The sequence below is a fragment of the Lygodium microphyllum genome, chromosome 26, assembly GCF_053477565.2.
Source record: "Lygodium microphyllum isolate KBCC chromosome 26, Lygodium_microphyllum_v1.1.10, whole genome shotgun sequence".
NCBI classification, from domain to species: domain Eukaryota; kingdom Viridiplantae; phylum Streptophyta; class Polypodiopsida; order Schizaeales; family Lygodiaceae; genus Lygodium; species Lygodium microphyllum.
This window is the reverse complement of record NC_141160.1, coordinates 97227933-97372111: the sequence shown is the minus strand read 5'-3', so window position 1 is coordinate 97372111 and position 144179 is coordinate 97227933. Positions and strand designations below refer to the sequence as shown.

General features: G+C 40.2%; 2 protein-coding genes across 4 annotated transcripts; one reads left to right on the top strand and one right to left on the bottom strand.

Annotated features, from left to right (window-relative positions):
* Positions 1–34357: 34357 nt before the first annotated feature.
* Positions 34358–36383, top strand: LOC148013580 (uncharacterized). Of its 3 annotated transcripts, XM_087668343.1 has the most exons (3): positions 34358–34784; positions 34876–35240; positions 35433–36383. In XM_087668343.1, the coding sequence occupies exons 1-3, from the start codon at positions 34765–34767 to the stop codon at positions 36053–36055; spliced, it is 1008 nt and encodes a 335-aa protein (XP_087524469.1). In that variant the 5' UTR covers positions 34358–34764; the 3' UTR covers positions 36056–36383. The 3 variants fall into 3 exon arrangements, with proteins under 3 accessions (XP_087524469.1, XP_087524468.1, XP_087524467.1); XM_087668342.1 differs by having other exon boundaries at positions 34882–36383; XM_087668341.1 differs by having other exon boundaries at positions 34876–36383.
* A 26880-nt stretch (positions 36384–63263) lies between these two features.
* LOC148013579 (DNA damage-binding protein 1a-like) lies at positions 63264–128549 on the bottom strand. Its single transcript, XM_087667774.1, has 19 exons — positions 128269–128549; positions 128116–128164; positions 118216–118275; positions 118025–118116; positions 105418–105469; positions 105189–105251; positions 105044–105093; positions 104746–104821; positions 101042–101251; positions 99993–100099; positions 99727–99835; positions 96055–96255; positions 95758–95973; positions 82845–82955; positions 66107–66382; positions 65649–65923; positions 64841–65189; positions 64377–64661; positions 63264–64233 (listed from the first exon to the last, which is right to left on the bottom strand). Exons 1-19 carry the CDS (start codon positions 128370–128372, stop codon positions 63652–63654), a joined length of 3267 nt encoding a protein of 1088 aa, XP_087523900.1. The 5' UTR covers positions 128373–128549; the 3' UTR covers positions 63264–63651.
* Positions 128550–144179: the final 15630 nt, after the last annotated feature.

Below are 144179 nucleotides of genomic sequence, written 5' to 3'. Positions count from 1 at the left end.
CAACAATTGTGAATGCTTCAGTTGATGTGTAGAGCATTCAGCGATGGCGTTGGGAAGCACCAAATGATGGCGTGTATTCAAATTACCTAGAATAATTATTATTTTTGATGGGTGTGTGCCTTATCACTGAAGACATGGTGTCAATATTTATTTAGGTAGCCTTATTTATTAAAGCACTTGACAAATATTTATTATTTTGTATGTGCATAGACACTCGGTTTAAGTATTCCATTATTTGACATTATATTTGGGCACAGCTCGATTTTTGGATGTCCAAATGCTTTACTTTTTATTTGGGCAAAAGCAAACACAAAAGCCAAAAGCATGCTAATTGTAAAGTGGGCTATTTTTGAGCTTGGAGATTAATAAATCTATAAATACATACCTTGTGAAGCACTCACACAAGGCATGGGGGGAGATTGTACCCAATTGGTCTTTTTATCTCATGTGGTGCAAATTCTCTTCTTGCTTTTATGAAGCTTTTGTAGAGTTCTTTGTTCTTGGAGGCCTTCCGTTGTTCACTACATGCGCATACAACATTTGATTTGCACACCAACATCACTATGTACAATATCACCCTCAATAGTGATATCTTTCGAGAAAAAACATCCTAAACTCCCACTGTGAATCTCCATGGATGCAACTCACCCATCTATCCACCCATGATCTCAACCTCATTCTCACATCATGTATCACTCCAATAAACTTTACACAATACTACATGTATATAATACATATACATGCACATGCACGCACGTACACACACACACATACTCTCTCTCTCTCTCTCTCATATAAATATTTGTGCAAATGTAACTCCCAAAAAACCCATATTTCATTTCACATTTTTCTCAAAGGCCAAGGGCGTTCAGCATAAAGGGCGTCGGTCTATTTGTACAGGAGCCAAGCATAGAAGTTGGGATTATACTCTAGCTGAGCTTCCCTGTCTAATTCGAATGGGCGGATACCGACATGCTGGTTAGGAGATTGCCAGAATCGACCCGACTTGCAATGTGGAGCTCTTCTTCTGTTAAGAGGCGATTAAGGTAGGGATGCCCCTTGATGTGCTCGTCCATGGGTTGGCCACGGAGAGTGGTTAATACTCGATACGAGGTTGGCGCGACATAGGTGGGGTCATACTCTGCTGTTTTGATTGCGCGGCGCTGCTCAGCGTTGGTCATTATGCGGCACCCCTCAACTTCCCATTGCAGTCTAAGAGTGTACCAATGCTTCAAAAACGTGGAGTTCGTATCAGCGAGTTTGGATAACTCGGTGATTTCCTGATCAGTGATAGCAGAAGTGGTTCACTGATCGTAGGATGGGATGAGACATTGTTTAATGGCGTGCTCTTTGGATATCTCGCTTTTGCTGAGCAACTCAGCAGGAGCGAGAAGCTTTTGCAAATGCGAATTCAAAAGTCTCCCACGAGCAAGGCATATTGCGCACTTCCATTGCAAAGGGTTCTTCTAATAGACCCAAGTCCAAGCGGTCATAGCTGAGGGCTAGCGACACAAAAGTGGCATCGAGTCGTTTAATGCAGTCCACCACATCATCGCCGGTGTCCTTGGCAAGGTCAGCGACTAGTGCTAGAAATGATTTTCGTTCATAGGAGGGCGTAAGGCCGACGGGCGGTCGAGGTTTGCTAGAACTAGAGGCCTTGACAATACATAGTTGCGGTTGGGAGTTTCCTTGAGCCTGCAGTTGGGCTGTTTGGACTATTGGTGGATTAGGGTCAGCCACAACGGATGGGCTGCTGCAGTCAGCTTTGCTGTGAAGAGTCGGTTTGCCTTGGTCGAGTGATGCCACCTGTGACGGTGACTGTTGCTTGGGCCGATAGGTTTGTGCAACTCTCTTGGGCCAAAGCGTAGATGAGTCAGAGGACTAGGGCTCTGGAGAGCACTGCGGCCTATGTTCTTGAGGCATTGGGGGACGTGGGCTGATCAAGCTTGAGGGTGGCGTATGAATAGTGCCCTTGGCAGGGGGGACCTTTGGGATCCACAGCTAGGTATTTCCCTCATAGTAGCCTTGTGCATGCAAGATGGCTTTAGAGACCCATCTTTGCTTGATCACGCGGCGCTTTTTGTGACTGCGTCTTGGCCTCCTAGGTTTAGAGTTCTGGGTCTTATGAGGATAGATGCGTTGACTCTTAGGCGGTTGTTGCGACTGTTTAGGCACCCATTGGAAGCGAGGCTGTTAGGTCTTTGGTTTGATCGCTGCGGGCTGCGGTTTATGGAAGTCGGGGAGTGGCAACCACGCACTACCCCCCTCCTTAGTCTTGCCTGTGGATGTTTCTATCGGTGGCTTTGTGGACAGTGATGGTGTTGCACAGCCCTTGCTGAAAGCTGTGACAATGCGCACGTTGCCGATTGCTAGGTGGATGCGCTGCGACTCATAATCAACATTGCAGTGAGTCTGGTTTTTGAAGGTTCACCCCAGCAGTGACTCCATGCCTGCGTTTGTAGCACTTGGCAACACGTAAAAAAGAATTGAAACAGTCTCAGACTCGATAGAAACGGTGACTCTGCACTTGCCGAGAAGTGCATATGATTGAGCCCCATATGGGCTTAATTTGGCAATTGTGGATTGAAGTAGTGGTTTGCCAAGTTGGATCCAATGCTTGTGGGTTAAGACATTGAAGTCTGCTCCCTCGTCGATCAAGGTATTGAAAGCGCATGTTTGCTTGGCAGTGATCATGACACGAAGGTAAGCGGGTTCTACGGCTTCCTCATCATCTTCGTTGATTTCAGTGATTGTAGCTACTCGTACTTTAACTGGCGGTTCTAACAATGGTGGCTCATACAAGGGATGCGTGGGAGGGAAGTATTTCTTGACACAACTGCCATTCAAGAAGCCTATTCCCTCACCGTCTAATGTCTCAAGCTCGACATTGTCGGTTTGGCTATTCCCTCACCGTTTAGTGTCTCAAGCTCGACATTGTCAGTTCGGCTGATTGCACGAACCTTGAAGGGTCTGAGACCTCTGAATTTCATCTTTTACTTATGCCCTTTAACTGAGTAAAGGAGCACTAAGTCACCCTATTCGAATTCGCGCTGCTTGACATGCTTGTCGAACCAGCTTTTGCGTCGGGATTTCTCACAAATCAGCGCGTGGGTGGCTAGAAGACGAGTTTCTAATAGGCGTTCCAGCTCGACTAGGCGTTGCGTCCATGCCTCCTTCCCTTCCCATCGTTCTTGAAGTGCTATTCTCAGGCTAGGAATGAAGAATTCTAACGGTAGAATTGCCTCAATCCCATAGGTCATGCTAAAGGGGGTTTGGCCGACAGTCGTTTATAAGCTATGCAGTAGGCCCACAAGGCTGCCATCAACTTGTTGTCCCAGTTGCTTCGTGAGGCTGAGACTACTTTAGTCAGGACGTTGATAAGAATCTTGTTAGTTGATTCTGCCTGGCCATTAGCCTAAGGGTAGTATGGTGAGGATTTGCGATGCATGATGAGAAAGGTGGATAGGAGATGTGCTATCACTTCGTTGATGAAGTGTGTGCCTTGGTCGCTAACCAGTTCGATGGGGCAACTGAAGCGTGAGATTACTTGCTCTCATAAGAACTTGGCAGTCGTCCTAGCGTCGTTTTTTCGTGTGGCTCTTGCCTCTGCCCATTTTGTGAGGTAATTCGTGGCCACTACGATGTACTTGGCTTGTGAGTACTGCACCGCAGGACTGATAGGTCCTATGAAGTCAATTCTCCATTTTTCGAAGGGTTGGCGAGCAATAATTGGGGTCAACTCCATTTGATCTTTACGAATCGGGACTTTTGTCCGTTGGCACTCGTCACAATGCTTGACGAATCGCTTGGCATCGCGGAAAAGTGTGGGCCACCATAGTTGAGACTGCAGCACCTTCTGTGCTGTCATATCTCCACTAAAGTGTCCTCCCGCAATGCTGCTATGCGCCTCCGAGAGCACATCGTGCATCTCATGCTCACATACGCACCTACATAGCAATCCGTCTTGCCCTAGCCTATAGAGTTGGCCTGCAATCAGCTGGTAGGGCTGGATCTTCAGGATCAAGCGCCTAAGTTAGACCTTTTCTATTGGTCGCTCAGGTAGTCCATGATCGAGCACTTGGACTATGTCGTCCGCCCAATATGGCGTTAGATCAGCCTTAAATAAATCTCTCTCGCTGGACAAGTGGAATAAGTGGGCGTCAGGTAACTCGTCAACAATGCCTTGTCCAGCGGCTTCTCCTGTAGGGATGCGTGACATGTGATCAGCCATGTGATGCTGTTTTCCCTTTCGTACTACCACGGAGAATTCGAACTCTAGGAGCAGGAGGAGCCATCGAGCTATGCACCCCATAGCACAAGGTTTGTTCACTAAATAGAGCAGGGCTTGATGGTCCACGAAAAATATGAAGGGTGTGGCCAATAGATAATGCCGGAATTTCTTCACAGCGAACACCATGGCTAATCCCTCCCTTTTTGTTGTTGAGTAATTCATCTCCGTCTCAGTGAGTTGTCTGCTAGCAAAGCTCACTAGGTAATCTAAGTTGTGCTCACCAGGTTGGCACAACACTTCCCCCACGACAAACTTAGAAGCATCGATGTGCACGTGGAAGGTAATGGTCCAATCTGGGGCTTGTAGAATTGGTGCTATTGTTAGAGCATTTTTCAATTCTTCGTACGCTCGTTGGCATGCCTCGGTCCACTCGAAGACAATCAACAGCTTGTACAATGGTCTAGTGATTAGCGCGTAGTTCAGCACAAACCGTCGATAGTATCCTGTATGGCCTAAGAAGCATTGAACTCCCTTGTAATTAATTGGGGATGGAAGGTCAACAATAACCCTGACCTTCAAGAAGTCAGTGGCAATGTCGTTCTTCGACACCACGTGTCCTAAGATGCATCCGTGCTTTACCCAAAATTGACACTTCAAGGGGTTCAAGCAGAGATGATATAAGTGGCACCGTTCAAAGACTGCACGGAGGTTGTCTAAGTGTTCGATCCAGGTCGAGTGGACACACAGGTCATCGACAAAGACCTCTAACTCCTTGCGAAGCATGTCCTTAAAGATGGTGCATATGAGGCGTTGGAAAGTGGCAGGGGCATTGGTCAACCCGAAGGGCATGACTATGTATGCAAAGACGCCCCACTCACAGTGGCAAAGGCGGTCTTGTGCCTGTCTGCAGGATGCACTTGCACCTGGTTGTACCCTGAGAAGCCATCCAGAAAACTATAGGCTTCCTTGCCTGCCACCTTTCCAGCATGTGCTCGGTGTACGGCAATGGATAGTTGTCTCTCTTCGTAGCAGCGTTCACTTTCTTGTAATTGACGCACACTCGGATTTTTTCGTTCTTCTTCATCACAATGACTATGGGTGATACCCAGTCTGTGTGCTCAATTTCGTAAATGAATCCAGCTCTCATCAGCTTGTCAATTTCCTCTTTGACAGCATGAGCGTGTTTTGGATTCATAGGGTTCGCTGCTTGACCGGCATTGCTTCCGACGTCATGGGTATGTTGTGAGTCACAATACTCAGATCTACCCCCTGTAGCTCCTCTAAGGACCAGTCAAACACGTCTATATACTCTTGCAAGAGAGCGACAAGACTTGTTTCTTCTTTACCAGTTAGGTCGTCGGCAATGAATACTGGTCGGGGTGTTTTCCCTTCCTGGGCTAGGTCTACCTCCTTGACCTTGGCTGGTCCTTCAATTGGTTCGCTCGTCTGCCCTTGACGTTTGGCACCTAATAGAACTACTACCCTATCCCCTTTCTTGAATTTTGTAAAGCGTTTAGGGAGGTCTTGCGGCTTTCACTGCTCTTTCGATCGTGTATCCCTGGGTTGCCTTGCCTTTTCTTGTTTTAACCGTCTGCACCTCAGGTGGACGGGTAGGTCCCCCTTGGTGCGTTTGGTCATGGGCGGCCTAGGGATCTCTGGATCACTATCCAAAGTAACTTCTGATTTAGAGTCAAACCCTCCATCTTCTCTAGAAGAGGCGGTCTCCCCTGGTGGCCGTAGTTCAGATGGCAATTCGGTCCTAAGTATTGATGTCATTCCTGGCTGGACTAGGCCTGCTTGCTCAAGGTCCATGGCTCCTGTGCATTCCAACCAAGCGCGATCACATTCCATGCACATGACTCCTTGCTCTACTCTAAGGACCTGCCTTTTCTGTGGCTTGGCGTCTGCTTGTATCTGGTCAATTTCTCGTCCTTCAGTGTCGTATTCTATGGTATCTACTTCACCCTCACTCTCATCACTGAAGGATTGGCAATCTTCGTATTCGTCGCTAGAATCTTTGTCATTCGACTGCTTGTTGTCTCCTAGGGCTGGGGCCTAGTTATACATAAGGTTTAACTCGTGCACCCTGGTCCATTGCCACTTGGAATCCTCTAAGAGATCCTGGAGTGGTTCGTTAGACTTGCCGATCGTTTTGATGGCCTGCTCATATGCCTCATAATCTAAGAATGGCAGGTCGATTGTAGCGAGAACGTGCATCCAATCCCGCTCATCTTCTGGGCATGGAATATACTTGGTCAAGGGCCCATAGGGATTCTTGACCTGAGTGTTCCCTTTGAGCATAGCAGAGATGGCGTCTAGTTCGACTGATGAGGTCTTCCAAGTGTCCATCTCTATTCTTACGGCATCCGTTCTATTGCCAAGGAAGATCAAGCTGTTACCCCAATCTTCGATGACTCTAGCATTGCGTATCCAAGGTCGGCCTAATAGGATATCGTAGTCCACTCCCTTCATGACTATAAAGTCGACATAGAACTAGACACCTGCGATCTTCACTGGCCAATTCTTCAGTACCCCGAATGGCTTCACTCTCATGCCGTTTGCTAGCGTGACATTAAACCTAGCAGCTTCGACAGGCGGGTTTTCCCAAGTCTGACGCACTGCGTGGCTAAGCACACTAACCCTAGCTCCCGTGTTTACCATTCCCTTTCTTATTGTGTCACCCAAGGCTAGGAATGGCAGGACTGCATGCATCTCAGAGCCTTCCCAAAAGGCATTGACGTGCAAGGATTTAGGCACAGAGTGTAGCGTCAAACTTGGCAATTGCGTTTCTGCATCCTAGTCTCGAGGGTCTGCCGTGACCTGCTCTTGTGATCCTTCGACCCACTGCTTAAGGTCTTGCCATAGGGTAGGGTACTGCTTAAGCAGATCTCCCAGGCTAAGTATTATAGGGGTGGTCACTAGCATGGTCAGGAGATCATTAGATACTCGTCCTTCCCTTAGCTTAGATTGTCCGTGCCAATGGCCCGGGCTGATCTGCGGCTCTGTCGTGTCAAGGCTTTGTCTTAGTGGCACTGCTTGTGGCGCAGTTGCTTCTGCTGACCTAGGTTGAGGTGGTGATATTGGCGTGCTTACGCTAGAGAGATCATCGATCTCGTCCTCTATGATGGGCTCAGCGTCTTTGAGATGCTGTTGAGCCTCCCTCACCCATTCCTTCACCTTTTCTATGGCCTCTAATTGTTGCTTCGGATGCAGGTATTCCCCTACCTTAGCACTTCCTTTTTCGGCTATCTTAGGGACTGAAGTCTCTGCCTCCGCGTCTGAGACCTTCTTTCCCGTAGGTAGAGTCGTAGCACTCTCGGTCTTTAGTGCGACCTTAGCTTCCGATCTCTTCTTTTTCCGCCTGCGGCTTTTCTTTCCTATCAAGGTTGTGTCAAGATTGCTAGGTCCTGGCAGAGAGATGTCGATCTGCTTCGTTTGGGCTCGGGACATAACCCGCAATGGAATAGGTGTGGCCTCCCCATCGGGGTTTTCGACACCAAATAGCCCCAATGGGATGGATGACAAGTTGGCTGAGCTAGAGGACAGCTTTTGCTTTGGGCAGTCTATGAAAAGATGGGTGATTTCGCACTTTGCGTACCTTTGGTCAGCCTTGTCTCTGTTTTGCTGCTCTCTTTTAGGGCAGCGTGATGAGACATGACTAGGGTGACCACAAGTCCAACAAGTGACTGGATCCTGTGGTTGCCCTCCTAGGCCTCTACCTTGTCCTCGTCCTAATGCCATCACCAGCACGGGTCGATAATCCATGAGGACCGTATTGCCCTCGTCGTCGTGCGAGACGTAAGGGTATATGTAGGTCTCTTCATCATTCGGCTCCTCCACATAGTGTACTGGAGCGTCGCTCGATGGGTGGGACACGTAAGGACCAGGCGGTCTAGGAATGCCTGTAGGATTTATGTCCATTCTAGGGGTGGCTGGTTTCATATTGTTAGGCACGGGAAGAGTCAATGGGGCTCCCCTTCCGAAGAATGGCTGCGGCCTGTTCGCTAGGTAAGGCTGGTTGTAGGGTTGCGAGTATGGAAGTCTTCTTGGTAATCTACAATGCGCGACATCATGGCCGAACCTACCGCAGTTAGCACAAGGTCTTGACCTAGGGTCCCGGCAAGTGGTTTCCGCCACAGTACACACATTAGACGTGCGAGCGTGTTGGTCGTCTCAACATGTCCTGTAGCTTGGTTAATTCCATCTTGACATCATCCAAGCCTTGGTCTGTCTCGGTGGCCTTCCCCTTATCTTGGGATGATGGGATTGACCGCTCACTAGAGGCTGACGTTCTCTCTGAGCTTCGTGGGTTGGTCTCTTCTAGATTTGAGCTCCTAGAGCTCCTCTCTTTCAGCTGGTCATCGACTCTAATGGCTTCCTCAAACACTCTAGCCACCACGTCCTGCTGCAGGCTTGAATTGCCTGCCAGTGCCTTATATAACTCCTCGTCTCGAATTCTGCTGATGAATACAGTCAAAATTGCTCTGTCAGTTGGTCGCTCGCCTAGAGGGATTCTCTTAAAGAAACTCCTCACATGGGTCACATAGTTGCGGATGTCCTCCTTCTCTTTCTGCTTGACGTTCATCAAGCGCACCAGCAAGTTATCGGAGTATCCGGGCTCGGCGAATCTCTTGACGAAGAGATCCTTGAGATTATTGAAGTTGGCTTACTCTACGGCATCCAGGCTTGTATACCACGTCCTACCCTTGTCGCCTAGGCAAAGCCCAAATGCTTGCGAACGTTGAGTCTGGTCGTTGAGGCCGTTGCCTTCGCAGACTTGCTCAAACTGCTCAACAAAGTTGTATGGGTCGTCATGAGGTTGGTACTTATCGAGTTGCTTGGCAACAATGGGTATTTTGGCATGGCTCTTTGAGCCTTGGTTTGCCCCTAATCCTGCAAGCAAAGACGTTGCTAGTACGATGGCACTCTGCTCTACTGCGGTGTTATCGAGCACCTGTTTCATGAGGAGCTCGCTCAATGTCAAGTCTCCCTCTAGTACTCTCTCATGGTTGGTTCGATTTCGGCCATCCAAGTTTAGCACTTGCTGCACCTCATGCAGCTCCATGCTTTGCCTTTCGCTCCTAGCTTGCTGATCCCTATTATAATCGGCTATTCCTTGCAATGCCTTGCGGGCTAGCCTTCTCTCCTCCTCTAGGTCTACAATGATTGCATCTGTTGTCCTGCCGCGGTGCTTGTATCGGGCGTGCGGATCATAATTGCTCACCAGCTGCTGAATAGAGCATCTAGGAATATGTTCAAATCAAGCTCCTCACTAGACCGATGGTCGGAGCTCTCTTCAGTCATGGTTGAGTTCTTGCGCTCCGCTATGCTATCGATCAAGGTGAATAGACTTGACAGATCCTCATTGTTGGCGCTCCTTGCTTGGTTCTACCCTGCGCTTCAATTGTTTGTCTATGTCTTGGGTCCTCTCCTATTGGTGGGTTCCTTGAGTGGTTTATCTGAGTGAGTTTCTTTGGTTATTGAATACAAACCTCAATTTATGGTCACTCGGTGAGTGTGTGTTGTTTCTCGTGCACTTGTGCCCAATCAGGCTTTTAGCTTTCTTAAGTGTACTTCAAGTGCGAAAATTCGATGTGAGTGCCACAAGCAATTCCTCAGCGTCTTACACACTCTCGCTTGTTTCAGGCCTGATAAGCTTCATTGCTTAAGTCCTGGCCGTTCTAGCGGGTTCTAGGGTCTGTGCTACTTCTTGCCGTTCACTAGGGGGTCGATCACAGGTCCTCCGATTGGATTTCCATTCTCAATACGTTAGGTCGCTGGGGGGTGCTCCAGCACTGTCTCCCTGTCCCTTGGTCTTGACTCCTACATCGGGAACTGTCTACAAGGCGCTCGCCATGTTGTCTTGGAGCGGGGTTGCGCTTCCAGTTGATCGTGGGGGTTAATTTTTGATATTTTTCCTCTTTTTTTTTTTGCCTAAGGTGTGTTCAACTCTGGGAATCAGACGTCCGATTTACCAGTGGTCCGATTCTAGTGGTCCGATTTACCAATGGCTCGATTCTAAGAATCGGACCAGGTGGGTCCGAGTTTGAGCCGTTCGAGTCTCAGAATCGGATGGGGATTAAGTGACCGATTTTCAAAAATCGAACAAGTGGTCCGATCGGACCAGGTGTATGGTCCGATTGCTGACGTGTCCTAATTTGTGAGTCTGATTTCCTCGATTAGACAATCAGACAAGTAGTCCGATTGGACGGGGTTGGTCAGAGTGTCCGAGTGCCCAATTCCGAGTGGTCCGAGTGCCCAAATCGGACGGGTTGGTCCGATCGGACGGTTGTCCGAACGTCCGATTCTGAGAATCAGACACTGAATCGGGTGTCCGATTCCGCCGGCCCGAACGCACTTTTGAGCATAAATTCGTCCAAAATCTTAAGATATCGATGATTATAAACTACAAGATTCACCAAGAATGATGCTGGAGTGATGGGGGAGAGATCTATATACCTGGGGATCGCAAATAGCAACGTCACTCCTTGCCCTGATCAATCGAATGGGTTGCCCAAGCTCTCTCTCTCTCTCTCTCTCACAGCTAGTTGCAAATGAGGATTCCCTTACCCTTCAAGAACTTATAACCCTACTAGACATTACCCGGATGTTACCGATCACTCTCCTTGCAATTCCTACATATTCAAATGCGCATTTCCTCCATTTTTTCCCTGTTTTTCCCGATTTTCTCCCTGTTTTACAGCAGCAAACCCCCTGCCTCTCGGGTGCGATTTCCTACTGTTAACCTACTCTAAATGTAACACAAATCGAAAGCAAAAAACTGAACTAATTTCTCCATGTTTTCCAATCATCAAACAACCAAAATATCCCAAAATACTTACCTGTTTTGAAGATCAAAAACACCCAACTTCCTACCTATCTCAAGCTCCGCTTCAGGGATGAATACCCTACTTTGATGCTCGATATGAGGCGCGCAAGTGCTCAAGCTTGAATTCGTTGGTCCCGGCAACGGAACCAAAATGTGGGAGCTTTCACTCAACTGCCAAGACCCACGGAACGCCTATTATTTCAAGCATTCCAAGCGAGCTCTAATGGCTATCTCTCACCTAACCGACGCGCCATCGATCCTACGAATGTAGTGAGCTTACCTTGATACTTGATCGCGTACCTTCTCTCTCTTGCACTCTGGTAGCTCCACGATTCTTGATGCTAGCTCAAGCATCCTCAAGCCTCCTCCATCTCCAAGCTCCATCCTCCGTAGCCGCATGCGCAAGGGAAGGGAAGAGAAGAGAAGAGAAGGAGAGAAGAGGAGATGGTGAAGAGCTTCACCCTCTTGATCCCTCACTCCCACACACACTCACTCCCTCACACTCTCACACTCCCTCTCTCAAGAGCACACAGAAGCAAGAAGGAGAGAAGAAGAGAGGAAGAAGAAGACTCTTTTTGCCACACACCAAAAGAATGAGCTTCTCATTCACTTTTCAACTTTATATACAAAACCCTAAATCCTTTTTGGGCCGTCATCCCCTTTTTCCTTTTTTACATGGCCAGCCGTAGCCTAGGCCCTTTTTCCCATTTCCCACCATTCTAATTTATCCTATTCCCAACTAAAGCATAGACTTTACACAGGAGCGAGCCTGGCACTCTTTTACAAAGATTCGGGGGCGCTCCCACATTTTAATGGTGTGCCCTTTTACTCTTTTGTTGTCTCGGGGTGACACCGAGGCTTTCTGAGGGTTGTGCACGAACATTTAAATTTTTTAGGGTCTGATTACCGGTCAAGGTGCCTTTTTCTGCTTTTATCCTGCGCCTTTTTTGCTATTTCATTTTTTTTCCATTTTTCGCTCCTCTATGCTGCGGGAAATACGGAAACATAGTAACACTCCCTCTCCCCCTCTTTCTCTCTTCCTCTCCCTCTGTCATTTCCTTTCTTTTTCTCTCAATACACATGATTTTTTAAAAAAACAAGTAAAAGAAAAGGAGAAAAAACATAAACAAAGCAAGAGGGAACAATGCACTCACCGCAAAGGCCCGAGGATGGATTCAGCGGCTTCTCTTCACGACGGCGGCTCCTATTCGCCCTCCGTACACTTCCTCCTCTTCTTTGCAAACGGCAGCAACGGTGGCGAGAAGCTTTCCTTCTCCCTCTTTCTCTTTTTCTCTCCCTTTCCCTCTCAAATGTAAGATGGAGTTCGCTTTCCCTTCTTTCGCTCTCTTTCGTTCGTTCACGCAAAATGATGCGCTCCAGTTTCATTCACGCAAAATGACTTGAGTATCGTCGTTATTTGCGTCACATTTGCGACGTAAATAGTGACGCTGCTAATTTGTGTCGAAAAGCACCATCGCTATGCCTCTATATCCTTGTAGTGCCTTTTCTCTCCATGTCTCTCTGTCTTTATCTATACCCCTTTTATTTCTCTCCCCACCTCTCTTTCTCTCTCTCTTTTCCCTTTTTTAATTTGTCTCCCTTCCTCCTTTATTTCTCTTCCCACCTTTCAATTTCTCTCTCTCTCTCTTTTAATTTGCCTCCCTTCACATCCTTCTTTGTTTCTCTCCCTCCCCCTCTCTCTCAATGTTTTTTTCTCTCCCCAATCTTCCCTCCCCACTCTCACTTCTCTCTTTTCCTTTCTCTCCCTTCTTTTCTCTATGTCTTTCTCTCTTTTCCTCTCCACTCGCACTCCATGTATCTCGTTGCAATCAAAATCAAAGATAGAAAATAAAAAACTCATAAAATAAGACATGGAAATACGCTCTCTCCCCACCCCTCTTTGTGTTTCTCTTTTTCCTCTCCCTTTATTTTTCTATCGTTTCGTTCTCTCTAATTCTCTCATTGTTTCTGTTTTTCTCTCTTCTTATTTCTCACTCTCCATTTGTTTTCTCTATCTCTCTTTTTCTCCATCTTTCTGTCTCTTTTGCTCCCCCTCTCTTTCTAGCTCTCTCTTTTTTTTTTTCACTCTCATTCCTCTCTTTGCCTCACCCTTTTATTCACCTCTTCCTTCACTCTCCATTTCTTTTTCTCTCCTCCCCTTTCTTTCTTTCTCTCTTTCTCTCTCTTTGTTTCTCTCACTCATTTTCCTCTCTCCCTCCCTCCCTTTCTCTCTCTCTTTCTCTATTCCTCTCTTTCTTTATTATATTTTCTCTTTTTTCTCTCTCTCATTCACTCCTCCTCTTCCTTCCTTCTTCTCCATCTCTCCTTTCCTCTCTCTCTCCCTCTCTCTCAATGCATCTCATTACAAAGAAAAAAAAAACAAAAGAACATAAGAAAACACAAAAACAAAGCAAGAAGAGGCAATATACCTACCACAAAGGTGCAAGGATGGATTCTTGGCCTCCTCTTTGTGACATCCCGTCTTTCTCCCTTGTGTATTCCTCCCTCTTCTTTGTATATGGCGACATCAGTGATGATAGCGATAAGCTCTCATTCTCTCTCTTTCCCTCTTCCTCTCCCTCTCCCTCTTAAGGTAATGATCTCTCTCACTCTTCTCTCTTTCGCTCTCTCTTGAAAATGTTTGTGGTTAATGCCACGCTTGGGTTTTCAGTGCTTTTTTTTCTTAGAGCGGCATCGCTAGTAGCATCATAAAATTTTTATTTTGCAAGATGATGTTAGTGATACAAATAGCGACACTGCTATTTTACATCGTAAATGGGCGTTGCTGTTTGCCCATTCCCTTGTAGTGATAACACAAATTGGATCATGAATACTCAAGTCTCACATACAAACCGATCTTAATAAGGACTAGTGTTCCGTGCGTGCTTTGTGTATACAAAATGCTAGGCTGCTTCGTAGCGACAACTTCACTGCCACAAAGCGACAAGCGAAGTTGCCAACTTTACTCAACAATCCATTTCTCCTCTTTCTCTCTCCTATTTTCTCTCTCTATTTCCAATGTTTTTCTCCTCTCTCCCTCTCTCTTCCCCTAATTCCCTATGTTTATTTTTTTTCTCTCTGTATATCTGCCTTCTATTTTAGTTTACTTTCTTTCATCTCCTGATTCTCTCTCTCCCCCCTCCCCCTCTCTCCTCTCTTTTCCTTCTTTGTCTCTCTCCTCATTTTTCATTTTCTTCTTCTTCTTCTTCTCTCTCTCTCTCTTTAAATTTTTTTCTTTTCTCTCTCTCTCTCTCTCTTCTTTTCTTCTCCGTGCTCTTATTCTCACTCCTCTCAGCTTCATTCTTTACAAGTGGTATTAGAGCTTTAGGCTTTGGTCCTTTTCTCCTTTTCCCTTTCTTCCTTTTCAAATCCCAAAAACCTTAGTTACTTAGCTTACAGATACAAGTACAGCAAGAAGAAGGACTGTAGTTAACTTCAACTTTTTGGAGCAAGTAGGAGCTATGGCTAGAGATTCAGACATATCTAGAGGTAAAATAATTAAAATAGCAGGTCGTGACTTCTTTTCATGCAAATTTTAGGGGTTCCAGACCAAGTTTAGAGTTCCATGAGTTGGAAGAGGGCAAAAATATCAGTTACTTTTTGCTCCAGCCCTTCTTCTCTCTCTTCTCCTACAAGCTGCCATGGCTTCCAGTCCAAAAAAAACCCCAAGATCTGGCATGAGGTTGCTCCCCAACATCAACCAGCCCCGAAACACTATCACTGACCCCGCAAGCTACTGATCAAGTAGTGGCTTGGGGGAGTTACTGCCCAGTAGGCCTACATGACAGCCCCCACAATTTGCAGCGCATTTTGCGATGGCGGCCCTGCCTCCCTCAGCCCTCCTACTCTTCCCCTCCTACTGCCTTACCACTCCCTGTCATTCTTAGGCACTCATTCAACACACTTCTCTCTCCAACCTTAGCACTCTTGACCCCAGGAATCAGTCTCAAGGTGGACATCAATAGAGCTGAACAATTTGGGACAATTGGGTAGCCATGGATTCTTCAACAGAAGCCATCTCTGACCTTGAGAGCTCAACCCCCACAAGCTCTTCAGACCATGAATGATTTCTTTTACCCGGATGAAGACATGGAGTTCAGCATGCATAATGGGAGCTTTGTGGGTAGCCATGAAAGCTTCACTTGAAGCTTTCCCTCTCTGAAGCTCAAGCTCGGGGAGAAGCATGGGAGCCATCCTCAGCGGTAGGAGCATTCGAATGCTAATTTTTTTTTCCATGGATGCCCCAACCAACCAGACTTGATCGATGGAGCAATCGGGCATCATGATGAGTTATGCTTCAACGGTCTCTCCAAGCATTATTCGTAGCTCTTTCTTCCTTCTATAGACACTTTATTAAGCATTATGCTACCATTGCAACACTTTTGACTGATTGTTTAAAAAAGGAGTCATTCTTTTGGGATGCCACCGCTGATCATAGCTTCAAATAATTAAAGAAAGCACTTACTTCCGCCCCCATCCTTGTTTGCCCTAACTTCTCTAAGTTGTTTACCATTCATTGTGATGCTAGTGGCCGGGATATTGATGCAATACTGTTGCAAGAGCATGGTGTGATTGCATTTGAGAGTTGCAAGCTTGATGAGAGGGAGATGCAAATGAATTTATATGACCAGGAGATGTTGGCCATCCTCCAGGCCATCAAGAAATGGCACCACTATTTGTATGGCAGTCGCTTCCAAGTAAAAAGTGACCACTGAGTTCTCCAGTACTTCTTGACTCATTCCACTTTGACTCCTAACCAAAGGCAATGGGTGGCAACCTTGCAAAACTATGACTTTTACATTTCACACACTTGGGGCAAGGATAATATTGTGGCTGATTCCCTCTCTCGAATGTGGGCATGCAAAGTATCCTCTATTTCAAAATTGGACAGTAATTGGGTTGAAGAGCTTCAATAGGCTTACTTGTTAGATGATCACTTCAGCCACATATTCCAAAAATTATAGCATGGTGTCATGATTGAAAACTCCTAGTATCAACTCACGCATGGTCTTATTTGGTCCCATGGCAAGATTGTCATCCCACACACTTCACCCTTCACGCAGAAGATCATGGAAGAGGCATTCTTGCCCTACTGCTGGTCACTTGGGTGTTTTCAAAACATATGACAGGGTTGCCAAGAGCTTTCATTGGAAAGGCTTATAGAGAGATGTCAAGGACTTTGTGACTAAGTGTGTTCCATGTCAATAGAACAAGGACAATACACTTTGGCCCACTGGCCTCCTATAGTCTCTCCCTATCCCTAAAGGGAAATGGACCCACATCACAATGGACTTTATCACTGGTCTTCTTGTGACCAAAAAAGGGTGGAATAGTATTTATGTGGTAGTCGATCGCCTCACCAAAGGTGCCCACTTTGTCCCCACTAAGAACCAATACATTGCCTCTTAGGTGGCCACTAAATTTATGGAAAATGTCTTCAAATTGCATGGCTTATGACAAGTCATAGTCCATGATCGGGATGCAAAGTTTATGAGCAACTTCTGGCAGACAATTTTCACCTCCATGGGGACCAAGCTTACTCCATCCACTGCATACCACCCTCAGATTGATGGCCAGACTGAAAGAGTGAACAAATGGCTTGAGACATATTTGAGGCACTTTTGCCATGATGTACAACATAGTCGGGATATGTGGCTCCACTTGGCTGAGTTTGCATATAATAACTCCACCCACTCTAGCATTGAAATTTTCCCTTTTGAGGCCTTATATGGGTATAAGGTTCCCCTCCCCACAGTCCTATTTAATGATAAGATCAACCCTCAGAGTCAAAGGCTAAGTTGGATCGCATGCAAGCCTTACTTCAGTAATGTAAAGTAAACCTTCAGAAGGCCCAAACACACATGAAGCTCTATGCTAATGAGAAACGAAGGCATTTGGAGTTCTAGAAAGGGGAATCGGTCCTTTTGAAAGTGCCTAAGTCCCGCTACTCAACTCTCAAAGAGGACAATAGTAACAAGCTAGCCCACTGCTTCTATGGCCCATACCGGATTTTGACGAGAGTTGGTGACTTGGCCTACTACTTAGAGCTTCCCCCCACCACCAAGATCCACAATGTGTTTCATGTCAACCAGCTGAAACCTTTCATGGGCTCCTCAATGGACTATGTGGAAGAACTTCCCTCCATAGATGAAGGCATCACTCAGTATATCCTTGAGGCCATCATTAGGCAGCGCGATAAGCACTTACGGTCTCGATCTCTCAAAGAGTACCTCATCAAATGGCAATGTCTACCCTTGGAAGAAGCCTCTTGGTGCCCAATAACCATTGTCAATGAATTGCCCTACCTCCAAGTGGCCCCACGGCCTGAAGACTAGCTAGTTATGCCCCATTTGACCACTTTCTCCTTGTAGACTGCACATTGTTTTAGAACAATTTTGTACTTTTCCAAATCTTAGGCATGTGCATCCTACATAGGCTAAAAGTACTCATCATAAGCTTTGTTTCGACATGTGGTACACCCTATTTGGAGCAGGCTATCAAAAGTTATGGCTTGTGTACTTCAACAGGCCGAGTCTTGGACAACATGTTATCCCTAGTCTTTACCGACCCAATTTTCATTGTAAAAGGGCCCAGAGTAATACTGTGCAACCCTCCCTTCACCCACCCATCACTCCCCTCTACTTCTCTTTGTTTTTTAGGGAAAAAACCTTTAGGGTGGGGATGGATTGTAACAAGCGGGATACACACCGACTAGGGGTCAAACACCCAGTCACACTGACCAGGGTATATAAGGTGTAAGAGTCCTAGATTAGGGCAACCAGTTATTATCAAGAACATATTCTTCACCTTCATCTCATGTTTCCATGGCTTCCTCTTCACTTCTCTCCTCTTTTCTGTCTTTCTCTCTCCTCTTATAGTCTTCTCTTCTCTTCTTCTTGCTCTCTTTCTAAATTTAAAAATACTTTTTTCTTTCCTCTTTTTTCCCATCTCTCTTCCTCTTTTCCTCTTTCTTCTTCTTCTTCTCTTCTTCTTCTTCTCTCTCTCTCTCTCTCTCCCCTTTTCTTCTCTCCCCCTCCCTCCTCGCTTTTCTTCTCTCCCTCCCTCTCCTCTGTTTTTCTTCTCTCTCCCTCTTTTTTTTCTTTTTTCCTTATTCTCCTTTCTCTCTCTTTCTCTCTCTCTCTCTCTCTCTCTCTCTCTTCATTCTCTCTTTAAAATTGTTTATTTTCTCTTTCTTTTAAGTTTTTTTTCTCTCTAAAATTATATATTTCCTATTTGTCTCCCCCTTGTCTCTCACTCTCTCTCTCTCTCTCCTCTTTTTTCCTTTTTTCTTCTTTTTCTTGCTCTCTTCATCCTCTCTTTAAATTTTTTTATTTTCTCTCTTTCTTTTAAATTTAATCTTTCCTCTCTCTATGTTCAAATTCTCTCTTCTTCTTCTTTTTTCTTTCTTTCTCTCTCTTCTTCTCTCCTTGCTTTTCTTCTCTATGTCTCTCTCTATCCTCTCTCCTCTCTTTTTCCTCTCTCTTCTCATTTTTTCATTTTTTCTCTTAAATTGTTATATTTTCTCTCTCTATAATTCTCTCTCTTCGTTCCCCCTTTCTCTCTCTCCTCTTTTTCCCTTTTCTCTCTCTCTTAATTCTCCCCTCTCTCTCTCTCCTCTTCTTTCTTTTTAGCTCTCTTTGTATCTATCTCTTTTTTTGTTCTCTCTCTCTCTCTCTCTGTTTTCTTTTCCTCTCTTTCTCTTTCAAGTTTTTTTCTCTCACTCTCTTTTCTCTCTTCCTTTTCCTCTCCCCCGATTTTCTCTCTCTCTCAAATTATATATTTTCTCTCTATCTCTCTCTCTAAGTCAAAAATCTTATAAAAAATGTTTACTTTAAAAAAGAATATTTTTCTTTTTACTTTTCCCTCCTTCCCTCTCCCTCTTTTTTTCTTTATTTCTACTTCTTCTCTCTCTCTTCTTTTCTTCTCTCTTTCTCTCTCCTCTCTTTTTCTTCTCTCTCTCTCTCCACCTTTTTTTTATTCTTGCTCTCTCTTTAATTTTATCTTTCCTTTCTCTATAATTCTCTCTCTCTCTCTCTCTCTCTCTCTGTGTTCATATTATCTATTTTTCTATTATTATTATTATTATTCTCTCTCTCTCTTTCCTTTTCTTCGCTCCCCACTTTTCCTCTCTCTCTCTTAAATTTTATCTTTCCTCTCTCTCCTCTTCTAACTTTTCTTCTCTCTTTGTATCTTTCTCTCGATTTTTTCTCTTTCTTCTCATTTTTCTTTTCCTCTTTCTTTTTGAAATCTTTTTCTCTCACTTGCTTTTCTCTCTTTTTATTTTTATTTCTCTCTATTTTTCTCTTTTCTCTCTTCCCCTATTTTCTCTCTCTCTCTCTCTAAGTTAAAAACTATGTCAAAAAAGATTTAATTAAAAAACTATTGTCTTTCCTCTTTTCCCTCCCTCTCTCCCTCTTTTCCTCTTTCTTCTTCTTCTTTTTCTTCTTCTTCTTCTTCTTCTCTCTCTCTCTCTCTCTCTCTCTCTCTCTCTCTCTCTCTCTCCCCCCCCCTTTTCCTTCTCTCTCCCTCTCCTCTTTTTTCATTTCTTTTTATTCTCTTTTCCTCTCTATAATTCTCTTTGTCTATATTATTATTATTATTATTTCTCTCTCTCTCTCTTAAATATTATCTTCTCTCTGTGTATCTCTCTCTTCTTTTTCTTCTTTTATCTTCCTTGGAAAGTGTGTGAAAAAGTACATCCAAAAAACTTTAAACTAAAAAAATCTTTTAAAAAGGTTTAATTAAAAGATAAATTTAAATTAAAAATTTTAATCACACAGAGAGAGAGAGAGAGAGAGAGAGAGAGAGAGAGAGAGAGAGAGAGAGAGAGAGAGAGAGCTTAGACCCTACACATGAGAAAGAGAGGGGGAGGGGGGAGGACTTTAATTAAAAAGGGGAGGGGGAAGAGAAAGGGAGAGATTACACGTGAGAGAGAGGGGGAGGGAGTTTTAATTTTTAAAACGGAGGAAAGAGAGAGAGAGCTTAAGCCCTACACATGAGAGGGAGGGGGGTTTAATTAAAAAGGGAAAGGGGAAGAAAAAGGGAGAGATTACGCTTGAGAGAGAGGGGAGGGGATTTTAATTTTGGAAAAGGGGGTAGGTTCGAAAAGCCCTCTGGAGGTTCAAGACTCCCTAAACCTACAACCAAAATAATGTAGTAGTATAGATGTGCAATCCCCTTTATATTTGATGTAATATCTTCAATCCTAGTAGCTACTCTGATTATTAGGCTTCCAATTTATGGACATACTACTTGAGATAGCCGAGAAACCCTAATCAGAGTAGTTAATCAACTTTAAGTATAGGAAAACAATGATGAATACTTCTAGATTGGCTAATAGGAAAGAGAGAGGCAAAAAATTGATTCGAGAGAATATTTTGAACTCTCCTCTGCTATCAACTTTGAAAAGAAGTAAAATGCAATGTAGCTAGTGAGCCGTCCTCTTCTATCACCACTTCTCACTGAGATGAAGAAGAAAACTTGTTGCCATTATCCTATAGCGTATTGCTTTCCCTCTTCTTAATGGCTAAGAACTCAAAGATGGAGTAGGAGTGGAAGTATGAGCAGACACAAGAGCTATGGAGGTTTAAGTAAAAGAGAGCAAGACAATATATAGGAACTCCAAAAGTTAGAATGTGTGACCTGCCTTCCCTTATTCTATTGTCATGTAAAGAATAAAGAATAAAGTGACAATGAGATGAGTGGCTGCTGCCACCTATAGTGCACAGGTGTGTGCGGAGTAAGTACAAGTAACTATAGGTGGCTAGGCACAAGTAGCCTTTAACCCCCAGTAACTACCCACTTAAATGTGAATGTGCCTTAGTGTGGAAAAAACAAGAAAAAAAATGACAAAGTAGAATATGTAAATATAAGTATAACAAGATGAGGAATAGATGGCATCTCATCCTATGACCATCATATTCCTAAGGAAGGCATAATATTTTACTAGAAGACTCTAGTAAGCAAATCTGCATGATTCTCATTAGTCAATATCTTGGCAAGCTCTATTTGCTTATCCTCAATCACCTCTCTAATGCAGTGATAACTGACCTCAATATGATTGGTCTTCACATGAAAGACTGGATTACATGCCAATTGAATAGCACTCATTGAGTGCGAATGCAACGTAGGAGTCATAGTCATACCATGGTCGGCAACAACTAAATGGCCTAACCGTAGGGCCTCCTTGCAAGCCTTAGTGGATGCAATGTACTTGGCCTCTGTATAGCAAACAAGGCTGTATACATTTTTGCATCCTGGACATCCAAGAAATAGCACCTCTAGCAAAGGTGAAGACATAGCATGAGATGGATTTTCTACTATCTACATGTCCTACATAATCAAAGTTTGTCTAGTCCATGACTTCAATATCTTGGCCCTTAAGAAATCTCATGATACCCTTCATGGCATCATAATGTTGTTTGCCAAGTGTCACTATATAACGAGGCATAACTCCACAGTAAATGCTATGTCAGGTTTAGTGGCTATCATGGCATACATTAAGTCATCCAACATAGATTGCATATAGTGTTGTTGCCTATCTATGCAGAATACATAACAGGACAGAGAGTGCTTCATGAGGCAAATACCTAATCTCACACCTAGGAATCACAGAAACTCAGAACTAATCATATGAAAGCATAGACATACTATATTCAGCACTACAAATCAGAAAATGAGAAGCACAACATATGAAACAGGCTGCAAATGAGACAAAACCAACTATCAGATCCTCATTATATTCACGTAAATCCATCATACATCAGGTGTATACATCATAATGATCAAATAGATAAGAAGAATACACAAAATGCCTCATCAGGTCACGTTTTTTGCAACTGCCCCAAAATTGCACTTTGTGAGGCAGTGAACTTCATAAGACATATAAAGGTTGCTTCACACAAGAAATAACAATGACTAAGGTAATACACCATTCTAGGGGTAAATGTAGTGTCAAGCCAACGGCTCACACCTGGCACAACGGCTGGCACAGCCATGACTCGAACCCTTGAATGATCCATGAAGTCAAAATGCCTTATCCAAAACCTGACATGTCTAGTGAGAAAGATGATGCCTTACCCACAACCTTTCACCTTGAAGTAAGTAAGCCATAGAGAGTACCCATAAGTAGAGCCTCTCGAGTAGGATACTTATAGCCCCCTACTACAATTGCATAATCCCCTCAAAAGACAGTCAAAACAAAACATAAAGGCATAATCCTAGAGGCATACATATCAAATATGAAATAAGCATTATGGAAAGAAAGAAACAAATCTGACAATGGTACATCAAAGTCATGAACTATGAGGCTCATGAGCATTATGGCAGTCTGTAACAGAATGCTACTGGACACGATGCTCCTGTGATCCAATAGGTGAAATATCATGAACCTTCTCAAGTGTGAGATCTCTAATATTAACCTCTTGGTTAAGATCCTGCAAAACAGCACTAATGTCAGCTCTGACCACATCAACTACATCCACAGGCCGATTTTCAGCACCTTGAATTTGCTTAGCCCTCTGCAATCCACCAACCATATTTGAAACAATTGTCCTGTCATAAGAGAAACCAATACCTTGCTGTTACAAAGAATCACTGGTCTAAGGCATTGGCATATTCTCCATCTTAACCTTGGAGAATCTAACTTTTTTCTATTACAAAGAATCACTAGTCTAAGGCATTGGCATATTCTCCATCTTAACCTTGGAGAATCTAACTTTTTTCTTGACACTTGTAATCACAACATCTTCGTGAACATTGTCATTTTTAACATCATCATTCAACCATTCTGATATATCCAAAGGCATAGAGCTTGCCAAGGTATTAACATGTGACACTTCATGAGAAGAAAAACTCATGAACAAAAGATCCACAAGCTTGTTAGCCTTGTCATTGTCAGCATCACCCAAAGCATGAGTCTGCATTATAGGCTTTGCATCTGCTTTTAAATTGATTCTATGCTGACACACCCTTGGATCAAATCCCTTCATGTCAGTGTATTCCCAAGCAAAGATATGCTGAAAGTCCTTGCGCAAATTAATCAATTGCTACTTGAAATCTTCCTCAACAAAAATACTCACCTTTATCGATTTAAAATATGTTTTAGCTTCCAAATACACATCTGGGACATCATCCTCAAAGACACTAGCTGACTTGTGCATCATGGTATGCTCATATTTCAGCTCTGCATCTATAATAGCTTGCTGACTTGCTTTGTTTAAATCCTCCTCTACATCTAAAGAAGGCCTATTTTGGTGCCTATTTTGGTCTTTAAGTGTTTCCAGATTAGTGTTGTACTTCCCTTAGAAGTAACATTACTTTCCACCACCAAATTACTACTCTGCTGCATGAAATCACTACTCTGCTCCATAGAGTCACTGTTTTGCTCCATGGGGCAACTATTTTGCTGCATAGAATTAGTCTGATGATGCATGGAGTAACTGTGTTGATCGGTTGGTAAAACCACATCTGATAATGATACTGTTGGAAATACATGATACTGGGACAAAATATTTTCAACATCCACTTCAAAGACTGGTACAATTGTAGGATTAGCTTGTAGAAAAAGTTCCTCCTCATCATCTTCAATCTTCGTTGCAATATTAATTTTTTGAGCAACTAATAGACGGTACTTAAGCTTCAAAACCACTTGATTAACTGTAGACAACTTGAACTCCTTACTTCCATGAGGAATAATTGTTGTATCTAAACCCCAATCCTATTTTAACTTAGCTAATCTAAACCAAGGTCTTCCCTACAGCATATTATATGAATCCCCTAAACCTTCCATACGGAGCACAACAAAACCAACCTTGAACTTTAGTCCAGCTACCCGAATAAGCTGATTCTTTAATATTCCCAATGGCTGAAGTCTTCTTTGATCCGCCATTTTAACCTGAAATGGTGCTGCCACAAGCCCTTGCAATTTATATGCCAAATACATCTCTTCAGGTAGAATGTTAACTCCTAAACCTCCATCCAGAAGAACATCATCAAACTTGCTACCCAAGTAGTCAACTTGAATAGTCTGAACCTTGTAATCTACAACCTCTATTTGTGTGGGAATCACTGCTTGATATTTTGAAGTCTGTTCCCTGGCCATATGGCTCACCTTTTGACAAATGCTACATGACTTCACATTCTTGGAAATAGTCATTACACCCATCTCCAACAATTACTTCTTGATTTTCTTTTCCAACCTTCTTTCCAAGGCTGTTTTTTCCTCATTCTCTTGCCCCTTCTTCTTATCCTTAGAAGAGGTCTTATGTTTCCCAAATTTCTTTTTGTATCTCTTTTGCATTCTCTTACTTTGGTCATCATCCGAGTCGATTGATTCAGTTTCTGATTCAGAGCCTGATGAAGTATCTTCTTCATCATTACTATCCTCCGCATCAGAACCATCAGAGTTTGAGTCTGAAGAGTCATGTTTACTCTTCTTCTTGGATCTACTTTTACCAAGTCTCTTTTACACCCATTGGGCTACTTCAACTAGTTGATCTATGGTGTTATTGTTTCCAATTTTTGCATTGGCAATTGCTGCTGTAATAGCTTTATCCAATCCCTTAACAAAATAAGAGTATTGTAACTCCATAGAAGGTCTATCTTCTTGATTCAGCCTGTTTAATAGCTTTTTAAGTTTCTATGCATAATCATGTACTAGCATTGTCTTCTGCTTTATTTGCTTCAACTTCTTTAACACATTAGTAGTTGTTTTATGCTTTCAAATCCTACTTAAGAAAGTGGTTTTAAGGCCATCATATGTGGTAAAGTATCCAGCATCATAAGTACTATATCAATCCATGGCCTTACCTTTGAAGGTTGATGCAAACTGTTGTAGTTGAACCTGATCCCCAAATATATTATTGAAGCCATTAGCCACCCACCTTGTCTCAAACTATGCAACATGACAATCCGGGTCTTCTTTCTAATTCTTCCCTGAGAATTTAGATGCCCTGACCTTAGGGTTGAGTGGTGGGTTGGGATTCATGGCTTTTAATGTCTTCCTCTGTAATGGAGGCAAGGGATCAAACGTAAGAGGCTTCATAGTAGTACTAACTTGTCTCCTTAATAGGACTTCACTTTCTAATATCAAATTGTGTAATCTCTCTGTTGCACGATCTAGAGGAGTTGAAAGATTTTGCAAGTTAGATACTCCATTAACTTCTTCAGGAGAACTTGAGGGAGATTCGGTAGATGATGCAAGGGAATGATACACAGTAGTGGTACCTACAGATGTACCAACATCCTGGAACTCCTCTCCAAAAGATGGAAACTCCTTCTCATCCAGGGTGTCAATTCTTCCTGTGTTCCCACCATCATTTTGGAATAACCCCTGTTGTTGTCTTGCAAATAACTCCCTTAATTATCTGGATTTTCTTTGGGTTAGAATAACATTTGATGGGTATGGGTAATTCTTTGACATATATGCAAAAATGCCAAGTTAAACCTCTCGTGTAAGCTACTCATGAATATATGTGTGCATCACGTGGGTTCAAAATAAGGTATTTTTCAAATACCATTTTATATATCTTTTACATACATAAGGGTGTAATATAAAGGGGTTATGTATAGATTGAATAGAAAAGGGTTATCTTTTATTCAGGAAAAATTTACAGACAAGGATATTTATAAATAGGCCTTGAACACACGTGACGTAGAGGATATACATAAAGTAACTTCCCTGAGTTAAAACTTTAATCTGCATCATGCTATTTCAAGCAATCTACCACTGCTCCAAGAAGCAACTAGATTTTCAGATATATATCATCAAAGGAAAGTACTTTGACTATGCTTTAACATCCAGAAATAGAGAACATCATAAAGAGAATTGAATTACCTTCGCTCTGATTTTGCATTACTACTTCCAACAAAATTCTGCTTCATACAAAAAACTGCTTCATACAACAACTTCGAATATCTGAGCTCAACCTTTGCCATTTTACATAATGTTTTCACACAGAGACACAGGAAAGCAATGGCAGGATCGCCAAAGTGTTGTTGCCCTATCTATGCAGAATACATAATAGGACACAGAATGCTTCATGAGGCAAATACCTAATCTCACACCCAGGAATCACAAAAACTCAAAACTAATCATATGAAAGCATAGACATACTATATTCAGCACTACAAATCAGAAAATGAGAAGCACAACATATGAAACAGGTTGCAAATGAGACAAATACACCATAGATGATGGCTCCAACTGCCAGATCCTCATTATATTGAGATAAATCCATCATACATCAAGCGTATACATCATAAGTGATCAGATAGAAAATAAGAATACACAAAATACCTCATCATGCCACATTTTTTGCAACTGCCCCAAAATTGCACTTAATGAAGCAGTGAACTTCATAAGACATATAAAGGCTGCTTCACCTAGGAAATAACAATGACTAAGGTAATACACCATTTTAAGGGTAAATGTAGTGTCAAGCCAATGGCTAACATATAGGATCTTGGCCATCTTGGCCCTCTCATAATTTGACTAGGGACAATTTGCTTGACTAAACTTCACATGAGAAGGTAATGTGTAGCAAATAGGCTTACCACCCTGCATATGGAACCACTCAAGGACTTTATGAATATACTCCTTCTACGATAGGTAGAAGAGTCCTCTAGAGTGATTACACATAATATACATACTAAGTATGTAAGAGGCATATCCCATGTCCTTCATCTCAAAGCTCTTCTTGCACCAAGTCTTCAAAGCATCCAACTCCTTATGAGCACTCCCAATAATCATCATGTCATCAACATATATCACCAAAATGATAAGGCTACCATCATGGGTCTTCTTCGTGTCAAGACACAGATTTATATCAGTACACGAGTAACCCTATGAATCCATAAAGGTATCAACTTATTAGATTTTTCTAGGTGCCTGCATAAGTCCATAAAGACTCTTCCTCAACTTGCACACGAGGTATTCTCTACCATTTTTTTGAAAGCCCTTAGGGTACTGCATATAAATGTGCTCATGTAAGTTCCCATGAAAAAAAAAGTCATTTTCACATCCATTTAGTACAAGTTGACCATCTCCACAAGCAATACCAATACAAAGCATAGGGTAGTCATCTTGACCACAAGAGAAAATATCTCATCAAAGTCATCTAGCCCTATATTCTAGCTTAGGGCGACCAAGGCTACTCTTTAACTTATATATCCACTTGCATGGCAATGTATGTTTTCCATTAGGAAAATGTATAGTTTTTCTATAGTGAATTATACTTAGACTACATGGCCCTCTCTCAAGAGTGACTATTATCTTTGAGCATTGCCTCCTAATAAGTAAGGGGCTCACCAGAATTTATTACCATGACATTGCATAGAGAACTCAAAATGATTAGGAGAATATGGTGCTCTAGTAGGGCATCCAAAACTAGTTGTGGTGCCTATATAGCATGTCCTCTGTGTCCAATATCACGATCCTACACAACAAGAGGATCCTGGGCCACAACATAGGTAATAGAGCCATAGCATGATGTCTAACCAAACAAAGATCACCCTGCATATCTCAACTACCTCCTCTAGTCTCATATGCATGTTTTCCTCATGTAATATGACATTATCACTGTGAGACTGATTGATAACCTTCCAAGCTTGTGGATCCCAAAGATGAAGCCCATCTCACCTACATCATCATATCCAAGAAAGATGTGTTTGACATACTTCAGATCTAGCTTATTATGTTTATATTTGGGAATATGGTAGAAAGCCTCAAATTTAAAAATATGCAAGTGCATACAAGTGAGGTTTACCAAACCCTATCTCCTCTGTAACTCTACCACCAAGAGTAGTACATGGTGATCTATTAATAAAGTGAATTGTAGTAGTAACTGCATTAACCCAAAATTATTGTGATAAGCATGTCTAACTAAGCATATTGTTGACTCTTTCCTAAATAGTCTTATTCATGTACTCTGCAACACCATTCCAAGGTGGGGTATACAGGGCAGTCAACTAATGCTTAAAACCCCTATCATCACAAAACTACTCAAATTCCTTAGAGATATATTTACCCCCATTATCAAATCATAAGCATTTTAGGCTTTGCCAAATTGGTTCTCAACCATAGTAAGAAAGTGTTGAAATTTAGCAAGCACCTCTGACTTCTACTTACTAGGATAGGTCCAATGCTTATGCGAATAATCATTAATAAATGTTACAAAGTACTTAGCACCACTCGATGGCTAACAAGGCTCTACAAATATTTAAATGAACAAGAGCCAAAGGCTTATCCACATGCATAGAGCCAAAAGTTTTATGAGAGTTACATGTTTTCTTACTATATAAACAATGTTCATAAGAGTCAAAACATGAAAAGTTAATAGGTGGTAAATACTGCAAACAAGTGAGTACTTGCATTCCTTAAAGAGACATATATCCAAGACAATGATGCCAAAGAGATACATGAGGAAGATCAGTCAAGCCAAAACATGATCAATGGAGCTAGATACAAGCAAATAGTATAGGATTCTAATCTTAGTACCTCTAGGAAAGGTAAGACTATCACGAGTAATCTTCCATGCAAAATCACCAAAAGAGACATAGTACCTGTCATCGTCCAATTGTCCAACTAGAAAAGATAAGGCTTTTAGTCAAAGCCAAGATATGATATACATTATGAAGCACAAATGGAGCACTAGTACCAAACTGCAATCTCACATTATGTATGCTAATAAAATCCAATGTAGTGTCATCTCCTAGTTTGACCAAACCTTGTAACAGTATATTAGGTATAAAACCAATGATGATGCAGGATAACATAAAATGAAGCCCTAAATCAAGAAGCCAACATTGAGAGTAAGAAGATGGAGCATCAATCAATTGTCTAATGAAGATAATGCTATTAGTCAAAGTCAGGACATGACATACATTATGAAGCATAAATGGATCACTAGTACCAAATTGTAATCTCATGTCACCTATGCCAATAAAATCCAATGCAAAGTCATCTCCTAGTTTGATCAAACCTTGTAAGAGTATGTTAGGTATAAAACCAATGACGATGCAAGATAACATAAAATTAAGCCTCCTGAATCAAGAAGCCAACATTGAGAGTAAGAAGATAGAGGATCAATCAACTAAGTAGCATCAAGTGATGAACTAATAACTATATAATTATCTAAGCTATATATCTAAGGCATTTATCTCTTCTATCTTAATACTATGCTTACGAATAATGATGTGATCATCGTCAAAAGATTTGGCATTATCTTGTGCGTTCCCTTTGTCTTTTGCACATCTATCATTGCGAATCTTATGGCACGACGGCCTTATGTGACCTTATGCCCATAATAGTGACAAGTAATAGAGGACTCAAGACCATGGGACTTACTATATGATTGCCTACGAGACTTAGACTTTCCCATGTTGGGCTGTGAGTCTCTATTATGATTATTATTCCAATTAATACTTTGTGTGCCTCTCATTGTATGTGCATGAGAAGTACAGGTTCCATCAACATTCTTCATGTTTACTTCCTTTGTAAGCAAAGCATCCTCTACATCCTTGAGTTGACATCCACCTTCAGGAGAGTTTGCACTCATAACAGTGTGACAGGTATTCCAAGACTCGTGCAGTGTGACAAGCAAGAAAAGAGACTTAACATTCTCCTTAAACTCCACGCTTTGTGAAGTACCTCAATCTCAATGACATTGAAGTATGCCTACTTTAACCAATGACAGAATGATGGTAGACATACGTAGCTCATTAATCTCTTTCCAATCATCTACATCAAATTTTTTTGACTTTATTCCCTCTAACTTCAATGGTTTGTCTTACTTCTTTTGTACCAATACTTGCCAAATCTAAGTCCTCCAATAATGGAAGTTGTTATAATCCAAATTCTCTTTATTGAAGACAACATCGTCATTAGAAGCATTTGAAGCACCTGCCATTATGTCTACCAAAAAATAAAGAAAATATGGATGCTATAATAACAACAAATCAATCCTAAAACTAAGCCAAAAAGCATGCATATGAGAAAGAATGAGTCAATACACTGCTCCCACAAGCAAAAAGCACTAGTCTAGTGCTAAAGACAAGTGTCTAGTCTTAAAAGAATTGCTCAAATCTCATTGTTAGCATGGTTTTCCATAAAAATATAGTAAATAAAAATGTAAATATAGGCAAACATGCAAAACAATAAGCTCCCACTATTAGGAAAATTTGGTAGTAATCGGGACGATGAGCGATGCAACTAACAGTGTAGCATAAACCACAAAATACCAAGACTGTCAAAGCATCCAAGGTGTTAGGTATATACACATATACCATGATGTATACCAAACACCACTAATAACCCACTGACAATAAGCACCACAAGGTACCCAAATCAATCCACCCACAGTCATCACAAGCCTCTAGAATAACAGTATATGCGTAAACCAATAAAGCATAAAAGAGTCTCCCACTGACTTAAATGAACCAAGCTCTCCATAAAAATACCATGTACTCCCATTGGAGAAAACATGGAGTATCCAAAGTAGTAAAAGGAAGCTCAATGCATATAGCTCATAGCATTTGGGTGTCCAAAATACATCATGCATACATTATTTGGGAGCATATACTTTTAATAAGTCTTCAAGCTCGCAAGTGAAAATCACTGAGCAAATAGCCATTGTCCAAATGTATACATTATTCGGGAGCACATAGGCATTCAATACATCAGTATTAACTGTGAATGCTTGCTCTCCAAACCAGACATATTATGTTCTATGTAAGCCACACAACCCAAAATTGTACAAGATTAACTCTACGATTGCTCAAATACGTGGTTCTTGTTGTATCTTTGTTTTACCAAAAGGAGGCGATTGGGCTTTCAAGGTGAGTATTTTGATGAGGTGTGATGAGACCTCAAGAGTTTATGTGTGCCCTTATAAAGATCTTACTATAGCTTAGATAGAATGTCACACTACACTAGGGTTTATAGAGAAAATGCAAAGTAAATGAAAAAACACGACTAAAAAATGAACAAAACGATGGAACGAGAATGAAGAAATAGATTAATTCAATAGATTCTTAAGGAGCAAAGCAAGAATGGAGGGTTATCCACTAGCCATTACCTCTAAAGGGAGCAAGTTGAGGGATGATGGAGTGTGTCAACTCTCATGAATGCCAAGCCCAAAGAGAAAAGCACCACTTGATGTAGGAATGATAATGGTAGCACCAATCAATTGTGGACATGATGGGGGAGTCAATATGCAATTCGATCTAATTCATCTCAACAATACAAGTTGTATTTGCTAGTAACAATATTGACAATAATCCTAAGTAGCAAAACACAACATCTAGGTGCAATTGATGACTTTTGAGGGTGGTGGAAGTAGTGTGGCTATAAAATGCAAGAAATGATGACATATGAGATTGTTCATGGCGATAAATAAGTTGCTAAGCATCAAGGGTCGCAATGTCTCCATCCAAGGATGACATGGGAGGTGTTGGTGGTGAGACAATGGTGTAAGATTTCATGAAAAGGGGTCAAAAAGTGGGATGAGAAAGTGGCCTTCCTATGATCCCATTTCATAGAACATTTTGGGCTATTTTTTGCTTGTATAAATTTTAGGATAGCATGTTTTGGATTACTTGTCTCTCAAATTATGTTGTGTGGTTGTACAAGAGCTAAAGAAACTAGCCAAGGATCATGAGATTAGCTTAGGATAAAACTTTGGTAGCTTAACATCTATGTGTGCACGTGTGCATACATGTATGTGTATGCACGTGTGCATGTGCATGTACAGCAATGTCCACATAATTTAGAACTTCTATCACTAACATCATGATTCCTTGATACATTGATAAGAATTATCTATAAAGAAATCTCTAAATGTAGTACAATTCATGGATAGCAATAGAGGGCATTTTTGTTGGTGAAAGGGAATTCAAGCCCAACAATATATTTTTCTTATCAAGTCACATTTTTTCACTTTTTGTAGTTGGATAGAACGTCCAAATATAGAGTTATAATGATATGCGAATCAAGAGTACACCTCCCTTCAAGCTTGAAAAACGCCTTTGTGAAGCTCAACAACCCACGAGTGTGCTCCTTTTGTTCTTAACCCTCTATAGCCTTTCCATGCAAGAAGGAAGCATTAGCTTAGGCATGGGAGAGTGATCAAAAGAAGGAAGAAGAAAGCTTCACTCTTCAAACTTGATTATTATTGATTCTATATTCTTTATTTTATAATCACTACAAGATATATTTAACTTTTGAATAGATGCATTGCTTTAAACTTTATGTTAATATTTTTTAATCATTAAAATACTTAATTTTCAATAAACATAATGATTTATAGTTTTAAACCAATGTAAAATGAAATTATTGATTAATATATGCAAACATGTAAATCTCTCCTTTATAAGGAATGCAAGGAATGAATCACTCATGCATAATGCAGATGGATTTCTTGAGCTTCACGAGAGCTTGTAGTCATATGTGACTTGACTTCAATTAGCAAAGCATTTAAGGATATGAAAACGTTGTGTGCATTTTTACTTCATAAAAATGAGCTAGCAAAGATGTGACACTTGTACAAGCTATGGAAGGAATTGGTTTTGTGCACCAAGGTAGGCAAGGTCCATAAGGTGGTTTTTACAAGCTAGGGCTCATGATATTTTTTGTAAGAGAACTATTCCAAGGTCTTTTCTTTGACTAGAAAGATTATACTTGGAACCAAAGCAATTGTATCATCATGAACAAGGATGTGATGGCATAGAATCTAAAGAGTCAACACATTAGCTAAGACTCTGAATGGAGTATCCCTTTTCTATCTCACAAAGATTGAAGATATTTATCATTGGGGCCATGCTTAACCTTGTGTATTCTCAATATGTGAAGAGGGTTTGAGATTATTGAAGCACAAGCTTTTAATATATGTTTTGTTTTCCTAAAAAGTTTATTTGTCATCAATGACATTTTATTTCAATGCCATGTTTGGAGGAAATGATTGTGCCTAGAATGGCTACTAATCACAAAAGCAATAACGATAATGGCACTATTGTGCTTTAAAATAAGACTGTGATGCCTGTTAGAAGGTAGGCCAAGTGAGTTGATGAGAGAGAGCGAGAGCTAGCTAAATGGGCCAAGTTGGAGTTCAAGCTAGAGTTGTAGGGTAGCAAAGAGAAAGAAGATGAGAGGGAGAGATAGAGGTGAAGGAGAAGACAATTGGGAGAGCACCACCATGTAAGACACAAAGGTACTGAAGAAGATGGCAAGCACTGGAGGTGATGTTAATAGAAGAAAGGTGTTGAAGTAGGCTAATATGAAAAAAGAAAGGTGTTGGTAGGTTGTGGTGAATATGGGAGTACATACTGAGAGGAGCTAAAGAGAAGATAGATGTGGTTTGGAGTTGAAGCTAGTGTGCCCATAGATAGTACCAAAGAGAGAAACATGGTTTTTACAATTGTAATGAATTGCATTTGCTTCTTGGTATCTAACCAATCCCACCTTGTAAGCATAGTAATCCCACCTTGCCTTATAATAAAGATGCTTGATAATCCTACTTGGTCCATAACCTTCTTAACTTTGTTCCAAAGAGAGATGTTTTTCTCCAAACCTTGCTCTTGACTTCACTCTTGACCTTGCCTCCAAATTTGTTTCACTTCTCTACACCTCCATATCAAGCATGATGCATTCACTCCAAAGCATTATGTTGAGCTTGAAGGAGTCATTGCTAGGAACTCTATGTATCTCACTATTTCCACATTGTTGCAATGAGTCAGCCCTATTGTTTCTTGCTAAATACTTGATGTAACCAACTTCCTTCTCTATCCATTAAATGGGACTTTCTCTTAGTATGCTTGATGTCAAATATCTTTGATTGCATATGTGACATCTTCTCTTCTAGTGGCCCAAGGGCTTATGGCTGAAGCTTAGGGGGAGGAGATACCTACCATTTTGAAGGTACTAAAGTCAAAATGTAGAATGTTTAGCTTTTATCTCAATTAACTAAGGAAGTGTTGGGCAAGGCATGAAAAGTGCCTTTAAGGTGATACACATATTTTTTATTCATCATATTACCTATGCACTATTGTAAAAAAGAGGGATGTTTTCTTTGGGTACATTCGGTGAGGGAATTGTCGATTTTCTTTCATCTACAAATGATGATAATACAAGCTACTATTAGCATTAAGAAAGAAAATTAAAAAACCATGGTGGGAATGAAACATATGGGTTATGGTATAAGTGTTTGCTCTAATAAAACTTTTCTTATTTTACAAATATTTGTGGGAAAAATCACATGTATTATTCATGAGAGGTTTTTGATATTCCCATGAGGGAAACGGGACTCTTTTCCTTTGGGTTTGCATGTACTGTTCAACATTCTAAGCTTTTGCTGGGGCGGGACTGCATACCTTGCATACCTAGCTAGATGCACTTGGGGTGGGGAGCATGGCAGACCAAGCTCGAAACCTCCTGCGATTTTGCAGGCGAAGCCTCTCCCCTTTAGGCCTACAAGCACTTGGAGTCCTCTGAAAACTGATCGCACCCCACGTCTATTTTGCTGTCGAAGTTTCTGAGAAAACGCATATGGCTGCACGCACTTCAAGGCAACTTTGCTCTCTGCGGTGCTATGTCGTTTCGGCTTTGTGCAGAAAGTTGCTAATGTAGGAGATTTGATATTCATCCGAATGGTTTTATCAGAGACGGCAGCTAACGTCAATCTTTCTTGCCGAAGTTTCCTAGAAAACAGACATGGCTCCCCCCGCTCCAAGGCAACTTTTCTGTCTGTGTTGTTGTATCATTTCGAATTTGTGCAGAAAGTTGCTAATGTAGGAGCTTGATATTCGTCTGAATGATTTTCAGTTGCAGGAAACATGCAATCTTAATCATTGGACATGCTGGAGTTTTTTGGCCTCGCAATAACCTGAAACGCATGTTGCATCAGCACAGACATGACTTCTCTGAGGAGTTCCGGGGCCTTGTCTTGTCTCTCTGTGATGGAAACAGAGCCTCCGAGGCCTTCAGGCTTTTGAACACCATTCAGGTGGACGAGCCTTATGATACGAGAGACTTGCACAAGAAAGTTTTGGATTCACTTGTTGATGCCAGCAAGCCATCGCTGGCTTTGCAGCTTTTTGACCTGATGAAAAAGCGTAATATTGCCAACAAATTGTCGTACGTGTCGCTGCTCAGATGTCTTTGCCAAGCTGGATATGTCGATGAAGCTGGTGAGTATCTGGATTGTATGTACAAAAGAGGGCTCACTTTGGAGTCTGGTGTTCTTAACTCCCTTATTCATGATGCCTGCAAGTTTGGCAAATGGCAGGTTGCATACAGCATCCTGGCAAAATTGTGTGCCCTTGGTTTTACTCCAGGATTGGCCACCTATAACATTTTCTTCGGTAACCTATGCCGAGCAGGTCTTATGCAGCAGGCCTGCAAGCTTCTTGACGAGATGATCAAGGCAGGGCACACACTCGATGTCTATACCTATGGTATCATGATCTATACCCTTTGCAAGGCCGACAAAGTGGATGAAGCCTACAGGTTAATCAGGGCAATGAAGAAAAAGAAGTGTGCCCCTGACGTGGTTTGCTACAGCACAGTCCTTCATGGATATGTGAAAGCTGGCAAAACTGCTCTAGCAGTTAAGCTTGTGAAGGAGATGGTTGAAGATGGCTGCCCACCAGATGTTGTGACTTATAATTCTTTGATCAGTATGTTCTGCAAACAGGGTGAGATCGATAGTGCATTTAAAGTTTGGGATGAAATGCGGTCAAATGGATGCACACCCGATCAGATCTCCTATACATCGCTGCTGGATGGATTGTGTAGATTACAAAAAGTTAGGGAGATTTTAAAACTCCTGCTAGAAATGGCCAAGGCAAATGTTTCTCTGGATGCTCCAATCTACAGAAAATTAGGAGAATGTGTGGAGAGGCATGGAAAAAATGAGGAAATTAACCACTTGTTGCTTGAGATCAAGAAAGAAGGGTTGGATTTAGAAAACAATGCATGTATGAGGTCAGTTTTAGTACATTGATGTGACTTGCATAGATTGTCTTGTCAAATGACATTGCACTGGGCGTTCTGTTAGTCTGCTTTTTGCCTGTGTGGTGTAGGTAGTGGCTTGTAACCATTGCCAAGGGGATATAACTATAACGTGACTTATACTAAGGGGAGTGTTGAGAAGTAACTTGATTTGTAAAGCTGAGAGCAGCTCCAGACTTTGACTTTCACCATGATAACCTGATACACCGGAAACGTTTGACCAGATTGTAGATGCAAAATAAATTTGCAGTAATAATTAACAGGAAACAGGAAGAGCAGTGTAATGCAGGTTGGTTAATGGAAATACTTTTGATTTCACACAGCCGTTTTTATGCATCTACAAGGTTTCGAAATTGATTGTAGGACACGTGAGCGACAGCTATGTTGGACCGCAGTTCCATTTTTGTAAAGCTTTAGAAAAACATCTCCCTTGTACAGGTCCATGTCCAAAGGTGTATTTAGTTCCGGGGCTATGATTTTGCTGCACATAAGAGCACTACTGTTTGATTGCAAACAATGCTTTGTGTGGGGATTGCTCAATCAATGCTGGGAACCATGAATTGATGATTGACAAGGCCTCGAGTGCTGAGGATTTGTTGCTGACCAGAACCGTACAGTACACCCATTAAAACAGGGAGCTACTGATGCTGGGGAGCAGCCACAATGCCCAAAACAGCCCAAATAAGCTCCAACACAGGGTTGATGCACTCTCTCATATATGGATCATTTTGCTGTCTCGGTTTTAATATATAAAGAAGGTTGCAAGCAGGGTGGTCTTAAAAGAGGCCAAACCTTTGGTACCAAAAGAAAAATGACAAAAGCTCAATACAAGTAAAGAAGAAGAGAGAGGATGAAAATGTTTAGAGGGATCCAAACAGGAGCACAACAATTATAATTCCAGAATGTGTGACTTGCATTTGACTATGATTTTGCTGCACATGAAGGTACTGCTGTAGGACAGCTAATAAAGCTTTGTCCAGGGATTGCTCAATCAATGGTGGAAACCGTGAATTGATGATTGACAAAGGTCTCCAGTCCTGAGGATTTGCTGATGCCCAGAACAGTATTTGTGTCACTAGGAACACGGAAAAAACAAGGAGCTGCTGATGCTGGTGACTAGCCACAATGCCCAAAACATCTTAAAGAAGCTCTAATACACAAGAATAATGAAAAAAAACAGGGAGCCGCTGATGCTGGGGACTAGCCATGATGCCCAAACCATCCCAAAGAAGCTCCAACACAGGGTCTACAGAGACTCTTACAGCGATTCTTGTGCTGTCTTGCCCCAATGGAGAGGATGAAATTCTTAGAGAGAATTGAACAGGTGCACAACAAATACCATGCTGTAATATGTCACTTGCGTTGCATGAGCTCAAAAGAAAAGGGAAGAAGGGCTAGGTTGACCTTTTTTTCCCTCTTGTGGGATTTTAGGACAGGCCACAAAGGAGACAAGCGGCTAAATAGTATATATTGTGGCTGTGGTTAAAGCCTTCCCATTATGTCATGACAGAGATATGAGTGATCATGGGCCTCTTCAAACATACATTGTGAACTACAACTGAAAGGCTCGCTCACATGGTAGTGGGCTGCAAAAATGAATTTTGGGACAGGCTGCAAAGAAGACCAAGCAACTAAATAGTATATATTGTGGCTGTGGTTCCTTCAAAATGTTCCCATTATGTCATGATAGAGATATGAGTGATCATGGGCTGTTTCGAACATGCATTGTGAACTACAATTGAAAGGCCCACTCACATGGTAGTGAGCTGCAAAAAGTGTCTAGTAGTATTTGTGCACGAGAGAGAGAGAGAGAGAGAGAGAGAGAGAGAGAGAGAGAGAGAGAGAGAGGTGTCCTCTAAAATGCCTCAGGCATATAGGACAAACGGCATAACTGGGGGGAACCCAAGCCAACCTAAGAGCCAAGTCCATGGGAGAAATACTTATGTCAACAAGGCTACAACTTGAAAGCAAAAAATGTAGCCTTGAAGGACTCACTATCCAAATTACACATACACTTGGCTCAACTAGAAGGGAAGCAAGCTATGGATGTGAGTACAAATATGAAGATTGAAATCAAGGACATGACAACAAGAGTGCAAGAAGGGTAGAAGAAGATACAGAAGGTATAACATACAAGGGAGAAGATACAGAAGGTATAACATACAATTCTCTTTAGTTCATGAAGTTATAGTACAAGAGAAGATTGAATGTCATGCATGACTAGGGCTTCCTAATGGGTGGCATTGAAGAAACATAAGAATTAGAGTATGAATACCACTAAGAATATTTAGTCATATAGCTTAGAAGTCAAAGCAAAGCAACATATAGAAAAGTCAAGGGTTCATTTGTGAGACACCATCATCACAAAATAAGGGAATAACCAAGTAACTTTGGATTTTGGAGATATATAAGATAAAGTTGAAACACTACAACAATCAAAATGTTTCTAGGGAACCAAAGTGTGGATCATAGATGAGCTCACACTAATATAACTCAAAACATACCTTAGTGAGGTCGCCAAGATGAAGGCAACTAGAAAAGTGTACAAATGGGTAGTTTATCAAGACAATAAAATCATCATAGTAGGGTTTTAAAAGTGTTAAACATTAGGCTAGTTTTGAGAGGGAGAGAGAGAGACTTATAAAAGGCCAAAATAGCCTGAGACTTGAGCTTATAGTACAAATTAGTGAAATGTGGTCATGTGGTATAATCAAAAGTACAGTCAAAGTATGACCAAAACGTAAATTAAAATGTAAAGACTTTTGATAATATGGGAAGCTTTGAAAATCTAAAACGCCAAGATGAAAATAACCAATCCAAACAAGATGCTCTCATGCCTAAACATTTGATGTATTTGCTCATCTCAACATCTCTCCATCAGTAGGCGCTACAACAATAATTATTGTAGCATGGGAGGGCTAAATTGACTTGGAGGGTGTCTCATGTGGTTGGCAATAATATTTCATATGTATTGGCAATGATGGAAGTTAGGTCATCTCCATGTGGGTCAAAGGTGCCTCACTTGGCATGAAGTTATGGCTTGCTCTAGGGTGATCTCTTGTGAAGATGATCTATCTTGGACTTGTGAGGTGGTCATTGAGAGAGGAGGAACTCTATTACCCCCCCATTAAGGAGGTAACAAAGCAACACATTGATGGACATGCTAACAAGTATATTGCAAGAAGCATAGTCATGCATGCATATACACTTAAGTATAAGTCTATGAGTGGACATTCATCATATGTTACAAAAGGTGGGCATGCCATTAACAAGCCATTAAACGAGTAGATCTTTTTTACATGCAAGCTCTACCTTGAATATGATTACATCCATATGATTGGTGCTCCATGATCATCACCTTCCATCCCAATATACTATCCACCTTTCCTCCTTTTTGGCTCATGCATTCACCATATGTGTTCCTTTGAGGATGTCACTCGTGTTGGCATCAAATCTTCATGTTCCTTCTCTCTAAGGGCTATTTTCTTGGACAAGAAAGCCCCTTTCTTCTCCATGTCTTGGAATTTCAAAACTAGAGCCCAAGCTTTAATTTTCATCCTTGCCCACTCTCCATGGATGTAGGATGGGCACCTCAAGCAATCCCATTGTTGTTGCAAAGAGCCATGGGATCTTCTTAGGGGTCCCTTTGTATCTCATCCTTAGTATGTCCCTTGGAATCTTCTTCAACAGTGGATGTTTTTTTTTGTCACTTGAGCAAAAGTTTATATTTCATTCTCTACATGGTTCACCGACATTTCATTTCATAATCCATACTTGATGGTTAAATTTTGTTCATTGTCTTATGTCTCATTAAGTTTTTCCTTTCATATGATCAATATGCTTTGAGATCACCAATAATTTTGTCCTTCTCCATGAGTTGAGAGTTTATCTCCTTTGCTCTTCTCATTTTTTTAACGTGCCATGTGATTACTCTTGCATCTATTTTAGCCCATATGTGAGATTGCATTCACCATTCAACATTGCATACATTTGACTCCTTTCTTTGTTTCTAAAATTGCTTTGCCTTTCCTCTCTTCATATTTGAACCTACACTACTCTACATATCCCATACATCGCAAGCTTGATCTCTAGGGTCCTTAATATATGTATAAAAATGGCTATCGTCCATTGCTTCATGTGTGACAATATTCTCCCCTAAAATTGGTGTGAAAGCCATCCTTTCTTTGTTGCCTTGTATATTGGACCTTTTCTTTTTCCTAGTCCACAATTGAAACAATTTTTAGCAATGACAAATAGTTAAGATTTGTAGTCATGATTGCATTCGATAATCAAGATTACATTTAAGTCTACATGCACTATTTATTATTGCATTCAATATTCACACATGAATTTTTGTTGTTTAATATTGCATCATCCTTCATGCATAGCTACATACAATTGCATTCACTGGTTGATATTTCCCATATATACTATTTATGACTCAATTCATTATTCAAGCTATCTTGCACCATCCACTAGTGTATTTGGTCTTCATACACTAAACTGTCATCAACTATCCAAAGAATTGTGGAAGCATCCTTTTGGATTTCTAGTCCCAACATTTCCATCAATTCTAAACTCATATTGCTGATGGAGGATCTCGTATCCACAATCGTATGATCCACTAATATACCATCAATATATGCTACTATCCTTGGACAATGCTTTTCACTATGTTCAAACTTGGCATCTATCACATGGGCTATTCCCAAAGGTTTCACAATATATCAAGTGCGAAGGATCTTCTTAAACTCTTAACAAACTTCTAGAGATATACCTCCTAGTGATCTCCGTCTAGCTCTTTTAGCTCTTTTTTGACATTGGATCTCGGCTTGACAATGTCTATTAGGAAATAATGGATCTATTTCAATGCTCTTTAGCATACACTAAACAACGGGTTTCTATTAACCAAGATTTAAAAACACCACTTATTAGCAGCTCTTAGCAAACACACCACTTGTTGGAACCAAAAATGTCCCCAACATTGGCTCTAAGGCTCTAGTTAGGCTCCTATGCTCACTAAACCACCCTTGTAGGCTTGCAACTAGGAGTATCTGGAGGCTACACACTACTCTAAATAAATTATGTGTTTCTGTTGATTTGTAATTCAATGATTTTTCCCCATCCCAACTCCAACAAAGGGAGCATACCACACATATAGGTGATCAATATCTCATTACATATACATACATAGTATCTCCTTAGCTGATCACTATGGCTCCTCTATGCCTCTCCTGCACCCCGGGGATTGGTCCTGGAATGCACTGTCTCAAACATAAAATACAATTGTAACATTGACCACTCTTTTGATAAAGCATTCCAGGATGTAATTTTGTTTCCTCACTTAAGAGTCCCCAAAGAAAATTGTACTATCTACAACTCAAGGATTCTCACACTCTCATCGTTGGTCAATAGTTTTAACAACCAATTGCAATTCATCTAGGAGACTTCATTTTTCTTGAAACCATGTATAAGAATGCAAATGCAAGGTGTAATGGCATATAATGCTCAAATAAACTAGCCAACGTGTTGTTTGAAAAAAACTATTTATTGCTTATAATTTAGTTCATTTCTCAAAAATATCCTCCTATTTGCTGTTTACATTGGAAAATATACCCCTGCGGTTACTATCAAGGTTCATCATGCCGAAAAATATTTATGCTAGAAGGCCTTAGGTATGTGCTCTAGTAGATAATTTTCAATGATATATAGAGCAAAAATGATGAGCAGTTCTTGTCTTTATCATTGGAAAAATTTAGTGGAGTTAATGTGGGTATCAATTCCAAGATATAGGAGCCAAAATTATGAGAAGTCATTTCTTCATAATTAGAATCCTAATCTAGAATGAATCTCACATAAACATGCTAATTTTTTTTATTGAATTTGTCTCCTATTACCCTATTCACCCTTAGAGGATAAATTGCTTCATCAACTTGTTTATGTCATAAAATGACACATGATGGACATGACTAACGATGCATGCTACTAGACTTGGGCACTATCAATGTGTTAAATTTATGTGACTACTATTCATGTAGGCACATATAGTTGTGATTAGTGGTGGAATGGAGTGTGCAATTCATTGGAATATGGGTGTGAATGCAATAACCAAAGTGGTCATCATTGTAATAAAATGGTATTTATGTAGTGAATATAATCATGAACCTTGATACTAACTATGGGAGTGTAATTTTGAGTAGTGAATTAGGTTTTATATAGTAAAAAATAAAAAATAGAGAGTAACCAAGTGCACATTATTGGTGATAGCATAGTTGATTCAAAGCTTGAGTACAAATTGAATATGTGAGAGCTAGCTCGAGTGAAAGAGAGTGGAAGGTCTTCAAAGAATAGAAGTTCCATCTAACCCAACCATCACGTTGGCACATTCAATGATTTAAAAGACACTAAAAAAAGTGGAATCTAACCTAGCAAATTCTTCACTATAAAACCTAAGAAAGCCTCAATAGGCATCAAGCCATCACCATGGAAATTTGCAAGATTCCTCATGTTATAAAATATTTATGCTAGAAGGCACTACATATGGAAGTTAGTGGATATTCATTCAATGATATACAAAGCCAAATTGATGGAAAATTAATGTATTTATCATGGAAAAAATTAGTGGAGTTAATGTGAATATCCATTCCAAGATGTAGGAGCCAAAATGATAAGCAATCATTGTCTTCATAATTAGAATCTTGATCTAGAAGTTCCTAACATAAATCTCACATAAACATTCTAATTTGTCAACGGGATTTGTTTTCTACTACCCCATCACCCTCAAAGCATATATTGCTTCATCAACTTGTTTATGTCATAAAATGACACACAAATGTGGACAAGACTAACAATGTGTGCTTGCTAGACTTGGGCATGATTTATGTATTAAACCTATGCATGAGTACTGATAATGTTGGCACATCTAGTTACAATTAATGATGGAATGAAATGGGAAATTCATTGGAATATAAGTGTCAATGTAATAAATGGTTTGGTCATAATTGTAACATAGCATTATATATGTAGTGAATATTATCATGAACCTTGATATTGACCATGGTGGGTGTAATTTTGAGTAGTGAATTAGATTGGTAATGGTTTTTTAAAAACAAGAAATAGTAACCAAGTGAACATTATTGTGCATATTTCCAACCTTAACCCCTATTTTGCTCATCTACTTCTTTGGAGGAAACAAGCATGGAGAGGTAAAAACATTAAATGTAGTTGAAATATTGAAATCATCATAGTTTGAGTGAGAAAGTAGAAGAGAGCTCTTAGGTGGCCAATAATTCATTTGGCACCATGAAGGCCATTATTTGTGGCTTTATGCAATATTCCAAGCTAGATACTTACCTTCAACAAAGGGGATAAAAAGAAACTCAAAGTTGCTCAAAAGGAGTTAATACTAATGAACCAAGAGATTTGACTTCATAAAGTCATTCCGATCATAGTTCATAGATATCCTATCATGTAATGTAGCATGTAGATACTCAAGTGCTCAACTACATCTTAAGTATGATATTGAGACATCAATTGAGCTTTTAACAAATCTCTTTCATGAAATATCCAAGGTCATACACTATGGTTAAAGTCTTAGTTATACTAGAATAACACAAAACTCAATCATTAGAATCTAACGTGTCTATCTTAAGCTACCTATCTCAAGCACCTGAGAAAGTCCATTAGCACATGTGCATCCATCATAACACAATAAAATACAATGATAAAAACTTTTTATGGCTAACAACTAAAGCTACACACCACCTACTCCAAAAGATAACATTAGCTACTAAGTACCTAATAAAGATGAGGTTACCTAATATGATTGATGACTAAGATAAAGTATATGCACATCAATAAATCGAATGAATAAAAGAAATTTTCATGTGAACCAAATATGGCACAAGAATCTGTAAGCTAGGCATATAAGTAGATAGATCATACCACATGAAAACTCTAATGGTAGAGAAATGATAGAAGTGAGTTGTGTATATATTTACATTCAAACACATTAAAGACTAAGAAATCGATGTATTCAAAGGCCATTTTGCACATAATAAAAGAGCCAGTTCCCAATTGCAAGTGAAATGTCATATTGGCCCCTCTATATGCAAGGAAGAAACAAAAACCTCTAATCTTCTCCTCCTCCCATTTATTTGCTTGTTCTTCTCATATCAAATATTTAAAAAATGACATTGATGAAAAAATAATTTCACAAATTTGGCAATTTTGTGTCTTGAATCCTAGATATTACATCTGTCATCAAAACTAGCAACTTGTGATCCCCTTTATCCCTTGATATCTTCATTGCCTTTTGTGAATCATTAAGCATAAAGAAAACATAATGTTACATTTTAGAACAATCTTTCATAAAGTCAATATTTACTCATAATTTTACATCGTCACTGATGTGCAAGAGAATTGTACAACATTAGAGTCACATACATCTCATTTGTCTTAAAGAGTCATTGTTAACATATTGTGACACAAGGAAAGGTGACAAAGACAAAAGCTACAGGAGAGTGAACAATGACAATCCAATAAATGAACCTATGAAAGACACATGAGAGCTACTATGATTAGAAGTTGAAAACCAAAGTAAAAGCTAGAAAAACATTGCATAATTTTGAAAATTAGTTTAGGTTCTACACATAAAAGTTCAAGGTCCCACAAATAATTTAAGCATTGAAAAACACATGAATGCATGTCAATTAAAATTTGAGGGTCATGCTTTCATGGTGCAAATTGTAAAATCTTGCAAGGCCAAGGCAACATGCTAAACAATGTAAAGGACATATGAGGAACCAAAGGTCAAATGGAAGGGTGGAAGCCCTATACAACATATATTTAAAGTTAAAGCTCCCATAATGGAAGTTTAGATATTGTGTGTGCAAACTAGTGGAACTCTTATGTCTGTCCCCTTCTCCTCTCTTCTTTCCATTGTTTGAGCTTGACTAAAAGATTACTTATGCATAAGGAAGTATTATTGGGTGTGAGAATGTAAGAGGATCAATGGTACTCCATTGAAGAGTGCATATAGATTGAAGAGGATCAATGGTACCCCATTAAAGAGTGCATATAGATTGAAGGTCATTGAGAGCTTCGCTTCAAGGTCCAAGCTTCATGTACAAAGTTTGTTATGGTCAGCGTCTTCATTTATGATAGTATCTACTAGCATGTATTTCATCTTTGCTATCAATTCCGCCCTAAGCTATATTGGCAGTGCATCCTTATTCTAGAAGTTGGAATCATGTTACCTTGAAAACTTTGTTTACTTGTGAAATTAGTATTGCACCTACAATTTGAGTTTGGAAGGTGTCCAAGTGACGTTGCACTTCCTCATTAGTATAGTCAAGCATGTTTATGCATTGGCTTCTTAGAAGACCAGTAAAGCCTCCACCAAGTTTCTTTTAGGGAGGTCATTAGAGACCATATCTAACAAATTGATGTCAAGCCTTTTAAATGTTTTATTTGTCCCATTAAATTAGCAAGTAGACCTACTTTGAAATTTGAAAGTAATGTGGTTATCACTAAGTGGTGGGCTCGAGGTCCTAGATCGCTCAATGACCTCTCTCTAGCTATGCTTGTCAAAAGGATAAACCATTACCAACTATGCATTTTGTTTTAAAAAAATGAGTTCAAGAGTTGCATAGCCTTTTTAGCTTTATGCACTTGCTATAATGTACACATACACTTATATGCTAATATGATTTTTTAGACTCCACAAGCCAATGTTTTAACTATGTCGGTCTTTTCAACTCAAACCAAGAGTTCATTCACTAATAATTATTTCTTTTGATAATATTTCAAATTTTTTCAACTTCTCTGCATGCTTTATAAGATTGGGAACCAAAAAAGGTAGTGTTGGAAGATAGCAATGTTTCAAAGTTTGTCTAATGTGACTCATGGCTACTCCCTTTGCCAAAAAGTGTTCCCAAAATGACATTGAGGTAGAACTTTGGTTTTTAAGGGGAGGTTAAATATTTAATTTTTTTAAAGCTTTGAAAAGTGGAAAACTTCTCCTAAGGTCATTAGAAATGTAAGACAACTTTGATACCAAGCGTTACATGTAGTTCTATGTGTTATGACTCTTTTGTGTGCCTAACAATGTCTTTAGCCTACCCTCAAGGTGAAATTTAGGGTTTTACCTTGAGTAAGTTTCCCAAGTCTTTTAGGCTCTAGTAACCAAGAAAACATAATATAAGGTCATTAATGGTACTAAACAAGTCATATGAGTGTAGTAAGGGTTGTGTTAGTGCAACAGGAGTTTTAAATATAACACATAATATGAGTGTAGTAAGGGTTGTGTGAGTGCAACAAGAGTTATAATGTAGCACATAGTTGGAACACAAATTTTTTACCTCAATGATGAGCTTCTAGCTATTCTTCTTGTTAGGTAATCGGTTGACTACTCCCCATGTTATTAATAATAGTAATCAGCCACCAACGTTTAAGAAATGGATGCTCTAGGGTTTTAATTCTTCAAGTTTTTTCCAAATAGCAATTAATCCATGGCTTGAATCCAAGCACCAATGTAGTGAATGATTTGATATTTCCCAAAATCTAGTTCCAGCCAGGTTTTGCATCTTGCCAAGAGGTAAAAACTAGATCTATTACCTCAAGGGTATGGTTGACTGCGTTTTCTAATGTTTCAAAGCTTTGTGCACAATAATACAGCCAAATGACTAGTTTTAGCACAAGTGCGCACTTTGGAAATGTGTCTACAACTCATGATTCCTCCAAATATTGACCTCAAGGCAAATTTTCACCAATTCAATACAAATTTCTCACCAAGTTCAAGTATTGAGTAGGTGTCATAGGTTTTAAGGTCTTCAACACTTTTGAATGCATGGAATGGCCCTTCACTAACCCAGCTGCTAAGATAGGATGGAGCTATATTATGCCTTGATTCAATGATGTCAAACGACCTTAGCAAACTTTTACCTTTTCCTCAAGGTAAAACTCAATACTTTAAACCTTAGGGGCACTTTTGACTAAAATCCCAAAATCCAATACATCTAATTATGTGCCATGCTAGTTCATTGACTAATGCAACACATACGCAAGCTTGTCATGTAATTCTTTAGTGCACTTTGAGTTACATACTATGAATCTTGGAAATATATGATAAAGGAAGTGGAAGCAAGTCCATAGTTATCTTATGGATTAATACTGATGGGTTTAAAGTACTCAAGCCTGTGTACGATGACCTTTGGGATGATGTACCCAATTTGCAAATTCATATTGGTGGGTTTTTGAGGCCGGCCACAATCACTCAAGAATGTGTAGGATGGCCTTTGGGCTATACCCAAGCTATCAAAGTGGAGTTTTGGATTAGTAATGATGGATATCTAAGGCCCACAAGTACTAAACTATGTGTAGGATGACCATTGCGCTATAACAAGCTATCAAATTGAAGCTTTGGACTCCATGTGCCTTCAAAGGTTGCCTTCAAAGTCACTTTTACCTTGAAGACATGGCAACAAATAATTTATTCATTCATCAAGCATCCTTAACATACAACTTATTCATTATATGCAAGGTGAAAGTAAAGAAAAATAAAATAGTCCTACTTTAACTCCAATTTTGGATTTTTCCTCTTCTTTCCCAAATATATTTTCTAATATATTGATCTTCTACCTAATCCAAGTCTAGCCAACATGCATTTTAGAGTGCTATGCTCATTTCATCATAGAGAAGAATACCCAATCGAAAAGTAGCAATCACTGCACACACTACTCTCGTCAACAATGAGGATTTTGGGCACACAAAAAATGTATAGCGCTCTACCAAGACCTAATAAAGCAAACAAGATGTTGATGAAAACTAGCTCAATGAAGGGAACTTGATAGCTCTCATATTCCTTCAAGATGTTATCATAGTCTATGGCTTATCTATCTCTACCCTAGATTGCTATACTTTCCCTTTTTTTCGCTCTCTTTGCCTACCTCACTCCAATCCAATGAACCCAAGAAAACAAAGAAGAGAACCCACAAGAACCAAATGATAACTCACCAAAGCCTCCAGTTTCTCCATTCTAGCCAACTTAAGCTAAAATCAACCCATATAGGGGCAAACCTTACTCAATGTTAGTGGAATGCATATAATCATGAATATAGAAACTAAGGATGTATCTATTCAAATATATGTGCTATCTAACCATGAGAATGTTGGAATATAACTATTGCTTAATAGGCATTTTAAATTTCAAAGAAGCTTCACTATGGGGTACATAGCAAGAAGGGTGCATTTGCCCTTACCAAGAGCAAGAATAGTGGGCACATTTAGTCTAGGCCACCAAACCAAGTAAGAGAAAAGACCTCACTTTAGTATCTTAGCCTAGCAACAAGCAGGGTAACAACATGATGATAGATCTATGAGAATAAATTGGTAAGAATAAGAAGCCAACGAGTTAAGCAACATGCAAAGAAAGGACCAAAATGGATGTCTAACAGATATTAGAGAAGTACAAGAGTTAGAAACAACAAAGCATCAACCAAGACCCAGGCTAAAACACAATCTCCAAGATGAAAGAGCAAGCCTAAAAGGAACAACAAAAGGAGAAGCAAAAATCCAAGGCAAGTTCCTAAGAGATTGTTATGTATGCAAGGTTCTTTAAAGAAAACTACATTCATTGGTTTCTCAAACAATGTATAGTTGTCATTAAGTCTAAGCCTTTATATGACCCACTCTCGATGATCTTGCATGCCAGCTATACTCTGACCTTATGCTTTATGCAATACACACCAAGCACTTAAAATTGAAATAATGAAGGTGATTTTGAGCTCCAAAAATTCAGATGTGGTGGTCAGGCATGCAACCATGATGATAAGAAGTCTCAATCATCACCAAACAAGCTCTTCATGATCCCACTTAATAGTGACTAGGTGTTGAACCCTATGAGGTTTTTTCACAACACAAAACTCAAAGGGCATGCAATGATGCAGTTCTAGATCTCTAAAACTCAATGTTGGTGAGGAAGACTAAATGTAGACATGCTTATCACTAGAAGTCTTCCTAATGTTGTCGAGACAGTGTCTAGTGCTCTCGATTGATATACAAGTACTTCACCTCTAGATACGTCAATAGTTGTTTTCAACCACAAATACATGAATTTATGAGACTTTTGGGGCCAATATTAATGGTCATGTTGGTCCAATAATGATGGTAGCATATTACAACCATGGTTATCAATGCACATCTCCAATATGCAATTTAAGACAATGTTGCATTCATCTAGGTGATATGTGGTGACTAGACATTATACTAAAGATACCACACATTATTTCTATGCATTCAAAGGCATGAAAAAATGATGCTTTGATCTCACAAACATGCATTTATGGTGGTTTCTTACTACAATTGCACTCACGTGATGGAGCTCTCCTTTTACATTCAAATAGCCATAGAAGAATCCAATTATCATCAGTGTTCATCATAGTGATCATTAGGGACCTTCCATTTGTGGATGAGAACAATCTCTAATACCCTAGGTTAATGTGTTCTATTTGGAACTTCTCCTCTAGAGGTCATGCATTGTGTTTCCATCCTCAAAGCATGAAATGATGAGATCTATGGCTTCCAAAACAAATGCGGTGGCGTTCTATCATGCAATCTTGGGGTGGTGAAAAAAACCCTCCTACTTGTAGGCAAAGAGAAAGGATTGAGATGATGCCAAGCAAGGAGTATGTACTAATGAATGATGATGTCTTTTACCACATTGTAAAGTCAAAATGAAGCACAATATGAAAATATACAATGAATCCCAAAGTTTCTATGCTTCCGCTTATGTTTTACAAAAAAAATATACATGAAGCACAACAATCCATGTAAGCCAATAGACAATGGATGCATTTTTCACATCTAGCTTAAGACAAGATAGTAGATGATTGTTTTTTATCATTTGAAGATACTTTAAGAAGAATATGATGACAAAGAAAATGGATCATAATCTACTCGTCGATCCAACAAATTGGTTGCATTCTATTTGACCTTCCTATACCTAAGTGATCTATGTTTTAGAATAGATAAACCTAAGGAAGAATGAATTATTTCTAGTAATCTCAACCTCCTATTCTACCATAATAGGTGATCCTATAAGAGACATGCATTTTTTGGAGTAGCCATTCCTTCTCTATTCAAAGTAAAGGCTCATCCCTTTCAAGAAGCGTCCTACTGCAATACACAATGAAGGTATTGGTCCAAGCAATATAATTAAATTTTTGGACCTATGTACAATGATTGGACTTTGACAAACTCTTATTATTTCAAGATTTTCCTTCTCTACTTTTTTGGCTCAAGCTATCTCTCACATAGCAACTCATATTTTGTACTTCAAATTGAGAAATTCCCATGAATGTAAGAAAGAAAGAAAAGCTCAAATTTTGTAGTAGGCTCAATAAACTTAACTTTCCCATTATATTCTATTTACCAAAAGAAAACTTCATGTTTTGATGATTCAAGGTATGCAACATCAATCTCTCAACCTAACAATTTGATCTCATTCATTTAGTTCCAATGGTACCCAAGAAGAGTAGAGAACAAAAACAAGAGAAATAATACCTCCTTCTTGGTCCATCACTACCTTTGTCCCTCTTACTCTCTTTCTCAAAATGGAAGCAACGGCCACCTCAAGCCTCCACACATAGATATGGTAAAAGAGAAAAAGAAGAAAATAATAATAGAAGCAATGAGTAGAGGCTTGTCCTTCTTGGTCCCCCCACAACAGACACACACGTGCTCTCTCTCTCTCTCTCTCTCTCTCTCTCTCTCTCTCTCTCTCTCTCTCTCTCTAGCTTTGTCTCTGGTGGAGCAAGAATGAAGAAGATGGAAGCAAGAGCTCAAAGATCAAACATGCATAAGAATGAGAGCTCCTATTCATTTTATGCATTGTATACATAGGGTTTCTTAGGTGGGTTGCCTCAACCCTTGGCCTTTCTCAATTTTGATCATCCTCTCTTTCATATGCCCTCAGCCTTGAAAGTTGTGGCATGGGACATTTACATGACAACAAGACTTACCTATGCATTTAGATGTTGTGGGGACCTTGAATGTATACATGAATGAAACTCAAATCATAAATCTATGACTTTTGGAGATCCTACAATTTGCATGGGAGTGACCATGGCTCTTATCTTTCTACAAAAAACACATTATTGCACAAGACATCTTGCCAATGAATTCATGGTGCTTTTATTTAAAATTCCCAAAAAGTACTACAATGCACCTTTACTTGATGATAAGGATCGCTTTCATGCTAATAAGACATTGCATAGGCCTAATTATGATGTCTAGTAGTTATTATTCATTGAATTCAAGGTCTTCTAAATATAATGAATGCTAAAAATGATAATTGCCAAAATTTACAATTGTTAGAGACAAAATTGTGAAGGAAACCCTTGAGGGTACTTAGAGTTACTAGAAGCATCATTTCTACATCTTGCCAAAAATAACATCTGCCACAAAAAGTAACTAGTAAAAAAGAAAGTGATGGCTAATAATTGGAAATGGCAAGAAGAACAATAGCGTAATTTTTGGAAATATTCAATACCTTGTTATCTCTTTATACTATATCTCCATTCTTGAGACCAATCCACTATATTTCAAAGTCGATTGTAAAACACTTGTAGTACATGGAGAATGGTTATTACAATATCCAAGCACTAGGCCCACTTCCTTGTAAATTGTATGAACCTATACATAAAAACTAAATGACTTGCACACATGCACACTAAATATCTTGTAGACTAAATAGGAAAATACTCTAAGTGGATAAGTGAAGCACCAAATCTTTGAGGGTGCCCATCCAAAACAACCCTATGTATATGATATATAAAAATAAATAGGAAACTCATCCTATTGTGTGCATCTTGCTTGTGTCTGAGGTGCCTCCTCCAACAGACCCAAAGGAGTCCTCTTAGTAGTCGACCAAAATTCATATCCATGCACATCACCATCCAGTCTCCCCATGGCAAACCTAGGACTTAGTTGAACATGGGAATCTCAGTTTTACTTCATAGGAGAAGCGTGGACAAGTCACCCTTAATAGCAATCTAACGCCCACCTAAGAAAGACCAATTTGTAATCAATCAAAGGAAAAAGTGAGGTTAACACCGCACTTGGTTCAAAGAGAGTGAGAGACGGGGGAGAGTGTAACTCGATCCCCTTACCCATATAGTAAAATCTCAGCTCCCGCCCCTAAAACAGTGTTAAACCTAGTAACTAATCCTACTGATAATGGGAGGGTCACAATTTAATCGACTATATCTAATGTTGAAAAGTTACCTGACTTATTGGGTCCACCCAACCATAGACGTTCAATCGTCAGGATGATCGAAGCCTCCCACTTTCCTCGATTGGGTTTGCTTTTGTTTTCTAATTAGCAAAGCATACTACCATGCTATTTTCACATATATTTATTACTCAATTAAATTGGATTTGTTAAACTCAATCTTTAGCACATAACAAACAATTCAGAAATCAAATAATTTATTTCATAATAACAAACAGAACCATCACTTTGCAGAGTGATATAAAACTGTCTTTTTGCAAAAAGACATTGTCCTAGGATAGGACCTTCCAATCTCATCGGATTGGGCTGTATGTGATCGCACTTCATCTTTGCAATCAACAAGGAATTTGCTAGCTCAGAGCCCCTCTAAGCTTCCCTGAGGCTCAGGAGCCGTCCTACATAGCAGGGGCACTTATCACTCAGTCCTTTGCCCTCTCAGGTGCTCGAGTGATCAAAAACCAAAAACACCTACCTCCCTTGGGGGCACTTATCACTCAGTCCTTTATCCTCTCAGGTGCTCGAGTGATCAAAAACCAAAAACGCCTACCTCCCTCGGGAGCATAGGATCCCATCCACATGCGAGTTTTCCACACTCCGTAGAGTGTTAGAGAGCAGTTGGGGATCCCAATGTCCCGAACCACCACAATCCACAACTCGTCCAACTGTTACAAGCACGGAATCATAAAAGACATAATTCATCATTCACAAATCCAAAAGCAAACATAACCATAAAACATTTTTAACACACTTGTCAATGTATGCGATGCATAGAATCTATCCCCTTCATCAATTTCTATGTTCTTTCCTTAAAAAAAATTAATAATACTAATATTTTTTTGTAAGTTTAAGTACATTCTAACTAATTGTAATCTATGTAATAGACTATGGGCTTTTCTAACATTACTAACTTATCCCTCATTTTATTGTAAGATGCAAAAAAGTAATAATATAAAGTAGAAAAATTAGGAAGTTGTAGAGTTAATAGCTTAAAAGTAATCATTTTCTTATGTACTAAACGTGATTATCTCTATTTGGCCATCCATTGTGATTACGGGGTATGACTGCAACCTCAGTTTGTTATGGAATAACTAGTTCTGCAGGCTGCATGGATTCGAGGGTAACTTTAGCTTGCGCTTCAGCTTCGTGTTGAGATTCCTCAATAGCGACTACTTCCTCATATTGGCGAGCTCTCTGAGCATGACCTCCCTCAACATCTCAACATCTAAGCTTGATGGATTTGAGCAGCACTTCCATGTAGGTGTAGAGAGAGAGAGAGAGAGGCTCATCTGATTGCAAAAGAGCTTCATCGCGTCAACAACAAAGAGACTGCTACATGGGTTGTTGTTCTGACGTGACACTCTATCCCTATTTATATAGTAATCAAGGGGATAAAGAGAGAATGCTTGCTTTTAGCGTTTGAGGGGACTCCATTTTTGGAACGTAGTGTGGAGATAAAGATAAGAATTTACGAATATTAAAAAAAGTGACCATGAAGCGTTCTCTCTTTACCCCCTCCTATTACTATATAAACATGGATTGAGCATCACATCAAAACAACAACCCATGCAGAAGTCTCTCTATTGTTGATGCGACGAAGCTTTGTTGCAATCAGCCGAGCCTTTCTCTCTCTCCACACCTACACGGAAGCGCTACTCAAATCCATCAAGCTTCTTCCATGGCTCCCAAGAGACATCGAGATGTTGAGGGGGGAGGTCATGCTTGGAGAGTTCCCCAACACGAGGAAGTAGTCAATACTGAGGGAACTCAACACGAAGCCAAAGCACAAGTGAAAGTTACCCCCAAATCCATTCAACCCGAAGGACCGTTTATTCCACAACAAACTGAGGTTGTGGTCATACCTCATAATCACGATGGATGTCCGAACAGAGATAATCAAGTTTAGTACATAATGAAAGGATTACTTTTAAGCTATGAACTCTACAACTTCCTAATTTTTCTACTTTATGTTATTGCTTTTTTGCATCTTATGATAAAATGAGAGATAAGTTAGTAATGTTAGAAGAGCCCCTAGGATAAGTCTATTACATAGATTACGATTATTTAAAACGTACTTAAACTCACAAAAACATGTTAGTATTATCGATTCCTAGAGATGAAGGCCAAACCACCTCATTTTGTAAGAAAGAAGTTACGGAGATACATTGCTAAACACTTGTACTTTCTTATGATAAAAAATATATCTCTCTTTTTCTTTTGATGAGTATATTATGGTATTTCAGGATGCTAAACAAGCTAATAATCGATTTATGGTATTCAAAATTACGTACAATACTACTTGTTGCCAATCCTCGAACATTGAGTTTTGAGAATCCATGATGACAATACTTGAGAATATGACAGATCCTCATTACACCCGAATCCAATAGGGCTGGTTTAGAGGAATGGCATGGAGAATAGCTCGCAACTTCTTCACAATCAACCCTGATCATACAAGGAACCTCAAGACTGATTTCAAGAGAATTCGGTGGCTTGAAAAACTAAAACTAATTCAATGTTTCTTATTTGAAGGGTAGAGGGTTAATGATACTGTGAACTATAATGGGGAGACAATGACCCTGCATCATTGGGTGTATGAACAAATCATCCAAATTATACCTCCTGATTGTATAGTAGTCCATGGGAGACATGCCCGAAACGGCACTCTGTCTAAGGATACGCTCCTTTACCCTCAAATTATAGATTCTTAGAGACAGATAAGAAACCCCCTTACTTTGTAAATGTACCATTACACTAAGTCCATTATTGATAGTCTTTGTCTTACTAGCAAAGCTAAGCTTTGGTGGAAACAGTTCTGCCCAGATAAAGGGGAAACAAAAGCTTCCCAAACTTGGGAGTAGGTCAAAGAAGTTGTGAAAGGACGTTATCTTTTCCCATCTTTTGAATCAATCAAGATGAATGAATTCTACAACTTACGATAATTAATCCTAACCTTGGAAGGATACTATTCTAAGTTTGTGAGTCTGCACAAATATACACCCCCAATACAACGTCTCAATAGATTGCAAGGTTCTGCCAAGGACTAAATCCATCCTTGGGCACTCGCCTTGAATCAATGAGACCAACAACTCTCGAAGATGCTCTTATGCGAGCAAAGCCTATGGCCAAGGAAATCACTCAAAATGGCCAAAGGAACCACCCAACAAACAACTATGGAAGGGGCTACCCAAACCGTGGTGTCCACATGGCCAGTGCCAGAGGGAATGGTAGAGCTAATGCAATCACCCAAGGACCAAATGAGATAGGCAACATGCAATGCTACTAGTGCGGAAGGATTGGACACCTAAGGGCAATTTGTCCTAACCGTCCTCAAAATCCTAACCCAAACTAGATTGGTGGAAGAGACCAAGGGAACAACAACAACAACCTAGGCCGTGGACGTGGAAAAGCAGCTAGTGCTCGAGTAAATACCATGATTGGACAGCTCGAGGAATGTGCATTAGGTGAAGAAATTGAAAGAGGATCCACTCATGCTACTGTGGAAAGGAAAGGAGCGGTCCACTAATGTTCAGTAATTCAATCTCCAGCTACTTATAAGGGTACGTCATTTAGATTCTTGATTGATTGTGGTAGAGCTCATTCCTTTCTTGCACCCAAAACAGTTAAAATATTGCATCTAGAATCTAGGGGAACAAGGAAAATGATAGTAGAATTGGCTAGCAAGAAGGAAATCGCCTCAACTGAAACTGTAGGGAAACTTCAATTTGAGTTAGACAGCCATACAACTGATGTAGAATTCTGAATCCTACCACTAGGATGCTACGATTGCATTCTTGGAATGGATTGGCTCAAGGAGAACAAAGCCCAGATTCTATGTGCAGAAGAGGAAATAATATTTCAAGACTTGGAAGGAGAAACTGTAAAGGCATATGGGAAAGCAGGAAGAACTTGAGTCCCAACTAGCTACGGCAAGCCGACTCAGGAAAGGATTGAAGAAAGGTCAACCAATCTTCATGATCCAGTTGAATAAGGTCAAAAAGACTAATGAAGGCACTCTATCTTCTTGGATCAATGACTTTTAGTAAGTCTTTCCAGAAGAACAGACTCAACTACCTCTAAATCGTGAGGTTGATCATGAAATAGAATTGGTTCTTGGAGCCAAACCAGTATCAAAAAGACCATACAAAATGTCTATTCCTGAAGCTATTGAGCTTAAGAAGCAACCGAGGCAACTGATAGAGCAAGGATTTATCCACCCAAGTAATTCACCTTGGAGAGCACATGTTCTCTTTGAGAAAAAGAAGGATGGAACACTTAAGACTCTGCATTAACTTCAAAGGACTAAACCAGGTTATGGTCAAGAACAAGTACCCCATACCCAAGATAGATGAACTTTTAGATCACCTACACAGAGCCAAGGTTTTTTCCAAGATTGATCTAAGGTCCGAATACTATCAAATCAAGGAACAAGATATCCCAAAGACTACCTTCAACACTAGGTATGATCATTATGAATTTTTGGTCATGCCATTCGGATTGACTAATGCCCCAGCCACATTCAACCGTCTAATGCAAGACATCTTTCAACCATATTTAGATGACTTGTGCTAGTATTCTTTGACGATATAATAGTGTACTCCAAATCAATAGAGGAACATGAAGGTCACTTAAAAATCACCCTAGTAACACTCCGTGAAAATCAGCTCTATTCCAAGATGAGTAAATGCATATTTCTCACTGACAAGATTGAATATCTTGGATACATTGTTTCTGCTAATGGAATCTCATTAGACCCTACCAAAGTAAAAGATATCCTAGAATGGTCAATACCTAAGACAGTAAAAGAAATCCAATGATTTTTTGAAATGTCAAGATGGTACCGAATCTTCATCAAAGATTATTCCCTCATTGTTGCACCCTTGACAAATCTTTTGAAGAAAAATATAGTAATCATTTGGATCATTGAGCATCAAGAAAGCTTTGATAAGCTTAAAGAATCTTTAACCATTTCACTTGTACTAAAACTCCCTAATTTCAGTCAACCATTTGAGGTGATCACTGATGCAAGTGGACTTGCAATTGGTGGGGTGCTAATACAAGAATGAAAACCAGTGCCCTATACTTCTGGAAAATTGAAGCCCTATGAGTCCAACTATGCTACTCATGACCTTGAGTTACTTACAACAATCCATGCCTTGAAACTATGGAGACACTATCTATTGGGAAGGAAATTCACTTTAGTGATAGATCATAAAAGTTTTAAGTGGATCTTCACCCAAGCTGACCTAAACATGAGGCAAAGAAGATGGATAGAGATACTACAAGAGTTTGATTTTGAAATCAAATATTGTCCAAGGAAGGACAACATTATTGCAGATGCATTAAGCCAAAAAGCCTTTCTTAACAAGATTGTCGAAGTTCGAAGCTTAAGAACCATATCCATACCTGATAACCATGTACTTGAGCTTGTACGCCAAGCTATTTCTCAAGATAAGGAATATGAAGGAGTCATGGCTAAGGTACTTCAAAGAGGAAGCTCTGACAAAGAAAATTCTAAGATTAAGGATTATCGGGCTAGCAATGGTTGTTTGTATTACCATGATCGCCTTTGTGTCCCAAAAGGACCAGAAGTGAAGGCCAAGATCTTATGGAAAGTACATGAAAGCCCTATTGCAAGACATTCGAGGTATGCCAAGACACTCAATGCACTTCATAAGAGCTATCATTGACCAAAAAGGGATGTATTAAAGTATGTAACTGAGTGCTTGACTTGTCCAAGAGTCTTGTCCAAGAGTCAAGGCAGAAAAATCAATATGCCCAGAGAGTTACAACCCTTGGACATTCCACAAATGAAATGGGAGTCAATAGGTATGGACTTTGTTGTTGGGTTACCTACTGCTGCTGGGGGATATGATTCCATCATGGTAGTGGTTGATAGATTAACAAAAGTTGCACACTTGATCCCATTCAAAATAACCTATAAGCCATTTAACATTGCTCGAGTCTTTATCAAAGAAGTATTTAGGTTACATGGATTACCAAAGAGCATAATTAGTGACCGAGACCCCAGGTTCACCTCTAAGTTTTGGAATTGCCTATTCCAAGCAATTGGAACGCAATTAGGCTTTAGTACTGCTTATCATCTTCAAACTGATGGCCAAACTGAAAGGGTGAACCAGACCATTGAAGATATTATAAGGTCTTATTGCGGCAAATAACTGAGACGGTGGATTGAACATCTACCTTTGGTGGAGTTTGCATATAACACTGCCTTTCAACAAACAATCAAGATCCCACTCTAAACTTCTCGTACACTGCCTTTCCTACACCTCTAAACTTCTCAGATCCCACTCTCAAGGTAAAGGCTTCTAAGGCTATGCTTGAAGAGATGGACCAACAAATCCAATTGATCAAACATGACATTCAAGCTACTCAAGATTGGCAAAAGTCCTATGCAAATCTTGAAAGATCCATAAGAACATTCAAGGAAGGTAACATGGTGTCTCTAAGGGTAAGGCCTGAAAATAGCTCATTATCCTTGGGGAAATACAAAAAGCTTAGTCCAAGGTAATGTGGACCATATGAAGTAATCAAAGTAATGGGAAGGTAAGCCTACAAGTTTAAATTGCCACCCTATCTCAAGATTCACAATGTATTTCATGTAAGCCTACTAAAACCTTATGTACCAAACCCCGATCATGTGCTTAATGACGAACAAATAGTTATGCTTGCCCAAGGAGTTCTAGAAATGTAACCCGAGAATATTCTAGATACAAGGGAGAAACCTCTAAGAAGTTGAATCCAAGAGAACACCTAGTACAATGGAAGGATTATCCTGAAGAGAATGCCACTTGCATCAATGAGGCAACCTTTATGAAAGAATACCCCCAATTTCTCTCGAGATGAGGACATCTCAATTTCTCTAAGGAGGGAAGAATGTAATGTCCCTATTACTTAGTTTATTTTAATAAACAATGCGCGTATACATTCCAAAAATACTGGTTTGTGACAAGATGCAAGGAATGGAGTGATGAACCATGAAGTGAGTGTGAGGGGTTGTGTGATGGTATTAATGGCTTCATTTTTTGAAATATGAAGCGTCACGTATATAGGATTTAGCGCAAGTATTGATTTATCACATATTATGTAGTATCTCTTGTGTCTATTGTGAAACATGGTTGAAAATGCTTGAGTTATGTTTGTTGATGTCTGAAATCATAAAAACTCAATTACTTTCAGTCATTTACATAAAAAAGATCAAAGTTGCAAGACCTGAGATACGAGATTTAATGTGAAAATTGAGATTTTGTTGGGTTTTGAGGGCTCCTTGAAGTGGATCATAACCAAAAACTTTGATTTATGACTCTTTGTCCTACATGCCCTTTAAGGTGTCTAGAAGGATGTTCATACAACTCTGTGTGTGTGTGTGTGTGTGTGTGTGTGTGTGTGTGTGTGTGTGTGTGTGTGTGTGTGTGTGTGTGTGTGTGTGATCATATTAATTACTACAGAAATACAAGTGTCACAAGTAGACTAAAAAGATCGCACATGAATGGAAGAAATTGCCATATGACACGAGGCTAAATCTTCATCGAGAAGAACGATTGCATGCTACAAGATATCAGGCTACCAATGAAGAAGACCTCTTAGTTGAGTAACATGGCTTTGCATACTAGAATGGAAATAATGAATGAATGCATTCCAAATGGTCTAGTTATATCAACCACTGTAAAAACAGATAAACTAAAACACAATCCTGGTGCAGATTTATAGGATCTAAAGATTTAGGCTTTGCAAACATTGAACCATGGGGACACAACAGATTTCACCACACAAAACCAAATGTCGAACAAAAGCAACCCAATCTTCATCACCTTTTGGTGGGAGATAGACCCACATCAAGGATTCAAAATACTTGTAGTGCAAAAGAAGCAAGAGCCATTAGAGATATTCCTTCAAGAAAGAGCTCAAGCAAGGGGAAGGCCACCCACTAACATTTTTCAAATACATAGTTTGCATTTGAAGACTATTTTGTTGATCCAACCATCTGTTATCATTGTTTTCCACCATCTCATGCTTTTATGAAGTCTTGAAATGGAAGGATGCAAGAGGGGTGGTATATGACAGGTGGAGAATGCCGAGAAGGGAAATTTACGCCGGTAGCAAGCTGCGATGAAGTTGGAGTCTTTTCAAGGAAATAAGGGTAATCATGAAGCATAAACTAGCATGCATTGTCTTTGTCAAAGGGAAAGAAAAATGTTCTCATGTATTGATGATGATAACTTCTAAGGATGAATATATTATTATATGTTTCTTAATGTTGACTCGTAAACTAATCACCTTGTTCTAATATCAATGTTGAGCCCCTTCATCTTAGAACAATCAATTATTAATCAATGATGATGACTTCTAAGGATAAATATATTATCATATGTATCTCTCTTAATGTTGACTCATAAACTGATCACCTTGTTCTAATACTTATGTTGAGCCCCTTCATCGTAGAACAATCAATTATTAACCAAAATTGAAAAAAAACAAATTGAACAAGAAAATAAAGACAAGAAAAGAAATTTAAAAAGCATCCATAACATAAGATGGGGTGTAATCTCCCTCCCATGCATGGGTAAATATCTCTCCCCATACATGTATTTATGATATTTAATTAAGCTTTTATACTCAAAATACAATGGACATCTTTATGTGTTCTTGCTTTTCTTTTTCTTGCAAGAGTTGCTTTTGTGCAAATAAATCTAACATACCCTATTCTAAATAGCTTTACAACCAGCAATAATATTCTCTCTTCTAACAAATACATCCAAAATAAATCTATTGCATATGTGCATACACAAGGTCCTTGCACTTACAAGCACCTATAAAATAAAATATTTACTTCAATAATATTTCCACGCACCAAAATGCACACTTCAAAATAAGAATTCTTTATTCATCTAATTATCTACTCACCACATCGCAAAACACATTACTAATCTTCCATCTATCTACCAAGCATAATTCAACCAATATAATGCACACGTCCGTCGGATAAGCCACGAATTATGCAACAAATAGACAAAATCTACAAAAATAAGAATCAATAAGCATAATTCCATAACAATGACCTCCCCTTGTCACCTTAAGGCATACAAATCATGTTGTATATAGCTTATCAGTGATGATGGGATGGTATTAATATACAACCCCAAAGTCCAAGTAAATAAGCCATACATGTCTAGAGCTTTGCGAAGATTATCAAGATCAACCTTCAAAGTCATAAAAGTATTATCAATAGCCAATGGTTGCCCAAAAAATTGTTGATGCAAAGAAAGAGACAAGCCCATCATCTCCCCATTTGCAACCAAACGTAATAGCATTGTCAAAACAATGCATTGTAAGAGCAAAAAACAAGGAACTCTAGAGAGAAACCCATCTAACCAATACCGATAAAACAAATCTTGACACTACCACCATTACGCATGAGTCTAGAGGATGAACCCCTACTAATAATACATATATCTACATAAGATGAGCAAGAAAAGACCATTCTTGAGGAATTAAACTAGTGTAGGTTTCCAAAAACTCGTAAGACCATCCCAACAACTCGTCCTTAGATAAATGCAAGAAGACATCTATCAACTCCTCCTGAATGTTGCCTATCAAGTGAAACCTATCTCAAATCACCTCATAATATAAGAATTGAGCATCAACATGCCAACTAAAATGGGGTATTGCAGCTCAAGTAGATCCACAAAGTATACCAACACATTTGCACAAACATTTGTGGACGCCTAACTATTTGATTAACAAAATTTCGCAATTGCACTACATTCTTTGAGTGAAAGATGCATGCAATCCTTGAAAAATTTATGCAACAAACAAGTATTGTCCTACAAGCTTTGTCAACAAACCTCCAAGGTCTTGTTGACAAGAGTAGTTGAAAGTGCTTGTTGAGATGAACTAATCGCACAGATAGTGGAGACCAATAGATATCCAATGGAGAATCAACCAAAAGAGATCAAACCAAGGCTACCAATTCCTCAACAGCGTGCAATCTTTACCTGTAAGGAAAGCATGATGAATTCCATACTATCTAGCAATTGCACACTACCAATGAACAAATCAGCAAGCACTATCCCTTTACATTGGAGGTCAAGGAAATTTTGATTTAGCAACATCATGTAACCATTAAACATTTCATGCCCTAGAAAGGAGGAATTGAAGCACAAAGGCAACCTGCCTATGAAGTTCACAAAAGTTCGAGTTGACTATTTAAGTATCACAAACTCCAATGGAAAACGATCAGAGAAACAAACACACACACACACACACACTCTCTCTCTCTCTCTCGCAAGCAGTTAGCTAGACTATGGGACATGGCTTCAAGCATCTGAAGATTGTTACTCCTAGTAGGGAGGGCGTAGATACATGTTCTAGCAACGATGTGCTCAATACCAGTCATACACTGGGACGAGAAGGCTCATTAGAAGGGGCTAACAGCTTTTTAACTATGACCAATGCAATTGATGACCACAAACTAGAAAGATGAGCTTGATGCTAGCAGCAAAGCAACGAAAATAACTCACATTAAGCATGTTTAAGTTCAACATTATGATAGATTAATACTTGCATTAGCATCCATTTTCCTCCCATTGTGCACTCTGTTTATTAGCAATTAAACATATGAACTGACTCCAATGTTTCAGTGAAGGCAATACCAATCACTACAGCCCATACAAGAACAAATCAACAAGCACATGTCAGGTATCTTGAGATACATTATCAATTTTACATGGAGACCAACAATCTTCATGTGGTAACTGTGTTTGTGTCCATACTGGCACATCCATTAAAACCAGCTGAATATTGTTTAGCTTCAATGAGTTAGATGCCCATATTTACTAGGGTCACTCTCCAACAAAGCTCTATGCTGCTGTCATTTGTATCTCAAACTGCCTTCTCAAATCAGAAAAGGTTTCCCTTTGTATTCTTCCTGAATCGTGAGTTTAGAATACCCAGTTTTGAATGAAACCACTAAATTGCACATCTTCATTTCATGCACATATACACACATGGGCTGCATATATAGGTGCACACAAGGACGTGCACATCTGCATTATGCATGCTCAAGCATGAAAATAAAATCGACCTCCAGCTATGTGTAATATTTGTAGACACTGGAAACAAAAATAAGCACGGCCAATTACTGTCTAACCACCTGCCATCAAATTAGACTACAACTTGTAGGGGCATGGCAACACCCCCCAACACTCTCAGATTAGCTTCAGATACATAAATTACAACCATGGGGTGAAGTACAATTTGCGTAAATCTCAGGACACTTTTCAGTGCAGCCTAGTCAATTCCTCCACTCGTTTGCAAAGTTCTTCAACAGGCACTCCCATTGCAGAGGAGATTTCCTCCATTCTATTTCTATTGAGATCTAAAAAGGACTCAATCAAATCCCCATCTAAAAAGTTTTTTGCATCAACAGTCTTACGTTCGTTGCTAAACGAGCGCCATTGCTCATGGCTAAGACCTCCAACTCCCTTTATAACCTTCACTAAATTTTGCTGCAACTTGTGAAGGAACAAGTACTGCTCCTGAGGCAAAGAGGCAATGACTCCAATAACACCATTTACAGTGCCAAAGATTACAGTGGGGATCTGACTTGCTTCACTGTCAGGGAGGCGCATGACCAAAGAGCCGTGACGAAAACGATTTACCATCTCTCCTAAATGGTATTCACCAACCACCTCGAGTTTGTTTCGCTCCTCATCCGTTGCAGCATCGCTATTTTTCCTCACTGTAAAAAGATTGAAACTGTTCTCAGCACCAAGGTAAATGTCATCGTCAAGAATCTCAACCGCAGTCATCCAGTTTGCATTGTAATCTCGAGCTCGTTCCTCAATGGCGCCCTCCTCAGGCTGCAAAAGTACCCCTAGTGTTAGTTTAACCATTTGATACTTGACCCTTACATAAAGTGTGAAACAAAATTATAAAATGTGCCCTTCTCCATAGTCCAGCTGCTCTTCTGTAGCAACTGATATTGCACTTAACGAATGGTTACCTTGTATATCAGAAGTGAGATTGACTTCATGAGGTCACCAACAACAATAAAGTCCCCTCGAGTCTGCACATAGAGAGCTAAGATATGACCATGATGGCCACATTCTGACTGCAGCTCTCGTGTGCCATCTTCTCGAGGTGTCCATTTATACAAATGAATCTTTTGGTTGATACCAGCTAAAAGCTTTCCATTGAATGCATTCAAATTATACACAGCACCTTTCGTCTCTTTTTCCGTTATCAGTTGCAGCTTTCCATCCTCAACCAGAAACACTAATATACGACCCTGTTGGTAAAAGTTGTAATCAGAAAACAAAGCAGACTCATAACTAAGCAAGCGGCCCTTTTGAGGACTCATAAAGTCGATAAATTCACAAGAGTGCACATTCCCATTTAGCGCATGATGTGCAGGACCCTTACGCAATGGAAAATGACAAGATGAGATGTTTGGGTATGGTTGATTACCTTGGAAGGCTCATTTTCCTCTGGGATGGCATATGCTGTTCCAACACAATAGTAAACACTGTTGTCATCTGTGAATGAGCAGCTCATGATTGAGCAACCATATTCATAGGCATCCAACTGATATGAAGCAATATTTTCAAATGTTTGATCATCTAATAGTCGAACAAAATGTGTTTCCATTTCTTCCACACTAGACAGATACTTAGCGCTGCAGATGGCAAAAGTCCGTGATGATTCTTGATGGCAAATGCGACGAGCATGCTCATTCAATGGAACAGTGCGTATATGCAGTTTTTGAATGTCGTCAATTGTACCGATTGTAAGTTCACCCTCTTTTCCAATTGCCAAACTGCCAAGACACTAGCGTTATGAACCTCAATTGGACATCCCAGAGAACCAAACAAAGAGAAGACAACACACACATGCTATCTGGAAATGGTGCAACCTCTTGATATGATATTCCTGTCAACTATTTACTTCAACGCATCCATTGTGCAGATTACCCTTGGGCTTGTTTACATCTGAATATGTTTGTCTAGAAACAAGCTCAGAAGGTTTTTAAATACAAAATCTGATTGAATTGTATTATGGATGAAAATGCTCTGCACATATACATCTAAGTCCTCATTAATACCAGTTGATTTTGCATCCTTTGCTACTTACAAGTCTACAAATTTAAAGGGTTGGTTCTAAGGCCTATCTGAATAGGGAAACTTGGTTGTTTTTTCATACCGTTATTCTGGCTAAAAGGATTTATTCCATTTTTATTTAAACAGCAATGGAAATACAATTTGAGAAGATCTGATACCTGTCTGGAAAAGACGCTGAATTGAAAGGGCACATATGGTTCACCTCCTTCAAGTTGACATTACTGTACAAAAGTTTACGGTTACTACTGTATATTACAGTGGGACGATCGGATGCCGCAAAGACATGAGTAGCATTTTTTGATCGGAAGGTCCTCAGAGCAATTGGCTGAGTACCCAGAGACACCTTCTTCCTGTCTGATAGCTGTCCAGATCGAGTATCCAAAATGAAGCTAAATAAATGTCCATCACCCAAAGCACAAAGTAGGTAGGGAACCTACACCACGTACAGTTATTGTCAGGCAGTGCACAAGATTTTTCTTTGGTCAGCACTCTTATGCCAGATGAAAGTAATGTAATGTTAGACAATGCACAGATTTTGGCATCTTCAAGCAAGATGAAACCAACGAAAAATTCAAGCATTAGAAAATATTTCACACTATCAGTTAATGAAGCATACCCCCTCAAAAGCGCAGAAGAGAACTGAGCGAGGAATGATTTCACCACCTAAGCTCTCTTTGGTAATAAGCTCAAGCTTTGGAAGTGAGAAAATTCTAACAGTGATATCTGTCCACATGCCAACAGCTGCCAAATGGCTTCTATTGGGATCATCACCAACAGGATTGATGTCCAAACAAGATATTTCATATTCAAGTTGGATATGTTGCACCTCAAACAGGACACCACGACCAATTTCAAGGTACACAAGATGACCACCTCCAGTTGCAAGAAGGACCTGCCATAGACAATGTAATTGCACCATCTGTCATACCAATATCTCAATGCAAAAGGAAAAAATACATCTCCTAGTAGTGAGGATTAGTGCCTCACAAATGGAAACAATTTCAATAGTGGAGATAACTGTTAGGGATTCCATTCAGAAACCCTGCAACAGAACAAAAGCACATAACAACACTTGAACTTGTGCTGAGACTGTAATGTTCCCACCCTAGGATCTTCCCATAGATCTTGTGCAGCTGAAACTGGGAGGATGTTGCACAGAACTAAACTACACAAATAAATTATTCCAATACGAAGTCAATAACAAAATGTCTTAGAAAACTTCAAAACCTCAAGCAAAGCCTTGGTAGTGTAAGGCTCCACTTTACCTTTTCCAGTGGCAGTATCGATGCCAAAGTTGAGGTTCTGATTATCACATTATGCGTACTTTGTGTGTACAACAGTATGTATCCAGAAAAAGAGATCGTACTGCCACTCTGCTCCAAAGCTTTCCCACAAAAACAAATCCCAGCATCTGGGGCCTTCCATTTATCACATTATCTTTTCATCTTTCATTCCAACATCTCACCATTACACCCCATCAATCTTCTTCACCATCACAGTAGAGTCTTAGCACACATTTCTGCCACATCTATCCTCTTAAATATCCTAAGCTTTCTGAAACAGGACTAAATCTTCTCTGCTCCACACGAAACAGGTTGCACCAGTGAAACATCTAATGCTGGAAAACATCTCAAAGTCCTAAGAAAATGTTTTTCCCCACTCTTTCTAAGACAAGGAAAAAAATCTTTAAATCATGAGATAGAAGAATGATCTTTGTCCCAAGTGTCGTACAGTTTCTTTACATTCACAAAAGAGCTCGCTGTCTGCAGTACAAAAAGCTGATATATTGGCTCAAATAAGTTGCTTGGGAGTAAATTATACACACACACACAGATAGATAAACCCATATTTGTCACTAAATTGGTCTCGGAACCCCATGTGCAGCTATTTTGTGGGATCTATAATTTGAGCTACAAAATAATATCTTTTCTCGGCCAGTGGAGCATCCAGCATGACAGCCTGTTTCTGCTGCCACCAGGCTCTAATCCGCTGCTCCGACTCTGTAGCAACAAGATGCGGGATGTCTATTGTACTTATGTGATACATGGCTGCATGTTCAGTTTGGGGTTTCTCAATTGGCATGCTTCATGCACAGTCCTATAACTAGGCACTGGCAAGCAGCATGGCTGCATGTTCAGTTTGGGGTTTCTCAATTGGCATGCTTCATGCACAGTCCTATAACTAGGCACTGGCAAGCAGCATGGCTGCATGTTCAGTTTGGGGTTTCTCAATTGGCATGCTTCATGCACAGTCCTATAACTAGGCACTGGCAAGCAGTAAAACTAATCAATAGCACATGGCCCTCTAGAGGTGGGGCGGGTGGCTACAAAAAGTAATAACCTTGTTAGGATCCATGACTAGACCCTCCAAATACTAGAAGAATAGAAAAGTTAATATGATGAGTGCTGAACTGAACAATGCATTATAAACAGATTAGCTCTTTAAAACAGCCCCGAAACATGTAAATTATCTAAAGTTTCATTAACAGTACGAGGTCTTGTAAAGTGTTTGTGTCCCATAAGCCAAACCCTAATTTGGGACGATCCACTCATCTATAAATAGACAAGCTGCCCAACATTCACTCTTATCCCTTGTCTTAAAAGTTTCAGCCATCAGCTCTCCCTCCAATGACCCTCCAATCCAATCTGCATTAGATCTTCCTCCTACAGCTGTCTCCCAGCCTCCCATTGCTGTTGGTGATCAACTGCCATTATCTTCAAGCAATTACATTGCTGTGTTTACCAATTCCACCCTAGAAACTGCTACGTTTTGGTTTCCAGCAAGCCACCCTTCCACTTCCTACATCATGTCAGCTTCAACTAATAGTTACAGCACTCGAGATCTATCTCAGGTGGGCACCACACTCCAACTACTCTCTAAACCCGCCCCCATGAGAGCCACGGACTATTGGATAGCTTTGCCCTTCAGCATCTTGTACACTCTTTCCTTCATTTACAGCATTCATTCATTCACTTCAAAGTTCTCCTTCTTCTCTATTTGTGTTTTTGGGTTTTGCATTTTGCATTTTTGTGTTTGAGTTCAAGTTCTTTGTGTTTCGGTCAAGTTTGTATACTCAATGTTTTCTTTTGCAAACCCTAGCATATCTCCACAAAGAGTATTGGAGGGTGGGCCCTAACAAGTTAAGCAAGCATCTAAGACTTATTTTCTTAGAGGAGGAGCTTGAGAACACACTTCTCGCCTTGCCCTCAAGCAAGTGTCTTGGAGATTATCATAACTTTTAGGAGATCATGGCATTAAGAGATGTGCAAGAAAGACTATCGAAGGACTTGACAAGGTAGCGGGGGAACAAATTGGAGATTAACCGGTGCAAACAAATCACTTTGCTTGGGACTATTGACAAGATCCTTGCAAAGGCCATCACCTTAGATCGGCCCCCTTAATACCAAACATTATCCATCCCACTCGAACGAGTTTTGTGGAATAGCATAGTATCTTACACAACCTCCTTAGAGTCCACCGCTCTTGCTCGATCCAAGAATCAAGATCTCTTGTGCTTATGCTCAGTTTCGAGCAAGACATATGATGGTGTACATTATAAGTCCTTTGAAACTAGGATTCTTTTCATGGACGGATGGTAATTCCCTAATTACAACTTAGCTACAACACTAACATTTATCATAAAACTGAGATGTGCAAATTAACTTACAATCTTGGACAATAGACACCCTATAGGCCCCAACATTGACACCCCTTTCGATATTTATTTAACTTGATTGAAGAAGAAGTTGATGTACAATGGGATTCTCCCAATCCCTTTTGGTATTCCACACCCCCTTGCTGTCCAAAATGACCAGCAAGTCTTCAATCTGATTTGCCCCCTAATTCGGGCAGTCAATTGGCCTTCACCGTTTTAATGGAGATTGAAAATGTCCCAAATTCATTATTTTGTTGGTCTCTCCACTTGAATTTGATTAAAAATAGTTTCAACCCTGTTAAGCCCAAGTCTTGGAACTTCCAATTTCTGCCACGCTTCCCAAGGCTACTACTAAAGCCTACTTACTACTGTAAACTGGGGTTTACAACAGAGAAATCGAAAATTTCTTAGCCTCTTGTGATCTCAATGTTGCAATCTTCAGAGCAACGTCGTAGAAAAGTTGGGAGATGAGAGAGAATGCTGAGGAGAGAAAATTCAGACTTTCTTCACGAAGAACTAAAGAAAAATATGTCATTTCCTACTGCTGCCTTGACTCAGCAGCTTGTAGATGCAAACAACTAAAGAAAATCAATCACTTATTGCTGCTGCCCTGTCTCAACAACTTGTAGATGCTGTCACCTACTGTTGATTGGCCTTCTCCTAACCCTGGCTGCCTCAGAAGGTCCTCCAATGGCTGCAAATCAGACCAACAACATCTTCTCCCTCTCTCTTGCAAACTGAAGAAACTAGAATGCCTCTCCAACCTCTAAAGACATTTTTCAGTCTTAGATGGGCTTTTTTGACAAGAGGCAACCTTCCCAAATGGAAACACCTCACCTATGCAACATTTACTTAACCATGTGATTAAAAATTGATCCACATCTTAAGTGAGGTTTCAAAAATATATGTCCTCGTAACAACCCTCCCCTTAAAATCCTTGCAATCATCCTTGATTGCAGTGCCAAATGCATCAAAAGCAAAATAGTGGATCGGAATTTCCACAAGGCATCATAGTTAACACAACATTGTGTATTGTTGCTCAACCATTCCATATACCTAACACATGCTGAAAATTACTATCCAATCATAACATAACATAAGACTCATAAATAATCTCAAAAACTTTGCCACATTATCATGTGACATATCTATTTCTCATGAGCTCAACTCAACTAGCAAAACCAAATCACAGCATCGCATAACCAAGCATAAACCATGGCTAAAACATCAATGGCATCATAACATACACTCCTTCCATGGAAACAAATGTAAACCATTGAAAACTGAGTATAATCTGATCATAAACTAATCACTTGCTCATCTGAGAATTGATCACAAACTGCTGCAAATATAACCATAAATTTATCACAAACTCATTGCAAAAACTAACCAACAATCAATGCGAAAACTGATGCAAAACTAATTTCAAAAGCGACCATAAACGACTCTCAAGCTAATCAAAAACTAAGCTGAAACTAATCTGAATTTTTGTCTCAAAATTGAGGCAAAATTCATGTCAAATTGATCATAAGCTGATGCAAAAGTATCGTTCCAATGCCTCGGTGAGACTCATACTCATTTGCATACATTTCACAGTGACTAGTACACTAAGTAGTGACCTTATAGCAAACATAGTGTCAACGCAGTATCTTGGATGCATACTGACTACATCCGAGATCCACTACATATGAGAGTTGTCGATAGCTGGAGGAGTGGAAGTGCTATCTCCCCCTTGAGCATCAAACAATACTCCGAACCCTTGCTCTACTCAACCTGACGGAGAGCGAACTAAAGTCGGCTCTAACTGAAAGGCATCTAGGTAAAGCTACAACAGTTGAGGATGGTCTGCCAAGTCATCCTCTTCCATCCATTGGTGAATAATTCTGAAATTTCACCAAGTATCTCTTGGAAACTTTACCTTTGACATTTCTTTCATTATGTGTCAAAACTTGCTCGAGCGACGAGTATCAAAATCTCATCCAACTCCACAACCTCATGTTGAATTTCAACAAACATATCCTTTGACACATCACCATGAAAAGGCCTCAACAAGCTCATATGAAAGGCATTGTGTATCCATCAATGTGGAGGTAATTTCAACCAATATGCCACATCGCTAATCTTCTCTAACACCTGTAAGAGCCGTATCTCGTACTCAACTCCGAATACAATCTTTCTCTTCCTTTCATGTTTTTCAACTTTGCCTTTTCAAAAGGCAGCAATACATAATCGCCCTCTGCAAACTGCAAAGCACATCTGTGGCGATCAATTGCCATCTTTTGCTTTTCTTGCAATCTCTGAAGTGCATTTTATCTTTGCATAGGCTACATCCAAGTTTTTCAAATAACGATTAGCCTCAAAGATCTTATCCCTAGTTTACAGAATAGGTGGTATCTTCTTGTCACCCTCAACCACCTCGAATGAAACTTTGTCCGTAGAACTATGCACTTTGTTGTTGTAAGCAAACTCAATCAAGGGCAAATAATGCTCCCACTATGTCTTGTGATCTGAAACATAGCACCTCAAAATATCTAACACTCTGGAATTTGCTTTCTCAAACTAACCATCTGTCAGCAAATGAAAGCATGATGAGAACTTCAATATGGAACCCATATTCTCAAACAACCCCTTCCAAAATAAACTAGTCATCCAGGAGTCTCAATCACTAATGATTAACTCTAGCATACCATGATACTTAAAGATGTGCTGCAAAAACAATCGTGCCATATGATGAGCCCCATATGTATTCGGGGATGCAGATGAAAAACTAGATATGCTATTTTGTGCCTCAGGCATCAAGCCAATGCTGCCATATATAGGGTTTTGCATATTTCCAATCATACCCAAGTACATTGGACCTTGCACACCATGCATTGATTGTTGCATACCATAGGAATTTGTGCCATGCATTCCCGTATACGGTCCTTGTCTAACCATAGCATGAAAAATCATGCTTCCACCAAAATATCCTAGCTGCCCCATCATAGCATGCATGCCCGCATGTCCAAAATCCATTGGATTGGCACTTCTGTGATAGCCTTGCATTTGCATTCCTTGTCAATAGGTAACAACTGTTTTATTTTATTAGCATCTTTGGGAGCTTCAAATGAAGGGTTTGGCATTATCTTCGGTGCATTATGTTGTTTGGAGATATAAAAGGCGTCTTCTTCTTCTTGCCTTTGCTCTCCTTCTTTGGAGCATTCAAAAATCAGGTAAATTGAGGATCCTTTACCAATTCAACAAGAGATTTGTTGCTGTCCTCATCTGATTCTTGAACTGGTCATCAAATTCCTCTTCACTTTGCTGGTCATCAGCCTCCTTGTGTCCTCAAGGCTGTGCATTTTACCCAACAACAACATTTTCAACTTGCTCTCCATTATCTGAGCCTTGTTCAAGGTCAGCAGGCATTACATTTCCTTCATTCCCAATTTGAATGTTCATACTGAGAGGCATCATCACTACTCAACATCTATCTCAGGTGGCTACCACATTGCAACTACTCTCTCAATCCGCTCTAATGAGAGCCACAAGCTATTGCATAGCTTTGCCCTTTAGCATCTTGTACACTGTTTCCTTCATTTACAACATTCATTCATTCACTTCAAAGTTCTCTTTATTCTTTGTTTGTGTTTTTGAGTTTTGCATTTTGCATTTTTGTTTTTGCGTTCAAGTTCTTTAAGTTTAAGTCAAGGTTGTATACTCAATGTATTCTTTTACAAACCTTAGCATATCTCCACAAATAGTATTGGGAGAGTGGGCCCTAACAAATTAAGCAAGCATCTAAGGCCCATTTTCTTAGAGAAGAAGCTTGAGAGCACACTTCTCGCCTTGCCCTTAAGCAAGTGTCTTGGAGATTATCATAACTTTTAGGAGATCATGGCATTAAGAGATGTGCAAGAAAGACTATCAAAGGGCTTGGCAAGGTAGCGGGGAAACAAATTGGAGATTAACCGGTGCAAACAAATCACTTTGCTTGGAACTACTGATAAGATCCTTGCAAAGGCCATCACCTTAGATTAGCCCCCTTAATACCAAACATTATCCATCCCACTCGAACGAGTTTTGTGGAATAGCATAGTATCTTACACAACCTCCTTAGTGTCCACCGCTCTTACTTGATCCAAGAATCAAGATCTCTTGTGCTTACGCTCAGTTTCGAGCAAGGCATATGATGGTGTACATTAGAAGTCCTTTGAAATTGGGCTTCTTTTCGTGGCGCCCCTTTCGATATTTATTTAACTTGATTGAAGAAGAAGTTGATGCACAATGGGATTCTCCCAATCCCTTTTAGTATTCCAACTCCCTTTGCTGTCCAAAATGACCAGCAAGTCTTCAATTTGATTTGCCCCTTCATTCAAGCAGTCAATTGTTCTTCACAGCTTTGATGGAGATGGAAAATACCCCAAATTCATTGATTTGTTGGTCCCTTCATTTGAATTTGATTAAAAACAATTTCAACCCTATTGAGCCCAAGTCTTGGAACTTCCAATTTCTGCCACGCTTCCTGAGGCTGCTGCTAAAGCCTACTTACTACTGTAGATTAGGGTTTACAGAAGAGAATTGGGAATGTTGAGGAGAGAGAAAATTCAGACTTTCTTCGCAAAGAACTGAAAAAAATATGTCATTTACTGTTGCTACCGCCCTATCTCAACAGCTTGTAGATGCTGTCACTTGTTGTTGATAGGTCTTCTCTTGACCCTGGCTGCCTCAAAAGGTCCTCCAATGGAGGCAAATCAAACCGACATCATCCCCTTCCTCTCTCTTGCAGACTGAAGAAACTAGATGCCTCTCTCCAACCTTTAAAGACGTTTTTCAATCTTGGATGGGCATTTTTGACAAGTCGCAACCTTCCCAAATGGTTTCTCCACCATTATTCATAATTAAATAATAATCTTCAATCTTTAAATAATGGAACTAATCTAATAATTATTTCAATGCTCTCAAAAATAGTCTGACTAGCCAATAATTAAATTGGTATGAGTATCATTGCGTCATCTTTGACCATCAAATTGGCGTTAGGCACCATTAAACGCCACTTCTCTAGTATCACCCACTGACACTTATAACCAAATGAATAACCTAGGCCAATAATTGGCACCAAATGTCACCAAGTACCTGTGCAACATAAACTTATAGCAACTTTTGCATTTGACATCTCGTGATTTCCTCATGTCCAGAACTCATAAATTTACTCTAACCCCAGTTACACCTCACATGTGCAACATTTACTTAACCATGTGATTAAAAATTAATACAAATCTTAAGTGAGGTTTCAAAAATGCATGTCCTTATGACAATCTTTGGGGGCAGCACAAAGAGTATCGGATTTCCAAAGCATTTGGTTAGATTGAGGGCTACCCCTTTATTCTTCAACCCATAGAAAAAGATACTAAAAGACTCCACAAAGTGAGCATCGACATGCCTTATGAGTTATCTTCAAGGTATTGTAGACCCGTTATTTATGATATATTATGATTCATTTTGGATTTTGATATTTTATCAGTTTATTTTGGAATGAGAATCATGATGTTGCAACTTGAATCAGTTCATACTGTATATGGACTATTTATATGTTTATTTCAATGTTCTTTGTGTGATATGTATGAATCATAATGTTTGAGGTCTTAACCATAGAATAACTTGTCCACTGACTAACTTGACATAAGTAAATAATGGATCATGGATATGTCACGTATTATTCTCAATTGACTCGTATATCATCACTCAAGCTTGATTGACCTTTCCTTGTTTAAGAGAGAGGTCCATAGGGGTTTAAAACCTCTTTCCCTAGTTAAAACTATTAAAAAATCCCTATATAAGAAAACCCACATTTCTTATTTTACCTCCTCTTGAAAGAAACTTCCAAAACATGTTGCTGGATGCTATGTTTTCAAGTAAGTCAAAGGCATTGACATGACTATCTTCTCAACAAAAAGGAAAGAACAACACCAAATTGAAGATGGACAAGGAAAATAAGTAAAATAAAACCAAGGATTCTACTTGTTACATTGAAAGAAGGATTACCTCGACAAGGACAAAAACGCCAAGAAGAAGAAAACTACGAAGGACTCAAGAGCAATGGGTGCTCCTTTATCAACCGCTTTTCTCCATCTAGAGGTGATTGAGGACTCGACACTGACAACTACTAATGCAACAACGATGGCCCCACAAATTCATGAGATGATTGCGAACAATGGCACTTCCAACCACATGACTCCTACAAATGGTATTCCCTATATGTGTCCGATGCATAGGAAAATTCTCATTTCCGAATATTCAACTGATTTTGCATAGACAAGCTGGTGCTCACACATCAAAAGTTCTCTTTGCACCAGGTTTGGAATATCGTCGTCTTTAAATGAGCAAGAATTGTGCTTTTGGTCTTATGGTTGAATTTGATAAAGACTCTAATGGAGACTCTCGATAGGTTCTTTGTACAGGTCATGAGGAGAATGGAGTCTACAAGATGCCAACATTATCAACCTTCACTTCTCTTCTTCTCTCTTCACAGTTTTTTCAACCAAGCTATGGCATGCTTGGTTTGGTCGCCTCAGCTACAAGTACCTTCGGAAGGCCACTCATGGTCAGCTTGTGCATGGATTGCCAAAGTTGGGGTGAGCCACCCGCCATGTGTATCCTACATTCACAAGAAGCAACATAGAGATGTGATTTCAAAAAAGGCTTCGCATAGAGCTAAGAAGTCCTTGAAGCATGTTTCAACGGACTTATGTGGACCGATGAGAACAGAGTCCCTTAAGGGGAGTTTATACTTTAAGCTAATTGTTGATCATTTTAATAGGATGACTTCGGCATATTTCTTAGAGCTGCATTAGGGAGTATTCTCACACTTTAAGGATTGGTTGACCTTCGAGGAGAACAAGTCTGGAAGGAAACTCAAGACTTTGCACTCCAATAGAGCAAGGGAGTTTGTCTCCAACGAGCTAGTCAAGCCATAGTTTTTCCATGTGGCAATCATATGTCATACGCACACAGGTATGAAAGTATGATTGGAGTATGATTCACACCCTAGGGCCGAATCTTACCTTGCTCTATTTTTATTTTTTTAAATAAAATAAAATATATATAGATCTAGTATTTTATATTAAATTGAGTAAAGAAGCTAACAAGCTGAATGAAAACTAGAATTCCATTGTTTCGATAGCTTTAGTCTACTAGCAAGGCATCCAATAATCAAGACACAAAATTGATTTGCCAAAACATATTCAGATTCTCATTTCTAATCATTTGAGTCTAGATACAATTCGAGCATTGATGGCTGCAGCCTACAAGTGAAAGAAATCCAAAAAAGAATATATAGCTCAAAACAAACTGCCATAAAATTCAAAGGCTTGCATAACAATAGAGTTTAGACTCTAGAGTCTAAGCTACACTAGAAGTCTGAAGCAAACTATATCCACCCTCTTCATCCTCCTCCTCAATGTCCTCATCCTCATCATTGTCATCCTTCTCCTCATCTTCCTTATCATCACACTAAAACTTTTCAACTATATTTAGGTTGTAAAAATAAAAGTTTCAGAGATTTTAAAGCCAATACTAAAGGGAAAAGAGTGTTTCTCAAGAATTTGAGAGTTTAGTGGCTGAATTTGAGAGTTAAATGGCTGTTAATGTTTGAAATTTATAAAAATTTCAGACTTCAGTCTAAGAAATTTGCAACAGTAATTGAAACCGGTCTATGACTCACATAAAGCGGTAGTCCCTTCAGTTAATACCTTGTCTTTTCACATACACACACAAACAGAGACCTCACTCCCTTGCTCAACGCCAAATTGGCCCCGAAGACTGGCGGCCCTTTCAGTATTTCTTTATCAATTAAAATATGGAAGGTTACAAAAAAAATGAAATGTTCCAAAGTACAAAATCTGTGAACAGTTGGCTTTCATCTTTTCTGAGCAAATTTCACCTGCACAAGGACAGTACAGCGTATCCAAAACAACATCCCAAGTAGGAAAACACTTTCTGTGACCAAAACTCAATAATTCAAGTGAAGAATTGCAAGCTACAGAACTCTGTATTTATTTTTTTTCACCTATTTCTTGACCTGTTCTCAGCCTTATTCCATTCCAGATCTGTTCCACACTAGTTGGACTACAAACCCTTTGACCCTGCATCATTCCAACAGTAAAACAATCCCACAAACAGCATTAAATCAAAGCTGAAAACCCTGTTCCTGTGTGACATGGTCATCACTTTCTTTAGTTCCTGCATTGGAGAAGCAATCAGCTGCTCCTGAACCTGGATAGTGAGGCTCTTGCCTCAACAGAAGTGCAAAGAAAACACAGAATTGTACATTCGATGGAATCAGCCCATCATGCAAAGCGTTTCCTCTAAGAATAGAGAGAGAGTTGACCAAAGAGAGCAAGCTCTGCCTCCGTACATGTGTCAGAGATGAAGAAGTACTCTCCATAGCTGATGTACTTGCAACAACCCCTGAAAACTTTACTCTCAGCTCTACCCCTCCTACATATTACATTTTTTTTAATACTCTCTCTCTCTTTTGGAAATTTATGCCCAAATTGTGACACATGGCATACACGTAACAATTTTCCCATTTAAACCTTCCGGTCTAAAATTCTCCATGATTGGTGCAAAATTTGACCTCGGCATAGGCCAGAGAATTAATCCTCGTGCAAAAACGAAGATAATGACGCAAACAAATTCTGGGATCCAAAAATAGTAACTCCCTAAATTTTAGGGATGGTGACCCTAGCATTCCTCAAGTTGTTCTAAGCAACTTTTATCATTGCAACCACATCAAAAAATATAATGTGGCTTAGTTATAGTGACTTTTATTCCATTGGTATTCTCACACGTGCATCTTTTATCTTGGTCAGGCTCGGTGTCCTGCACCATCTCCAGTGAAGCTCACAATCCCAAACCACTGGCATTCTATTCTTCAGTGCCCATTCAATCCAATCCCAAGGCTCAAACAAACCATTAGTCCAATTTGTCCCAATAGTTGGCTCTTCTGGCCATGCAAAGATCCCGACTTAATCCAAGAGAACTCTAGGGATAAAAAGCAACAGCAACTAAAGAAAATAAAAATAAAATATTTATATAAGTAAATAAGGAAAGCAACTCCAAAAAGTATCACCACCTGGTGACAGTAATTAACCACTTAGACCTGAGAGTCAAGATATAAGGAGGAGAGAGAAAGAGGGAGGGAGGAAGATAGAGATGTAGTCAGAAATTTAAGATAGATAAAAACAACACATGTAAAAGATGAGAGAGAGAGAGAGAGAGGAAAAACAATAAGAAACAACTCTCTTCAACTTCGGGGTAAACAGTATGAGGGCTGAAGGCTGAATCAACCTGTTGAGAAGTCCATAAGCAGGTTTCGAAGTTTTGAGTTAGGAAGAAGGCAAGTAACAGGAAGGTGACAATTCTCACCAAGGTGAGAATCATCAAGTGTTTGTATCCTTTTTGCAAGGCCACAGTCTCTTTGGCAAAATTGTGATGTTATTTGCATTTTCCAGCCCATTTATCCAAAAAAAGTATGTCAAGTATGAAACAGGATTTCATACTCTTGTTTTCATACGTTTTTTCAGACATCTACATGGCAAATCAAACGCGTCTGATAATAACTATGAGTCAAGTTTTGTGCAAGTCGTAGCATTTACTAGAAGTTTGATAACACAAACACAACTCTAGAGAATAGAATATTGGAGTGGAAGAATCATAGTGTAATCAAGATGGCACACACTTTGATGGAGTGTCAGCAAACACCTCATTGTGGTGGGGGCCGAAGCAATGGCCACCACAATCCACATCTTTAATGGTCCCCTACATCGGCCATGGCTGGTATGATATCTTTTGAGGTGTACTTTGATCAAAAAGCCAAATGTCACATATTTTAGGGTGTCCGTATGTGATGCTTATGTTCACATCCTAAAGAAACAAAAGGATAAGTTTGAGACGGCTTCCAAAAGACAAGTGTTCATGGGTTATAGCTCGCAACCCCAGGGATACAAGCTTTGTGATCCCATTTCATGAGAGATATACATGAGTCGAGATGTTTGATTCATGGAGTTTCCAGTTGTAGAGGGGAATATTGACCATCTCATCCTTGGAGATCAGGTGTCAATTATGCAATCAGTCAGTGCCTTTGGAGCCTATGTCTATCAAGGCTCCACCATTATGGTGAATGAGATTGCTTCACCATTGAATTTATCGTTGAGTCGACATCTTCATCAAAGGTAGAGCGACAAGGAGTGTCACGAGGACACAAAATTTTTTATGCTTTGCTTAGTATTTGATTAAAAGATAATCAAATGTGCAAATGTGACTTGCATGTGTGAGGTGCAAGTTAATTGTTTTGCAATGTGAAATCCATGACTTTGAGATATCGATTGGTCCCAAAGGCAAAAGTTGTAATAAGTTATGCCTAATGGATACTAGGTCATACCCTATGTCAAAACTTAGCCTAGAACACTTCATTAGCCACTAATGTCAATGAACACACTAAAACATTAGCATTAATTAATTAATTAAGCAAAGTTCCCAGCTAATAAGTGCTCATAAGTGCTCAAGATCACTTGGACGATAAATTGGCCAAGGTGAATTTTCATGATACCTTTTGCATCTACAGCTCAGATGGCTACCATTAGGGCTGTTGTTCCCTTAGCTAGCCATAGATGGCCAATTTATCAACTTGATGTGAAGTATGTATTCCTTAATGGGGATTTGAAGGGAGGGATCAATGTTGAGCAACCTTCTCGCTTTTCCTCACCCAATGGCAAAGTTCACAAAGAGATGGCCACTTTAACATCTTGATTGCCCTATCTATGGAGGCAGAGTATAGAGCGGAATCTTCTACCACGTGTGAGACAGTGTGGCTTCAAAGGTTGTTAGGAGAGCTTGGTTGTCCTCACACAGTCCTCAGATAGATCCTACTACACTTCATTGGGACAATGAGAGTTGCATTGCTTTGGTACACAATCCCATATTCCAAGGTCAAAGCACATTGAGATACAATACCATTTCATTCAAAAGAAGATCTTGGATGAGACTATTGATGTGGCATATTGCAAGACAGAGGATAATTTGGCATATTTGTTTACGAATACTCTTCCTCAAGCTATTCTTCGATAGCACTCCAAATCCTTGAGGCCTTATGCCGCGTCCAAGACCTAAGAGGCAATGTTAGAGATTTAGTCATCCCCTAGGTGGGCATTGGCAGTATACTATTGTACAGTTAGCACTCTTGGGCATAGTTATGCATTTCCTCGATGTATACTGGATAGTTTCATACAGTCAGCAGATGGTTTCCAACATTTCCGAGCAATCGAGTCTACCACACAGGCTATGTAGGATGCCATGTGGCATAGGCATAAAAGTTAAAACTGGCCAACCTAATCATTTTCTTGATTATTTATTGCCTGTATATAGGCTGGCCAACCTCAATTAATACTCACTTGTTTTTCAAGTGGAGAGAGATGATCTGGCAGAGATACACTCAACAGCCCTTGTACACACCTGGCTTCTTCATTTCAACATCTATTCACTGAAGATTTCTGCATTCTACTCTCTCTTTCTCTCTCTCTCTTCTCTCCATGTTTATTTTCTTTCAATCCAATCATATGCTTCCACATTTGCTACACTCTAACAGATAGATCATAATTGGGCATTACACAACAACAAGCTCACAATAAATCATCTCAATGCCACTCATCCACCAAGATGCAGCCTCTTTTATTCAGCCATCTCTTGAGAATAGGTTCAAAACATAATGGGACACAAGGCATGCCTCTCTTGGGGGAGATTTTCTACACAAATCACATGTATAGTGATGTAGTGGTTCACTTTTCTAGATCTACCAAGTCATCTCATAGAGGAGTCAAGACCAGTATGAAAACCATTATGGAGGGAGTACCCTTAGAGTGGTGGACAACTACAAACACTTCTCAGACTCAGACTGGTTTCCTCACCAAAGGAGACATTCTTCTTGTAGGAGTTGTTACCAGTGAACAAAGGGCCTTTACTTTCTCCATATAGGACAACGATAAACTCATAAGAGAGGATGTGGGTATTGGGCCCATTGAAGACAACCTCTCTAGACTACAGCAAGGCTTGGAGACAAATTACAATTATTTGTAGAGAGACCTTAAGATGCTCCCTTTTTTTCTGGAAACAGCAGTATATTGAGGAGGATCCGAACGAGTGAGATCAGAGAGGTGCTAGCTGTTACCCAACATTGCAAGGGATAGGTTATCTTGTCAACATTCTTGACTAACATTTGGGCAAGATTCGATATGCATACTGGCAATGGGATTTTGGAATAGGAGCTTTGAAACAGGTTTCATAGATTTTATACTAGTTTTATGAAACATTAGAAAAGGGTTTCATTCAAGATGGAAAAACTCTATGAAAACTCACCTACTGCATCATGGACAACAACTCAAACAAAATTCCCGCAATCAATGCCTATAGCCATGTCAAAAAGTCAAATGAATCCATGAAAAACACTGGCTACAAAAGCTCAAGCTGATTAGTGACAAATCTCCTAAATGTTGATGGTGGATAAAATATCACCAAGTCACAAGGGTCCCTCCTTTTGGGTAAAGATAGTACTGTGAATATGTGAAATTCTTTAAAGTTGCTGAAGGAGATGTTAGCTGTTCTAGAATGTTTTACAATGCAACCATAATGCCCCCAAATATTTCAGCTTTGCACTATTCTACAGCTTACAATTTATGTCTTTTTGGATTTCTGTCTCTTATGCTTGTTCTGCAGCCTCTGTATCAACAGTGCAAGGGCTGAAGGTAGCAGATAAAAGGCAGAAAAAGCTAAGGGTTTTTGTCTACCAAATGGTCAAACCTGATCAGCTTATGTTTGATCTTTAATTATTCAAATTCTGAAGTCTATGTAGGCCTTAATTTAGACTGAGCAGTCTCCCACTCAAAAAACAAACTTTCATATCTGTTGAACCCTCTTGAAGCTTCATAGGACACCCACGATGGAGACGTGCAGGTCAGCATGGATCCTTTGTCAAAACAAAAAACAGCCATGCTTGCAACTTCAGATGGATGTTCTTAATTCAAAATAAACATGAGATTAAGAGAGTGAATGTTACATCTGATGAAGCTTACCACGATACTTGTTACAGAAAAATGCCAAACCTCTTTTCTTTGAAGCCTTGGATATATGGCTGCATTGATCATTTGAATGATGTATCCCGAACCAGATATGATGCTGCACAGGTAAGCCTACAGATGTTGGAGAAAAAACTCCAAATAGACTATATTCCACACCAGGAAATGGAAACAATCATTCAGTGCCAACTCAGCCAATAGCCTAGCTCATATTGAAGGCCTACATTCCTGAAGGGGGTCAGATATAGGACAACTTCCCATTGTTTATTCGTTGCATTCAATACAAATAGAGGTATTGACAAGATCAAGATCTTGCAATCCAAACTGTCCACAAATAACTATGACATATACAGCAAGTAGATATTTTAAGCATACATTGGATTATTCACAGGATGCAGCCTGGCCTAGTGTGTAGATCAGGGTCAATATATCAAGTTCCAAACATCACCTGTATTACACATAAATCTTTCAACACCGAGGAAAATATGGTACCAAGCTTGAGTCTTTAATTTAAGAACATCCTTTTGAGAGCATGTGTGCCATTCAAAGCATGTGAAACATTCACCACAGAATGAAAAACACTTACTCACCTGAGACGCACTAGCTGTAGCAACATTTATAGATAAACCAGCAGGAGCATGCCATTCATTCAGCTGTCTCCTTGAAGTTGCATCCACAAGCCTTAAAGAAGACGCAGTAACCTGAATACATAAGATAGCAGTTCGATGATTCTCACCCCATCTGCACAAACTTTAGGATCGTTACATTGAACATTCACTAGTCGGCCAGCATAATAAGTTAACCTATGAATGCCTATATGCACTTATAATAGAATTTATAGACTCGCAAAGATGTATTTCATTTCAAAGTCCCTTCAAGACTATGTTGCAGCAACATGTTTCTAGTCCCCAAGAGACCCCTACCTCATATCCAATAATGCAGAATTTCTCCATATTTATGACCTGCTGGAATGTGTGCACCCTTGCATGCCAGTGAAAGTGTACTTACCTACAATATACGATGTAATGTACATATAGAGGAGCTCTATTTAACACAATCAATATAGCTTGAATGGGCAGAAAGGTTTCTTTGCTGGTATGACATCTTTTATGCATAGTCTCATCAATAACATGGCTTGGCAATACTAGTTCAGATATATGTACAAGTTTGTCCTTGATGTGCCCTGAGATTGTGATGTGGGAGAGTGGGCCAAGGGGTTGTTCTAGGTGCCATGAATGTGTAACATGCTTTTCTTTTTCTTTTTTTTCCTTTCTAATTTTTTGATACATCAAATGGACTAAATACAAGTGATTGCATGAGAGAAGACACATCACTCAGGAAGTGACCTGAGTATACGCTGAAGGCATTCTTCGCTAAGAAATACTCCTTGACTAATTTATGTAGATGCAATGAGGACTTTGAATAGGAAGAGTATATACACACATGGTAACCTGCTATCCACCATATCTTCCAATAACTATGTATAGAATGTGGAGTGGACAGTAATATAGCTCGAAGGTGAAGCTGGATCATCACCACTCAATCGATACTTACATTTATATCAAAGAATACTGATGGGATCCCCATCTTCATAGGGTTTCACTGGAAGTGTTTGTACGCAAACTCTAAGGGAATGTTCTACGTAGGGAAGCTTTTAGGGCATGCATACTAAACCATAATATGCAAAGATGTGTTAAGAATAATTAACCTTGCTGCTAAAGCCCTCCCATAGCCTATTTACATGTGACAATTAAACCATTCAATAAGCAATTTGCGCAGGAGGGTAAGAAGGTACATGAGAGTCTTCAAAGGCCAATTCAAGACTACCAATGGTGTACCATTATAGAATAGAAGGCTACAGATGTACACGGCTTGCCTTCAAAACTTGGAATTTATCATTTTGGTATAACCTTTTTCAAAAATCACTGTAAACATGACAAACTCTAGATTCCAATCCCTCCATGGAAACCCAATTTTAAGAGAGACAGTTGGTACTCTGTCCCCAATCTCCAAAAGTTGCCAACCCATTCTGAATTAACAATTCCATAGAAAACCAGTTTCTGACATAGCAGTGCTCAGATGCCCCAATCTCCAAAATTTCACAACCATTCTAGATCCAAAGCCCCCCCAGGAGAACCCCCATCTCTCTCTTTGATGCTTCCTCGATGTCTCTCCCCATCTCTCTCATATTTATGAATGCAATGCCTAGCTCCTTGGCAAATGTTTCAAAATCTTCATGTAGAATGCAGAATTTGTTCCTCTTGACTAGAAAAATGAGCTCAAAAGGCCCCAAAAACCTATAAAACAATTGTAAACGTGACCCAATCTGGGCTCCAAGCCCCACGCCCCAAGGCCTCAAAACCCAAAATAGTTCATGTTTACATTTGGACCTTCTGAGCTCATTTTTGTGGTTAAAAGGACCAAATTATGCACTCTAAGTGAAGTTTTGGGAAGAATCTAGGCATTCCATTCATAGACATGCATGTCTATATAATGGTCCTATGTAAGCATGGCCACCATCAATGAGCATAATCGATTTTATAGTCTCAAAGATTGGAATATGATTGTCATGGGGGAGACATCTTTGGAAGCATTTCCTTGGTAATACTTGGTAATTTTCGTTGTTGAGTAGAGTTCAACTAAATCAAAGTAGCCCTAAGAGCTCACATAAAACCAAGAAATACCCTAAAAGCTGGCCTAAAATATTTTCCCATGGTACAACCATTGGTGGTGCATAATGATCATCAGCACAGCAAAAAGATGGTTACCATTGAATATTGCAGCTCAAATATATTAATTTGCATAACGTGACCTTCCCAAAAATCAAAGCACTAACACAAATATAGGAGTCAATGAGACAATATGGATCCACTCATACAATAATATTGCTCAAACTGGTCCCAACTCCCAAAAGTGATAGCCTAGTGGTTAACACCAAGGCTCATAATCATGAGGTTGAGGATTGGAGTCTGGGTGGGTCACTTGGTTGGACACCGCGTGATGTGTTTCTGTAAGTCATGATATTGTCCACTCAAATGCTCAATTAGATGGGACAAATGTCAAATCTAGGTATTCCTCAAACGATTAGATGGACCCCCCCACAAAAAAAAATTGTTAGGGTTGTATTTCAACATGCAAATAGACTACAAAAACTTGCATTCTTGGTTCTCATTTGCGATTTCTAAAATTAAAGACAATTCACCAATTATATATCTCTCTATGTCATACAAGTTGGCTGCTAAAATATTGGTTTATAGAACCAAAGCCTCTATAGCTATATCGAAGGCAATAGAGGTTTGTTTCTGCAATAGAAGGTTCAAGTAGTCATCATGAACATGAACAAGATATACACAACTATTGAGGCTATAGTAAGTGATAAAACAGTTTGGCAACTAATCATTGTCACACATAGGCATTGTCTTAAGTCTCACGAGTAGAACCTATTGGCCTGCCTATTTTAGGCATGTCAATCTGTCATCTCCAGGTTGTGAGCTCCTGTCTGAGTCTGACAAACACATGGGAGCTCTATCACTTTTAGTGTGCATTCCTCCACATTTCTTCAGGTTGTGCACAGTTTAGTGTGCCTTCCTGCTGCATTTTCTAAATTTACCAGCTTGCCAGCTTGTCACTATCTATCAAACATTGTCCAGGCATCCCGCATTTTTCTGGGATTTTCTGCCACATCAGCATGCATGCAACTGCATTAAATGCAGTCAGACCGTCAGTTTTTTGCCACATGGACAGGTCGGCCAGATTCAGCATTCTTCTGCTATTTATGGCAAGACTTTGGATGGGCCAGCATTCATTGTCTTCTGCAGGTTGTGCACTCTCTGACACCGACACTCTCCGTCTTCAGTGCTGCCATCTTCATCAGCCTAATCTGGTACCCTCACTAACGTTGTGCATATGTGTTTTGCAGTAGGCAACAACATCTACCACACAAACGGCGCATCTACATCAACTGTAGTCGTTTCCATCCTATGCCCATCGTGACTGACAGCCAAACACAGCTTTTTTGGGTGATTGCAAGTTCTGAAAGATGTCTCATAACCAGTTTTTCAGCTTTGATGACTCAAAGGATGAGGTCTCTCATCATTCCTCTGAGAGATGGAGAGATTATTGTGCTAGTCCATGCAAAGATCGAGATGAGCCCATTTGTACAAGAGCCTTCTACTATTCCCTCCCTCCATGTTTCTCACAAGACCCGACATCATAATCTTAAAATGCCCTCGATGGCACGCTCTATACAGGTGCCGTGCTTTCTCCTTTGCCCAAGGAGGACCGCTTAGACAATTCCAACTATTATTTGCAGTCATAAGATGGAGCGTATCCTCAATACCTCTGACCTTAGGGATTTTGTTTCTCATCCTGCACCCCGTCCCTTGGAGGATCCTGCTATCGAATCAATGGTGGTTCATGCTCCCTAATGGCATTAACTCAACTCTTGAGCTAGATCCTTTCTTTTTATGATCTTGCACAATTCTGTCCTAGTGCACGTTTGCAAAATGAAAACTGTTGCAGAGGTTTGAAAGAAGCATGCATCTCTCTACCATCAGAAGACATTTGCTCACCACATATCCCTTGAGAAGAAACTTCATATACTCAATATTAATGATTCTCCTCCTATGAAGAACCAACAAATTGAGCGACATGAGAGATGAGCTTGCATCTCTCAGACGGACTATACCTTCGGAGAATACGGCCATGATTCTCTTGACTCAACTACCATCTCCAAAGTTCACTGTATTCTATACCAGTCTTCTTACTTCAAGGACCCGAGATATGCTTCTTTGGGAGGATCTTGCCTTGCTAGTCTTGGAGCATGACGAGCAGCTCAAAGATATAGATATCCATAAATCCAGCATCATTAAGGCTTTTACTACAAGAAGGGAAGGAAAGGAGGAGGGGAAGCCCCATGCTAAGAAACGAGAGGACAAGAAGAATGATTCCAAGGATTCTAAGAAGCCGCCAAAGTGCCCCCATTGTGGCAAGGGCACTCATCTCGAGAAGTGCTCACATGATAACCCCCATTTGAAGCCCAAGAAAGGGTCTAAGATTTAAAAGCCACACCTGCTACCATTGAGTTTGTCTTCGTACACTTATTTAAGGTGGAGAATACGACACTTGCTTCTTCTTCTGAGGATAAGCCTTGGCCCGTGGACAATGGGGTCTCTTCACACATGACTTACCACCAAGCTTGGATTCGGGACATGAGATCCACAGGGGATCCATCACCATTGGTGACAAATCTTTCATTCCCATGCGTGAAGTGGGGACCATTCCCTTGTTGCCGATTGGCATTCTTCTTCGGCCAAAGTCCTCTATGTTCTAGATGTGGGCTTTAACTTCCTGTTTGTTTACTGCCTTACACAACTAGGCACTTGAGTTATCTTTATCCAAGATGCAATCACAATGGAGGATGCATCTTCAAGAACTACTCTATGGACAAGTACACAAGATGGTGGACTTTAAACACTCACAGCCCTTGCTGTGCAATGTTCCCTCGAGCTTGGACTGCTTTGGCATGCTTGATATGGGCATTTGAACCTTGACACTATTCAATGAAGTCCTCACAAGAAGATGGTGGAGGGACTTCCACATTTCCCTCTCGTTCATACTCTTTACCCTAGTTGCTTGAGGGGCAAGCAACATAGGCAACCTCATCCATAGGTTACTACTTGGAGGGCCTCTACACTGCTTGAGTTGGTACATACTGACTTTTGTAGATCTTTGGGCACGGTTTCTCTTGGGAAGGCCAAATACCTTATGCTGATTGCTAACGACTCTAGTCATTGTGTGTACCCTTATTTTCTAAAGTACAAAAACGAGGCATAGTCCCACTTCTGCGAGTGGAAGATTTTCGCAAAAAAACAAACCTCTTTCAGAGTTCGCAGTAACTCGGCAAACCACAACGGCAAGTTTTGTTCTAGCCTATTTTCTAAGTTTTGCACAAACCACGGTATTGGAGTGGAGTATTCCCATCTGGACACACCATCGGAAAATAGTGTGGTGGAGCATGTCAATCCGACCATGCTTGAAATGGCCCGATCGATATTGGAGCATAGGAGCTTTCCCCATTCCTTATGGGGTGAGGTTGTGGGTACTACAGTGCATAACCACAACAGGTCACCTATTTCAGCATTGCAAAATACAACTCCCCACCATCGTAAAATAGTGTGGTGGAGCATGTCAATCCGACCATGCTTGAAATGGCCCAATCGATATTGGAGCATAGGAGCCTTCCCCATTCCTAATGGGGTGAGGTTGTGGGTACTACAGTACATAACCACAACAGGTCACCTATTTCAGCATTGCAAAATACAACTCCCCACCAAGCTTTCTTTGGGAAGAAGCCTTCCATTTTCCACTTTCACATCTTTGGGTACAGGGCATATGTCCATATGGACAAGATGAAAAGAGGGAGCAAACTCGACCCCAAGTCAAAGAAGCTTATCTTCTTTGCAAGTATTGCAAGAAAAGCTACACAAGTGGTGCGACCTGACTTCTTCAACATCTTTCCAAGACGAGGGGGGCAAGTTGCCCTCAACACATAAGGGGATTCTCGCCAAGATGAGAGGGGGATCCACTAGAGGAGGAGGAAGCAGCAAATCAACGACGGCACCCACACCTATGTCTACTCATGAGGAAGCCTCAAATGTAGGCATATCTTCAACCGATGCAGATGAAACCTCTACCATTGGTGGTACAGACTCCACATCCACTTCCAGCTCCAGCATTGGCAAAAGGCAAAGATCTGAGGCTCATACAGAATCAAAGAGACAATCCTCTCCCTCTCGAGCTCTCAGTCCAATGCTTGGATCGGCTAGTTTTCTTAGAGAAAAGCAACAATAAGCAGACATTGAGATTGCACACATGGTGAGCAAGTACAATATTGCATTCAATGTCCTAAAGCATGATAAATGGAGAAAGATGGTGAGAACCATCGCCAATGTGGGCCCATGTGAAGGATAGAACGGTGCTATATACAATAACATGAGGATAAAGAATATTGATGAAGAGAAGAAGAGGATTGATAAAGCCCTTAATCCTATTTGAGCCGAAAGGACAAAATACAGTTGCTCCATTCTCACCAACAAATGGAGAGACCGTAGGAAACGGAGCATCATCAATATATTCGTTTCATGTACACTCCACTCAGCACATATTTTTTGGGAGCCGTAGACATCAATAAGAGAGAAAGCAAAAACAATTGCCACATTCATCTACCGCTACATTCGGCAAGCTATAATTGAGGTATACATTATCTTTTTAAATTTTAAAGTTGTTGCTTTTATTATTATAATTTTTAATTCATGTCCCCCCGAAGCTTTCCTTATCATAATTTTGAATTTGTGCCATGTATGACGTGGTTGTAAGTAGGCCCGTCAAATGTGGTGCAAGTTGTTGCTAACAATGCATCCAATTGTTGGCGCATGGGCCGTTCGCTTGAGGCCAAGTTTCCTTCGATAGCGTGGTCTCCATGTACAAGTCATTGTTTGGGCTTACTCATGGAGGACATTCAAAAGCTCAAATGGGTGAAGAGGGTGGGGCATAAGGCTACGTCAATTGTCACCTTCTTCACAGTGAAGGTGAAGGTGCTTGTGATGTATCGCGAGCATAGAATACTTCAGTTGAAGAAGCCTTATTCAACTCACTTTGCTTATACGTGATTGTTATTAGAGCGTCTTTATGAGGTGCGGTCCAAGACGATGGTGTCCACTCAATGGAATAGTCGCATGAGCATGAGACAGAGGCGAAAGCCATGCAACGCTTGTGCCTCGATGAGCAGTTCTAGCAGATCGTTTGTGGGATCATGATTGTTGTGACTTCCTTTTATAAGGTATTACGTATGAGTAATTGCGAGGGGTCCAACATGGGCCTTCTCATTCACATCTTTAGAACAGCATTGGTGGAGGCACAAGCTTGCATGGTAATCACAAAGTCATAGCATGCACACATCATTGACATAGCAGAGAAGAAATGGGCATAGATCCATAAGCCCATGGATTCGCAGCACTATTACATCCGACCTACAAGTCTCCACCAGTCATGGATGATATAGAGTTGTGTTCTAACCAGCTTGCACGTGTCACTCGTGTATTCCCTGTAGATGACGGTAACACAGTTCTAGAGGAGCTTGGATGCTATGCGGATCAGAGAGGGCATGTAGCTTTTGCTTCTTCCACTTGTTGGAGAAGAGAGTCACTTGTGAAGCCTCTCTTTTGGTGGCAGAATTTTGGATATGCGCTACAAACTCTTCAGCCCTTGGCCATGAGAGTCCTTGCTCAGGATTGCTCTTCGGGTCCATGCGAGAGAAATTGGAGTGCCTATTCCCTCATTCACACGAAGATTCGCAATCGGCTTAGCACATGGCAATTAGAGCAACTAGTTTATTGCCACGCTAACTTGCACATGATGAAGGCCATGATGACCATGGGTAGTCCAAAACAAGTAAACACTTATCGTTTTGGTTAAGTCAAGTTTAAATTTGTTGTTTTCAATTTTATGCAAATTAACAATTTAGTATTTATAATCGTATGTCAAGGTATGTGCATTGTGTAGGTGAATGTTGATACATTCACATTGATGGGCAACACTCTTCCTAGTGTACACCAAGAGGTTGATGTGGAGGAGCAGATCTTTGCGGAGCTCTAAAGAGAGCTCATAGCAACAAACACTTATGACACTCCCAGTCAACGTTCTCGCAGGCAAGGAGTTCGGGTTCAAGTTGTAGCAATTGCTAGTAGGGGCATGGTCATTCGACGCCCTTCAAGATTGACGAGAGATGATTCGAGTGGTTTGCAGACATATGTGAAGTAGGACTCTACTAGCTCTCATCCTGTGCCTGATGATGGCATTCCCCCCTTGCCTACGATTACACAGCCATTGCCTAATGAGCCATCATTTGATGATGATGGTAACCTCATTAGCAAGGATGAGTATGAGAGTGTCTCATTATCCGATGCTGAGGAGTCATCTTCAAACTCTCTTAATGAGCACTTTGATGATGATGATGATGATGATGACGACTATGATGTATGATGTATCATTGATGATTGTATCCAAACTGGTAAATTTTACTCCTAACTCTTGAGTTTGTCGTGACTGACTCCTGACTCATAGGACAGTTGTATGATGTATCATGTATGATCATTGATCTCATTTTGTAAAGGCATTGCTTTAGCCTATTTTCACTTTAAGCATGTATCTTATCATTTGTAGTTTTTTTTTAATTAAGTTAATTTTTTTGCACTAATATCATATCATACCTTATAAAATCATAAGGTACCATTTAGTACCGTATTTTATCGTACCATACCGTAATATTCATTTCGTAGCTGACAACCATGAGAACTAAACGTAGAAGTTGGTTTCTCCTCCAAAGAAGCGAAAGGTGATTGGTGTAAAGTGGACTTATAAGACCAAGTATCTTACACATGAAACCTTGGACAAGTATAAGGCACGACTTGTTAACAGCCAAGGGATTCTCTCAAGGGGCAAGTTTAGACTACTTTAAGACTTTCACATCAATAGCTTAGATATCCACTATTTGAACTATCTTGGCTTTAGCCACTCAACACCATTGGCTGATTTATCAAATGGACATGAAATCGATCTTTCTAGATGGTGTCTTGGAGGAGAAGATTTATGTCTCATTGTCTTCTGGTTTTCTTGTCCAAGGAAAGGAGGACCATGTTTACAAATTGCGGAAGGCTCTGTATGGCTCGAAGCAAGCTCCTAGGGCTTGGTATCAAAAGATTGATCAATTCTTCTTGGACACTAGCTTCCGTCGATCAAATCATAGCCCCAACCTTTAAAACAAGTCAAGCAAAATATAGTGTCATTTTGAGTCCCCAAAATTAATGATAGCCTAAGATTCAAAATTTTGGCGCAAAAATTTGAGTTTTGCTCGCCTAAAATGGCTATTTCTATAGAGAAAAAGTATGGATATCCATAAATATCTATGCAAAAGTATATAGCAACATGTGATAAGGTACCTTTCAAGTTGAGAACCTTCTTGTTAAATCATGATCAATCTATTAGGAGATGTACTTCAAAAAAATAACTAGTTGTGATTCATCCTCTCAAGATGTGAGACACTATTTTCTTGTAAACAAAAATTTCTCTAGTCATACTAACCACAAGAGTCTTAAATGGCTCACTTAGCCAGATCTAAACATGAGGCAGTGTCGATAAATAGAAGTCATGCAAGAATAATATTTTGAAATCAAGTACATGTCATTCAAGAAAAATGCAAAAGTGGATATCCTACGTTGAAATGCCTTTTTTAATAATATTATCTTAGAGAAACCCTCTGTGGCAAAACCTCAAGCTCCTATAGTTTTAATACCCAACACACTAAAAAAGTGGCGTTTAATGGTACCTAATCCCAATCTGATGGTCAAAGATGGTGCAAAGACACTCGAGAATAGAAGTTGCCTAGCCAAATTAATTATTGGCCAATCAAATTATTTTTTCGGATACCAAAATAATTTTTAGATTAATTTTCAGTATTTAAAGACTGAAAAATAATATTTAATTATGAATAATGCTGAAAAAACCATTTGAGAAGGCTGCCACTTGTCAAAAATGCCCATGCAAGACTAAAAAACGTCTTTAGAGATTGGAAAGAGGCATTTTTAGTGCATTCAACTAGCAAGAGAGAGAAAAGAGATACTGCTGGTTTGATTTGCAGCCATTGGAGGATCTTTTGAGGCAGCCAAGGGCAGGAGAAGACCAATCAACAACAGATAACACCATCTACAAGCTGTTGAGACAAGGCAGCAACAATAAATGACTAATTTTCTTCTGTTCTTTGCATCTACAAGCTATTGAGACAAGGCAGCAGCAGTAAATGACAGATTTTCTTCAATTCTTCGTGAAGAAAATCTGAATTTTCTCTATCCTCAGCATTCTCTCTCAACTTCCAATCTTTCTACAACCTTGCTACGAAGATTACAACATTGATCACTAGAGGTAAAGAAATTTCAAATTCCTTTGCTGTAAATCCTAATCTGCACAACAAAAATTAGGGTTGAGAAGCAACCTTGGGAAGCGTGCCAAAAATTGGAAGCTCCAAGACTTGGATTCAACAAGGCTGAAGTTGCTTTCAATCAACTTCAAGTAGAGAAATCAATAAATCAATGAATTTGGGGCATTTTCCATCTCCATCAAAGTAAGTAAAGGCCAATTGACTACCCAAATCAAGGGGCAAATCGAATTGAAGACTTGCTCGTCATTTTGGACAGCAAGGAGAGTTGGAATATCGAAAGGGATTACGAGAATCCCATTGTACATCAACTTCTTATTCAATTAAAAAAAATAACAAAAGAGTGTGAATTTTGGGGCCAATAGGGCGTCCATTGTCAATGATTGTAAGTTATTTTGCATTTCTCAGTTTTGTGATAAATGTTACTATTGTAACTAAGTTGTAATAAAGGAATTACCACCCATCCATGGAAGGAAGGCTGGTTTCAAGCAGCCCTCCACTCTTCCAAGAGACCTTCCGAAGCTTGCGTTTGGCCCTCCCCTTTGAAAGCAACAACTATTTGTGGTCTTTCTCCTCCAAGCAATAGCTCTATTGCTGCATGTATAAATTCTCGCTACTGCCCTCTACTCCAAGCATCATCTCTACATGCCTTTTGTGAAGCTTACGATAAATGAGGGGTATGTTTAAAACTAAGAGCCGTTGTCGCCTCTATCTTCGAACTGCCTAGTGATCAACGTTTGATATTTCCCTCTTTTCTACACTTCGATTGGTGGTCACAATACTTAAAATCCATCTTTGGTGGACATCACTCTCTAACACTCCATTGCTTTCCCCTCAAGCATTTTGTTCACTCTTACATTCATTTAGAGCATTCATTCACTTCAAAGTTTCTTCTCTTTGTGTTTGTCTCTGTGTTTGAGTTTTGAGTTTTGCAGTTGCATTTTGCATTTAGGGTTTAAGTTTTGCTAATCACTATCTCAGCCTTTGTGTTTTAGTCTTGGTCGTACATGCTATGTTTCCTCAATGAAAACCCTAGCATACCTTCATAATCCCATCACTCTTTTGTATATATCCCCTGAGAGCCCAATGAAGATGATTAGCAATAGACCTGACTCTCATCGTTGCCAAGAAACCCGTTTCATAACGTCAAGAAACTTGTTCCTCATGGTTGCCAAGAAGCCCATTTCATAAGGTTAGGAATATCATTCCATACCTAGATATTTCATAAATACATGAAACACCTATTTTAAACTTTCACAAATGCCATTCCCTAAATGTCTTTGGACTTTAGTAACCATCATTTATCAAGGGCTTATTTAATGCATTGACATGGATATTGGCATTGGTTGCTGAAGGTTTATTTGGATTTGTTATCCATGATGATTACATATATTAATGGCTCCTTTTACAGCTAAAGTTGATGTTGGGCATGGATAATGGACCATGATGTATGCAAATATTGATGCTATGTTGAATGTTTATTTGTATTGTGTAGAATACAGAATAACGTCAATCTGTGTTTCTATGTCACATGAACCATATAGCATATGTATATAAACTTGCATACTTTTTTTCATCTCGAATGAAACCCATTTCTAGCATTTTATGAAACTCATATGAAACCTATGAAACCCTTTCAAAGCCCTTGGCAACTATGGGACCCTCCACTTCCAAACATCATTCAAGTCATCACAATCAAATTTCATACATAATAGAAGTATCATGGACATCTTCACCTTCTTTAAAGCTAGAAAGAGGCCTAGTGTAGTGGACAAGAGGTAGAAGAGTTGCTTCTACACTTCATGAAGGCATATCACATGGTCGATTGAGACTTCTTGGGAGGAATCCTTGCTTCGGTAAGAAACTACAATGTGAGGAAGGAGAATTAGGATCCAACTTCGAGGATCACCTCAACAGCAAATCGGCCCCTTACTCACTCCTGCTTACTGCAGAGGCTGGGTCACGTCACTTCAACTCTCAGTCTGAGGCCCCACTAACTCCTAACAAGGAATGATGCAAATCTCCTAGATTCACAATACACAAGAGCCTCTACGTTTGATGTGGAGGATGATACTGGGATGTTGTAGAGGCTTTGGTTGGCTTTACAGATACTTTGCACTCCCAGCTGGGGTTAAAATCAACCGATGCAAGTTTCTTTTTCCAGAAACCCCAACCGTAGCACAGATTGGGGAGTCCATCTCCGCTTTCAAATGGGTGGGTTCAAGATAGAGAACCAGCAGTTTGTTTTAGTGGGTTATCGATATTTGATCTTGCAATAGCTACTTCAACGGCCCTTCATATTCTATCTGAACATTATATGTGCTGCAAAAACCATACTTAGGCACCTTACAGAATGTTTGCTCCCATCATGGTCACTTATACATACTTGATTACATGATAGAGGGGCCTAGAGTTGGAACTACCAGAATGATATTCCTTAACTTGTTATAGAAAATGGTTCTCAAAGAGTCAACGCTGCCCTTAAAGAGGAAAGTGAAGGGATAGACTATGACCTGAATTAGCTGATCATGCAACACATTTTGGCAGAACAATGTCTGGGCTTCTGAATCAAAGCCGTCGATTTCAGTCTCCTCAAGTTCATCTTCTGAATTCATTGCCAGAATACGAGTTTCACTGATGAAGCTAACAACTAGAAAAGTGTCAAAAGTGTCCATTGAAGTAGCCCTCAGTGACCACATGCCTTTGATACCTTGCAGCTCTGCTGATGCCTGCATGTAACATTAGGTAAGTTGAGTACCAAGCACTCAGAAACATCATAGCCTAATTTATACAGAAGCTTTATGTTTTACCTGCTCATTGATACCAATTCCATTTCGGACTATACGCAAGGATCCATCCTTGAAAGCACCAGAGCAAGTAACAACTTGTCCCTGACCTTGTCTATCAAGGTCAACCACACACAGATCCACAATTGGACCAAGGTTTACAAAGCTTTCAAGCACTTCAACGTATGAACCTTTCGAATCAGGCTGAAGGTTGAGTTTGATAAGCTGTTTGGCAGAACAGAGCAGCGGGTTACAAAACATAGAATTTATATCATTTCCACAGCACGCACTTCGCAGTAACAACAATGGAAGAAATCCAAACCTAAACTCTTTATTATTGTTACCAAAAAGACCCAAGGGGTCACAACTAAAAAAGAAATTATTAAGTCAAAAACAGAGTCTTCATAAAACCTACCATTTTGTAAACTAGGACACCAGGAGTGTATAGCCAGTATGATCAGAGCATTTCCCAATTCTTGCCAATCATGGACAAACAGGACATCCCAAGAACAGATGGATAAGACACCCCGAAACAAATTGTTGGGTCTCCCTTGTTTCAATCATATGTCTGCACATAGGAGCATAGATGGCTGCAGTCATAAAAGTACTTTTCTTATCAGAAACTGACTGTTGTGCATTAGGTTCTTCCTCATCTGAATGGTCTCTCCGATTCTGATGTTCTTCTTCTGTTCTCACTATGAATGCTTAAATTTGAAAAAGTGCATGCATCAGAAAACTTGTGTCAGAGTGAAGTTTGCACTTCAACTTCATCAAGACCATCAAAAAGTGGCCTACATATGGCTTTCCACATGATATAGGAGGCGTGTTGGTGCCAGGTGGTTCTTCATAGAAGAAAACAAAAAACAATGCAACCAAGAGAAGAGGTACAGGGATCAGAGCATCTCCTGCTCCAATTCTTATGTTCTTCTGTTCTTCATCTGAATGCTTGAATTTGAAAAAGTAAATGCATCAGAAAACTTGTATCACAGTCAAGTCTGTGCTTCAACCTCATCAAGGCCATCAAACAATAGCCTGCATACTGCTTTCCACATGATATGAGAAGCTTATTGGTGCCAGGTGGTCCTCCATAGAGGCAAACAAAATACTATGCGACCAAGAGAAGAGGTACAGGGACTACAGCATCTCATGCTGCAACATGAGGTGCTTATGCTGGTTTATCTATGAAAACAGATGCAAACAAATTGGCATAACCCTGCTCCTCAAAAGTATTATGGATTCACTCCCTAAGTCAAGAATTTCAACAATACCACTCAAATAACGCACACAAAACAGCCTGTGAAACTTAACCTACCCTATAATGTTGTGCAAACCATGCTAGGCATAACGCCCAATGACCTCCATGTGCCACACAGTCATTGACATGGAGTGTCAGAATGTATAAAGCCTACATGAACAACACTTTAAGTGTAAGAAAAGGTGAGCTTTGTGTCAGCTGCAGAAGTAGCTTTGTATCAGCCAAAATATTTAATGTTTTCACATGGATCCATCATCCTGTGTGTATGTAGCACTCTTGCATCCATGAATATGCACAGTCAGTAATGTAGAAAGCATGTGAAGCCTATAAATGGGCTGCTGATGAATACTGGCCAGTTTACATCCGGTCCCACCATAAATGCTAATATGGTGAGGTTCATCTTAAGAGCACGAGGTAGCTTTGTATCAGACAGAATATGGATCCAGTGTGTGTAGCATTCATGTGTTAACAACATGCATATTCAAGAATATAGAGAGTGTGAAGCCAATAAATAGGCTACACATTGAAAAACTGGCCAGTTTACACTTCATCCGGCCATAAATGCTAATATGATGAAACTAGACAAAAAAGCTTGGGACAGAACCCTAAAAATCCTCAAATAGGAGCTAAACACCAAAATCTCAACACCCCCTCTCGGCGGCAGCATATTGAGGAACAAGAACCCCAATGAGATGAGGGGCAACATACATAAGTACAAATGGAATCAGGGGTAAAGGGTGAGGGGACAACCCCTCTTAAATGAGGAAAGGAAATTCGTGGTATCCAACTCCAACTCAGTACAGTAGGTCCCCAAGGCTCTTGTGAGGTGAGCCTTGGTAAAGACGTCTGCAACATTGTCTTGCATGGCTACTCCAATCTGAGTGTGGCCTGCTCAATCTGCTCACACTTCACCCCCAAATGACTGGTTCTAACTTCCCAGGCTAGAGTAACGGCACTCTATTAGAGTGGATGATAGCGAGCTACTCTTATGCAAGCTCTAACTCTTCAAAAAGCTGGATCAACCGAAGATTTGTTCTGCTTAGGAACCAACAAGCATGATCTAGTATAAGTATCCTCGTTTTGTTTTCACAAGAATATGTCTTAAGGGTACAGAATTGCATGCTATAGTGTACAGCTTGGAACAGTTGTTCCTGAAATGCCTCAAATTAACAAAGGGCAGTTACACACCGGACAGGGGACAACTGACCATGAAAAGAAGTCCAAATGGCCACACAATTTTCACCAGACCACCAAGCAAGCATATGTTCAGACAAGTGGGTCACTGAATCTTCATTTTAAGAGCTGGTGGGTGCCTACATGTGTAACAATAAGTGGCCTGCCATTACAGACTACAGTAGTAGTGTGGTTAACTTCATGTGTCATTGTAGGCAGGGGGATCCATAGTTAACCACCTGCTCAAAGCAGTATGTTCTTGTTTTGGGATTGGTGGCCCTTCTTACAAATGCTTGCTTTATGCACAGTTTCGGAGGGACTTGACCAGCAGCCAACAGCTCCACAAAAGTTTCATCCTTCTAACTCATGCAAGGTGGCTTCTCGGTTAAGAAATGGATTGGGCGGGGGCAGCAGTAGCAGCCCACAACAGGGCCAAGAAGGCCGCTTCATCTGTGAAACTGTCAGATAGTCCATTTGTTTTGTGAGGCACCATACGCGTTGTTTCAGAAATAAGGCCAGATCACTAGGGGATCAGTTGGCTGGCTTCTCTGAGGCTCAGCCTTCAGGTACACACCAATAATTGGATACATTTGAAGAGGTCCACCTATACCAAATTGCCCAAGGCCAGGTCTCAGCATCACCTTGGCAGACTAGGTTTACAGAGAGGTAAGGGCCCTGAGACTGAGATTGAGGTGTGGATAAGCGTTGCTTCCATCAACACAACCAGAGAATCCATTTTGACTTCTATTTGGTTAAGAGATCATTCACGCCTTCAACAAGGATTGGAGCAATATACAGCGTAACATAATGCATTTATTACTAGTAGTGCTTCTTCATTTAAAATAGGAAGCCCCAAAGGGCATTATAACCTACCCCAGTGACTATTGGATCAACTTCCATCAAGAGGTTTCAACTTTCAAGACTTCGACCACAGCAACACTTGTACTGCACTTTTCTTTCAAGATTAATACATCAATTGAACACTTGTACTTCACTTTACTTGTACTGCACTTTTCTTTCAAGATTAATACATCAATTGAACACTTTCTTTACACCCCGCTCCAAAAAAAAAAAGTTTCATTTATACAGTCAGTGTTTTACAGCAAATAATGGCCTTCAGGATTTAGTGAAACTAGCAATCTTTCATAAAGGAAGTTGTCACATTCAAAACAGCAATGGAAAGTCAGAACCGATATACAAGTTCCTCTATTTTAACAGATAACAGCATTCCAAAACTATTAATTTGATGGAATAAAGATATTTCTCACCTGAGAATCACCATAACTTGATCCTACAAACACCACTGCATTGTCCAGATATGATATAGTTGATGCCGCTGATGTCTCCCCGAGACGCTCCACTTTCAATCCAGTTACTCTAGACCACCCAATATCCAACTCAAATCCTTAAACAAGTCTGAAAAAGTTAACCTTACAAGAACTTGATAAATCTTATTTCAGACATAAAGCATGCAGTGGAAGGACCACTGAATATGAACACCAGATGATCTGAAACTTCATTCAAGAGGTCAAACCTTTCTTTTTCATGAGTTATCACAAGCAAATGGAGCATCCCTGTGAGATCACTTAACAGATAGCGAGACCCATCAGCATCGACTCTTCCATAAGCCTTGGTAATTGCCTGCATAGAGAAACCACCTTTTGCAATGAAGGCTGGCTAACATCTAACTTTCCCCAGAACACTAGCATCTCACTCTCTTAGAATGGTTGCCCCTTATTACCATTAGTTGGTCCCTTTTTATTATCTTATATAGACATTCTTCGTTTGCACTATGGAGTTAGAGAAAATGACTACATCTCAAATATTATTATTGTTAGCACAGTCAGTCGATTACAGGACTTGAGAGGTGGACCTATGTTAAAGCATTAAATGTTTCATGATACACTATGTAAAGCACTGCAATCATTTTAAGTAAGAAGAGCCACTACCAGCTCCAACAAGCTCTGATTGATGATAGTTGGTTCTGACAGGGACTTCCTACAGTGCAACCTTAGATAGTTGGAAGAGACTTCCACAATCTAGAAACTCTAGAGGTTCAGTAGGGGGGTAGGGAAGGTTTCACACTGTCAAGTTATTATAAGAATGGGGGCATTTTTGTTTGCAAGTCTACACTTTCAATGCATGGACAACTCAAGCCTTTCTCAGAAGCAAAGGGTCCTACAGTGCAGGGACTTCCACAATCTAAAAACTCAAGAGGTTCAGTATGGGATAAGGGAAGGTTTCTCACTTTCAAGTCCTTGTAAGAATGGGAGGCATTTTTGTTTGTGAGACTACACTTTGGATGCATGGACAATAGAAGCCTTTCTCAGGAGCAAAGGGACCTTGGAATTTTCATGGCACCACCAGTAATAGGAGAATGCCTCCTGAACAGGACAAGTTGTAAGGGAGTCCAGCACTACAACTAGGGCAGCTGTGTGGCACAGCTCATGCATTGTCATGCCTTTACTTTTACTGCCTTCAACGAGAACCTTTAACCCCTCATCTGAAAAGGAATCTAGTATCACTTGTGTCAACAGCACATAGACTGTGGACCATTGGGTGGCCAAAGGAGAAAAATCATACCGGTCGTACTGAGATAGCCTTGAAAACAGAGCCATTGTAATACACAATAGTCTGCTCCCCAATAATAATAACCCCTCCCAAAGGTGGAGGCACAGGGATCAGCAAACCAGCTCCATTGTCCAAATTGGTTTGGACCCAAGGACCATCCCCAAAATCTTTCTCTTTAAGCAGAACTTCATAAGTCTTTACATGACGAACATCCTTGTTGTCCTGCCATAGAATACCATGTGCAGTTGGATGAGTCCAATTGCAAACTCAAAACCAATAGATTCAAAAGACTTAATTTCAAGCTTATTCCATACACATTTTCTTGCCTTTAATACCTAATTCAAGTATTGAGGAACATGTATCAGAAAACAGCACTACCTTTTACACATCCTTCTTATTATAACAAGGCCATCACACAAACAAACATTTAAAGCACACTTGGTCTAAGATGTTAAACTCGAGACTTTAATATCAATTACATTATACAATTACATATGATGCCATAACCAGTTACCAACTTCTGCCAAGCTTACATGAACATGCACATGTGCATGAAAAAACACACACACACACACACACACACAAAAGAAAAAAAAAACATAGCACAAAATAAGCGAACTTAAGAGTTGATGCCCATCTGATACCAAAGTGGCATCCCCATTTTTTTGTTACCCGAATCTACACATATCATCCTAGATCATGACGAGGGGCATTATAAAGTGTCCCTCTTTTCGTAACAACCTTGGATAGTGGTAGTTCACCACATTTTTTATCACTTGATTATGATATCATTCACATGACATAGGTAATATCGTGAGTCTCATAAGTCATTTTGGCCCCCTGCTCTCTCTCTCACACAACTATATCACATGAGACTTGATCATTGACTGAATCAAAAAACATAGAGTGGGCGGTTGTCATTCTATCTGAAATGTGTAACTCTGGCCCGATAAATTTCTTTAGACATTTGCTCAATAGCCTAGGGTGTGATCATGGAATGAACATAATCTCGCAGCCTCACTACATTCTCCCTTGCAAAAGAGGCATGCAAATCATGATAAAACTTATGAGTGTCACAATTGTTATCCTGCAAGCCCTCTAACAAGGCAGCAACATTAGCCTATTGATAAGATTGTAGCTGAAAATCTTTAATAAGATCTGGCTATTGCATAGATAGAGAAACCAAGAAATAATGCTCAGGAGAATCAACCAAAAGTGAATGCACCAATGCCCTGAGTTTCTGTGCAGCATCTAGTCTTTGTCTATGAAGAGAAGCATGATAGATTCCATTTGTCTAGCAACTCTTTGCACATTAGAAACTGACACATCAAAGGACACAGTCCCCTTAATTGGAAGATCATGTGAAGATTCATCCAACAGCTGTCTCATAAATCCATCAAACGTTTCATGCCAGACAAAAGAAGAATTGAAACACGATGGCAAACCCATCCTTTGGCATTCAGCACACCCATGTAGGATGGGAGTGCAATGAAACAATCCTTTGAGGGGTACAAGGAATCGTGTTTAGCACTGAATCATCTTTGTACCTAGTTGTTGTGTCGGACTCACCCATGCCTTCTCAATATCCAACTCCACAATCTCCATCCTAATCATTCAGTTCAGTTTATGAAGGCTCCGCTCCAAGTGGGAGCAATCAAGGCTGTAATCAAATGAAGTTGACATGTTAATCCTTACCCCATGTAAGGACCAAGGTTAACCAAGTGCACATTTGGGGGTTCCAGCAAAGCAGGTGTCACCTCTGCAACTTACTACCTAGAGATGTGACTATCAAGCGAGGGGGTATCTCTATTGTGGGAGTGCTATAATCTCTGAAGGAAAGTCGCTGCTTGGAAGAGAGCCTCTATGACCATTGGTGTGGCATCTAGCTCAACTTTGAGCGAACCATCTACAGAGAAAGAAAGCAAGAATAAAAGCATACCTTTCGTAAAACTCGACATGCATCTACTAGTTTGAAGTAAAGTCCAAACCAAGCTGCATGATATATCTCTTCATGCACCCCTTGACAAGAAACTATTTCATTGTCTCGAGCCTAAAAGAAATATGGGATATGGGGTGCTCATTTTATTTTGCTTAAAAACTAATTGAGCAATACATGTTTATCAAAAACACAACACTACCGAGTGATAACACAATTTATAGAGTGTGCCTAGTGTTGGAATGTGAAAACAATAAGTATGATAACCCCAATAAACAATGGTGAAATTCCTTGTCATATAACTAGCAACCTGCATGAGTACTTTAACTCATCATTCACTGCCTAATGGTCGTTATGAATGGTGAAACACTACAAGACAAGTAACTTATCTAGGCCTCCCAAAAAGTAACAGATGTCGTTGAAGATATCGGGCCATAGCGATCCAAGAGACTTTTAACGGGATCTCGCTCAACAAATCAAAGGTATGTCAAGGATAGCACCCTGATGAGTCATGACCCCCAATCATGTCCCTTGATTTTGGTTGCCCCTTCCCATCCCATGTACCTATCACCTCCCATTAACTCACCTTCGCCTTGATCAACATTGTTGTTGAGAGTAAGGAATGCAGCACAATTTCTGTGTCTTTAATCAAGAAACTTCACGAAAGGATTGCCAAACCTAGCAAATATTTGCCGAGACACCAGTAATCATATGACCTGAATAGCTATATTTACCAAAAGCAAACACATACAATAACAGTTGTGCCATACATCAACAAGTTTTTGTTGGATCAATGAATTTTTTGGACATTAATATATACGTGGAGTGTCAGGATCCGAGATCTAACATTGAAAGTGAGAACATTAGAGCTGACGAAATGCATAAACTGTACAAGCAACAGAAGTAATAGATGTATGGTTAAATGAAATGAAATGAAATAAATGAACGAGCAAGGTACAAATGAATGGATAATTGCAATGTCGCATGGAGAAGAAGTAAAAGCTGAAAGCAATAGGCAAGAGAAACCACACAAGTCCTTAAGACTCAAATCAAGGCTGAAGGAGTCATCAAGTGTTATATTCAAAAAGATTCAAGAAACAGTCATGAGGTAAATCAGCTGCACTGTGCAGGCTGGTCAGGTCCAGACAGCTGAGATGATGTGGTGGCAGCTTCCTGGAGCTGCATCTAATGCAAGAACATCTTTGTCTAAAGCAGTTGAACTGTGGACATCAATGAACTCCCGTGTTTTGAGGCAGGGCACCAGCATGCAGCATTAGATATGTGTGCCGAGGTAATAACGTTGATGGAGAAGACTATATGGCAGTAGGACAGTCACCGAAGGCTGAAAGTGTGGAATCATGGGATAGATGCAGGATGAAAAGTGGCTCCCCTGGCTCTTGAATGAACGCCCAACCAGAATTATCTCTGAGTTGGGCAGTATGAACACCCAACAAGAACTTTTTGAGTTCTGCCTTTTTAGGTCCATATGAGACCCAAACAGACCAGCCAATGATTGAGGACTAGCTTTGACCTGACCTTTCTGTAGCTTAACATGTGACACTACTTAAGAAGTATGACTGCATCTACAAATAATGTGCAAACCTAACATTAAAGGCTGCAATAGCACTAAACAGACACTAAAAAGGGCCTATTGAATGCCATAGAATTTAGTACGAAGAACAAGACTCCTTCGCAGTGACAGTAAGCTAACAATAATACTTTTTTTCCTCAGCCCAACCAAGAGCTGGGAATCAATTCTCAGTAAATGAACAGTGCTAACCTGATATAAAACAGCAATAGTCGGTTTGGAGCATCCAAATAGAAATTTTATATCCAGTACTTGTAACTCTTCTAAACTGCAGGGTTAAAGATCTAGTCAAGAAAATATACAACAAATGTTCAACATTTCAACAAGATAGATAGAAGAATTACAAAATTTAGAAAAATAAAGAAACAAAAGAACAGCTCCAGTAAATATTTCTAATAGATTCTGGATGATGAAAGTTAAACTTTTATCCTGCTGCCTCCCAATGGCTAAAAACCGTCTCATATCTTCTTCTAGAGTAAGAAGCTAATACCGAATGTTGAAAGCTTCTTTCAACTGTCCTTTGTTGTCAATCGGTATAACCTGACAAGTCACATCATGAACAAAATATGATATTCACCACAGGATCCTATATATGAACCAAATGTTGATAATCAAACAGCACAAAAATATCACACCTTGAACAAGCCATCATAGAGATGCAACCCTATCAACCTGCAGTTAGGATCAATGATGCCAATCTGCATTAATAACATGCCATAATGTAAGTTTATATCATCTTAACAAGAGCAAGTCACATGCTCAGCTTCAAATGTGGATGCAGTGCAATTGTGAGGAAAAGAGATCCCCCGAACTTGAGTTGGATCAATAAATGATGAAGACACATAACGTAGAATTCTTGTATACCTGACCATTGTCTGTTGGTCTTCCAATGCGGTCAGAAACATCTCCCATAGCTCTGCATGAAAGGATCACTTAAGTACTAAAAAACATGAACTTGCAATTTTCACCTATAAACACCTACTATGATCTAGGTAGCATAAATAAGATGAAACGAATCTAGGCAGCATCCACAACAAGAAGAAATGAAGAGAGTGTGCATGCATAAGATGAAACGAATCTGGGCAGCATCCACAACAAGAAGAAATGAAGAGAATGTGAAACATTAACTTCTAAGTTTGAGATGAAATCATTATCCCAACTTGAACAGCGATCAATCACTTTTGACATGACCAGCTCTGACGTGTTTGGTTCATAGCATGTCAATCCACATATTGTGCTGAGTCTGTCAACTTCAAGAAGCTGACACTTAAAAAGGACCGTAGATTAAGCAGTCATCAGTTCAGTCGACAAGGCTTCTCTCTAATCAAACTGAAGACTAGAACTTCACTAGTTCAGTAATGGCAAATAAAAGATAAACTAATATACAATCAAAGACAACAGAGAGAACCTAAGGAATTCAACGAGTGAAAGGATGAAATTGGCTAGACACTTACATGCATATGCAACAATGGTGTGTTCTAAGGCAGATCACCTTTGAGGGCCTAAATCAAGATCATGATATCTCATGACCAAGAGTATAGAACTGTGTAATGGCAGACAGCAGGACAGCAAGTGGGAGACAATGACAATGGAAGCTTGGAATGGAATGCCAGACTGGCGAGCTGATGTTGGGCAGGGCGGGATGCGCATGGTACGAGCAGTACTGTGGCATGTGATCATGAACAAACACGCATGGTTGGGGCTGACAGACTTGCTAACTCAAACCAAGGTTTTGATAGTGGCCAAACTTCTCTTAAGAACATGAGATTATCAAAAGCAAACCATCTGAAGCATGAACTTAATGAAATAAGGTTATTTCCTAAAGAAGAGTAAAGACGGCCTAAAGAAGAGTAAAGACAGAGGGTGTTAGATATGATCAATGCCCCACCCTCATTAGGTGCTACCAATGATCCATGATGCTCAAAGTTGTAAGGCCCCCATTATGAGGAGAAGCCAAATGTGAGCCCGGACATTGGTTGAGTCCTGACTTGTATATCAGATGAGGTCTATGTGACCGGATGGCAAAAAGGTGACTATTGTGGATCTAATCTTTGGGTTAGGCGGAGTGGTTAAGCTGGTAGCAACTCGAGGCACATTGCATTGAGTTGCGTGGTAAGGGAGTTAAAAGGGGCCTCTATTGTGGGGTCTGGGGGCCGCGGAAGCAGCCCCTGGCTGGGGGGTCCCAAGGGGGCCAGCGGCCCCCTTGGCGGGGGTCCGGGGGCAGCGCCCCCGGCCCGATGGTAAAGGGAATATTCCCTGGAATATTCCCTGGCCGACTAGTGGAGGCTCATATGGTAGGTCGGTCAGCAGGCCGACCTAACGACCTTCGCGGGCTATAAAAGCTAAACCCCTTCGCAGCCATATCTCACTCATCCTTCACCCAGTCAGAGTTGTTGTTCCAGCTAACCTTAAGCTCTTCACCTATCTTCTGTCTAGATCGCCATCTAAGCTTCACACAGTGGAAGCGCACGGGTGGACAAAGCCATCTTTGTATCAGTTGTTTGGAGTTAAAGAATTTACTGATTCTCCTCTTATCTGTTGTGGTATCACTATCTCTTTCTCAGATTCTGTTCGCTGCGCCGTGTAATATTTTACATGGTATCAGAGCCCAGGGGGCTCTAGAGATCGGAGAGCGTGCAAGAGGCAAAGGCTTCAACAGCAAAGAGAAACGATGTCGACTCCGGGAAGCAGTTCTGGCGCATCAGGAAGCGGTGCAGGAGGTGGTGCTGCTGTACCGGCTATTCAAACACTGAGGATTCGTCCACCAACCTTCAGCGAAGGCAAGTTAGATGGTACAAACTACACCTTGTGGAAGTTCAAAATTACAACTATCCTTGATTCTTATGAGCTTCTGGAGACTGTGCTGGGGACTGACGCAGAACCACAGCCTACCCTCGACCCATCAAATCCTAGTGTGATGATTCCTCCGAATGCAGATCTTCTACGAGCTTGGAAACGAAGGAATGCAGATGCATTGTGTGCCTTAGTTACAAGCTGTTCTGACAGTGGTTTGACTCTGATTCAGCATACAACCAAAGCGTCAGATGCTTGGAATGTACTACGGAGTCAGTATGAAACGCGAAACCAAACAAGGATTCAAAACTTGGAGAATCAACTAGCAGCGGAGAAGTTTGCTGAAGGAGAGACGGTTGAAGCATTCATCACTCGGATTAAGAATCTGCGCGACCAGATGGCTGGCGCTGGGATACAAAAGACTAGCGAAGAGTTAGCTCGGAGGTGTCTTCGGATTTGTCCACAAAAGTTTGATGGACTAGTAACTGCCCTTAATACTCAGGTGAGACATCAAGCTTTGACTTTTGAGGAGTTTTGTGCATTATTAATGGAGGAGGAGTTGAGGCTGAAAGCCCGAGAAGGAAGCAACAATGGAGATGCTACATTCTCTGCCAATGCAAAAGGCAAAGGTGTTTCCTCCACCAAAAATGATGGTGACAAAAAGAAGAAGGGTGGCAAGAAGAAGTTTCAAGGAGAATGCTTCTACTGTAAGAAGAAATGACATGCAATTGCAGATTGTCGTATCAAGAAGGCAGATGAAAAAAATGGTACCCTTAAAAGTAAAGGGAAAGAGACAGCCAATACGGCTGAAGCAGAGTTGGAATTATTCATGGCGACCATTGAGGAAGTGTGCTCCTCGGCGCAAGAAGAATCTACCACTGACTCTTGGGTGTTGGATAGTGGGGCCTCCCGTCACATGACCAACAAGAAAAGTCTATACAATTCTATGCAGCCTCTACAAGAATCCATCACTGTGACGGTTGGAAATGATGCTAAATGCCCTGCTGCGGGCACAGGTACTATTTCTTTTGTTGCTGCAAATGGTGAAGTCAAAAAGCTTTCAAATGTGTTGTATGTTCCCGAAATCAGGAGAAATCTCTTATCAGTTGCTGCCATAACTGATCTTGGTCATGAAGTGAGGTTCAAGAAGACAGGTGCAGAAATTATTGATAGTGCTGGCACAATTGTTGGCAAAGGAGAAAGAAGGAACAACCTGTATGAGCTAAGTGCTCTTACAGCCACCGCTGGAGTGGGCACAAGTAAGCTTTGGCATGAAAGGTTTGGACACATCGGATTTGCAGTATTGAAGGAGATGCAAAAGCAAGGTATGGTTGCTCACCTACCTACAATAACTGAATTGAAGGAACCATGTGAAGCTTGTATGATGGGCAAGCAACAGAGAAAGGCATTTCCACAAGAAAGCAAGAATAGAGCACAGGCTCCTCTAGAGTTGGTGCATGCTGACTTGTGTGGTAAGATGCCTACACAGGCCTTGGGGGGATCTTCTTATTTTATGTTGATTGTCGACGACTACAGTAGGAAGATGTGGGTGTACTTCCTTCGTGATAAGGCTCAAGCTTTTGGTAAGTTTAAAGAATGGCTAATACTTGTTGAGAATGAAACAGGGAAAAGTGTGAAGAAATTTAGAACAGATAGTGGTGGTGAGTTCAACTCAAAGGAGTTTGAAGGATTTTGCAAGAGCAAAGGGATCAAGCGTCAATTGACGACGCCTCACACACCTCAGCAGAATGGTGTTGTGGAACGCAGGAATCGTACCATTGTGGAGATGGCAAGATGCATGCTAAAGGGCAAGGGATTGCCTAACCATTTTTGGGCTGAAGCTGTTAATACTGCAGTCTACATTCTAAATCGGAGCTACACAAAGGCTCTAAAGGGAAAAACACCTCATGAGGCCTACACTGGTAAGAAACCATCTGTTTCACATTTCAAAATTTTTGGATGTGAATGTTATACACATGTTCCAGATGAGAAGAGAAACAAGTTACAACCAAAAAGCAGAAAATGTATCTTCTTGGGTTATAGTGATGAGCAGAAGGCTTACAAGTTATATGACCAAGAGGCAAAGAAGATCATCGCGAGTCGTGATGTGGTGTTCAAGGAGGAGCCGCATACAGTGGAGGAGGAGAAAGCAAGTTCTTCCACTTTATCATCAAGCGAAGAAGTAGTCCACTATGAACCTCTCCCGAGAGCTATCCCTATCCTTAAGGAGGAGGAAGCATCATCTTCAGATGATGAGGAAAAAGTTCACCAACCTGACATCACCCCACCGGAAAAGCCATTGCCGCGCTGGGTAAAGCAGCTCTATGACCACAATAATCCTATGCCTGCATCTGTTGAGGAGAAGGCAGACGGACCAAGGAGGTCTCAGAGAATAGAGGAGCAAAGGAGGGCTTCTGCACACATAGTCAATATGGCCTTGATGGTTGAGATTATGAGAGAAGTAAAGGAGCCAACTGACTTAGAAGAAGCACTTGCAGATCCATCATGGAAGGATGCTATGCAGGCAGAGTATGACAGCATAATGAAGAATGACACTTAGGAGCTAGTGGATCGACCAGCAAAGCGGAAGGTTATTGGCACCAAGTGGATCTGGAAGGTAAAGTACAAGGCTGATGGTACCTTAGAAAAGTACAAAGCTAGACTGGTTGCCCAAGGATTTTCACAAGTTGAAGGGTTTAATTTTCAAGAGTCATTTGTCCCAACTGCCAGAATGACCACTATTCGCACGGTACTTGCAGTGGCTGCCCATAAGAAGTGGCCAGTGTACCAAATGAATGTTAAGTCAGCGTTCTTAAATGGTGACCTCAAGGAGGAGGTGTACGTGGCTCAGCCACCAAGGTTTGAGGCCCCCCATTCTGAGAACAAAGTGTGTAAACTGAAGAAGGCATTGTATGGGCTGAAACAAGTCCCCAGAGCATGGTACCAGCGGATAGATAGGTTCTTTTTAAACCTAAACTTCAAAAGATGTGCCTCAGATGCTAACTTGTATGTTTACAGGGATGGTAAAAAGTCTGTAGTGATTGTCCTATATGTGGACGACCTTCTTATTACAGGTGACTATGAAGATATGATCAACCAAACTCGAAAGGCTTTGAGCTCTGAGTTTGAAATGACAGACTTAGGCTTGCTGCACTATTGTTTGGGGATTGAAGTCTGGCAAGAGCCAGGAAAGATCTTCATCTCTCAGAAGAAGTATGCATGGGAGATCTTGAAGGCATTTGGCATGACCGAGTGCAAGGAGATAGCTACACCTATGGAGGTGAATGCAAAGTTATCCGTCGAGGATACATCAGCATTAGCAGAGATTGGGAGGTATAGGAGGTTGATCGGCAGTCTGATCTACTTGTGTAACACCAGACCAGATATCAGTTTTGCTGTTGGTGTTTTGAGCAGGTTCTCAAACAAGCCTCATGAGAGTCATTGGAAGGCTGGGATGCGGGTGCTCAAATACTTGAAGAAAACTCTTGATTATGGTATCACATACAGTTTCGGAACTTCTCTTGTGGGGAACTGTGACTCAGATTGGGCAGGAGACATTAATTCTAGGAAGTCAGTTTCTGGTTATTGTTTCTCTTTCGGTTCAGGAATTTTCTCTTGGATTAGTAAGAAGCAACCAACAATGGCATTGTTTTCTACCAAAGCAGAGTACAAGGCAGCTTGTTTTGCTGCATGTGAGGCCGTATGGTTGAGAAGGATTCTATGGCATATGGAAGTGCAGGATGAAGAACCAACTGTGCTGAGATGTGACAATCAGAGTTGCATCGCCATTGCCAAAAATCCAGTGTTTCATGCACGCACCAAACATATAGAGATCCAGTATCACTATGTGCGTGATTTGATGGAGGATGGGATAGTGGAATTGGTCTACTGTCCAACAGAGGAGAATGGAGCAGATATCTTCACCAAAGCACTTACGAAGGATCTGCTTCAAGTTCATCTTCAGAGACTCGCCATTGGGCCGAGGAGATAGTTCACCTATAGGTGGACATTGAGGGGGGGTGTTAGATATGATCAATGCCCCACCCTCATTAGGTGCTACCAATGATCCATGATGCTCAAAGTTGTAAGGACCCCATTATGAGGAGAAGCCAAATGTGAGCCCGGACATTGGTTGAGTCCTGACTTGTATATCAGATGAGGTCTATGTGACCGGATGGCAAAAAGGTGACTGTTGTGGGTCTAATCTTTGGGTTAGACGGAGTGGTTAAGCTGGTAGCAACTTGAGGCACATTGCATTGAGTTGCATGGTAAGGGAGTTAAAAGGAGTCTCTATTGTGGGGTCCGGGGGCCGCGGAAGCAGCCCCTGGCTAAGGGGTTCCAAGGGGGCCAGCGACCCCCCTGGCGGGGGTCCGGGGGCAGCGCCCCCGCCCCGATGGTAAAGGGAATATTCCCTGGAATATTCCCTGGCCGACTAGTGGAGGCTCATATGGTAGGTCGGTCAACAGGCCGACCTAACGACCTTCGCGGGCTATAAAAGCTAAACCCCTTCGCAGCCATCTCTCACTCATCCTTCACCCAGTCAGAGTTGTTGTTCCAGCTAACCTTAAGCTCTTCACCTATCTTCTGTCTAGATCGCCATCTAAGCTTCACACAGTGGAAGCGCACGGGTGGACAGAGCCATCTTTGTATCAGTTGTTTGGAGTTAAAGAATTTACTGATTCTCCTCTTATCTGTTGTGTACTCACTATCTCTTTCTCAGATTCTGTTCGCTGCGCCGTGTAATATTTTACATGGTATCAGAGCCCAGGGGGCTCTAAAGATCGGAGAGCGTGCAAGAGGCAAAGGCTTCAACAGCAAAGAGAAACGATGTCGACTCCGGGAAGCAGTTCTGGCGCATCAGGAAGCGGTGCAGGAGGTGGTGCTGCTGTACGGGCTATTCAAACACTGAGGATTCGTCCACCAACCTTCAGCGAAGGCAAGTTAGATGGTACAAACTACACCTTGTGGAAGTTCAAAATTACAACTATCCTTGATTCTTATGAGCTTCTGGAGACTGTGCTGGGGACTGACGCAGAACCACAGCCTACCCTCGACCCATCAAATCCTAGTGTGATGATTCCTCCGAATGCAGATCTTCTACGAGCTTGGAAACGAAGGAATGCAGATGCATTGTGTACCTTAGTTACAAGCTGTTCTGACAGTGTTTTGACTCTGATTCAGCATACAATCAAAGCGTCAGATGCTTGGAATGTACTACGGAGTCAGTATGAAACGCGAAACCAAACAAGGATTCAAAACTTGGAGAATCAACTAGCAGCGGAGAAGTTTGCTGAAGGAGAGACGGTTGAAGCATTCATCACTCGGATTAAGAATCTGCACGACCAGATGGCTGGCGCTGGGATACAAAAGACTAGCGAAGAGCTAGCTCGGAGGTGTCTTCGGATTTGTCCACAAAAGTTTGATGGACTAGTAACTGCCCTTAATACTCAGGTGAGACCTCAAGCTTTGACTTTTGAGGAGTTTTGTGCATTATTAATGGAGGAGGAGTTGAGGCTGAAAGCCCGAGAAGGAAGCAACAATGGAGATGCTGCATTCTCTGCCAATGCAAAAGGCAAAGGTGTTTCCTCCACCAAAAATGATGGTGACAAAAAGAAGAAGGGCGGCAAGAAGAAGTTTCAAGGAGAATGCTTCTACTGTAAAAAAGGACATGCAATTGCAGATTGTCGTCTCAAGAAGGCAGATGAAAAGAATGGTACCCTTAAAAGTAAAGGGAAAGAGACAGTCAATACGGCTGAAGCAGAGTTGGAATTATTCATGGCGACCATTGAGGAAGTGTGCTCCTCGGCGCAAGAAGAATCTACCACTGACTCTTGGGTGTTGGATAGTGGGGCCTCCCGTCACATGACCAACAAGAAAAGTCTATACAATTCTATGCAGCCTCTACAAGAATCCATCACTGTGACGGTTGAAAATGATGCTAAATGCCCTGCTGCGGGCACAGTTACTATTTCTTTTGTTGCTGCAAATGGTGAAGTCAAAAAGCTTTCAAATGTGTTGTATGTTCCCGAAATCAGGAGAAATCTCTTATCAGTTGCTGCCATAACTGATCTTGGTCATGAAGTGAGGTTCAAGAAGACAGGTGCAGAAATTATTGATAGTGCTGGCACAATTGTTGGCAAAGGAGAAAGAAGGAACAACTTGTATGAGCTAAGTGCTCTTACAGCCACCGCTGGAGTGGGCACAAGTAAGCTTTGGCATGAAAGGTTTGGACACATCGGATTTGCAGTATTGAAGGAGATGCAAAAGCAAGGTATGGTTGCTCACCTACCTACAATAACTGAATTGAAGGAACCATGTGAAGCTTGTATGATGGGCAAGCAACAGAGAAAGGCATTTCCACAAGAAAGCAAGAATAGAGCACAGGCTCCTCTAGAGTTGGTGCATGCTGACTTGTGTGGTAAGATGCCTACATAGGCCTTGGGGGGATCTTCTTATTTTATGTTGATTGTCGACGACTACAGTAGGAAGATGTGGGTGTACTTCCTTCGTGATAAGGCTCAAGCTTTTGGTAAGTTTAAAGAATGGCTAATACTTGTTGAGAATGAAACAGGGAAAAGTGTGAAGAAATTTAGAACAGATGGTGGTGGTGAGTTCAACTCAAAGGAGTTTGAAGGATTTTGCAAGAGCAAAGGGATCAAGCGTCAATTGACGACGCCTCACACACCTCAACAGAATGGTGTTGTGGAACGCAGAAATCGTACCATTGTGGAGATGGCAAGATGCATGCTAAAGGGCAAGGGATTGCCTAACCATTTTTGGGCTGAAGCTGTTAATACTGCAGTCTACATTCTAAATCGGAGCTACACAAAGGCTCTCAAGGGAAAAACACCTCATGAGGCTTACACTGGTAAGAAACCATCTGTTTCACATTTCAAAATTTTTGGATGTGAATGTTATACACATGTTCCAGATGAGAAGAGAAACAAGTTACAACCAAAAAGCAGAAAATGTATCTTCTTGGGTTATAGTGATGAGCAGAAGGCTTACAAGTTATATGACCAAGAGGCAAAGAAGATCATCGCGAGTCGTGACGTGGTATTCAAGGAGGAGCCGCATACAGTGGAGGAGGAGAAGGCAAGTTCTTCCACTTTATCATCAAGCGAAGAAGTAGTCCACTATGAACCTGTCCCGAGAGCTATCCCTATCCTTAAGGAGGAGAAAGCATCATCTTCAGATGATGAGGAAAAAGTTCACCAACCTGACATCACCCCACCGGAAAAGCCATTGCCGCACTGGGTAAAGCAGCTCTATGACCACAATAATCCTATGCCTGCATCTGTTGAGGAGAAGGCAGACGGACCAAGGAGGTCTCAGAGAATAGAGGAGCAAAGGAGGGCTTCTGCTCACATAGTCAATATGGCCTTGATGGTTGAGATTATGAGAAAAGTAAAGGAGCCAACTGACTTAGAAGAAGCACTTGCAGATCCATCATGGAAGGATGCTATGCAGGCAGAGTATGACAACATAATGAAGAATGACACTTGGGAGCTAGTGGATCGACCAGCAAAGCGGAAGGTTATTGGCACCAAGTGGATCTGGAAGGTAAAGTACAAGGCTGATGGTACCTTAGAAAAGTACAAAGCTAGACTGGTTGCCCAAGGATTTTCACAAGTTGAAGGGTTTAATTTTCAAGAGTCATTTGCCGCAACTGCCAGAATGACCACTATTCGCACGGTACTTGCAGTGGCTGCCCATAAGAGGTGGCCAGTATACCAAATGGATGTTAAGTCAGCGTTCTTAAATGGTGACCTCAAGAAGGAGGTGTACGTGGCTCAGCCACCAGGGTTTGAGGCCCCCCATTCTGAGAACAAAGTGTGTAAACTGAAGAAGGCATTGTATGGGCTGAAACAAGTCCCCAGAGCATGGTACCAGCGGATAGATAGGTTCTTTTTAAACCTAAACTTCAAAATATGTGCCTCAGATGCTAACTTGTATGTTTACAGGGATGGTAAAAAGTCTGTAGTGATTGTCCTATATGTGGACGACCTTCTTATTACAGGTAACTATGAAGATATGATCAACCAAACTCGAAAGGCTTTGAGCTCTGAGTTTGAAATGACAGACTTAGGCTTGCTGCACTATTGTTTGGGGATTGAAGTCTGGCAAGAGCCAGGAAAGATCTTCATCTCTCAGAAGAAGTATGCATGGGAGATCTTGAAGGCATTTGGCATGACCGAGTGCAAGGAGATAGCTACACCTATGGAGGTGAATGCAAAGTTATCCGTCGAGGATACATCAGCATTAGCAGACATTGGGAGATATAGGAGGTTGGTCGGCAGTCTGATCTACTTGTGTAACACCAGACCAGATATCAGTTTTGCTGTTGGTGTTTTGAGCAGGTTCTCAAACAAGCCTCATGAGAGTCATTGGAAGGCTGGGATGCGGGTGCTCAGATACTTGAAGAAAACTCTTGATTATGGTATCACATACAGTTTCGGAACTTCTCTTGTGGAGAACTGTGACTCAGATTGGGCAGGAGACATTGATTCCAGGAAGTCAGTTTCTGGTTATTGTTTCTCTTTGGGTTCAGGAATTTTCTCTTGGATTAGTAAGAAGCAACCAACAGTGGCATTGTCTTCTATCAAAGCAGAGTACAAGGCAGCTTGTTTTGCTGCATGTGAGGCCGTATGGTTGAGAAGGATTCTATGGCATATAGGAGTGCAGGATTAAGAACCAACTGTGCTGAGATGTGACAATCAGAGTTGCATCGCCATTGCCAAAAATCCAGTGTTTCATGCACGCACCAAACATATAGAGATCCAGTATCACTATGTGCGTGATTTGATGGAGGATGGAATAGTGGAATTGGTCTACTGTCCAACAGAGGAGAATGGAGCAGATATCTTCACCAAAGCACTTACGAAGGATCTGCTTCAAGTTCATCTTCAGAGACTCGGCATTGGGCCGAGGAGATAGTTCACCTATGGGTGGACATTGAGGGGGGGTGTTAGATATGATCAATGCCCCACCCTCATTAGGTGCTACCAATGATCCATGATGCTCAAAGTTGTAAGGCCCCCATTATGAGGAGAAGCCAAATGTGAGCCCGGACATTGGTTGAGTCCTGACTTGTATATCAGATGAGGTCTATGTGACCGGATGGCAAAAAGGTGACTGTTGTGGGTCTAATCTTTGGGTTAGACGGAGTGGTTAAGCTGGTAGCAACTCGAGGCACATTGCATTGAGTTGCGTGGTAGGGGAGTTAAAAGGGGCCTCTATTGTGGGGTCCGAAAGCCGCAGAAGCAACCCCTGGCTGGGGGGTCCCAAGGGGGCCAGCGGCCCCCCTGGCGGGGGTCCGGGGGCAGCGCCCCCGGCCCGATGGTAAAGGGAATATTCCCTGGCCGACTAGTGGAGGCTCATATGGTAGGTCGGTCAGCAGGCCGACCTAACGACCTTCGCGGGCTATAAAAGCTAAACCCCTTCGCAGCCATCTCTCACTCATCCTTCACCCAGTCAGAGTTGTTATTCCAGCTAGCCTTAAGCTCTTCACCTATCTTCTGTCTAGATCACCATCTAAGCTTCACACAGTGGAAGCGCACGGGTGGACAGAGCCATCTTTGTATCAGTTGTTTGGAGTTAAAGAATTTACTGATTCTCCTCTTATCTGTTGTGTACTCTCTATCTCTTTCTCAGATTCTGTTCACTGCACCGGGTAATATTTTACAGAGGGATGGCGCTGTACATAGCCTATTTACTTACCACATTGGCATCAAAGCAAAACAGCACCAAAAGGTAGAGGTCAGCACCACAGGCTACAACTTTACATAAGCCTTGGATGAGAACAAAAAGCAAAGAAATTGCAGCCACTGTGCCTCAACTAATTCTCAAGAGCAGAAACATAACTTCAACAGGAAAACAATGAGCAAGAGAGGCATTAAGAAAGCACGGAGCACTCAACTCATAGACCAAAGGAATACCTGCACTGTGAAACAAAGCATATATTTTACTATCAACCACTTAGTTCACACAAAAATTTTCTCAGATCACAACGAAGGCTCCACTCTAACATCGAACAAGAGTCAAGCCTAAGAGTTAGGGCTAAGATTTTTAACTCCCTTGACATGCACACCCCTTTATATCAAGCATCTACATCAAAAGTGCCCCATAAAACTGCACTTCTCTCAACCTTGCCTTAATCTTCACAGCTTCCTGCTCTCTTGCATCCCCCAGATCCCTATTGTACTGAGTCTGTCAACAACTAGTAGTAGAAGGCTGCATATGTGATCCAATATGTTCCCCTTACCTAAAGAACTCGAGCAAATGCCATGAAGACAAGGAATGTTGTTAATGGTGGGGATCCCTTGCTCCTTGAGATGATAATTTTTCCTCTCTTTCTCCTGTTCAAGTGTCTTCAAGCAACACTGGAATTAGGCAGCGACAATTAGCATAGTCCACAGCAGCATTCTGACCTGAGGTCGCTTGTCATGAATAAATAAGGGATGGGCACCGTAAGCTGAAATTGAATACTTGTCATACTAAGAAGGACTGTGCACACATTTAAGTCCATGCACTAGAAAGATCACATTTCAATCAGTTCAAACTTGTGCTCAGACCAGCAAACATATTAATTCCAAGATTGCACAGATGCTTTCACATTAGATCATGGACTGTTAATAAAACTATATGGCTTCAAACCAAAGCTGGCAAGGAGCCTGACCTGGTGACAAGCTCTCCAGCTTCTGCATCCCATTGTAGCACACAGAACTTATATCTCTCAGTTGAGATGAATAGAAAATCCTGTGGTTCTCCCTGTTCACAATTTGTTTTCAACTAAGCTGAGTAAAGCACAACATGTGCACACAGTAGTAGAAAAGGAATTAAGAAATAACAACAAATGTTGAAGGCTACCGGTGGTCTAAACAGCTCCAGTGTTGCAATACGACCGTATATCGGTACATCCAATAAAGGCTGCAAATTTGTTCCAAACAAACAAGGTGTGAGGCATACAGGTCATTCATAAACCACCCCAGAAGTACGAGTATCTCTTAAAAACATATAAGCACACTAGTTTTAACATAGTTCACACACCAAAATTGCACTTATTTCATTTTCACAAAAGGTTATTACTACATCTTGGTGAGGTTTTTCCTTTTTGCAAAACAAACTGTGGCTAATCTGTTGAAGCCCCCACAAATCCCAAGAGTCTCCCTGGAGCTGCTCCCAACACCCAGGAAGGCAATGGTATAATTAAGGACCAGAGCTCTGCCAACATGGCACACACAAGGACTCTCACTGTTGAAAACTGGCTGCCAATGGGCCTTCAAGATACACTCCCAATGAGCTCCCAGACCTCCAATCAAAAGTCAAGGGCTCTAGCACTTCTCAGCTGACAAGGGCTCCAAGCTTATAGCGCACAAGATCCAATCTCAATGATGAAAATTGTGATGTGCATCTCAAGTTCATGAAGCAAGCTGCAAATGCCAAGCATTGCTAACCAATTGCCAATAAAAGGCTCCCCAAGTGATACACTTGAGGTTCAGCTCAAAATGGGGCATAGAGTCCTGCAGATCCTTCCCACACCCAACAGGGGTGCCTTGCACGACAAGGTCAGTGCTCCCCAGTCTTCATGCATCGTCCTAGACAACATTGGCAGGTCCCCCTCCTGCTGCATCTATGCCAGCCAGCCAGCAACAGTCAACAGTAAGATCCCCCATTGCCATTGGCAACCAGCTACAAAAAGGAGATCCTCCTTGATTGCTGACCATCACGTTTGTGCTTCCAGAAGGTGCATCTAAAAAGGCTTGATGATGCTCTGTTGTACCAAATGTTGCAAGTAGGGCCCCAGAATCTGTATCATGGATCTGTGATGTGTAAGACAAGAAGCTCATGAGTCCTGCTGCCAGCAAGATTGATGAGGCTAGTCAGCTCCATTGTCCTAGATGTTAGATCCAATCCATTATGCAACTCATCTTGGTAGTGGCCCTCCATGCCTCCAGCCATAAATGTCCTTCCAAGCAAAACATGGTCCAGGTTCCAAGGCTCTCCCCTCAACGCAATGACATAAAAGACCGAACAAGGCCAGTACCCGTTGTATGTCCACCACCAGCCTGCCACCATACACTACAGGGAGGTGGTGTCTGGGGGACCAACAAGGAACATATCTGCCTCCTATACTTCCATCCCAATGGGGAGAACAAAACTACCCTGGTACTAGGCTCCTTGCATGCTCCCTTTCCCAAGCATGGTAACTGTGAAGCACATTTCACTGGCTCTAAAACTCAAAACTGAAATGTTTTACTGAAATGCAAAACACGTTGAGTGAAGCAGTTGACTAAAACTAGATTTTATAATGGAAAGTTTTTTATTTTTCTTGCTTTTTAGAGGGTTTTTGGACACTCTATATATAGGATAGACATCATTTGTTGACAGTACCTGTAAGTTGCAACTCATTGTTTATAAAAAAAAACTATCTTGTATGTATTACACAACCATTTCACTAGGGACTCTGCAAAAGGTGAAACATTTTTGGGTGCAATGTTTCACAGTTATCTTGTTCCAAAGCATTGCAAAATCAAATTCTTGCATAAGAGCCTACATTCCTCTCCCACTCGCCGCAGTCTGCTCCCAAACTAAGGTTGCATGAGGTGTTTTGGGAGCCTAAAGCCAAGACTCCTAGTATCTCTCGAAGACAAATGGTAAAACATCCATAATACCTTACTCTACTGAGTCCCTAAATAGCCCTGCTCCCTCATCTACCAAAAAGGAAACCTACCTCCTCCTTCACCATAGCCATGCCTAAGACACCATCAACAATACAGAATGGGCAGGCACAGGACCATGATGGACTAGTAGCAAAGCACCTCTCATATGCAAGGAACATATAGTCACCACTCCTAGCCACTTGTTCAATAGAACCCTTTGTAAAGACTTCCTTGCCAATCGATCAATGCTAGCCAAGCTTTATGGATTTGCACCAGAGCATGAGTTGAGCAAATGGGCAAAGATGCGCAAACATCGTGTGTGGGGACAAGCTGGCTTATGAGGGAAAAGAAAGAGGGGGAACGCCCACGAGGGGAAGGGAGGGGAAGAGAGAACCAAACCCAAAAGATAAACACAAATACACAACAACGCACACAATGATAACAATAGAACTCAAATGCGAAGAGTAACTCAAAGACAATCGAAATGGAAGAAGAATGAATAATGAAGAATACAATGCTCAATTAAGTAAACGCACTATGGAGAGTGAATATAAATATTAAAACCTTAAACTCCCGTCTCTCTAAAGGATAGAGGCAAAAGAGAGGACCTAGAGACAGTGTTGTCTTCTGAACAAAATTTGAAATACAGCAAGTGGCCAGCAGACAGTGACCAGCTGCTGTGAACAGCAATGCAGGCTGCACTATTCCAAAAACGCAGGGCTGAGACTGAAGATGACTAACTTGATGAAGACAAAAGCTCCAGAACAGCAGTCAACAGCTCCTAGCAGTAGTGGAAGGGCAGGATGGCAGCTGCAACCAGGAAACGCAGGGCAGAAATCACCTACAACAGCAGCACTGATGACATGGCAACTGTATCAACTGTCCAGCCAGCAAAACACAGGAAGAATGTAGGCTGGAAACTAGCACCTGGCTGTAGCACTGGAGTCTAGCATGAACTGAGATATCCACCTAGAAGGTATATGGACAAGACACCAAGGGTTGTGTAAGGGCAACCTCCTATTTAAAGATCTGGATCCTCTAAAATCAGGGTTTGTCTTATGGGAGACAAACACTCTCTAGGAAAGTTTAGTAATTTAATGAAAGGTTCGGTGATAGCATGTTTTGGGACTGTTTTAAAGAGCTAATTGGATGGTTTAAGTTTGTCGTGCATTTTTTAGCTCAACACCCCTCTCAAGCCCAAAACTAGTACCCAAGAGGAACTACAAAGCATATAGAAGCCCATAACACCTGGAGGCATTCCAACCCAAAGCAACCAAGGCATCGGACACAGTGTCCACATCAACTACCCAATGGCTTGCCAAGACTACAGAGGCAATGGTTATCTTAACCCAAGAGCCCAAAGGAGGGCCACCCAAGAGAGGCCAAGGTTGCCTTAGCTAAAACCAGCCATGTTTGCACATGGTCAAGGTACTATCAGAGATCTTAAAAGATGGTACAAGAGGATTAAAGGTGCTCTCTGGCTGCCCAATGGCCTACCAAGACCTATAAAGGCAATGAAACCACTTTGAAATTTTACTTTTACTTTCTTTTTTCTTATTTTTAATGTGTGTTTTTTGTCCTTTAGTAGCTGGACCCCTTCGGAAGAAAAAGGAATGGTTTGATCCAACATCACAAAACACAAAAGCTATCCCGACCACCCATCAATGTCAATCATGAAGAAAATATGGAAGGTATGTGCAAAATGCTGCTAGATTTTGTCAAAGGGACTACCATAGGAGCTATCACGAATATGGTGGATCCAAGTCAAATCCTCTTTAACTAAAATCTCTAATTGAAAAGGGATAAATATGCACATATGCATGTTTATAAAAATAGAATGTAAATGCATAGGGTAAAGCAAGGGATAATGCAAAAATGCCTGGCTCAATAAAAATGCTATGCGATAGTGTCACTTGGACAACGCTCTCATGGGGAATTATTCACTGTTTAAGTGCCCTTTTACAATCATAATCATCAAGATGCAAATGGATGAAGATACAAAGTACATGTCACAGAAGCAATGGTAACCAAAACCCTATTAAGCACCAAGAAAGAAGCCACTCTCTCACACACCAATGGTGGACGATGGAAGAGAAACCTGTAGGAGGCTCCCTCTCCTCATCAAACTAAAGTAGAAGGGGAGGGTGTATGATTCAGTTTGCTCAATATATCTACAAAGTTGTCTGATGATGGAACAAACTCTAGGCAGATAGTCTTGTACCACAAGGCAAGCCTTGTAATTATCCCAAGTTCCATCAACGTTCATCTTAGTGCAAAAAATCCACCTAGTCCCAATGGCCTTCTTATGGGCCAAACAATCGAATACAGTCTGGTTTCCAATGTTAGGCCCATAAAAATCAAGAGCTCTGCTCGAAACACGAGTTCTCCTATCTTGTCATCAAGAGTATGTGTATACGCACAACTCCCAAAGACTCTAAGATGAAAGATGATAGATCAAGAGCCAAAGAATGCCTCAAAGGGGGTCTTTTGAGGAACAACCAAAGTGAGCATTCCTTCAGAATATACAACAAAGTATTAATAGCCTCAGTCCTTGGGCACTCATGGAGCTCTGCTCTGCAAACAACATAGAGCACATAATATTCATAACTATCCGGTTCCTACGCTATACGACTCCATTTTGTGAAGGGGAGTCAATAGAGGAGAGCTTGCACTAAACGCCATGCTCATGTAAAACCTCAAGAAAACTCGTGGGAGACCTTGTGAGTCTATGATTTCCAAGAGGACAGCAAATAGCAGCCATGACAAGAATGCATTTTTCCCTCCAAGGCCTCCAAGTCGATGCCAATCACGATCTAGTGCAAAGATGGTTAGTTTGCATAAGTGGGCAATTTGGTTTCAAATGGGGTCCTTTTTAAAGGCAGCATCTTGATTTTAGAGGTTTCCCACCACTATTTGGTGAAATTTCAAAGTAACTCACCAACACATGCAAAGTTGCACCTTTACCTAGAGGCTTTTCAATTGGAGCCAACTTTGGTCGTGGCTCCTTTAGCTCAGAAGAGTACAAATCTAAAGAATCGCATGATGCTCAAGAAGGGGAAGCACCTCCACTCCCTCAATTAAAAGTCAAGACCAACTAAGATATCTAGAGGTTGCTTGGTGACAATGTATTAGCTCAGCTAGGTACTACTAGTTGGCATGTATCTATTTTAGGAGTTCAATGATTAACATACTTACTTAAACTCTTAGTGCTATGAAGAGAATTCTAGTTGGCAATATATTTCAAAGCATGCATATGCCAACAAGAATTGCAAATGTTACTAGCATCATTTTTGTCACATCCATTAGGTTTTATCTATGCCTTTTGGATCTTGTCTAGTAGAATTGGGATCATTCTCCATTTTAAAAGAGGGAATACATTGTAAGCATGTGATTTCTTCCTTGCTTGAGACATGATGGACATTGCAATAGAAATGAAGGACAGGGACAAGACCTTGGAATTGTCAATTGAGGGGATACATTGCAAGTTTGTGATTTCTATTTTGCTTGAGATGTGATGGGCATTGCAATAGCAATGAATGGGCAAGACCTTGGAATTGTCAATTGCCAAAGATAGGAAGTGAAACTTTCATTTTAACGGCCAAAAGCTGTCATAGTGCAACGATGCGGAAGCGTAGGACAAAGACTGAGAGAGAGTGAACACAAAGAGAAGAGAGAGAAAGAAAAGGAGATAATGTAAACGCAAAAAATCTGCGGTGTAGTATGCTATATAAGAGTGCAGAAATATACAAGGGGACAGAGAAAATATCTGCGTATGTCTCCGATTTGATGACCTCGATCTCCGTCAACCTCAGCACAGTCTGTCTCAGCCAACAGATCTCAAGATCAGGATATGATCACAATGTGCTGAGGGACTGCTATATAAAGCAGAAAAGAAAAGGTCAAAAAAAACCAGGTCGGCTTAATGCAGCCGACTAACATAAATCTGTCCGACAGTTGCAACTACTGGCCGACTGTGCAAACTCTGCCACGTGGCACCCCTGTCCGACCTCCTATCGTGGCATCCTCTGCGACTGCACTCTGGCCGTACTGCTTTGCCCACAGTTGTACAAGGAATGACTCTCTAACACCCCCTCTCAGATCTTGGACAGGGCAAAAGACTGAGGGATCTAGAATGTTGCCGAAGAAGAGAGAGAACCTTCCTCAATCCACAATTAAGGACTCGAACAGTATCACTATCAAACTCCACCAAGAGGCCAAGAGCACAAATCTTATGGACCGAAAGTAAATGATACCCCAAACCTGGCACATACAACACCTTAGAAGTGTGGGTACCACCACGTCCATCTGGAATAAGCTACATCTCACCCCGCACAGCAATAGACACATAAGAGTTGTCTCCAATGAGAATCTGTTCACACGAGGGTCACAAATGGGCAACACTAACAGAAGAAGAAGTCGTGCCGTGAGGCACCACTATCCACAATCCACTCTCGAGCCTGTGGAGCTATCATCGCAACATCAGAAGTCTTCGGTATAGAATCCTCAATGACTGCTAAGTGTAGAAAAGCAACTAATGAGGGTGCAGCCACTGCTCCAGAATCCTTCATGTCCTTCTTCTTGGTATCCTTCTTCTCTTTGTCAGGGCAATCCTTCTTTCAGTAATCAGTCTTTCCACAAATATGGCAAGTCGATTCCTTCTCCTTGTCCTTCTTGGATTTATTGTCCTCCTCCTCCTTTTGGTCCTTCCCCTTTTTCTGAGAGGCTTGACTAACCAATGCCTCCAATTTGAAAGCATTCTATCCCTTCAATTGTTCCTCTTGGTCCAAACCATAGAAACCAACTCTTCTCACCGAAGAGTCGACTCTCGCCCTAATGCAATAAGAGCAAAATAAAATGTACTGAATCGTAGCGGCAACTGGGACAGTAAAGTGATCCCCATGTCTTCAAAGGAAATAGGCTTCCCTGCATTTTGAACCTACATCTGAAGCTGCCGAAGCTTATTAATGTGTTCCCGAAGCCAAGAAGACTTATTCATGAACAAGGTCCGCATCTGCACCTCCAAAGAAACCCTCTTCATCAGGGTCATCCGATTGTGCATCTGGTCAAGCTCCAGCTATATCTCACGAGTCACCGTCAAGTGCTCGATATGAGCTATCACGGCTATCGTGCAAACAGACACAAAAAAGATCGAATCCTGGCATTCAGTTTGTCCCAATGAGAGTGGACCTTGGTCAACTCCACACAAGCATTGGAAGAGAGTTTGGACTCATCCCTCACCGAGGGCCTGTTAATCTTCTCCATCACTATTTCCGCCAAATCATAAGACTCCAAAATGGCCAATATCATCACCCGCCAAATGCAATAATTGTCACCATCAAGCTTTTGATCCGATGAAAGAGCTAGTAGGACAGGCACCTTCCTGTCCATGATTGTCTGGAACTCCAAATCAGTCTCTGTAGACATGGTAACCTGCAATACCTTCACAAATGCAAAATCAACCACCTCTAACTATGAAAACGCAGCCTTCTAGGGCTGGTTCCTCCTCTGCCCAAACCTTCTTCACTCGCCGAAGACGATGAAAAGGTTAAATTTGCAATGGAAGGCCTCAAACGCAACCTTCCTCCCCTTTGAACAGCAATAACCTATAGCAAATTCACCGATTAGACTCCTTTCCCGCACGCCCACGCTCGCTTCAACCTTGATCCGATGCCCAGCAGCAGCCCTCCTGCTCGCCCTCAAATCCTGGAAACGCAACCTTGTGTCACGCTGAAATCTCTTCTTCGGATAGGTTCAGTCCTCAGTCAGTCCATCTTCACCGCTCTGATACCATGTCAGAGTGTAGCAATGCGAAAGCGTAGGACAAAGACTGAGAGAGTGAACACAGAGAGAAGAGAGAGAGAGAAAAGGAGACAATGTAAACACAAAAAATCTGTGATGTAGTATGTTGTATAAGAGTGCAGAAATACACAAGGGGACAAAGGAAATATCTGCATATGTCTCCGATTTGATGACCTCGATCTCCGCCAACCCGAGCACAATCTATCTCAGCCAACAGATCTCAAGATTAGAATATGATCACAATGTGCTGAGGGACTGCTATATAAAGCAGAAAAGAAAAGGCCAAAAAACATAGAGTCATTCCCAATGCTATATATATTTAAAAATTATTTTTGTTTATGGTGTAGAAATAAATAATGGGATTGCATGGTTTGAACATTATATGCAAAAGTTTGGTCAAAATTTGGGCAAGATATTCAATTTTAAAGTTCGGGCGAGCTATTTAAAAGCTTGGCCACCCAAAAAAAAATTAATGCTTGGGCAGCCCAATTTTAATATTAATGCTGGCTGGCCATTCAGTGTCAAAACCAATCAGCATGAGATTTTTGGATACAAGGGAAATTCTTGCCATTTCTACCTTTAACATGACTTTGTGTGCACAATTGAGAGAGCCATTCTAGATTGCACACAAGCAGAGAGAGAGCTTTCTGAGTCAAGCAAGGTGATTCCTAGATGTGGAGAGCTACAGAACAGCATTGTGACCTGCACGATCAGTATCGTGATCATTCAAGGCAGCATCATGACCAGCATGACAATCTCATGGCATCTACGACAACATCATGTTGCTGGTTTGGATCAGCATTTGGTCGATGTCATCTCCCCTCATAAGTCACATTGAATTGCTCAGATTAAGGTTGTGTGCTGTCTTCTCTCTCCTCTTCTTGCAAGATTTGGCTGAGAAAAGCTAATTAAGAGCACATACTACTGTAAATGACCACGCATTTTAGCATACATCAATTTCAAGAGAGAACAAATACTGTGTATTTCCTTCAGAGTTGGAATTTGGACGTGCATGCAGTGCTTCCAAGCCATGCAATCACTAAGAGGGCTGTGTGCTGAATGATGATGCACACAGATGGCAGATGACTCTGGCAGATAAAGAGCCATCGTATCATTTTTGTTGCATCAAAGGCTATTACTTGTGAGAGAACAGTTGGCAAATTCAAGGGGAACCCAACTAGAAAGACCTCATTCATCTAAGTAAGATTGACAAAGACATCACTGCACAACACAACACACATTCCTCATTGTCTTGGACTCATGGCTCACTGCACTGAAATCCATGCTTTAACACTTGATAAGAGAATTCTTGGATAATAACCTCATATTGAGGAGGATGGAAGAGCCTTACTCGGTTTATAACATCTAGCATTCCACTAGTAATTTCATTTTATACTCAATAATGATGTTTCTCTCCAAACACCAAGTCCTTGTTATTGTTCTCATGGATCATTGTAGCCTTTTTGCAATTGTTAACCAGCTTTTCTCTCTAAGCGCATGTGCATGCAAAACATCTATATTGGGATGATCGTGACCACCTTAATTCAAGGGTCCAAAATGTCGCCTCTTTCCTGGATCACACACTTGTGTGAAGTGAGGGAGGGAGGTGATCTAACCCACGCTTCCAAACACTGGCTTCCCCACTTTTGTAAATACCATACCCACTCTCAACACATATATAGTACCTATTACTAACTGCATTCTAGATGTCTGGACGACCCATCAACATTCAGCCCATCCAAACAGCTGAGATCATTTTATTGCAACAGATCAGATAATTCCTTGAGCGTGACCAGCATGGACATTTTATTTGTGATGATAAACATAACAAGCGATGCACAATGAAATCGTTCCAAAATCTCATCTTGATCCTCTTTATCATTGAGAATGAGCCTTCAAATGATAGTTGTTCTTGAAGATTGAGAAGTAGGCTGATTTTATATGAGGTTTGCAAATTAGCTACGATTCACTGAATATTAGCAACGTGCACACCATGTCGTAGAGGGTTAGAACTGTAACTACCGTCCGTTAGCTTGTATATTTAAATTACAGGAGAAGCTCTTCCAAATAAATTATGTTTTATGTGAATGGATTAGAGCCTTGTAGCTCTTCCGGCTAAATATGGTTTCAGTAAATGGATTAAAATCCTAATACGGTAATGGATTAATACAGTGAACGAATAAAGGGCCTATTAACATATTGTAGTAGCTCGAGCTACCGACACAAGAGCGATGATTACAGGACGGCGAATTCCGTCCAAATGAACTGCACGACGGCCAGGGTAAAACAAAAAAAAGATGAAAAAAACCTGTAATCCTTGAGCTGTGAGTAGATGAATCTCGATTCGGGTACATTTCCTGAACGCAAAACAAGAGAGAGAGAGGGGCTGTGAAAAGAGGCAATAACAAACGGACGTTGCAAAGAACGACAGCAGATACGGGTAGGGCGCAGGGGAGGATACGCTATGATGAGATTTAGCTCCTGGGATCCTGTGAAGTTGCCCACGCAGGAATGCGTGACGTTGGTAGGCTTGTGCGCGGTGACGACATAGTTCCAGATACTCATGGCGACACAAAGACAAGGGCAATGATCTTCCTCCTCCTCCTTTTGCTTCTTCTTCTGCTGCTTCTGCTGCTGCGGCGCTAGGCGACGAGCTCCAAATGTTGTTTTAAGGACGTTGTTCTCAGGTAGGAGAGAAGTAACCTCGTAGATTGTACCCTTGGAGGGAAAATTACCACCTCCCCCCCCAATCCCCTCTCTCCCCCCAACCCCCAACCTATATATAGGCCACTTTCTTCTTCTTAGTCTCAACCCTAAAACAACCTACACTAAGCTCTAAACTCTCAATGGCTTCTCACCATTACTCAAAGGAGGCTTTTCCCCTTGACTCATACTGAGCCAAGTTTTCATACTCCTAGTCTATCTTTGGAATACATCCATAGTACATGTAGCTTATTTGTCTCTTATGGGTTTAAATTTATGAGTTGAATCAATACTAATAGATCACTATATGCTAGTTTTATCTACTGTTTTATTAAGGAGTCTAATATCCAAAATAAAGCATAATACTGTAAATTATGTCTCTGAATGTGTTGTTTGTTAAGAAGTTAAATGACCTAATGAAAAACCTCGCAGTCTTCTTCTGCCTATACCTACACCTAATGGACTTGGGGATTAATACCGTGTCCCATAATGATATGATCCGGACTATAATAGATATATTAAGGAAGCAAGCTTACTTTGTCCCGTGAAAAAATACTCTCACTACTCCTCGAGCTACAAAACTATTTATGAAGACCAACTTTTCACATCACGGATTTCCCAAAGTTACTCTCTCAAATGGTGATGATAGATTCTGTAATCATTTTTGGGTAGCTCTGTTTAAAAATCTAGGGTCTAAAATGGACTACCTATGCTTTCTATCTAGAAAATAATGGCTCAATCAAAGTAACAAATAGCATTATGCTTAACCTACTTACATCTTATACAATAAATCAATCAACAATTTGGGACCAACCCTGCTTATTTTACCACTCGCTTGTAATAATATCCCACTCTTTGTTCTTGGTAGATAACCATTTTAAATCTTTTATGGTAAGAAACTGCTAGCTCTTATGACTATCATTGCTATTGGCATACCAACAATCAATGCTTTAACAATTGACCATATCAAGATATTAAAAGAGGTCACAACGTAAGTAATCTAGACGTTGATATGCCATGCAAACCAAGAAGACGTGCAATGTATTGACTTTCAAAGAAGATGATTTAGTATGGCTTGTAAAGAGAAGTGAGACTCAAATCTATTAGAAAGCATCCAAAATTTAGTTTATTGAAATAATTTAAAGAAATTCCACCAATATTTCCACTTGGGAATAATGGAAACCTAATTGATTCAAAAGTCATCTCTTAGTCCAATCTATAATTATTTGATATTTGCACACTACTTGTGATCACACTAGATTTTGGATTAAACGTAGATCCACATGAGATGGTATTTGGAAAAACTGCATGTCCTTATTTTCATAGTTGATGTGTCAATTCACTAAAGGTAGGACATATTAATTGCATTTTGTTTTTAATAGGGACGGGGTTTATATTTTTGTTTGTATTTTTATATTCTATGATATTTACATGTATGTACACATGTACATATGTTTGAATGTGTAACTCAATATTTCCATGATGAATGATGGCAAACCATGGCCTTTGTTGTGGGGAAGGTTGGTCCCTATTGTGTATTTTCCCTCTATTCTTTTTGAATCCATTAACTTATAATTAACTTTTTGAATTTATTAACTTATATGATCTCATTTACATTTTATGAGGTTATATATTTTTAAAATTTTTGGATACTAGGTTTGCCTCATTATAACTCAACATTTCCACATTGAACGATGACAAACCATGGCCTTTGTTATCAGGGTAATTGGGCCCTGCCATGTATATTCTCTTTGTTCTTTTTTATTTTATTAACTTATGTGATTTCCTTTATGTTTTAATGAAGTTTTATCCATTTTGAAGCTTCTAGGATACTAGGTTTTTTGTGCAATTCACTTTGAAATATCGCTTGGTATAACAAACATAGGGACAACTAATGGTGGGCTATAACACTTGATTAAGCCTATGTCAATCAAGGTGGATAGTGGATGGCACCATATCCCAAGCTAAGAATTATTGTTGATCTCATCATGTAACATTATTGTCCTACTTAGGTTGCATTCAAAATGACTAGCCCAACTTGTTCTACTTATGGTTTGCCACCATTCATGTTGAATGTCTCTTTCTTAAAATGCACTTTTAAGGGTAGTTGAAGAATTTTTGGAGATTCACAACAAGTGCCAATTGTTCTAACCCAATATTAAGATTGAAGAAATCAATTGAAGCAATGATAAGCTACTAAAAAAAAGTATAGCTAAGTTAAGGCTCTTCTCAAGAAGAAGTCCTTGAAAAGTATTGATAGATATTGAAGACTTTTGCATGCTGCTATTTCTCTTTATCCTAATGACAAACTAGGCGCTCCGCGCCTAGACTCAGCTCGGTGCTTCGCGCCGGGGCCAGCACTACGCGCCAGCTTTCTCCCGGTGCTTCACGCCGGGATGTGAAGCACAAATGTTTTAATTTGTTCATACATTCTTCCACTTAGTAATGAATCAAATAGTCTTGCAATTTTTAAACTTCATTATAAAATCTAACAATTCAATACAATAACATTGATTATCTCAACCATAATAATTGGAAAAGATAACTGAAGCAAAAGTGATTTTTAAATATGACTGAAAGAATTCCAAGTATAACAACATGTAAATGGAAAAGAAAGCATATAATGTTTTCAAAAAGATAGTTGTACTGTCGAAAATCAACTATCAAAAATAAAGCTTTCTCTTCTTAGATGAATTATCAACAGTGGATCTAGCACGGGGAGCATGTGTGGGCAAAGCTGTGACACGCCCCGCCCCAGATTGTGCTGCAACATCTAAAAACGAAAAAAAAAAAAGACTTTAGAAATAACAATATTAAATTTATAAAGCAAAACATTAATGAAAATGGTGAGTAAGTATTACCTGGGGACGTGATATGATTGGCTCTAACATTAGTAGAGCAGTCGAGGGAATTTGGATGAAACTGATGCAAAGTTGCAAAACATGATAAATCTTGAAACTCCCATTTACTCCAGTCATTCGGTATGTGTCTAGTGTGGGACTGAGATATGAAGTACTCAACATCTGTTTGTCCAACATAGTAGCATTGGATCCATCCAAAATATAAAATTTCTACATATAAAGGAGTGTTTCCATTAGTAAATCCATCATTGGGTAATCTTTCGATTACCCTAGCCAAAGTTCTATGGATAATATCATCCGTAGCAATAGTTCACAATGCTTCTTGAAGTCTCATTTGATAAGGAGAGGCACGATAATATTCGAATACTATTTGGGCCATCTATTAATAAAATTTAGAAAACATAAAAATTAGTAATATTGATCAAAATTTAAAAAAATGAAAAAAAACGACTTTACAATATTGAAGTTAGAAGACCAATTTAGAAGAGAAAAAGAGTTTGTAATGCATATTGTATAAAAGAACTTTATACATGATAATTTCTCAAAACTTACTTTTGTATAAATGCAAACAAAATTTCATAGAAAATAAGTCAAACATGGTTTTATTCAAGGAATATAATATTTCAAAAGAGCATGAGAGATTAAAACATTTCATTTTTTGTTAAAGGAAAAAAGTTGAACTTACTTTTCTTTGAAAACCTTAATACTTAAAAAGAACAAGAGACAGTAAAATAGTTCATTTCCTAAAAATATATGATTAAAAAAGAATAAATAAATTTTGATGATATTGCACCAAAAATATTATGCAAATATAATATGAGAAAAAAATTTACATTTATGATAGAAAGTTCAAATAACTTTTTATGGTAGAAATAATTTAAACACAATGTTCTCATATAGTAAAACAAACATACGTTTAACTCCACATAAAATCATGAATATCTATCCATACATGAGAGATATGATTAAAACATTAAAGTATTTAATCATAGAAAATAAGTCAAACTTGCTTTTCATCGACGAAGAACTCACTACTGAAAAAAGAGCATAAGAAAGTACAACACTACATTTTATAGATATCTGAACAAAGAAGAAAAAAAGGCTTTGATTGTATTGAAATAAAAATATTATGCAAATATAATATGAGAGAACAAATATTACACTTTTGAAAAAATAGAGATTACAATACTTTCTATAAAACTTCTTTATATACAATATTGATGGTACCATTTACCATGTCCTCTTTCTCATCAATCAAGACTTTCAATCTGTCCGGAGACTTTACTCTTGAGAAAGCAACATAGAGTTGACCATGAGTAAAGACTGGGGTTTTTAGATATATCCCCAAACATGATAACGTTTGGCCTTGAGATTTGTTGATTGTCATTGCAAACACCAAACGGACTGGGAATTGCAAGCGTTTTATAGAGAAAGGAAGTTCCAGTGTAGTTGGGATGAAAGTTATCCTCATGATAAAAACTCTGTCACCAATATTGGTCCCTGTAATTATCTCTACATCAATGACCTTGTTATTGAAAGCCTTGCATACCAGCCTAGTACCATTGCATAAATCTTTAGAAGGATTCAAGTTCCTGAGCAATATTGGAGCATTTACTTTGAGCAACAAGATATGAGGAGGAATACCTCCACCAAGGTCAAGGGAATTTAGATATTCCACTGAATAGAGGAATGAGTTCTCCTAAGTTCTATCCACAGAATCAGCACTGTAGTATTGTTTAACCTCTCCTGGCATCAGCTGCAATGCATGATTATTTATCATTTCCACATCATTGTTTCGAGGTGCAAGAATGACACGTCCACTAAAGAACGTTTTGTAATCAATTACACAATTCATTTCACAATAGACAAAATTGATCAAGTCTTGCATAGATCCTCCCTTTAGCAACAATGCAGGTGGAATTTGCAATATATTATTAGTATGTGTCAAATCTTTTCCATCTCCAATGTCTTGCAACCATGCAACAAACTAATCCTGATCTGATGCGACCCGCATATTCTGTGTAAGTTTCAAAACATTGAAATATTGCCACAAATTGGAACAACATATAGCAGCACCGACAATATTCTCATGGGTACCCTTTGGTACAATAGGTAATATTTGCCTAAAATCTCCACCTAGTAGAATAACTTTACCACCAAATGGCATATCACACTGCATTATATCCTTTAAAGTTCTATCCAATGCCTCAAAGGTATTATGATGCAACATAGGAGCTTCATCCCACAAAATAAGACTTGCCTCTTTTAACAGTGCTGCAAGGTGACTTTGAACATGTATATTGCATGTAGTATTATTATCTACTTGCAATGGAATTTTGAACTTTGAATGGGCAACATGACCATGTGGCAAAAGCAATGCAGCAATACCAGAGGATGTTGTGGCTATTGCAATGCGACCTTGACTGCGAAGCTTTGCAAGCAAACATTTGTATAGGAATGTTTTTCCAGAACTGCCTAGGCCATCTAAGAAAAATGGTTTACCCAAACCACTATCAATAGCATTCATTATTGCCATAAAACAATTTCTTTGTCCATCATTCAACATAGCTTGCATTGTTAAGAAGGTATTCTCTTGTTCTACCTTATCATATAGTTGTTCATCAAGGATCAAAGGATTTGTGTACTCTTGCATTGTCACCTCAAGCAATCCATGATACTCTGCCAAATTGCGTCCATGTTGATCTAAAAGTTTTTGAATATGCATCAACGCATGATTATTGGCCTCATCTTGCATGTCAACATTTCGCCTATTTTGCAAGGAGAGTCAATGTTTTATATCCTTTGTCAGCGGAACTAAGAACTCTTCCCGTAGAGCCCCAGGTCGGGTAGGCAAACAAAATACCAAGATGGATGCAAACAAATTTCTTAATTGAGCACTGGTTTGCATCAATGCATCTTCACAGAAACACATTTCCTATTCATCATCTGTTTCCAACATTCCTTTTGTAATGCAAGCCTCCTTAAAAGTTGAATATACCACATTATCAACCGTACGCAATGCCTCAAAGGATGTGCACCCCTTGCCTACAGTGAGTAGTAGGTGCAAATAGTATTTTTATCCACACGTAGGTGAAACAAAGTATATTCGACCACATGTGTTTCCTTGCTTTCTCTTTGTCCACACTTTTTTTTGTGCATTCCAAACCCAAAACATTGGAAAGTCTTGATAGAGAACTGTGTTAGCGTCAGGGTGCAAACGATTGCATGTAAACCATTCTATAAGAGTTGTTTTTTGAGCATTTTCATTTTGCACCACATCACAAATGTTATCAGAGTCACGAAAGGAAACAGTATTCTCTCCAGGTAAATGTATTTGCAATCATTGAATATTGGGTTTCTCATCATGAAGTTTAAATTCAAATATTCGCCAACATGCTTCAGAAGCTGAAATATATCGTGCATCTAAGTACCTCTCAATCTCATCAATATTTTCTATGTCAATATCATTGGATCTGGAACCACGCGTACTTGTAAACCGAATGGTTGCTCGATCATGGCCCTTATATACATATTTATACAAATTTTTGACAGCTGCAATTGTCGAGCAAACCTCAACATTTATGTGAGCACTATACTTGGAACTCAAATAAGGATTGTAAGGCACTATCCATCAGCTATCCAAGAGGTTACCATTAGCATTATGAGTCCTTCCATCCTCTCGACGTCTGTATAAAGGATAACTAGTTTTATCAACTGTAGTCGTATGTATAAACTTTTTTGGATAATCCTTTATACACTTTCCGTCCACCATGCAAGCACTTTTTGGATTGAACTCACCACACGGACCACGTATGTTACATTTAGTAATAATTCGATACAAATCTGAAAACCTTTCCTTATCAGGTAGCTCAGCGCACACTAGTCTATCATAATGACGTGCTTCTGGTGGCTTAAAGCGTGATTCTAATATCAAGAGTATATGTGAATGAGGCAAGCCTCTCTTTTGGAATTCTATGACGGACACATATCCAGCAACTTTACCAAACAGCTCCTTTTTCACTATCGACTGCATCATGTCCTAATGTTTCAAATGAAAAACTCTAGCAGTTAAATCTAGTCGATCATGTGCAATTTGACCAGGCAACAAAGCATCTGTAATTTCAGACCACTTAGGATTGCATGTCATGGTGATAAACAAATCAGGTTTGCCTTTGCGACGCACAATTGCCATAGCAACTTGATATAATTGGTACATGAATCTTGGTCCACCTGCAAAGTTAGATGGCAATACTATTCTCCTGCCCACACCAATCCCAGTGATATTAGTATCAACTGCATCTGAACCATTGATCATATCAGCCAATCCCCTATACATTTCAACTCACAATGTTGCTTGATTACGACGACACCAAGCCAATCTACATTGTTCAATGCTACAATAAGCATCAACAATGTATTGTTGTAGCAAGCGACCACCACGCAAAAGACATGCATTAGTATCATCTTGAATCTGAAGTCGAAAAGCGTAATACTGCATTTGAGTGACACAATCTTTATTTGCAAGATTATTGGCATTAATATGAGCATCCATAAATGCATATGGAACTTTAGTATGCCATCCATCCTCTCCATTTGGAAGAAGAAGAACATATAATAGTGGCATATATGCCTTGTGTAAGCTAGAAATATAAATCAAATGGCCTTGTCGTGTGCGGACTTGAATGCTGCGATGATCAAGTGTATCATCATCACCTTGTCCAGGCATGATCGCAGCAACCTCACTTGCAGTGGGAACTGAATATCGTCTAGAGGTGGATCGATTTTGAAAAATGGACATTCTTATTTCTACTAATGGATTGCGTTGCAAGCTTGCACCAACTGCTATAAAGGCCTGTGCGTAAGCATTGTGATCATGCATCATTTGTTGAAGCTCTTGTAGCAAAAGCCCAGGTAAAACCCCCATGCGATTCAACAACTCATTATCAGTGTCATAAATATAAAGTTGTGCAAACTTTGGTATTCGTTGTCCATCCTCACTTGGCAATAGGGAACCTATTTGGTGATATATTGATCCATGAACTCGAAAAGTATAACCATTTCCATTTTGAGGCAAAAGCTCATCAATTTTTGCACCCATTGAAACAAAAGCCAATGCGCTATTATAAGCATGTATATTTTTTTTGAACTCTCTACTTTGTGGATGTGTGCCATCAAGCAAATTACATAGAGGTTGTGGTGGCTGCTGTAGAGGTGGTAAAATTACTTTCCCTTCTCTACAATAATGCTTTCTAATCGAAGTTGTACGATTGTTTTAGTTTCATCGTGCCACAACTTAGCCATGCAATGGTGACAAACCTTGCAAAGGGTACCAATTGCATGCAAATTCGGTTTTTGGAAGAGCAAAATTGTTACTGATGGATGAACATCCAAATTAGGTGGCATGTCATGGAGAATCAAACAAAATCCACCATTTTGAGGTAGAAATATAGGAGCTTGAATCATGTACTGGTCATGTACCATCTCAGTACTTGCACCTGCATTATGGATAGCTTCATTCTCTTCTTGAATAATGAGAGGCATTTGAACATCTAAGGACAGTAATGGTGCACCAGGCCTTTGAGCACTTATATCAATTGTATTTGTTGTAGTGCGATGCAATTGTTGTAATTGCGTTCTTGCTCTTGCCTTGTGTCTATGTTCAGCTCTAGTAGCATCAAGCATTTGGCTAAATTGCATAATCTACCATCTGGATTATTTGTGTTTCCATTTCTTTGTCGACTTGTGCTACGTACCCTCACTCCGAAGGGTAGCAATTCATGGTTATCCAACATCTCAACATCTATATTGTGGATACTTGCATTGTCTCCTTGACGAATAGGAGGCGGTTGAACTTCCAATGGCAACAATGGTGCAACTGGCATTTGGACACTTGTAGCTTGGATGCCATTGTATCTATCTCTATCTATGGTAGCATGATGCAGTTGTAATTTTGTTCTAACTCTTGCCATGTGCATACATTCAGCTCTCGTAACACTAAGCATTTGCCTATGCACACTCAAGCCACCATTAGGATTGTATTGTCGAGTTGTGGTAGACATCTGAGCTTGAAAGGATACCAAATCATGAGCAGTAGAGCAAGATGTAGCGCGAAATTGATTAGTTTGATATAGCTGATTTGGGATTTGAATATCCATATTGTTTCCATTTGCATGATGTTGTTCATACATATCTCTTGCATGGTCACGAACATGTAATTCAGTCCTAACTCTTGCAATGTGCCTACGTTTATGTCTAGTAATTTTGACCATTTCCCTACGTGCACGTAATACACGATCTCTAAGCACAGAATGTGTTGGAAGTACCATTGTCGAGAAAAACCTGAGATAAAAAGAAAAATGTACTTTGATATTAGTATTTACAAATGCGAAGTTTTTTAAAACGTTATTATAGTCTATACTATGATAAAGATTATAATTTCACATAGGGAACAATGTAATCTCACATAAGCAAGAATATAAATTGAAATAGCATATTATGTCATTGTCGTGAGGGATACATAAGTCCAAATCACATGAAATTTCTCAAACCCAGCAATAGAATGACATATCTATTGGAGGATTTGTCCAAAAAGTCTTGAAGGAATTAGATATGTTAAGAGAACTATGCATTGGACGATGAACTCGTATGACGATTCACACAAAAGTTCTAGCAAAAGGAGATTGAAGCTCTTTGAAGTTTGATTAAACTCTTCATTTGCTTCTTAATTGTATCCAACCTATGCATGAGCTTTAGGGATACAACACAATTGTTGTGACATTTGACATGTTTGAGGGCACATCAAACTAACTTCGTCCTTGCCATGCCTTAGATTTTACGGACATTCATCTGTGCATTGAGAACGCACGAAACGATGTCTGGTACATGAACATTATTTCTTGCATCAGATATTTCAGCACACTCCATATGGTCATCGTTATACAATGTATTTTTAAAGAGAGAGAGAGAGAGAGAGAGAGAGAGAGAGAGAGAGAGAGAGAGAGAGAGAGAGAGAGAGAACATTCTTTAAAAGTAATTGCATACTTTTATGACCTAGGCGTACTATAATTTCTTCCTATCTCTTAGGGAAGATTTTAGCAAAGATATACCTCAAGATAAATTTGTTCTAAACACTATTTCAATATAAAATTTGAAGATTATAACATCACATAAGCAACAATAGAATCTTACATATGCAAGAATATAAATTGAAAGAGCATATTATGTCATTATCATGGGGGATACAAAAGTTCAAATCACATGAAAATTCTCAAATGCAACAATAGAATGACATATCTATCGGAGGATCCGACAAAAAGTTATTGAAATCCTTAGATATGCTAAGAGAACTATGCATTGGACGATGAACTCATGCGACGATAGTTCAACATTGCAGATAACCTATCGAGGCAAACTTTTAGAGATGTGACATGCACATTGAGGCAAATGCTCTCAGGTGCAAGCATGCTTGCATTCTTTTGAGCTAGTAATTCACACACTTGATCCTCTATACGATCATTGCTCTTAGCAAGGTCTTGCAGCTTTTCTGCATGGTCTTCCAAAGCACACCATGGCCAATGCTTGCGAACCAACTCATAGATTTCTCCTATATAGCCCTTTATTTCATCTATCTCATCTTGCAAAATTATCCCATCAGCTAAGCCTCCTTCATATTTTTCTGCCAGGATTTTTTTGATCCTTTGAAGGCGATCACCAAAGTTTTGACAGAAGGAGTTCAAAGCTCTTTGACGTTTGTTTAAACTCTTGATTTGCTTCTCAATTGCATCCAACCAACGCATGAGCTTTAGGGATATGACGGAAGTGTTGTGTCCTTTGACATGTTTGAGGGCACGCCGTACTGACTTCCTCCTAGCCATGTCTTTGACTTTACGCACATTCATTCGTGCATTGGGAGTACACAAAACAATGTCTGGTACATGGACATTGTTTCTTGCATCAGATGTTTCAGCATGCTCCATACTGCCATGGTTACACAAAGTATTAAGAAATCACAGAGAGAGAGAGAGAGAGAGAGAGAGAGAGAGAGAGAGAGAGAGAGAGAGAGAGAGAGAGAGAGAGAGAACATTTTTAAAAAGTAATTGAATACTTTCATGACCTAGGCGCACCAAAGTATTACAATATTTATGCATACATGAGAGAGACACAATGAGACTATGTCGAGAAAATATTTGACACATCTTTTTCTCCACATCAAAGCATGAATATCCATACACACATGAGGGACATCATAAAAGCATTAAACTATTAAAGTATTCAAGAATTAATTAAAACTTAAATGAACGAAATATTAATTTTTTTAAGTTTTAATAAACAATCTAATTACTTTATTCATCAACATTAACACATCTTTAACTCTATATTAAACCATGAATATCCACAGGTATTTGGGAAAGACAAAGTGTGTATCGATAAAGAAAAACATTTTACATGCAATAAATTACAATATTTAAATTTCAACTTTGTAACTTTTAGACAACACATAGTACACATTAATTAATAGCACACATACACATATCAATACATAACATTAACACAAACATAATAATATTATCACACATCCTCTCCATAACACACTTAACACACATTCATTTTTAAATGCATAATACACATTAATTATTAGCACATATATACATATGAATACATACTATTAATACAAACATAATAATGTTATCACACATTTATACTAAAACACATACACACATTAATTAATAACACACTTAAAACACGTAATACACCTTAACAATGTAATGACACTCATAACACAGAAATTAATAACACGCATAAACACATTAAAAAATAATATTAGCACACTTTCATATCAAAAGACATGACATGCATACATTAATAACACGCATAATACACATTATTTAATAACACACATTCATTTTTAAATGCATAATACACATTAATTATTAGCACATATATACATATGAATACATACTATTAACACAAACATAATAATGTTATCACACATCACACATTTATACTAAAACACATAACACACATTAATTAATAACACGCATAAACACATTAAGAAATAATATTAACACACTTTCATATCAAAAGACATGACATGCATACATTAATAACGCGCATAATACACATTATTTAATAACACACATTCATTTTTAAATGCATAATGCACATTAATTATTAGCACATATATACATATGAATACATACCATTAACACAAGCATAATAATGTTATCACACATTTATACTAAAACACATAATACACATTAATTAATAACACACTTAAAACACGTAATACACCTTAACAATGTAATGACACACATAGCACATTAATTAATAACACGCATAAACACATTAAGAAATAATATTGACACACTTTCATATCAAAAGACATGACATGCATACATTTAAAAATTAAACATCCAATAAATTAAAATATTACAATTTTAACTTTTATAACTTTTAGAGAGAGAGAGAGAGAGAGAGAGAGAGAGAGAGAGAGAGAGATGCCTACATGAATACTTAAACGAGACACATGATCAAAGTGCTACAATTTCAACTTTCTAATTAACTTTATGAGAGAGAGAGAGAGAGAGAGAGAGAGATGCACCTGAGAAGTATTGACGATGACGAAAGAGTAGAGTTGATGACCAAAACAAAAGTACAAAAACTGCATGGAAAAATGAAAATGATGTTAGAGACTAACGTCAAACATATTTAAGTGCATCATAAACCTTGGCAATGTAATAATGCACATTAATTATTAACATGCCTACACAAATCCCCCTCTCTCATTCTTCACAATGGCATGCACACAACACACACACACGCACTTGCACTCACACACACACAGATACACATGCACATACACTCACACTCACACACACTCACATGATATGTGTACACACAATGGCATGCACGCAATACACATGCACGCACTTGCACTCACACACACACATACACATGCACATACACTCACACACACACACACACACACACACTCACACTGTGTACACACACGATGGCATGCACACAACACACACGTACGCACACACACATACACATGCACACGCACACACACACACACACACACACACACACACACACACACACACACACACTCGCATTGATGCACATACACTCACACACTCACACACACACACACTCACACACACACATACACATGCACACACACACACACTCTCTCTCACACACACACACTCATATTGATGATAGTCGCAGTAGGCAGATGATCGTCGGAGCAGCGCAGGCAGATGATCATCGGAGCAGCTCTTTATATAGAGCTGGCTGCTGCGCAGCTCGAGGAGGAGGGTTGTTGGCCGAGGAGGGTCGTCAGCTCGAGGAGGACGCAGCTCGAGGAGGCGGGGCGCATATCAACTCGGGAGATTGTCAGCACCCTTTTCGCGGCGAGGGGGTGCCGGGCGCGTAGCACCCCCGCGATAAAGTCAAGGGGAGGTCGGGGGCTGCCACGTGGCAGCAGCCCTCGACCTCCTCTTAACTAATAGTAGAGATGTTATTGACTCGCTCTTACAAGTTATGAAGATTTCATTGTAGCTTGGAAACTATGCACTGTTGAAGGTATAAAAGTACAATGGAAGGGGAGATGGTTATGGTGCACAGATCGGACGTTGTATGCGCATATAGTGAGCGCTGGGAGGTCCCCAAGAACAAAAGAACTCTACTTTTGCACAAAGAACAAGGAAGAAAGCTTGCACGACATGAAGCAAGAGACTAATTGGGTACAATTTTCCCCCACGCCTTGTGTGAGCGCTCCACAAAGCATGTTTTGATATATTATTCATCTCCAAGCTCAAAAAATAGCCCAATTTACAATTAGTACGCTTTAGCTTTTGTGTTTGCTTTTGTTCTACTAAAGAATTAAAGCTATTAGGTGCCCAAGGAGTCAGGCGGTACCCAAATACAATGTCCAATACAAATATTTAAATCGTGTGTCCATGTGCATACAAAAAATAATAAATAAATATCAAGCGCTTCAATAAATAAGCGCGTCAAAATATTGGCACCATGCCTAAGATGCGCGTCCATAAAAAATGATAATAATTTGAATACACGCTATCCTCCAGTGCTTCCCAACGCCACCGCTACCTGCTCTACACATCAACTGAAGCATTCACAATTATTAGAAAATAATAAAATTAAACCAACAAAAGTGAATACCTAGCAGTCTTCAGCTACAAAATAAATAAATTGGTTAGAACTCAATCCTAATCTTAATTTATTACGAGTGCGCACTCTAAACTCATAAACGTCCATTAATTTAAATATGTATTTTGCGGAATTACCCGTTATGGAATCACCCACTTGCACATTAAATTAACAAGACGCTTGAAAAGGACAGGCGTCTCCATCGACTTTTCGCACAAGGAATCCACCTTGTGTATGAGCCCCGGCAATAAAATTTTATGGAATCCATCGTAAAACCTCACGAAATCCACCATGGAATATGCCTCCTGGCATCATACCCCCAGGGTGGGATAGCAATTGTCCTCAATTGCTATTAGCTCAATGTGGAGCCAACAGTGTGGGTAAAGCACTTAGGTCTCCAGCATGCATCCATTGGGCCTCTTCAACAGGATGATTTTTAAACTTAACCAAATATCTAGAATATCTACAGATAGTTCTAGTGGTCATAAAGTTAGTATTATCTAGAATAGTTTCAGGCTCAAGGATTTCAGTTTCTTCTTCTAGCAAATGAGGGTTTTCATATACAGGGTGTACAGGTAATTGTCCTCTAAAAGGTTGTAATAAACTAATATGAAAGGTGTTGTGGATTTTCCAGTGTTGTGGTAATTCTAGTTTAAATACATTGTCATTGATTTTGTGAATGATCTTGAAAGATCCATAAAATCTAGGGGCTAATTTTACAATATGGTGTTTGTCAACACTTTGTAATCTTCGCTTTTCAATTCGTAACCAAGCATAATCATCAACTTTGAAACTCATAGCTTTTCTTTTCTTGTTGGCTTGTTCTGTGTATGATTGCTAGCTTTGGCAATCATATCTTTAACTTCATAAAAAATAGTAGCATGCATGTTAGCAATATCATCAGCAGCTTGAACTTTGTTTGACAATGATGTAACAGGTGTAGGCAATCTATATCCATAAATAATTTCAAATGGTACTTTTTGTGTAGCTGTATGTGGTGTGTTATTATATGCAAACTGAAGTAAATGTAAATATGTATCCCATGTTTATGGTTTTGAAATTGTGTATGCACAGAAAAGATCTAAAATGATACTGTTAGTAGCTTCTGTTTGGCCATTTGTTTCAGGATGAAATGCAGATGAAAATCAATCTTTGTTCTTAAGTTAGCAAACAAAGTAATCCAAAAATTATTGCTGAATCTAGAATCACGATCTGAAATAATAACTTTTGGCAAACCATGGCTAGTGAAAACAGTTTTCAAGAACAATTGAGTAGCTTGAGATGTAGTTAATGTTTTCTTGCATGGAATGAAATATGCTTGTTTGCTAAACCTATCAACAATAGTCCAAACCATGTCATGATTAGCTTTAGTATTAGGTAAACCAGTTATAAAATCCATTGAAATCTGTTCCTATGGTCGTTCTAGAATTGGTAAAGGCATTAATAAACCATATTGTTTACCATGGTGTCTTTTAACTCTTTGACAAATTAGGCATTCAGATACAAAGTTAGATACATCAGTTTCCATGTGTAGCCAATAAAAATCTTCAATCAGTATACGCAAAATAGATATAATTCCTCTATGACCTTGGTATGGGGGACTTTCATGTAAAACAAATGATCGAAATGG

Coding starts and splice junctions, on each gene's coding strand:
- LOC148013580 (XM_087668341.1), top strand. CDS start 34,765: ATGGCTCCCCCCGCTCCAAG. Junction 34,785..34,875: donor ATGGCTCCCCCCGCTCCAAG/GCAACTTTTCTG, acceptor AATGATTTTCAG/TTGCAGGAAACATGCAATCT.
- LOC148013579 (XM_087667774.1), bottom strand. CDS start 128,372: ATGAGTATCTGGAACTATGTCGTCACCGCGCACAAGCCTACCAACGTC. Junction 105,094..105,188: donor TCTATGATGGCTTGTTCAAG/GTGTGATATTTT, acceptor GTGACTTGTCAG/GTTATACCGATTGACAACAA. Junction 65,190..65,648: donor TCAGCGTCTTTTCCAGACAG/GTATCAGATCTT, acceptor GTGTCTTGGCAG/TTTGGCAATTGGAAAAGAGG.